This window comes from Camellia sinensis, chromosome 10 (genome assembly GCF_055761805.1).
Source record: "Camellia sinensis isolate YWXY chromosome 10, ASM5576180v1, whole genome shotgun sequence".
NCBI lineage: Eukaryota > Viridiplantae > Streptophyta > Magnoliopsida > Ericales > Theaceae > Camellia > Camellia sinensis.
The window spans coordinates 7,604,035-7,748,213 of record NC_138970.1 but is presented as its reverse complement, the minus strand read 5'-3'; the positions used below and the strand labels follow the sequence as shown (position 1 = coordinate 7,748,213).

The 144,179-nt window shown below is 40.7% G+C and overlaps 2 protein-coding genes, 1 long non-coding RNA gene and 1 pseudogene across 3 annotated transcripts; all 4 read right to left on the bottom strand.

The window, feature by feature from the left end:
- Window positions 1-73,163: 73,163 nt before the first annotated feature.
- Window positions 73,164-76,940, bottom strand: LOC114320501 (uncharacterized). Its single transcript, XM_028267566.2, has 4 exons — window positions 76,121-76,940; window positions 74,182-74,953; window positions 74,056-74,100; window positions 73,164-73,504 (listed from the first exon to the last, which is right to left on the bottom strand). The coding sequence occupies exons 2-3, from the start codon at window positions 74,841-74,843 to the stop codon at window positions 74,094-74,096; spliced, it is 669 nt and encodes a 222-aa protein (XP_028123367.2). The 5' UTR covers window positions 74,844-74,953; window positions 76,121-76,940; the 3' UTR covers window positions 73,164-73,504; window positions 74,056-74,093.
- Window positions 76,941-77,315: 375 nt separating this feature from the next.
- On the bottom strand, window positions 77,316-87,390 carry LOC114320502 (putative galactinol--sucrose galactosyltransferase 2). Its single transcript, XM_028267567.2, has 14 exons — window positions 87,063-87,390; window positions 84,002-84,229; window positions 81,663-81,907; window positions 81,272-81,362; window positions 80,874-80,922; window positions 80,680-80,771; window positions 80,454-80,561; window positions 79,740-79,862; window positions 78,982-79,534; window positions 78,815-78,882; window positions 78,576-78,710; window positions 78,271-78,488; window positions 77,979-78,067; window positions 77,316-77,875 (listed from the first exon to the last, which is right to left on the bottom strand). Exons 2-14 carry the CDS (start codon window positions 84,190-84,192, stop codon window positions 77,579-77,581), a joined length of 2,259 nt encoding a protein of 752 aa, XP_028123368.1. The 5' UTR covers window positions 84,193-84,229; window positions 87,063-87,390; the 3' UTR covers window positions 77,316-77,578.
- Window positions 87,391-90,216: 2,826 nt separating this feature from the next.
- LOC145800113 (elongation factor 2 pseudogene) lies at window positions 90,217-91,184 on the bottom strand (annotated as a pseudogene).
- A 31,200-nt stretch (window positions 91,185-122,384) lies between these two features.
- Window positions 122,385-124,085, bottom strand: LOC145801549 (uncharacterized). The gene is made up of 2 exons (XR_014343160.1): window positions 122,818-124,085; window positions 122,385-122,729 (listed from the first exon to the last, which is right to left on the bottom strand). It is a non-coding gene; the product is annotated as an uncharacterized LOC145801549 (long non-coding RNA).
- Between the last annotated feature and the right edge of the window lie 20,094 nt (window positions 124,086-144,179).

The following is a 144,179-nucleotide window of genomic DNA, read 5'->3' as shown; positions in this document are numbered from 1 at the left end:
AGCTAAGTAAGCAAACAAATTAAATGAATGTGACTGCCTCGGCTCTGTTTTGGATGATAATGGATTCATGCATGCTCGATGCGCTTTGTTGGTAAATTCCATCGTGATGCCTCGTCTCGCCTTTGTTTGCAGCTGACATCAGAAACTTACACAAAGCTCCAGAAGGCTGAAACTCCACCTTGGGAAGGCCACTGACCACATATTGGCTTGGAAAACCCTTGCCGACCACCCCTTATGGTGGAAACCAAAAAAGGTGGTCGGCCTACCAGCAAACCTGGTCGGCCGACCACTTTCTGCCCCTGGACTCTGGTTTTTCTGCAACAAAGGCAAGAAGAAGAGAAAGCAAGGTATTTTCAACATATGTGTGCGCGACCACTCCTCCTCGTCCTTGCACAAGCTCTAGGGAGTGTGGCCCTCGGTCCTCGGGCCATCAATCACGCATCTCAATGCATGATGGCCGAGGAGTCGAATTGCACGTTTTAATGTGACATGAATGCACAAATACACACTTAAGGCCTAAACTCTATCATAGGAAATCCGGAATGTTGGCGACCAAGAATCAAGGCACGTTTCGTCACTTGGAGTACGAAACGTCCCTTGTTTCCCGTGCTTGGACTAAACCCTACTCCAAGCACAATGCAACAAGCAATGCATGGCACGTGCAAATGTGACTAGCATGCAATCCTAAGTGTAATGCAACCAAGTGATGCAAGCATGCAAGGGATAAAATGCAAACATGCACCTAGCATATACAATGCTAACACTACATGGCATGCGTAATGCTCGTGAACTAAGGCATACTCAATGCGACTATCAACCTAGCATACACAATGCGAGGAATGACATATCATGGCATGCACAATGCTTCTAACAACCTAACATATGCAATGCAAAGGCTAAACATGCAACAACATGAACTACATGGCATGCTCGATGCAAGATGGACTTATTCCAATGTGAGTGGACCTCAGCCATACTCACATCAGTGGCCATGTGATGAAAATGAGATAATCGAAATACATGCACACATGCACGAATGCCAAGGACCGAACCTAAGGCATGAAATACCACTCTACCAAAGCATGGCAAGGGATGAAAGATGGCATACAAACATGCAATTTACAGCTCTAAAATATGGTGAATAATAGGCTCAAAACATGAACACACCTCAGTATATGCATGTAATGAAACTCAAAACTCGAAGCTAGGCAAATGTATTGAACTACAAGTATGCAAAAAAGACATCATTCGACCACAAGGCCCAAAAACAAAGCTAGGGTAGTCCAAAATAAGCACAATGGTAGTTCAAAGCATGGCCAAAAAGTGCCAACATGAAGGGCCAAAACAACAAGCAACCTAGGCTAGTAAGCATGGTTTACATGGCATGTACATGAAGCATAAAAGAGGTCCTCGAACCAACCAAAAATAAGAACATGATAGGTCAAATAAGCCCCAAATAACCACTGAAATGCATCCAACGCATGCAAAAATGATGAGCTCCTTTGAAGGGCCATGCAAGGGATTACTCAACACATACAACAAGGACACTTAACATGGCAAAACCAACTCTGGAAATCAATTATGACAAGCCTAAAACTCACCAAATTGGCCCTGAAATGGGTCAATGAAGCATACAATGAGAGGCCCCTTCAAAAGGCCTTGAATGGAATTGTTCTACACATGCATTATGGACACAAAATATGGTCAAAGAGGCCCCAAACAGAGCTAGGGCAGACCTTGAAACTCACTGAATTGGGCCCAAAAGGTGACTTAACAACATGCAAGTGAGGGGCCCTTTGGAAGGCCAAAAGGGCCAACAAACAAAACAAGGAGAGAGGGGGTCACCCCCCTCTGATTTTAGCTCTCAAAAACACATCCAAGTTACTGAAAATCCACTGGATTTCAGTGGCCAAGAGGCCAAACCAAGGCCAATGCAAATATTCACATGCATAGCTCAAAACATGAAGAAATAAAGCATAAAAGGGGGGAGATGACCCCCAAACAGAGAAGTGACCTTAAGTAAACATGTTTATAAGCTCAAAAGGAAACTTTTTATAGTTTATGACAAATCTCAAAAATGCCCACAAGTAGGACTAAGATATGATGCAAAATAGGCCTACAAAGAGGGATAAAGCATACAAGGATGTAGGAGACCTCAAACAGAAAAGTGTCCTTAATCAATATTCAAGAGGAGCTCAAAAATATGACACTTTTTAGTTTATGACAAAGTCCAGAAATACTTGCAAGTAAGGCTAATCAATGAAGCAAAAAAATACAAGTTTAAGGGAAATAAGTGCTTACCCTTGAAGAGCAGCAAAGATGGAGCTTCTGGACCAAGTTGGTGAACCTTCAACCCTTGCAAATCAGTCCCAAAGTGCTGGAATGGATGGAGGAGGTGTGGTGCTAAGGGTTGTAGTGCAAATGGTCCAAGAAAACTAGGGTTTGGAGGCTCAACTATAAAGATATAAAGAGAGAGAGTTATAAGCCTTCAAAGTTGTTCAACCCTTGCAATGGACGCTCAGCCCCTCCTTTATAGAGGAGAGGCACTAAAGCTTCTTAAGGAAGCTAAAAACCAAACTCAAAGATCCTCCATACACGTGTATGGAGGATCACTTCTGAGGCTTCCAGCTGGCACAGCTGGCTTACACTCAAAGAGACCAAAAAGCAGGAAGCAGGCCGACTAGTTAAGGTGGTCGGCCGGCCACTCCCCCTGGTCGGCCGACCAAGGGTCAAAAGGTTCAAGGAGAAATGCTGACCGGCCACCCCAGAAAGGTGGCCTCCCAGATGAGTGCAACACAGCTGTATGGTGGAAAACCAGAAAATGTGACCTAGGAGAGAGGAAAACCAGCTTTTTAGCAAGGTTCAAAAGGGTCAAGAAGAATTACTAGTCGGCCTACCCGTATTGGTGGCCTCCTAGATGAGCACAACACAATGGTGGTATAAAAGCCAGAAATTGTGGCTCAAAAGAGAGAAAAACCAGCTTTTTGTCAGAAAAATCGGCTTTAGGAGAGAGAAAAAGAGAAAATTGGTTTTTCAGGGGAAAAAGTGTCCTCCCACCATCCTACCACCTCCCTAGCAATGAAAATAGGGTCTCTACCAAAAATGGACCAAAACGGATGTAAAACGAAGGTTCGGGGGCCAAAACGCGCAGTCTGGGGCCCCGAAAACAGGCTGTTAGGCACCGGAAGTGGCGTATGACCACGAAGGTGGTCTCCCGAGCCACAATGTCCCTCTAAAGGGAGGAAAGAAAGTATGTGCCAAAAACCGGAGCAAACGGAGGTAGTTAAGCGGTCCCGAAACGAGGCACACGGCCGACGGCTCCGAAAATCAGAAACTGGTCTCCAATCGGGAAAAATGGCCTACGGCCACGAAACGTAGCCTACGGCCACTGAGAGATGGTCTACGAGACCTCTCCCTCCCTTCGAGAAGAGAAAACAGAGAAAACAGGACTTAGTTCGCAAACCGAGGCAAAGCACAAAGGAGCCCCGAAGTCCAGAGGCAAGACTCGCAGTCGAGACTTTAAAACCTCAGAACGAGCGCAATATGCATCATCACCGAGCGCTCAATCGATGACGTCTGAGTCTTAAGGTCGGTCAAAAATGGGGTGTCTACAGTTGCCCCTCTTTGACAGAACTCGAAAGTCATAAGTGACGGGAGTGAATGTCAAAGCCCAGAGACGACCCATTTTTAACAAGGCCGAAGACTTAGACAAACAAGCGAGATAAACAAAGATGTGCCCGCAGGCAGGGGGCAAGATGCAAAATGACATGCACAAAGTTGGACGTAACTCATGATCATGCAAAGCAGCAAGCTGTAATGAAGCGCACACGCAACAGTTTTAAGCAAGAATGCAAAGCAACAACTACATTTTATGTAGTTTAAGAATGCAGAGAATTATTCAATTCTCGCCACGTCTCACACGGAGAAGATACAATACCTACACGATTCGTCTGGTTGCACCAGCTTCAAATGAACCGTACATACAATACCGTGCCTGCAAAAGAGAGAAACTTAACAAGCACAACATAGTTAGCAACACATGTTCAACGCTATATCAAACGTAGACAAACAGGGTGCCGATGGGAAAGTGCATCGCAATGCGAAAGACACGCGCGTGTCAACGCAAGTTAAACGTGAGGGTATGACAATACCCATGAAAAATGCACAACAATGCAAGTGGTATGCATGGGAATGCAAGTGACATGCATAACAATGCAGGATAAGTGCAAACTCGAATGCATATTTGACACGAAACAACGAACAAAGAAATGCAAGTTTTGACGAGTGCGACTCAATCGTGACCTCCAGTTTACCTCCCGGAAGGGTCACAATATACTCAAAAAGGATACATTTTTCTCTTGACGAGTGACGATGAAACACACATCGAAAGTTGGAGTTGAAGTTCCCGCGGAGGGATTTCGCGACGAAAAGTGCACTTTTCTTGTACTTTCTCTGGTGCCGGGGACTCCGATCACTACCAAAATTTGCAGAGACCTTGGAGACCATCTTGGGAACACCACCGACCAGGTTTTGAGGCTATTGGAGGCCACCAACCAGGTTTGAGTGTAGGGGGCGGTCAGCCTACCAGAAAAGGTGGCCGACCGACCACCTAGCCCAAATCCGGGGCAATTTTGACTTTTCACACTCGTTTCTTTAAATATACAAAGCCAAACACTTTTTGCTCACAACTTCAGATCCGAAAACACCTCCTCTTCCTTCCTAGACCATTCTCTTTCTCATATCTGCGCTCTATACGCGTTTTCCAACGCCCCACGCCAAGTTGTTTCGCGAAAACTTTCAGTTCTCTTCACTTTGAACCGATTAAATTTTGATTTTGGAGCTTCTTTTCTCATTTTCACCACTTGAGGTAAGTTTGTCTCAACATTTGGAAGATTTTCTCGGGAGTTGACTTTTGTTGACTTTTTCATTTCCCGAGGGTTGACTTTTGTTGACTTTTTCCAATTTTGGCTCATTTTGCTTATTTTTGCTCCTTTTTGCAGATATCTTGAAATGGCGGGTCATTTTTCCCATGATGGAGGTTCTCCAGGTGCCGGAGGCGATCCAGATATCATGTCTCTGCCACCGAGGATTCGCCCCTTTATTCTCGAAAGGTACGACCCCTTGACGCACATCCTCCCGCGGGTAGTTTTCTATCATTTTACGGACTTCGACGATCGAGCCCCCGTGGATTTGCTATTGCGGGAGCCGGAGTCCCATCTCTCCTATCAGGCACGGGAGGTATGTACTTCACCTTTTTTACATTTTCTGCCTTAATTCTTCATTTTTCGTGCATTTTATGCTACGTATGCTTATTTGCTCGCTCTGAACACATTCGCATGCCATACTTCTGCTCATTCTAGTACACAGCTTGTTCTGAATGCTTAGTCTATAACACAGTACTCTGTTTGCATCTTGAACACGCAGCTCATGTTTGATGGTGAACACGCAGCACACATTATCTCTGAAATCTGAACATACAGCTCATATTTGTTTGTGAACACAGCACACATTATTTCTGAAATCTGAACACACAGCCCAAACTTTGTTTGTGAACACGCAGCACACATTTGTTAAAAGTTGAACACGCAGCCCAAACTTTTGAATTTTTGAACACGCAGCTCATAGCATTGTATTTGATTTGATTTGCACACAGCTCATACATTTCATTTGCACGCAGCTTATTCATTTCATTCTGAAACTGAAGACATGTGTTCATTGTGAATGCAGGTGTCCTCCCGTGTTATACGGGGATACGGCTCCATTGCTGCGAGGGAGTGGTATGCAGAGCTCCCAGAGGCCGTCCATGATTGGGTCGATCAGGCAGGGTTCGGGCCTTTCTGTACTGGGATATCTCGCTATCCCGCTAGTAGGACGTTGATGGGCGCCCTTGTAGAGAAGTGGTGGGACACCACCGATTTGTTTCATTTCTCAGCTGCCGGGGACATGACTATGACCCCATTCGACTTTGCTGTATTGGCAAGCCTCGACGTGGGAGGCTGGGCGATCCCTTATGATGAGGACATGGGCGAGTGGGAGGCCGCCTGGATTTATCTATTGGGAGCTCGCCCACCGGTCGACCGATCCTCGGGCCGAGTCTGGTACACCTGGTTTTGTTTATATTTCAGACAGAGGGAGCCCGAGACTCCCGAGGAGATAGCACAGTACACCCGAGGGTTTCTGATGTTCCTCTTCGGGACCACTCTGTTCGCCAATAAGGGGAACACCGTTGGACTATATGTGCTAAGTGCCCTGGTAGACCTCTCGCAGGTCAGTCAGTATGACTAGGGTGGCGCCGGCTTGGCTACCCTCTATTACTACATAAGTGCGACCTCCTGCGGACGGGAGAACATAGTTGGCGGCTACTGGAGAGCCTGGGAGGTACCTTTTGCCCTCTTGATTTACATTCTTGCTTTTCATTATCTGTACATTGCACGCACGGCACACTTTACATTCTATACTCACATTCTAGACTCAGCATTCTGTATTCGGATTCTGCACTCAGCATTCTGTATTTGGATTCTGCACTCAACATTCTGTATTCTGATGGCTTTTGCCCTGTTTTCCACAGTTATGGGTTTTTGCGTACTTCTCGACGCTAGCCCCAGAGCTCGAGGTGGAGGCGCCCCTCATGACCCCCTACTCGCTCGTTTTTTAGGGCCAGTACCGGCCGCGGGCCCAGGAGACTCTCCCCTACCTACGGCAGTTTTTCGACACAGTACGGCCGACAGAGGTAACTCAGAACTCTCCGTCCTCGATGCTTTCATCTTTGATTTATTTTGCACATCTACGATTTCTGATCGGCTTATGCATTGGTTATCTGCAGATCACCTGGCAGCCCTGGGTGCCTTTAGGCAGGGACCTCCGATTTCAGCTTGCCGGAGGATGGGCCGCCTCTCGGTATAGGATCCTGTTTGAGGGGCCGGTTAGTAGGGCCTAGTTCCTGGAGGAACGCTTCATGCGCCAGGCGATGGGCTACCCTCATCAGGACTTCCCCTCAGTACCTCCGGTTGACATGCGGACTACCGAGAGGCTCACTCCCCAGGAGGTTACTAGTGCCATGCTGGGTGCTGATGTATTGCTACATTTGGAGCAGGGGGAGTACTCGACCTACTGTCACACATACTTGATGCCCCTGTTGACAGGCGTTCGTACCCCTATGAGGAGGTCCGCTAACATACCATCTTCGAGTTGAGCTCGGGCTGCAGGTGCTCCTTCCACTAGCAGAGCCGGTACGTCGAGAGATGGGGCTAGGCTGGTCCCCCCGATTCCTCCGACTTATCATCACGCTGGATGGCCAGATATCCCTACTGAGCTGACGGGATGGCGATACGGGACTTCTTACTCGATTCCGATAGAGCCTCCTATGCCTGATCACCGATACGTCAGTGACCCTGACTCACCACCGGTATGCTCCACTGCTTTTCATTTATCACCCAGATACTTAGGCATTCATTCAGTCACTGATGATCTGAGCTTGTATTTGCAGCCACCCAGAGAGTACATGGATGGGATGCTCGGATTGGTGGCCTCGCTCGAGGGCATGATCTTGCGGAGAGAGGCGCAGCTATCCATCCTTGGTTTTCAGGTACTCTTTAATTTTCTCGTATTTATCATACTTCTAATGACATGTTGAACTTGAACATCTTACTGCATTGATTAATTGTATGTATAGAGCACATCTGACACTCACCACACTCATGCATTGTATCTGCCTACACCCACTTCATGTGGTTTTCTTGCATCTGCATCTGATATACATACATTGGCTGATGCATTGCATTCTTTCTTTTTAGATGCCTCCGCTACATACCGAACCACAGGCCGGGCCATTTGGGCCTTCCCGAGGAGCTGGGAGAGGGGAGTCGTCTTGCAGACGAGCCGGACGCAGAGCGCATGTCATAGAGGAGGGGTCCAGTGAGGAGGAGGAGCCTACGCATCCCCAGTCAGTGACATCTACTGACAGAGAGGGTGGTTCCAGTTCCGGTTCCGGTTCCGGCAGTGGAGATGAGGCCGAGGATGACAGCTCTGACTCAGACAACGATGATGGTGCTGAGGCTGTTCCGCAAAAAAGGACAAAGAGAGCCTCTTACTCCTGTGCTTGATAGCATTGATGCAGCTGTTCCCTGCTTTATTTGCCTTTTTTACTAGTAGTTGTAGCACATTGTACATTTATTAGGTAGTTTTATTTTCTGTAAAACTTGTACCCTTGTTGTAAAATGTTGTAACAAAGGAAGCATGATGGAATGAAACAGCTTTTGTTCAAAAAGCGTTACATTTTATGTTCTTGCATCGCATCGCATCATTTTGCACAAAATAAGATTGAATGGAATTGTGCACTTGAAAATTGCCAAGTCAGGTAGTGAACCGACACAACAAACAAAGCAACTTAAACTTACTAAGAAAGCACAGAACCTTAGCAAGTTTACAACTCGATAAGAGAAGCACAGCAATGTTGATTAAACAAAGAGTAACAACTCAATATACAAGACTCAACGGCTCGACTAAACTTAATAACTTGATAAGTTAAACAACTCGATAAACAAAACAACAACTCAATAAGCAAAATAACAACTCGATAAGCAGGATTTAATAACAACTCGATAAACAAATGCATTTCAGACGATCTGGATGACGGAACGCATCCGAAACAGAGGAAAACTCGCACCTTCGTCACTCCCAATGCATGGAAATGCTAGGAACTTTCTTCTAGAAGCTAGAACAAGACCAAAGCCACCTTCCTCTCTATGGCCGACCACCTAGGGGAGCTGGCCGACCAGCTTTTTGCATTGGAGGGGAGAGGGGTGGTCGGCCTACCAGAAAAGGTGGCCGGCCGACCACCTAGCTTGGCAGCCACCAATTTTTCGACACGTGTCCCCCGAACAGTGCCTTATCCTCTTTAAAAGCTCCAGCCTCGTGACTCTCTCATTTCAACTTAGTTTTGCATCAAAAAGGAGGCGTTCTTCACCCAAAATCTCACAGTTTGGATTGTTTCTCTAGACGGCTCGGAAAAGTTGAACTTCCGGGGCTTCGGCTTGAACACACTATTCACGCTGGGTCGTACTCCGCTGCATCTTCCTTTCCTCTATGCCGCAGCAAGGTTTTGGAATCCGGTAACACACGTCTTTAGCTTTAGCGGGCAAGAGATGTGTCCTACTTTCGAGGATTTCCAAGTTTTGATGGAGTCCGAGCGCAACGAGGAAATCTTGCCTCAATTTCGATTCGGCCACGTCCAAGCCCTAAGGCAAATGTGCGGCCTCACTTTGCCGGTTTTCTGATGCTAGTAACCGCGGTGACCATCATTGGCAGGGCTATCAGCAACACGCGCTTTGCCTATGCTTGCTATCTCATTTCTTACTTGCCTTAGGTTCTGGAGGATCCAGTGTCCGGTTGATCGAGGTTGCCCGAGGTTTGAAGGAGGGCAAGAGCTGCATCGCTATGACATTGGCTGAGACATTGATGGGCTTAGACGCTTTTCACCGCCGAGAGACGGCTAGGCTTGCGGGGAGCCCACTACTATTGCAGGTAATGCTTTCCACCCAATCTCACACATGTATTGCTCACATCACTCGGCTCTCAGACTCGGTTTTTCTCACAAAAACCCTTTTCTTTTGTTTCTCTCATCGTACATCTCTCTATTCTTTACTCTCTCATTTTTCAATCCCTCCCCAGGTGTGGTTGATGGACAAATTATAGATTGTGGAGTCTTGCCCCGCATACTCAGCTCGCGGCTACTTTTTCCGACAACGCCTGGTCGATGCCCTTGATGAGGGATGGTGGTATAGCTGGATGTGAAATTTGTCTGCAAACCGCATCGCTTGGCGCTGCCCTTGGCTCAATCTGCTGGCGATGAGTTACAACATGACCCGTCAACCTGGGATTCAATTGATTGGTATGACACACTGTGTCTTCTATTTTCCGTTCCGGTTCCAGCGCCAATTCGGACATGATCAGACTTGCCCGCCAGAGGGGATAGAGTATCCTGCTGCATTCCCGGTTCGAGGCGCACAGCTTGCCCGGTACGCCACAGCATGGAAGACTAAAGAGTTCTTGGCCCCTGTTCCCACTTTCAATTGCACTTTGTCTGATGAGTGCTTGGATTGGCTCAATGAAGAGGCATAGGAAGGGCCTACTTTGGCATCAGAGGCTTCGACTAGCTCTGGGAGGGGGCGCAGAAACACCTAACTTAGCTATGCTCTGGATTTATTGCTTTATTCGTACTTTCAAGTTTTCTTTATAATTGTAATAAAAAGCAACTTCAATTTGTATGCAAGAGCAGGAGAACTCTGTATTGAAATCAATGAAATTGAAGGTTGTGGGTACTGAAAATTTTCCGCTTTGGTCCAAAAATGGTCTAAGTTGTAAAAAGATTAATTTTGAACAAAGTTAACTTTTATTAAAACTTTTCAAAACCATTTTCGATATAGATCAAAACTGGGCATGCCTGAAATCTGTCACTGAGATGCATAACCCCGGATCCCAGCAACTGGAAAGTTGCCCCTAGTCTGAATAGTACCGCAGCATTGCGCAGCAACGGAAAGTTGCCCCTAGTCTGAAAAGCACTGCACCGGAGATCATAACCAAACTCTTGAATGCTGAATAGACAAAGATGGTCGAGATGATCAAATGGACAAAGTTGATCGGGGAAAAGTTTATGGCTGAACTTCAGGATGATGTTGCTTACGTATCCCAAAGATAGGAATCAAGCCTTACGTAGTTCCGGCTTAGGTTCACTCGAGTATTTTCACTCTCCTTTTACGCTCTAACTTTTGCCAAGGCCGCCCTTTGCGGGTTTTCAACCTTGCGAGCTCAGTTTTTATAATTTCAAATTTTTTGTGCTCTGGCTTTTGCCTAGGTCGCCCTTGTGAGAACTCTAGGCCATCTAGGTCCATTAGAACCACAGCTCCACCCGACCAGATAGACTTAATGATGTAGGGACCAGTCCAATTGAGTCTGAACTTGCCCCTTGGGTCGTGGATGGGAGCTCGGTTGTCCTTGAGCACCAAATCTCCTTCTTTTAGATTCCTGGACTTAACTTTCTTGTTAAAAGCCTTGGCAATTCTGCACTGATAGCCTTGAACATGGTACAGTGCTTTCAGTCTGCGCTCGTCAAAAAGCATGAGTTCTTCAAATCTGTTCTGTTGCCAATCTACTTCGGCTATCTGACACTCGGCCAACACTCGCAAAGACGGAACCTCAATTTCAATAGGTAGAACGGCCTCCATCCCATAAACTAATGAATACGGAGTCACCCTAGTAGAAGTTCTAATTGAAGTCCGGTACCCCTACAAAGCAAACGGCAGCTTGTTTGGCCAATCCCGGTAGGTCTCCACCATCTTCTGCAATATGTGTTTGATATTCTTGTTGGCGACCTCGACCGCTCCATTGGTTTGCGGCCGGTATATAGACGACTTATGAAAAGTCACGTTGTATTTCTCCAACAAGTCAATCACTTCCTTCTTGAAGTGGGAACCATTATCCGAAATGACCTCATTTGGGACCCTATATCGACAGATGATGTTGTTTCTGATGAACTTTGCAACATGTGACGCCTTCAACACCGCATAGGATTGGGCCTCAACCCACTTTGTGAAATAATCTATCGCGACCAAGATGAACTCATGCCCATTAGACCCCTTCGGGGTAACAGCCCCGATCACATCAATTCCCCAAACTGAAAATGGCCATGGCGAAGTCATATTGTACAACTTCGACGGCGGGATGTTCATGCGGTTTGCATGGATCTGACATTTGTGGCATCGCCGAACAAAGCCGATACAATCCTCCTCCATGGTGGACCAGTAGTAACCTTGTCTGAGGATTTTCCGTGCCAGCATTACCCTGTTCATATGCGCACCGCATTCCCCTCCATAGATGGCCTCCATCAGGCGTTTTGATTCTACAGTTTCAACGCACAGCTTATGCATTCCCAGATGACCTCTCTTATACAATTTACCTCCACAGATGATGAACTGAACGGCCATTCTTCTGATTGCCCTTTTATCCTTGGCATTTACCCCTGGTGGATATGCTTCCTTCTCCAAGAAATTCCAAACATCGTAATACCAGGGGTTCTCATCCTGAACCTCATCTATAACAGCAATTGACTCGTAAGCCGGCACAAATTTCTAGTCGATAATAACTGGACGCATCCGGACTCCAAACGGGATGTCTATCATGGAAGATAGAGTTGCTAGTGAATCTGCGAACCTGTTATTTTCTCTTAGTAGATGAGTGAAGTTTAGCTTCTCAAACTAAGGAATCAGCAGATCCAAGGTTTGGTGATACATTATCATCTTTTCTTCTTTGACTTTCCAGTCTCCTTTTGCTTGAGACACAACAAGATTCGAGTCCCCGATGACGTCCAACCGTTTTGCCCCTAGTTCCAGAGCTGCCTCTAGACCGGCAATGCATGCTTCATATTCTGCTTCGTTGTTCGAGACTTTGAATCGGAGTTTGAAGACTAGAGGGATACGGGAATTGTCGGGTGCTATCAGCAATACTCCTATCCCATACTGTAGACGTCCCCAAACGCCCCGAGAGGACGAGTCCCCCGTTCTATTCATTTGGGCTCACTACAAGTTCGGACTCTCAAATTGTCACGGTTCTAAATATGAACCAAAGAGTCCAAATCCGGCAAATCGTTTTAAGAAAACAGATTTTGAAAGAAGTGCCAAACATGGACTGCTTTGCTAGATACAGAGTCGCCACCTAAATATTTTATTTTGGGGAAATTTAGGAAACCCTGACTCATTAGCCTAAGGCCACGTGTCCGTCATCACCAAAGTTACCTCGGCTCGGGAACTTGGGTACAATTGGGGAAGGTCACTTCGTGAGCACCCCCGCTCGCCCGATCAAAGATCGGCCTCTACTAACCATGATATCTATTTTTGAAAACATTATGCATTCTTATTCCGGTTATTAGCCTAGATTTACTATGTGATGCGCACAGCATACAAGTATAGACTGGATCGTCTGAATTGGAACAAAACATTTCATGTTTATTTTTTAAAGTGGTTTGATGGTGCTACCCGCAAGTAGGCTAAGACGTGGATTTGCCACCCTCGGGTGGGCTTAGAAAAACATGATTTTGCCACTATCTAGTGGGCTTAAAACTCACAGTCAATGCATTTATTCCAATTCAAATAATCCAACCTTCACCCACAGGCATTCAGGCAGTTATATCACATAAGCATATAGCCTCATGGTAAGCATGCTATCATGGTAGTCACTCACACACATGCAAGGATGCTAAAGCATAAACACTTACCGAGTACTCCAAGCCAAAACAAAAGCTATGTTAGAAATCCATGCATGATCCTAACTACACAGAAATGCCTAATGCAACACATGCAAAATGCAACTAAGATAGGCTCGGCTATTCTAAAGATGGCATGTGAAATGCTACAACTAACATGTATTCAACTTGGAATTGAGATACAAATGCAGTTAGTATGATGCGCCGAGCCCGGTGCATGCAAGACAGATGAATGAATGCAAACATGCTATCATATTATATGCTAATTGAAACATGCCCTAATCTAACCATCATAAGCTGATAAATAAAAGGGAGAAAGACTTGGAGTTGGAAGACATACATCACACACACGCACACTTATTACAACATTGCCCTCGCGCAGAGGGTCCGAATAAATAATACAGTCCCAAATGAATAAATAATACAATTCTGAATAAATACAAAATCCTAATTAATTAACACATTAATCTAGGAAAGCAATAAATTGCACGCAAATCCGTGGACCACCTCAGCTCTGTTCTGGATGATGAATGATGCATGCTTGAATTTGCCTTGCGCAGAAATCCCTTGCGATGCCCCGGTTTGTCTCTGTTTGTAATTTTTCTCGGAATGCGTACCAAGCTCCAGAAGGCTGCTGATTTTTGATTTGCTGCAACAGAGAGCAACAAAGGGGCATGGCAAAGTATTTTCACATATGTATGCATGACTACTCTTCGGGGAGTGTAGTCCTCGATCCTTGTGCCACCAATCACGCATCTCGATGCATGATGGCCGAGGAGTCGAATTGCATGACTCAATATGGAATGAATACACATGAAAACACAACAGGGCCTAGACTCCATCATGGATAATTTGGAGTGTCGGCGACTGGGAATTGAGACACGTTCCGTCACTCGGAGTACGAAACGTCCCTCGTTTCCCGTGCTCGGGCTAACTCCTATCCCAAACACAATGCGATATGCATGACATGCATGAATGCAATCCTAACATGCGACCTAGCATACGCAATACTATGAAATGGCACACATAATGCATGATGTAACGAGGCATACACAATACTCTAACATACAACCTTGCATACGCAATGCTATGAAATGAAATGGAATACACAATGCATAATGGACTTATACTAACATGAGTGGACCTCAGCCACACTCACATCAGTAGCCATTAGGTGAAAATGGGACTATCGAAATGCGTACACACATGCACGCAAACCGAGGAGCGATCCTAAGGCACAACATACAACTCTAACAAGGGATGCAAGATGGCATACAAGCATGTGAATTTCAACACTGAAACATGATGCTAAACAGCCCCGAAACATGGAAAAATGGCACCCGATGCATGGAATGAGCACCGAAACTCAAGACTAGGCACATGCAATGACTTATAGCTATACAAAGCATGCATTATTTGATCATGAAGTATAAAGACAGAGCCAAGGCAGTCCCAAAACATGAAGATTTCTAGTTCAAAGCATGGCCAAAAAGTGCTAGCAAGATGGACTACAGTAGCATGCAACTTTGACTAACAAACATGGTTTACATGGCAAGTGTGTGAAGCATATGGAATCTCACCAAACCAGCAAAAATCAGTGAACAAAACATGTGAAAATAGGCCCAAATAACCACTGAAATGAAGCCAACACATGCAAAAATGATGAGTTACTTTAGAGGGCCATGCGAGGAGTTATTAAGCACATGCAAGATAGGAATTTAGCATGGCATAAACAACCATGAAAATCAAATATGATAGTCCTAAAACTTTCCAAATTGACCCTGGAAAGTGGCTTCAAAGCATGCAAGATAGGGTCTCTTTGGAAGGCCAAAATGACCACCAAACAAGTCAAGGAGAGAGGGGGTCACCCCCCTCTGATTTGGAGGCTCAAAATAGTGTGCTAGCCACTGAAAATCCACTGGATTTCAGTGGCTAGAAGTCCAAACAAAGCATGCAACAAGAGCTTAGGTGTAAGGCTCAAAACAAGGGACAATCAAGCATAAAAGGAAGCATGAGACTTCAAATAAGAAAATTCCCTTAATAAAATAAGAATATGATGTCAAAATAAGCCTTTTTCTAGTTTATAACAAATCTCAAAAATGAACACAAATAGGGCTAATCTATCATGCAAAAATGGCCCTGAAAGAGAGATTAGAGACAAGGGACAGCATCTGGCCCCAAATAGAAAAGAACCCTTCAACAAAGTTTAAGAGGGGCTCAAAACAAGGCACTTTACAGTTTATATCAAGTCTCGAAAATAAACACAAGTGAGGCTAAAACAACATGCAAGAAAAAGGCCTAAAAGAGGGATAAAGAGACAAGTGGTAGCAGCTGGCCTCAAACAGAGGAGATCCCTTCAACAAAGTTGAAGAGGGGCTCAAAAAAAGACATTTTACAGCTTATTACCAAGTCCAAAACAGCTCACAAATAAGACTAAAATACCATGCAAAAATAGGCCTAAAAGAGGGATTAAGCACAAAGGGTGAGGAGAAGACCTCAAACAGCAAAAAGTCCTTGATCAAACATGAAGAGGAGCTCAAAATATGACTATTCACAGTTCGGGTCAGAGCCTAAAAATGCTTGCAAGTATGGCTTATAAATGAAGCAAAAGAATGCAAGTTTAAGGAAAATGTGTGTTTACCCTTGAAGAGCAGTGGACCAACAGCTTTTGGACCAAATTTCTGAGCTTCCAACCTCTGCAAATGGCCTCCAAGTTACTGGAATGGAGTGTGGAGGTGTGGTGTTATGGGTTGTAGTGCAAATGGTGCAAGACTCTTAGGGTTTTGAGGGTTGAAAATGGAGAGCAATGGAGGAGGGAAGGGTGTGTGCTCCAGCTGGTTTTCTAACCCTTAGAAATGGAGGAGAGTGCTGGTTTTAAAGAGGGAGAGAGGCCAAGGAAAGGGGGGGAAAAACATATTCAAATTTCCCTCCCAAAAGGCAGCCCCCGGATACAAAATATGGGGAAAAACAGATGGTACAGTTGGAAGGCACTTGGAGAGAGGATCATGGCCGGCCAAGTTCAAAAGGTTCAGGTGGCTGGCCGGCCAAGGGTTAAAAGGCTCAATGAAGATTGCTGGCCGGCCACCTCAAAAAGGTGGCCTCCCATGTGTGCACAACACAACTATGTGGTCAAAACCCAGAAAATGTGAACCAGGAGAGAGAAAAGCCAACTTTATAGAGGGGTTCAAAAGGGTCAGAGACAATTACTGGCCGGCCTATCAATATTAGTGGCCTCCCAGGTGTGTACAACACAAATATGTAGTTTAGGGCTGGAAAAAGTGGCCTAAGGGTGGTCAACATTAGCTTTCTAGTGAGAAAAATGGGCGACGGATAGCAATAAAGAAATAAAACTGGCTTTTCAGAACAATTACTGGCCTCCCACCCTCGTACAAGCTTTCTAACAATGAAAATAAGGTCTCCACCAAAAATGAACCAAAACGGATGCAAAACGGAGGTTCGGGGACCGAAATGCGCGGCCTGGGGCCCCGAAAATGGGCTGTTAAACACCGAAGGTGGCATTCGACCACGAAGTTGGTCTCTCGGGCCACAGTGTTCCTCAAAAGGGAGGAAGCAAGGTGTGTGCCAAAAATCGAAGCAAACGGAGTTGGTTAGGCGGTCCCGAACCGAGGCACACGGCCGTCGGCTCCGAAAAAAATCGGAAATCGGGCTCCAAACGGGAAAAATGGCCTACGACCACGAAACGTAGCCTACGGCCACTGAGAGATGATCTACGAGACCTCTCCCTCCTTTCGGGAAGAGAAAACAGAGAAAATAGAGCCTGGTTCACAAACTGAGGCAAAGCACGAAAGAGTCCAGAAGTCCGGAGGCAAGGTTTGCAGCCGGGACTTTGAAACTTCTGAACGAGCACAATATGCAATATCACCGAGCGCTCAATCAGTGACATCTGAGTCTTAAGGTCGGTCAAAAATGGGGTGTCTACACATACCCATACTGGTTGGACGCTTCGTAAAAATACATCGTCCAAAACTCGTCGTCGATATGCAAAATGGCCTCATCTGGAAATAAGTACTCAACTGCTTCATCTCCTTCCACTGGATGATCAGTTAAGAATTCTGCTACTGCTCTTCCCTTGACTGACTTGCGCGTCACATATTTCAGATCGAATTCGGAAAGCAACAGCCATCAACAAGCTAGCCTACCCGTAAGTGCCGGTTTCTCGAAGAGATATTTGATGGGATCTAATCTCGAAACCAACATTACAAAGTGAGCTAACAGGTAGTGCCGCAGCTTCCTGGTAGCCCATACCAAGGCTAAGCAAGCCTTCTTCAATGGTGTGTAGCGGGTCTCATACTCTAGCATCTTCTTGCTCAGATAGTAGATGGCCCTCTCCACTTTGTCCTCTGATTCCTGCGCGAGCATGCAGCCCATTGTGGTCTCAGTTACTAAAAGGTACAATATCAACGGTCTCCCTGGCTTCAGCGGTGACAACACGGGTGGGTTCTGTAAATATTCCTTGATCTGTTCAAAAGTAGCTTGGCATCGGCCGTCCCACTGGAATTTCTTTCCTCTCTTCAAGAGACCAAAAAGTGGTTCACAAGTCAAGGTTAATTTTGAGATAAACCATCTTATGAATTACACTTTACCCAGAAAGCCTCACACCTCCTTTTCAGTCCTTGGTGGTGGCATTTCTAAGATGGCCTTGATTTTGGAAGGGTCGACTTTGATACCTCTCTGTATAATGAGGAACCCCAGCATTTTTCCAGCTGTAACACCGAACGTACACTTCTGAGGATTCAGCCGCAACCAAAATTCTCTAATCCTTTGAAAGAACTTTTGCAAGGCAGTGTAGTGGCCCTTTCTTTCCTTGGACTTGACAATCATGTCGTCCACATACACCTCAACCTCTTTGTGGATCATGTCGTGAAATATTATGGTCGCGGCTCGTTGATATGTAGCTCCAGCGTTCTTTAGCCCAAATGGCATCACTCTGTAGCAGTAGGTCCCCCACGGGGTGGTGAATGTAGTCTTTTCCCGGTCTTCAAGTGCCATCACTATCTGATTATAACCTGAGAAGCCATCTGTAGACACCCCATTTTTGACCGACCTTAAGACTCAAACGTCACCGATTGAGCGCTTGGTGATGTTTCATATCGTGCTCGTTCAGAAGTTTCAGAGTCTCGGCTGTGAGCCTTGCCTCCGGACTTCCGGACTCTTTCATGCTTTGCCTCGGTTTGCGAACCAGGCTCTGTTTTCTCTGTTTTCTCTTCCTGAAGGGAGGGAGAGGTCTCGTAGATCATCTCTCAGTGGCCGTAGGCTACATTTTGTGGTCGTAGGCCATTTTACTCGTTTGGAGTCCGGTTTCCAGTTTTTCGGAGCCGTTGGCCGTGTGCCTCGGTTCGAGACCGCTTAACCACCTCCGTTTGCTCCGATTTTTGGCATGCATCTTATTTGCTCCCTTTTAAGGGACACTGTGGCTCGAGAAACCAACTTTGTGGTCGAACACCACTTCTGGTGCCTAACAGTCAGTTTTCGGGGCCTCGAGCTGCGCGTTTCGGCCCCCGAACCTTCATTTTGCATCGGTTTGAGTTCATTTTTGGCAGGGACCTCTATTTCATTGTTAGAAAGGTCGTAGAAGCGTGGGAGGCCAGTAATTGTTCTAACAACCAGTTTTATTCCTCCATCGCCCTCCGTCGCCCGTTTTTCTCACTTGAAAGCCAATGTTGACCACCATAAGGCCACTTTTTCTTGCCCCAAACCACATATTCGTGTTGTACACACCTAGGAGGACACCAGAATCACATGGCCGGCCAATAATTGTGTGTGACCCTTTTGAACCCCTCCTAAAAGTGGTCTTTTCTCTCTCCTGGTTCACTTTCTCCAGTTTTTGACCACATGGTTGTATTGTGCACACATAGGAGGCCCTCTTTTTGCATTGGCCGGCCATTAATCTTCATTGAGCCTTTTGACCCTTGGCCGGCCGGCCATGGGGAGAGCCGGCCGGCCACATACAACTTCAATAACCGACCGGCCATGATCCTCTCTCCAGGTACTTTACAGATGTGTATTCTGTTTCCCCCCAGATTTTGTATCCAGGGGGCTGCACTTTTGGAGGGAAACTTGAATTCTTTCCCCCCCATTTTTCCCCCCCTCTTTTCCCCCTCTTTTGCCTATATAGCAGACCCCCCAGCTGTCTGTTGAAGGGTTACAAAATTTGGCCCTAAGCCTCTTAACATTGATCCTCCCTCTTCTCCTCTTCCAAGCACCAAAACCTCCCAAACCCTACACCATTTTACACTACACCACCTAGCACCACACCACCACCATCCATTCCAGTAGCTTGAGGCTGATTTCCAGAGGTGAAGAACTCCCAAACTTGGCTCAAAGGTTGTTGGAGTATTGGTCTACAAGGGTGAGTCACATTCTTCCTTTTTCTAGCCTTCTTTTGCATGCTTTCTAAGCCATACTTGCTTCCATTTTTGGGCTCCGACCCTAACTGAAAATGGTCATGTTTTGATGTATTTTTCATGTTTGTCTTAGGGTCCTTCCATGTTTAAGGTCTCTAGTTAACACTTGCTTCTTTACCTCTCTTGTATGCCTCTTTCTTGCATAGAATTTTTGGCCTATTTATAAACTGTTTTGAGCTTGGTTATAAACTGTGAAGTGGCTTATTTTGAGCCCCTCTCCAACTTTGTTGAAGGGCCCTCCACTGTTTGAGGCCAGAAACCATCACTTGCTTCTTTGTCTCCCTTTTGGCCCATTTCTTGCACATTGTTTTAGGCCTGTTTGTGTTCAGATCCGTGGCTTGTTATAAACTGTAAAGTACTTCATTTTGAGCCCCTCTTCAACTTTATTGAAGGGCTCTTGGCCATTTAGAGCCATCAGCTGCTACTTACTTCATTACCTCTCTTACGGGGCCATTTTTGCATGCTAGTTTAGTCCTATTTTTGTCCATTTTTTGGCCTTGCTTAAAACTGTAGATATGCTTTTTTTGGGACTATCTTGAATCTGTCTTCACACTTCATGTTCAAATAATGCATGCTTTGTATAGCTATAGGCCATTGCGTGTGCCTAGTTTTGCATTTCGGGTCTCATTCCATGCATCGGGTGCCATGTTTCCATGATTCGGGGCTGTTTTGTGTCATATTTTAGTGCTGAAATTTGCATGTTTGCATACCATGTTCCATGCCTTGCCATGCTTTGGTAGAGTAGCATTTGTGCCTTAGGATCGGTCCTCGGTTTGCGTGCACGTGTTCATGCATTTCGAGTGTCTCATTTTTCATCTCTTGGCTACTGATGTGAGTGTGGCTGAGGTCCACTCATGTTGGTGTAAGTCCATTGCGCATTGTGTATGCCATTTCATTTCATAGCATTGTGTATGTTAAGTTGCATGTTAGCGCATTGTGTATGCTATGTTACCTCGTGCATCGTGTATGCCATTTCATAGCATTGTGCATGCTAGGTTGTATATTAGTTGCATTCATGCATGTCATGCATATTGCATTGTGCTTGGGATATGAGTTAGCCCGAGCACGGGAAACGAGGTACGTTTCGTACTCCGAGTGACGGAACGTGTCTCAATTCCCAGTCACCGACACTCCGGATTATCCATGATGGAGTTTAGGTTTTGTTGTGTTTATATGTGCATTCATTCTATATTGAGTTGCACAATTCGACTCCTTGGCCATTATGCATCGAGATGCGTGATTGGTGGCACGAGGATCGAGGCATGCATACATTGGTGAAAATACATTGCCATGCCCTTTTCCTGCTCTCTGTTGCAGTAAATCAAGAATCAGTAGCCTTTCAAAGGCCTTGCACAGCATTCCAGCATCAATCGCAAACAGAGGCTAATTGGGGCATCGCAGTGGATTTCCGTGCCAAGCAACCCGAGCATGCATCATTCATCATCCGAAGCAGCGTCGAGGCAGTCCCTAGCTTGCATGCTAGTTTGCAGCTTACCTAGTTTAATTAGTTAATTAATTAGGATTTTGTAATTATTTGGACTGTAATATTTATTCGGGACTGTATATTATTTATTCGGACCCTCTGCGCGAGGGCAATGTTGTAATAAGTGTACGTTTGTGTGATGTATGTCTTCCAACCCCACGTCTTGTTCCCTTTTATTTACCCGCTTATGATGGTTAGATTAGGGCATGTTTCAATTAGCATACAGTATGACAGCATGCCTGCATTCATGTTGCGTACCCGATAGGTTATTTGAAACTGCTGCATGCGTAGTGAAACCCTAGCTCCTGACAAAATAGGACAGGGAAACCCTACCCCAACATAGGGGTGTTTTGGCTCTCACTTATCTGTTATGTGCTTTTAGAGTGCGTCTCTACAGGAATGCATGTATCAGTTTGCAAGTTTGGGCATCAGGCCTGAGGGCACCAGTTCAGTACTTTGGGATTCAGTTCACCTGAGGGTATCAGTTTACGGGCAGAATTTTGGGCAAAATTCTGTAGGAGGCACAGTCATTCAGCTCTGCTCATAGGGGTTATCGTGAAATCAGGCTGAGATGTTGCATGTTTTCCCCTTTTGCTAGGTAGTCCTGGAACCATAGCTTCAGAAGGCTCTGATATCCCCCGAGGTTCATCGGACTTGTGCTGATAGACTTTGTTAGGTCAAAGATTCAATTCAAAGGCAATCAGTGTTCCTTTGCCAGAAGCAGAGTAAAAGGCCGGTCAGGCACAGATCATCAGTTCACCAGTCTTCGGATCAACAGTCATTATCCATCTCACCTGTGTGTGGTTTGGTTGAGATATCTGCTTTTACCACAGAGACAGATATACCGATAGATAAGTTAGATCAGGGCAGTATGGCGGGAATGGAAGAGATGGTGCGCCAACTCCAAGATAGTATGAAAGCCATACAGCAAGACGCTGTCCATCAAGCAGAATTCGCCAAGCAACAGGCTATGGTCATAGCCCAACAGGCAGAGACAATTGCCAGGTTAGAGCGGCAAACTGGAGTATCTACTTCACACCAGGCTCCTCCCCCACCAAGAGTTCCAACACTCAGGGAGACAACTAATGTTCAGGAAGATATGGACATTCCGACAGGGCCAGCTCCGCCCCCGGTTCTACTCCAACTGTCTAAAACACCCACCAACTTGCCAGACTCCCCTTTTGAGTTCGAGACGGACCCCACAGCATTGAAAGTGAGCAAGCTTGAGAAATTGTTCAAAAAGTCTCAGGGGGCCCGCTCTATTCCTGATATAGAGGATGGTTATACCGACTCAGTGGTGACCTTGCCGGAGCGGTTTAAAATGCCGCATATCGATCGATTTGATGGCTCTGAAGACCCAATGGTGCACCTCCAACTGTTTTCTGATATCTTGAGGCCAATGGGTTTGACCACAGCCCAGAAATTGTCACTATTCGGCCGAACCCTGTCTGGGATAGCCGCAATCTGGTATGCAAAATTGGAGAACTCTGTGAAACAGAACTGGGAAGGGCTGGCTGAGGCCATTATTGCTCAATACTCCTACAACACACAGATCGAGGTCACGACTCGTGATCTCGAAGTCACCCGCCAAGACCCAAAGGAGGGTTTCTCAGAGTTCGTGACAAGATGGAGAGCAAAGGCCTCAATGATGACTACAAGGCCTTCTGACAAAGATCAGATCAGGATGATTGTTCGGAATCTGCATGACAAGTTGCTGTAAAAGATGGTCGTTCTACCTCTGTTTACCTTTCCAGGCCTTCATGAAATGGGGGTTCAAATCGAGGATGCCATTAGACAAGGGATCTTTGCAGAAGACAATGAGCCTTCGAAGAGGAATGTTGCTCGCAGTTCCAATGCTACTACTGATGGTAGCACAGCTGCGAAATGCTCAGAAATAGACACTATCACCACTTCCCTCAATGACCAAAAACCAACCACTTCAACTCGGCCCCAAGCCCGAAAATTCCATCCTCTTTACATGAGTCTCTCCCAAGCTTTGAAAAAGCTGCAAGAAGAAGGGCACCTAGAACTCCTAGAACCCCAACCCCTTCCAAATCCTCTTCCACCAAGATATGACCCAGCTAAATATTATGCCTACCATCAACAACACGGTCATAATACGAACCGTTGCATCCGCCTCCGTCATAAGATTCAGGATCTTATTGATGAAGAGACCCTAGCTCCACCAAAAGGACCTCAGGTTAGTACTGATTCGTCACCTCCCCATCTCAACCTCATTCATACACTACCATCCACCTTCGACCCTAGCATATACATCACCCCAGCCCATCTACCCAAGCCTGAGGTGTTCATTCCAGAAAGCATGGACTTATGCATGATGGATGCACCTAGACCCCAATCATCTCAAACCCGTGAACCCACTACTTCTGAGCTGAAGAGAATGATCGAAGATCTTCAGAGAACTGTGACAGATTTGGCCTCCGGGACATCGGCTCCGTCATCAACCACATCACATACCAAGGAGTTCATGTCAAAAGGCTCCCCAATCTTGGAACGGGCTGTATTTGAGGAATGTCAATCCCTTGGCAAAGTGGAGGCAGGTGGAAGGAACAAGATAGGGGCGGACATGGATCCCCATGAACATCTTCTGTTAGCTGTTGAGGCTTTGAAAGCCGAGGGACTGAACAAAGAGCAAGTGCTCGCAGTTGTTTCAAAAACTGTGGACGACATTTTCGCCACTCAAGTTGGGGGCAGTTTGAATCAAGGGGCAAGCCGGGAGAAGGGTCGTTGTATCAGAAACGTTCCTTTCAGCTATAATCCTGCACTCAGAAGAGATCGACATACCAGGCCAGCACCTGCCAATCCCTTTACTCACAAAAATCCACAAACCTCGAAGTACCAACCCCGAGGTCAGAGGGTCTTCCATGCCCTCTATATGCCTTTGTCCAAAGCTCTCTGAGTCCTTGTTGGACAAGGCCATCTCAAACCCCTTGAGCCTCGGCCTCTCCCAAATCCCCTTCCGGCTATGCATGATGCCGCCCAGTACTGTGCCTTCCATCAGCAAACCGGTCATGACACTGACAGTTGCGTCCGTCTCCGCCACGAGATACAAAATTTGATTGACAATGGGGTCATCCCCGCACCAGGTCCTGCAAAGTCTATCGGCACTGGATCGGTGAACTTGGGGGATAATATGACCATGTAATCGGAGGACGAACCACCTGCGGATGGCACTCGATTTACTCTAGATATGGCGTATGGCACACACCGTTTTGAGCATTTGGCGAAAGCTACATTCTGACTTGGGTATTGAGTCAATCTTGTTGTTTTGTTTTGAGTCTGTCCTTTTGTTTTGAGTCAGTCTTTTCATACTGAGTCAGTTGAGGTCTGTCTTGTTGTATCGAGTCAGTCCTGTTGTATAGGGGTCGGGTGATCCCGAAGGGTGTTACCTCAGACATCACTGTTTTGTTTCATGTTTGTCTTTTTGCTTTCTTTGAGTCTGTTTCTACCGAGGAGCCAGTTGTGCCAACAGATCTCAATGAAACAGCAGTGATTTTCACACTCTTGTATTTGCTTCAGCCGTGCGCTAGTTGTGCCAGAAGATTTGAATGAAACGGCAATGCATCTCACCTCCTCTTTTGTGCCTTGAATTCATTACATCGACCTAAGTTTTTCAAAACCTTTTGAACACTGCGGTGAAAACGAAGAGGAAGGAATTCCTCGGGTTTTGCAAAAATTTAATCAATTGAGAGAAGGAGAGGCATGCTAAGCCCTTAATGAATGAAATCATGATTGTTAGTGTGAGTACTGGGAAGGATCCTGGCTTGATCCAGATTGGTCCCACACCGTCTTCAGCGCGAGCGATTAGTCGCTTTCTTAAAAGATTTCAAAAAAAAAAAATGTTTTACGCGGTCCTGCGAAGACCTGTGTGGAATCGCTCTTGTGATTGTGCAGCTTAGGATCGCTCTCAGCCTCGAGACTTGACTCCTCATTTTCAAACCTTGGACTAGAACTCAGAAAGTTCAAAGGTCAACTACAATGTAAGGCCTGTGTGACCGGATCCAGAGCAGCCCGTGAATTAGCGGCAACAAAGTCAGATCAAGAAGCTTGCGAAGCTAGATCAGGAGCACCCCTCGAACTAGGGGCAAGAATTTCAAATGTGCTCGAAGAGTCCAAGATGAAGATCGGCAAGAATGCCAAACCCCAGAAGGGAGGAAAGAAGAAGACATTGTTGAAGGACAACCGAGTTCCTATCCACAAACACTAGGGGCAAATTCACCCTCCATTTGATAGATTCTTCCATCGTCAGCGAACAACAGCCATTCTCCTGGATTCAGATGACTTCGGGATCTCAAAACCATTTGACATGGACAAAGCTATACTTTTACCCTTGAGAGGCTCGCTGGGCCGAAAACCCGGAAGGGCGACCCAGGCAAAAGTTAGAGCAAGAAAAGAAAAAAAAGAACAAAAAAGAGAAGAAAACAAAAGAACAAAAAAGAAAGATGCAAAGAAAAGAACAAAAAAAAATCAAAAAAAAAGAAATGAAAAGAAAAGAAAAGAACACAAAAAAAATTGAAAAGAAAAGAAGAACAAAGCTCGCAAGGTCGAAAATCCGCAACGGGCGCCTTGGCAAAAGTTAGAGCCTAAAAAGGAGAGGTTAATACCCGAGTGTACCTTAACCCCGAACTACGTGAGGCTTGATTCCCATCTTTGGGATACGTAGGCAACTTCATTCTGAAGTCCAGCCGTAAAACACTTCAAATTCGATTGTGTCCATGCGATGGTTTTGATCATCTTTGTCTTCTCTGTATCTGAGAGTCTGGTTGTGTTCGTCGCTCTGAGGACTGACTACAATGCGCTACGGTGCTATCCAAACAAGGGGCAACTTTCCGTTGCCATTCAATGCGTTGTGGTGCCATTCAAACAAGGGGCAACTTTCCGTTGCCATTCAATGCACTGCGGTGCCATTCAAACAATGGGCAACTTTCCGTTGCCATGCAGCACTCTTCGAGCAAGGAGGCAATTTTTGTCCAGATCCGAGGTTGTACGTCTCAAGAGTAAGTTCCGCGCTTGTTAAGCATCGGCCGTTTGCAAAAATAGTTTTTGAGAATTTTTACTGAAGTTGACTAACTTTCTCAAAAATTGTTCCATCTTTTCCAAAAACTGGACCATTTCTTGGACCCAAAAAAGGAAAATTTTCAATACTCATAGCCTGATTTACATGATTTCAAATCAAAAATCGAACAAGTGTGTTAATCTAACTCTCATGTTGGTCAAAATTGTTTTAGTAGAAAACCAAAACAAAAAACGGTCAAAATAATGAACTAGGGGCACAGTTGAGTCAGGCTTCCTGTCTTTTCCCTATTGTCAATGCATTTGCCAGAAGGGCACTCTACCTGCCAGAAAAGGCACAACTGAAGGCGACAGCGAAAGGGCTGAAAGCTCTCTCATCCTCCAAGCAGCGAGATATCAAGCCAAGTGCGAAGCACAAGATTGAAACGGATCAAGATACCCCATTCCCTCATCCGACGCATCACAGATGTCACCGGAGGAAATAGCCGCAAACTGATCATGTTGGACAAGAACCCGCAACTTTCTGTTTATCCATCAACCACCCAGGGGAGGGATAAAAAAATGAGAGATTGAAGAATAGAGAGATGTGCGCTGAGAGAAAAAGTGAGGAAAGGGCTTTTTCAGAAAAACAGAGCCTGAGGGCCGAGTGATGTGAGAATCACAAATAAGAAAAGGGTGAGAAATAATACCCGAAGAAATTGGCTCCTCGTGCACCAAGAGGTCTCTTGTCTTTATAACACAGTTGAGTGTTGTGTTTATGTGTTTTGTTTGTCTCGATTCTCGTTTTGAGTTGTTTAAAGTGTCAATAGATGTGTTTAGGTTGTTCTACTTTTGTTTTCCATTGTTGAGTCGTTTTGGCTGTGGTCAGTTGTAGGCTCAATACCCGGTTGAGAACCCTTTTCTCATTTCTCAATTTCAAAAAATCATCTTGTGCTCAGAGTGCTGTGCCATTCTCCACATTTGTGCAAAACAAGATTCGTTCTTTCATAAAATTGCACGGTTCAACCCAGGTCATGTGAAAATAGTAAAACCAGGACCCATCTGAAGCTATGAAAGTTCCGGGCTACAAAGCAAAAGAAAATAGGGAAAATGTCGGGCATCCGAGATTGTTTCAACTTCTGCAAGTTTCATCATTGCATCATGTATGTTCAGAATGAGCAGTGTCTTGTATGAGCTGTGTGCCGAATAAACAAAATACTGTGTTATGGGCTGTGAGTTTAGAATGAGTTGTGTTCAGAACGGACCGTGTGTTCAGAATCAGCGGTGTCCTGCGTGAGCCGTATGTTCCAAAATAAGTAGAATATTGTGTTATGAGCTGTGTGTTCAGAATAAGCAGTATGCCGATACGAGCTGTGTGTTCAAAGTAAACAGAATACTGTGTTGACTGTTTCACTATTTCAAGCCAGAATGGCGATCAGAAGTGCTCTCTCGGAGTACCATTCCCCGCCAGAGTAAAGCAGTTTACCGCCACTCACTCCATGAGGTGCTTTCTAAAGTGCCGCTTTGCTTGTTTATTGCATTCCTTAAACATCATGCTCTACATTGCTTGTAACATGTATTGTATCATGGCACTTGTTGCGTTTATTTGCATCTTGTGTTATCTTATATCCTTTTGCGCCGTGCTGCGTTTAGAATCGTTGTCCTCCGGGGCTTTCTCAGGTTGGGTTGTGCGCGCACCTGGGCGGTTGTTGTTTTCGGACCTCTTCTCACGATTTCAGCGTGGTTTGAGTGTCCCGTTCCTTACGCGATTTCAGCGTGTTTGGATTTTATCTCAGGTTACGTTGTGCGCGCACCTGGGCGGTTATTGTTTGGACCTCCTCTCACGATTTCAACGTGGTTTGAGTGTCCTGTTCCTTACGCGATTTCAGCGTGTTTGGATTTTATCTCAGGTTGCGTTGTGCGCGCACCTGGGCAGTTGTTGTTTGGACCTCCTCTCACGATTTCAGCGTGGTTTGAGTGTCCCGTTCCTTACGCGATTTCAGCATGTTTGGATTTTATCTCAGGTTGCGTTGTGCGCGCACCTGGGCGGTTGTTGTTTTAGGACCTCTTCTCACGATTTCAGTGTGGTTTGAGTGTCCCGTTCCTTACGCGTTTTCAGCGTGTTTGGATTTTATCTCAGGTTGCGTTGTGCGCGCACCTGGGCGATTATTGTTTGGACCTCCTCTCACGATTTCAGCGTGGTTTGAGTGTCCCGTTCCTTACGCAATTTCAGCATGTTTGGATTTTATCTCAGGTTGCGTTGTGCACGCACCTGGGCGGTTGTTGTTTTTGGACCTCTTCTCACGATTTCAGCGTGGTTTGAGTGTCCCGTTCCTTACACGATTTCAGCGTGTTTGGATTTTATCTCAGGTTGCGTTGTGCGCGCACCTGGGCGGTTGTTGTTTTCGGACCTCTTCTCACGATTTCAGCGTGGTTTGAGTGTCCCATTCCTTACGCGTTTTCAGCGTGTTTGGATTTTATCTCAAGTTGCGTTGTGCGCGCACCTGGGCGGTTGTTGTTTGGACCTCCTCTCACGATTTCAGCGTGGTTTGAGTGTCCCGTTCCTTACGCGATTTCAGCGTGTTTGGATTTTATCTCAGGTTGCGTTGTGCGCGCACCTGGGCGGTTGTTGTTTTCCGACCTCTTCTCACGATTTCAGCATGGTTTGAGTGTCCCGTTCCTTACGCGTTTTCAGCGTGTTTGGATTTTATCTCAGGTTGCGTTGTGCGCACACCTGGGCGGTTATTGTTTGGACCTCCTCTCACGATTTCAGCGTGGTTTGAGTGTCCCGTTCCTTACGCGATTTCAGCGTGTTTGGATTTTATCTCAGGTTGCGTTGTGCGCGCACCTGGGCGGTTGTTGTTTTCAGACCTCTTCTCACGATTTCAGCGTGGTTTGAGTGTCCCGTTCCTTACGCGATTTCAGCATGTTTGGAATTTATCTCAGGTCGCGTTGTGCGCGCACCTGGGCGGTTGTTGTTTGGACCTCCTCTCACGATTTCAGCGTGGTTTGAGTGTCCCGTTCCTTACGCGATTTCAGCGTGTTTGGATTTTATCTCTAGTTGCGTTGTGTGCGCACTTGAGCAATTGTTTTCGGACCTCTTCTCACGATTTCAGCGTGTCTAGAATTTATCTTAGGATGCATGGAGCGCGCTCCTGATTAATTTTCTTTATTCTTCCTCCACTCACGAGTCCAACGTGGTTGGAGTATGTCACCATTTTGCATCTATTATACTCTCTGTTGCATCGCATCTATTATCTATTGCATCACATCTATTACATCTATTGCATCATATCTATTTTATTGCCCGGTCTAGGAGACCTTAAATCCTCTAAAGGTGCAATTCCTTTGGTGTTTGTCGTGCCCGAACGACTTCCGGTGGTCTGGTATAGCCACCTGCCTGTGTTAGCAGTGACTTCCTAGGAGACTAACTGAGACGGTGGGAACTAGAGTTCGAATGGCTTATGCCTTGAACGCAAAGGTTCGGGATTTCCGAGACTAAAGTCTGGTTTAAATACCCAGGGGTATATCCTCGGCTTGAAATCTGTATGGCAGCCCCATAGATTGAGATAGCATCTGTATGCGCCTCAATTCTGGATACTGATCTAACCTAGTCTGTCACCCTGTTGAAGAATAGGGAAAGCTGCGACCATAGTCAGGGAGAAAAGTAGTACCTGCGGTTCAACCAAGGAGAAGCGAAAGATCCCCAGCAACATGAGGTAAGTCGTTGCCAATTACCCCCGTAAGGTACCTTTACCTCTCAGCTATTACATTGCATTTTAGCCACTACATTACAGTGCATTGCATGAATCCTCAATTTTCAAACTGGCTTCGCGTAGCGTATAAGTCCAATTATCAAACCGGCTTCGCATAGCGTATAAGTCCAATTTTCAAACCGGCTTCGCGTAGCGTATAAGTCCAATTATCAAACCGGCTTCGTGTAGCGTATAAGTCCAATTATCAAACCGGCTTCGCGTAGCGTATAAGTCCAATTTTCAAACCGGCTTCGCGTAGCGTATAAGTCCAATTATCAAAATCTTCCTGCATATCATTTTGCATCTTGCCCCCCGCCTGCGGGCATGCCTGCGGGCACATTTCTTTGTTATCTAGTATGTTTGTCTAAGTCTTCGGCCTTGTCAAAAATGGGTCATCTCTGGGCTTTGACATTCACTCTCGTCACTTCTTGACTTCCGAGTTCTGTCAAAGAGAGGCAACTGTAGACACCCCATTTTTGACCGACCTTAAGACTCAGACGTCACCGATTGAGCACTTGGTGATGTTGCATATCGTGCTCGTTCAGAAGTTTCAGAGTCTCGGCTACGAGCCTTGCCTCCGGACTTCCGGACTCTTTCATGCTTTGCCTCGGTTTGCGAACCAGGCTCTGTTTTCTCTGTTTTCTCTGTTTTCCCTTCCCGAAGGGAGGGAGAGGTTTCGTAGATCATCTCTCAGTGGTCGTAGGCTACGTTTTGTGGTCGTAGGCCATTTTACCCGTTTAGAGTCCGGTTTTCGATTTTTCGGAGCCGTTGGCCGTGTGCCTCGGTTTGGGACCGCTTAACCACCTCCGTTTGCTCCGGTTTTTGGCATGCATCTTATTTGCTCCCTTTTAAGGGACACTGTGGCTCGAGAAACCAACTTCGTGGTCGAACACCACTTCCGGTGCCTAACAGTCAGTTTTCGGGGCCTCGGGCTGCGCGTTTCGGCCCCCGAACCTTCATTTTGCATCGGTTTGAGTTCATTTTTGGCAAGGACCTCTGTTTCATTGTTAGAAAGGTCGTAGAAGGGTGGGAGGCCAGTAATTGTTCTGACAACCAATTTTATTCCTCCATCGCCCTCCGTCGCCCGTTTTTCTCACTTGAAAGCCAATGTTGACCACCATAAAGCCACTTTTTCTTGCCCCAAACCACATATTCGTGTTGTACACACCTGGGAGGCCACCAATATCACATGGCCGGCCAATAATTGTGTGTGACCCTTTTGAACCCCTCCTAAAAGTGGCCTTTTCTCTCTCCTGGTTCACTTTCTCCAGTTTTTGACCACATGGTTATGTTGTGCACACATAAGAGGCCCTCTTTTTGCAATGGCCGGCCATTAATCTTCATTGAGCCTTTTGACCCTTGGCCGGCCGGCCATGGGGAGAGCCGGCCGACCACCTGCAACTTCAATAACCGGCCGACCATGATCCTCTCTCCAGGTACTTTACAGATGTGTATTCTGTTTCCACCCAAATTTTGTATCCGGAGGGCTGCACTTTTGGGGGGAAACTTGAATTCTTTCCCCCCCCCCCATTTTTCCCCCTCTCTTTTCCCTCTCTTTTGCCTATATAGCAGACCCCCCAGCTGTGTGTTGAAGGGTTACAAAATTTGGCCCTAAGCCTCTTACATTGATCCTCCCTCTTCTCCTCTTCCAAGCACCAAAACCTCCCAAACCCTACACCATTTTACACTACACCACCTAGCACCACACCACCACCATCCATTCCAGCAGCATGAGGCTGATTTCCAGAGGTGAATAACTCCCAAACTTGGCTCAAAGGTTGTTGGAGTATTGGTCTACAAAGGTGAGTCACATTCTTCCCTTTTCTAGCCTTCTTTTGCATGCTTTCTAAGCCATACTTGCTTCCATTTTTGGGCTCCGACCCTAACTGAAAATGGTCATGTTTTGATGTATTTTTCATGTTTGTTTTAGGGTCCTTCCATATTTAAGGTCTCTAGTTAACACTTGCTTCTTTACCTCTCTTGTATGCCTCTTTCTTGCATAGTATTTTTGGCCTATTTATAAACTGTTTTGAGCTTGGTTATAAACTGTGAAGTGGATTATTTTGAGCCCCTCTCCAACTTTGTTGAAGGGCCCTCCACTGTTTGAGGCCAGAAACCATCACTTGCTTCTTTGTCTCCCTTTTGGCCCATTTCTTGCACATTGTTTTAGGCCTGTTTGTGTTCAGATCCGTGGCTTGTTATAAACTGTAAAGTACTTCATTTTGAGCCCCTATTCAACTTTGTTGAAGGGCTCTTGGCCATTTAAGGCCAGAAGCTTCTACTTGCTTCATTACCTCTCTTACGGGGCCATTTTTGCATGCTAGTTTAGTCCTATTTTTGTCCATTGTTTGGCCTTGCTTAAAACTGTAGATATTCTTGTTTTGGGACTGTCTTGAATCTGTCTTCACACTTTATGTTCAAATAATGCATGCTTTGTATAGCTATAGGCCATTGCGTGTGCCTAGTTTTGCATTTCGGGTCTCATTCTATGCATCGGGTGCCATGTTTCCATGATTCGGGGCTTTTTTGTGTCATATTTTAGCGCTAAAATTTGCATGTTTGCATACCATGTTCCATGCCTTGCCATGCTTTGGTAGAGTGGCATTTGTGCCTTAGGATCGGTCCTCGGTTTGCGTGCACGTGTGCACGCATTTTGAGTGTCTCATTTTTCATCTCTTGGCTACTGATGTGAGTGTGGCTGAGGTCCACTCATGTTGGTGTAAGTCCATTGCGCATTGTGTATGTCATTTCATTTCATAGCATTATGTATGTTAGGTTGCATGTTAGCGCATTGTGTATGCTATGTTACCTCGTGCATCGTGTATGCCATTTCATAGCATTGTGCATGCTAGGTTGTATATTAGTTGCATTCATGCATGTCATGCATATTGCATTGTGCTTGGGATAGGAGTTAGCCCGAGCACGGGAAACGAGGTACGTTTCGTACTCCGAGTGACGGAATGTGTCTCAATTCCCAGTCACCGACACTCCGGATTATCCATGATAGAGTTTAGGTTTTGTTGTGTTTATATGTGCATTCATTCTGTATTGAGTTGCACAATTCGACTCCTCGGCCATCATGCATCGAGATGCGTGATTGGTGGCACGAGGATCGAGGCATGCATACATTGGTGAAAATACATTGCCATGCCCTTTTCCTGCTCTCTATTGCAGCAAATCAAGAATCAGTAGCCTTTCAAAGGCCTTGCACAGCATTCCGGCATCAATCGCAAACAGAGGCTAATTGGGGCATCGCAGTGGATTTCCGTGCCAAGCAACCCGAGCATGCATCATTCATCATCCGAAGCAGCGTCGAGGCAGTCCCTAGCTTGCATGCTAGTTTACAGCTTACCTAGTTTAATTAGTTAATTAATTAGGATTTTGTAATTATTTGGACTGTAATATTTATTCGGGACTGTATATTATTTATTCGGACCCTCTGCGCGAGGGCAATGTTGTAATAAGTGTGCGTGTGTGTGATGTATGTCTTCCAACCCCACGTCTTTCTCTCTTTTATTTACCCACTTATGATGGTTAGATTAGGGCATGTTTCAATTAGCATACAGTATGACAGCATGCCTGCATTCATACATCTGTTTTGCATGCACCGAGCTCGGCGCATCATACTAACTGCATTTGTATTTCAATTCCAAGATTGAATACTTGTTAGCTGTTGCACCTCATATACCATGTTTAGAATAGCCGAGCCTGCTATAGTTGCATTCTTGGATGTGTTGCATTAGGCATTTCAGCATATTTAGGATCATGCATGGATTTCTAATTAGCTTCTGTTTTGGCTTGGAGTACTCGGTGAGTTTTACGCTTTAACATCCTTACATGTGTGTGAGTGACTGCCATGAATAGCATGCTTACCATGAGGCTAATTGCTTATGTGATATAACTGCCTGAATGCCTGTGGGTGAAGGTTGGGTTATTTAGATTGGAACAATTCATCAAATGTGTGTTTTAAGCCCACTAGATAGTGGCAAACTCATGTTTTTCTAAGCCCACCCGAGGGTGGCAAATCCACGTCTTAGCCTACTTGCGGGTAGCACCATCAAACCATTTTCAAAATAAACAAACATGAAACGTTTTGTTCCAATTCAGGCGATCCAGTCTATACTTGTATGCTGTGCGCATCACATAGTAAATTTAGGCTAATAACCGGAATAAAAACACACAATGTTTTCAAAACTTGATATCATGGTTAGTAGAGACCGATCTTTGATCGGGCGAGCGGGGGTGCTTACGAAGTGACCTTCCCCAATCGTACCCAAGTTCCCAAGCCGAGGCAACTTTGGTGATGACAAACACGTGGCCTTAGGCAAACGAGTCAGGGTTTCCTAAATTTCCCCAAAATAAAACATTTAGGTGGCGACTCTGTATCTGGCAAAGTAGTCCATGTTTGGCACTTCTTTCAAAATCTGTTTTCTCAAAACGATTTGCCGAATTTGGACTCTTTGGTTCAGATTACGAACCGTGACAATTTTAGAATCCTGAGCTGTAGTGACCCCAAAATGAACAGAACGGGATTTCCCTCCCGGGGCGTTCGGGGACGTCTACACCATCCATGAACGAAAGCAAAGCATGCCCCGCTATGAAGTCCACCAAATCATCGATATGCGGCAAGGGGAAGTCGTCCTTCGAACTAGTTTTATTCAAGTCCCTGAAATCCACGCATACCCGGATCCTACCATCCTTCTTCGACACCGGAACGATGTTGGCCAACCAAGTTGGGTATTCGGATACCAGTAGGAAACCTGTGTCAATTTGCTTGATGACCTCTTCCTTAATCTTGAGAGCCCAGTCCGGGCGGATCCTTCTGAGTTTTTGTTTAACGGGTCGGGCCTCGGGGTCAAGAGGGATCCGGTGCTGTACGATCTCAGGATCGATTCCAGGCATGTCTTCGTAAGACCACGCGAAAATGTCTTTGAAATCTTTTAATAAAGTGACTAAGCGCTTGCGTTCCTCCGAAGACAACGTGGACCCGATCTGGACCAGCCGCGGGTCCTCCTCAGTACCGACATTCACAGTGGTGATTTCATCCATTAAGGGTTTATCAAATCTTTCCTGCTCTTGTTCAATTAAGCGTTGCAAAATCAGAGGAATTTCTTCCTCATCGTTTTCATCAAAATTTTGAAAGTCTGAATTAATGCAATAAATCAAGGGCACAGAAAAGTACTCCGAAACCACAGCCACATCATTCTCATTAAGCACATCCAGATCGTCCGATTCTTCGGTTACAACAGACTCAAAAGAGAAAGAAAAAGACGACCTGGATAGGACTGTGGTATCCTGGTTATCATCCCCAGGAATACCAGACTCAGACTCAGTCGAGCTGGAACCTGATTCCGACTCAACAGACTCGGTGGAATCAGATTCCGGCTAACTACCTGACCCGGTGCTGCTTGACAAAAATCCCTCTTCATACTGCCAGATGAGAGAGGGTGCGATAGATGCATCCAAAATGTTTGCTGGTAGGCCCACAGCCGTTCCATTCTCGATCACGCATACCAAGAAGTTATCCCCCAAGCACTTCTGTTCGATCGGAGGATCTGAAAGTAGACACGCCAGCGCTACCCCTATTTCACTTTCAGCGTCCTCAGACTCCATTTTCTTGCTCTACTCAACTTCAGCTAATGGGTCTATCTGCTCTTCGGCAACGTCATCCCCGGGTAACTGCAGGTTAAAGAAGATCTCAAACCCCGTCACGCGCTTCCTCTTCGCGTTCAGCCACGGCTCTGGGAAGCCACAAAACGGAAAGTCCTCCCCCTCCCGGACGAAGCATCCGTTTAGGGTACCCTGAATGGGCCGGTGCATTAAGTCAAAAGGCTTCCCCGCCTTCTTCGCTCTGGCTCTCCCAACCATCTCCTTACCTTTCCTTATCCAATCCTCTTTGGTGGGCAGATAACCCAAGCCAAAGGTATGTGGGTTCTGTGGCACCTCGGCTAATGTTGCGACGCCCTTCCGGCCGCTCTTTCCCAATCCCATCCCGGGGATGTGTTGAAGCTTGTTCATGAGGTATACTAATTGAGCACTGACATACACCCCCTCATTAACAGCTAAGATGTTCTGCACGACCCGGGCCTCAGCCAGGGTAAAACCGGATAAGAACACATCCTCCATACCGTGCTCAATTTCCAAAACTAGCGTAGATATTTCCGGCGGTGGATGGATCGATGAATTCCCAAAAACAATGGCTACTCCCTTTCCATGGGGGTATTTCACCATTTGATGCAAGGTAGAAGAGACTGCCTTCACTTGATGCAGCCACGGCCGCCCCAAGAGTAGATTGAAAGTGGCGGGAACCTTTAGGACATGAAAGTCAATTTCATACTGCCCCGGCCCAACCTTGGTCTGAATTTTCGCTGTCCCCATGACTTCTCTGCTTGTGTTGTCATATGCCCAAATCACCTGGGCCGTTGGCACAAAGTCCGTGGTCTTCAAACCGATTGCATAGGTAGTCCTTGCTGGACACACATTGATGGCGGACCCTGTGTCGACAAGCACCACGAGTATCCATTTATTTCTGCACTCCACGGAGATGTAGAGTGGCTTGTTATGGTTCGCACCCTCAGGTGGCAATTCTTTGTCAGAAAAGGTCAACATCGGGGTAGCTCCTCCCGAAAAAACTAAGCCCACCAGCTGTTCGGGCGTGGTGTCTATTGAGAGCTTGGCCTTGTACATGGCCGATAAGACAGCTTCTCGATGCACTCGCGATGCCATAAGCAGTCCCCAGATGGAGATGTCTGCCTGTATCTTTTTCAACTGCTTCAGTACAGCCTCTTCTTCGAGTTACTTTTCTTTCTGCTTCTCTGCCTCCTTATCTTTCCCAGATGCCGCTGGCTGGTCTAGGTGCGGGGGCTTGAAATACCGCCCGCTCCTGATCATATGATCGACTTCGCCAATATACCAGGTATCATCTGGTTGATTGCTCCCCCAATCCTTATCCATGTGGGCAAGACATAAATCATCGTCCTCCTACCACATTCCGTCGGCAGCCAACAGACACCTGTCTTGCTCCGGTTCAATTGCACCCGCAGTACTCTCCGTCCACATGCTCGCAGCATTCTCTATCTTCATGCACACAGTACTCTCAGTCCCCTCAGGGCCCTTAGCTTTCCTAATTCTCTCGGCATCCTGTAACCTTTCTTGTTCCAACTGCGCCAGTACAGCTGGCTGTTCAACAATTCCCGCATTCACAATGCCCAAGTCTTGAGTGAAATTCTTAGCACCAGCGCTCTCCGGCGATTCATTCTGATTTCCGGCCCTTCCGGCCACCACTGATATTCTTGCCCCTGCCGGGCCCTGTTCCAACTGAGCTTCGTCAACAACGTCTGGCAGGTCATCAAGCCACCCGGTGACCTCTACTGACTCCTCAAAATCTGACCAATTGACTACCATGCCCTCTAGCTCTTGTTCATTGAAAAATTAGAGGTTAGCAAAGTCCTCTTCCACAGCTGCCAAGTCATCTATCCTCTAACCAGATTCATCCCCTTGTATCATACAAAGCTCTGCCCCCGCCGGCAATTCAAAGTTCGGCCCAACTTGGCCCACTGATAGGATGTAGTCGCTCAGACTGTATAAAAAACTCTCAGATTCCTCAGATCTTGGCTCGACAATCCCATTTTTCCCTGGAATCTCCCCCGTTCTGTCTTCGACAGCCACCACCAATGGTTCGGGTTGGGCTCTGGAGATGTCCAACATGCACAAGTCGGTGCAGTCAGGAAGGAGCACCTCCGGCTTGGGTAGGTGGGTTGGGGTAATATATATGCTGGGATCGTAAGACACGACTCCAGTCTGGATAAAGTTGATTCTTTTGGGAGGTGGAGCTTGGTTGTGCGGTGGGAGAGGGTTTGTTGTGACATTGGATTTTTCTGGAGGCACAATCACCTGCTTGTCAATGAGATCTTGAATCTCATGACGCAATCTAAAACATTGGTCAGTGTCATGACCATGTTGTTGGTGATATGCGCAGTATTTTGCTGGGTTATGAGAAGGAGAGAGTGGATTTGGCAATGGCCTCGGCTCCAGGGGCTTTAAGTGCCCTTTCCTGATTAATACCCCTAGAGCCTTGGACAGGGGCATGTATAAAGGCGTGAAAGTTCTTTGGCCTCTGGGTTGGAATTTGGTGGTTTGTGTGTTGCTTCCGAACGCGCCGGAGAAAAGTGTAGCTGCCATGGGTCTTGGAGGGGGAATGGTGGTGACCATGCTTACTTCTGAAGCCCTAGCACTTGCGGCATTGCTGGTGCCTGTGTTGTTGTTGCGGTTGAAGGTTCTTCGGGGTTGCTCTCTATCTTGGTCAATCAGACCTTGTTTCATAGCATCCTCTATTTGCACCCCCATATCGTGCAAATCTAAAAAGGTAGGGAAGGGGAGCACAATCATTTTCTGCATCAGTTTTGGCTGGAGATTACGTACAATCATCCGGATTTGATCTTTAACTGTAGGCCTTAGGGTCATCATCGAGGCCTTCGCCCTCCAACGGGCCACAAAATCCGAAAAGCTCTCCTTAGGCTCCTGCCTTGTTGTCTCAAGATCACGGGTTGTAATCTCGATCTGAGTGTTATAGGAGTACTGTGCAATGAAAAACTCAGCCATCTCGTCCCAGTTCCGCTTAACATCATCTTCTAATTTTGCATACTAGATAGCGGCCACACCTGACAAGGTCCGGCCGAATAGTGAAAGCTTCTGTGGTCTGGTGAGGCCCATCGGTCGTAATATATCTTAGAGCAACCGAAGATGGACCATGGGATCCCCGGATCCGTCAAAGCGGTCGATTTGTGGCATCTTGAATCTATCTGGTAGCGTCACAGCCACATCGGTGTACCCGTCCTCGATGTCTGGAATGGACTTCACCCCTGCGATTTCTTGAACAACTTCTCAAGCTTGCTCAATTTCAGTGCTGTATGGTCTACCTCGAACTCGAATGGAGAGTCCGGTTGATTGACAGGCGTAGGTGCCTTAGATAGTTGAGGCAGAATTAGGGGCAGAGCTGGCCCCGTTGGTATGTCTGTATCTGCCTGGACATTTGGTGCCTCCCCGGGTGCCGGGACTCCTGGTGGGGGAGGAACTGGGTGTGAAGCAGATGCCCCGGTTTGTTGTTGCAACCTGGTAATTAACTCTACCTGCTGGGCCATGATCTCGGCCTGTTGTTTGGCAAATTCATCTCGGCGAATAGCATCCTGCTACATGGCTCTCATGGTGTCCTGCATCTGACGCATCATTTCCTCAACTCCTGTCGGTCCCGCCATACTTCCCTGATCTATCTGAACTACTTGCAGGTCTATCTCTATAGCAACAATTGGGATCTCAATCCGACTGTCCACTGATGGGGTAATCCACTGCTCTGGTAACCTCTGCTCGGATACACTGCGTCTTTTCGACCTCTGTCTGATAATCGGGGGTAGGGAATGATACACTGGTTATCCGTCGACCAGATCCTCAGATAGATTGAGTTGGCGGCCACTTGTCCAGATTGCTTGGGGAATATCTGCTTGGTCTGAAGCAATTGTGCTAAACTATCCTAGCAAAAGATAAATAAAGCAATGATAAGGAAATAAACGAGCAGACAAACGGACAGCATAACAGCGTAAATAAACACAACACACAGTCGGGTATAATTAACACGCAATTGATACACTATTCTCAAAGACTGATCATTATTCCCAAATCACTGTCCCCGAAGCTGAATCTAATACCCGCAGATAATTGATTTCGAAAATACTGAACTGGTGCCCGCAAGCCTGATACCCAAAATACTGAACTGGCGCCCGCAGGCCTGATGCCCAAACTTGCAAACTGATACATGCATTCCTGTAGAGACGCACTCCCCTAAAAGCACATAGCAAGCAAGTGAGAGCCAAAACACCCCTATGTTGGGGTAGGGTTTTCCTGTCCTATTTTGTCAGGAACTAGGGCTTCGCTACGCATACAGCGGTTTCAAACAACCTATGATCAGGTAGGTAACCTGTCCTAGTTTGGAATGGTCACTATGGATTCCGAATATGCACTAGGTCGAATGGTCAAAAGGATGCCCCGGTAAAATCGGGGTTTGTGTTCCCGTCGTGGCAGAGCCCGCAACCGGTCAGCCTTATGGTACGCTTTGCAAAGTGAGCCTCCGGCAAACCGTTCAGGAATAGCATACGGCAAACACGGTGTCCTAGGCGCACCAATGCAAATGCAATGCAAAGAAACACATAAGTGTAGTTAAAACCAGATATCATGAGTTTGAGTCAAGTTCTCTAAGTCCCCAGCAGAGTCGCCAAAAACTGTAGACGTCTCCGAACGTCCCGGGAGGATGAATCCCCCATTCTGTTCATATGGGCTCACTACAGTTCAGGACTCAAAGTCACGGTCCTGTATCTAATCTCGCAGAGTGCAATGCAAGACCGATGAATCATCAAAGAGTCCAAATCCGGCAAATTATTTTTGAAAATAGATTTTTTTGAAAGAAGTGCCAAACATGGACTGCTTTGCCAGATACAGAGTCGCCACCTAAATATTTTATTTTGGAAAATTTAGGAAACCCTGACTCGTTGCCTAAGGCCATGTGTCCGTCATCACCAAAGTTGCCTCGGCTCAAGAACTTGGGTACGATTGGGGAAGGTCACTTCGTGAGCACCCCCACTCGTCTGATCAAAGATCGGCCTCTACTAACCATGATATCTAGTTTTGAAAACATTATGTGTTCTTATTCCGGTTATTAGCCTAGATTTACTATGTGATGCGCACAGCATACAAGTATAGATTGGATCGCCTGAATTGGAACAAAACGTTTCATGTTTGTTTTTGAAAGCGGTTTGCTACTCGCAAGTAGGCTAAAAATGCAGATTTTGCCACCCTCGGGTGAGCTTAGAAAATATGGTGTTGCCACTATCTAGTGGGCTTGAAACTCACAGTCAATGCATTATTCCAATTCAGATAATCGAACCTTCACCCACAGGTATTCAGGCAGTTATATCATATAAGCATATAGTCTCATAGTAAGCATGCTATCATGGCAGTCACTCACATGCATGCAAGGATGCTAAAGCATAAAACTTACCGAGTACTCCAAGCCAAAACAAAAGCTATGTTAGAGATCCATGCATGATCCTAACTATGCTGGAATGCCTAATGTAACACATGTAAAATACTACTATAATATTCTCGGCTATTCTACAATGGCATGTGAAATGCTACAACTAACACATATTCAACTCGGAATTGAAATACAATGCAGTTAGTATGATGCGCCGAGCCCGATGCATGCAAGACAGATAAATGATGCAAACATGCAAGCATAAGTATGCTAATTGAAATATGCCCTAATCTAACCATCATAAGCTGGTAAATAAAAGGGAGAAAGACGTGGGGTTAGAAGACATATATCACACGCACGCACACTTATTACAATTGTGCCCTCGCTCGGAGGGTCCGAATAAATAATATACAGTCCGAAAGTAATACAGTCCGAATGAATAACGAATTACAATTAATTATTACACAACCACTAACTAATTAACAAATTAGCTAAGTAAGCAAATAAATTAAATGAATGTGACTGCCTCGGCTCTGTTTTGGATGATAATGGATGCATGCATGCTCGATACGCTTTGTTGGTAAATTCCATCGTGATGCCTCGTCTCGCCTTTGTTTGCAGCTGACTTCAGAAACTTACACAAAGCTCCAGAAGGCTGAAACTCCACCTTGGAAAGGCCACCGACCACGTATTGGCTTGGAAAACCCTTGCCGACCACCCCTTATGGTGGAAACCAAAAAAGGTGGTCGGCCTACCAAGAAACCTGGTCGGCTGACCACTTTCTACCCCTGGACTCTGGTTTTTCTGCCACAAAGGCAAGAAGGAGAGAAAGCAAGGTATTTTCAACATATGTGTGCGCGACCACTCCTCCCCGTCCTTGCACAAGCTCTAGTGAGTGTGGCCTTCGGTCCTCGGCCCATCAACCACGCATCTCAATGCATGATGGCCGAGGAGTCAAATTGCACGTTTTAATGTGACATGAATGCACAAATACACACTTAAGGCCTAAACTCCATCATGGGAAATCCGAAATGTTGGCGACCAAGAATCGAGGCACGTTTCGTCACTTGGAGTACGAAATGTCCCTCGTTTCCCGTGCTTGGACTAAACCCTACTCCAAGCACAATGCAACAAGCAATGCATGGCACGTGCAAATGTGACTAGCACGCAATCCTAAGTGTAATGCAACCAAGTGATGCAAGCATGCAAGGGATAAAATGCAAACATGCACCTAGCATATACAATGCTAACACTACATGGCATGCGCAATGCTCGTGAACTAAGGCATACTCAATGCAACTATCAACCTAGCATACACAATGCGAGGAATGACATATCATGGCATGCACAATGCTCCTAACAACTTAGCATACGCAATGCAAAGGCTAAACATGCAACAACATGAACTACATGGCATGCTCGATGCAAGATGGACTTATACCAATGTGAGTGGACCTCAGCCACACTCACATCAGTGGCCATGTGATGAAAATGAGATAATCGAAATGCATGCACACATGCACGAATGCCAAGGACCGAACCTAAGGCATGAAATACCACTCTACCAAAGCATGGCAAGGGATGAAAGATGGCATACAAACATGCAATTTACAGCTCTGAAATATGGTGAATAATAGGCTCAAAACATGAACACACCTCAGTATATGCATGCAATGAAACTCAAAACTCGAAGCTAGGCAAATGCATTGAACTACAAGTATGCAAAACAGACATCATTCGACCACAAGGCCCAAAAACAGAGCTAGGGTAGTCCAAAATAAGCACAATGTTAGTTCAAAGCATGGCCAAAAAGTGCCAACATGAAGGGCCAAAACAACACGCAACCTAGGCTAGTAAGCATGGTTTACATAGCATGTACATGAAGCATAAGAGAGGTCCTCGAACCAACCAAAAATAGGAACCTGATAGGTCAAATAAGCCCTGAATAACCACTAAAATGCATCCAATGCATGCAAAGATGATGAGCTCCTTTGAAGGGCCATGCAAGGGATTACTCAACACATACAACAAGGACACTTAACATGGCAAAACCAACTTTGGAAATCAATTATGACAAGCCTAAAACTCACCAAATTGGCCCTGAAATGGGTCAATGAGGCATACAATGAAAGGCCCCTTCAAAAGGCCTTGAATGTAATTGTTCTACACATGCATTATGGACACAAAATATGGTCAAAGAGGCCCCGGACAGAGCTAGGGCAGACCTTGAAACTCACCGAATTGGGCCCAAAAGGTGACTTCACAACATGCAAGTGAGGGGCCCTTTGGAAGGCCAAAACGGCCAACAAACAAAACAAGGAGAGAGGGGGGTTTAGCTCTCAAAAGTGGCTAAGAGGCCAAACCAAGGCCAATGCAAATACTCACATGCATAGCTCAAAACATGAAGAAATAAACCATGAAAGGGGGGAGATGACCCCCAAACAGAGAGTGACCTTAAGTAAATATGTTTATAGGCTCAAAAGGAAACTTTTTCTATTTTATGACAAATCTCAAAAATGCCCACAAGTAGGACTAAGATATGATGCAAAATAGGCCTACAAAGAGGGATAAAGCATACAAGGATGTAGGAGACCTCAAACAGAAAAGTGTCCTTAATCAATATTCAAGAGGAGCTCAAAATATGACACTTTTTAGTTTATGACAAAGTCCAAAAATACTTACAGGTAAGGCTAATCAATGGAGAAAATAAATGCAAGTTTAAGGGAAATAGGTGCTTACCCTTGAAGAGCAGCAAAGCTGGAGCTTCTGGACCAAGTTGGTGAACCTTCAACCCTTGCAAATCAGTTCCAAAGTGCTGGAATGGATGGAGGAGGTGTGGTGCTAAGGGTTGTAGTGCAAATGGTCCAAGAAAACTAGGGTTTGGAGGCTCAAGTGTAGAGATATAGAGAGAGAGAGAGAGAGAGTTGTAAGCCTTCAAAGTTGTTCAACCCTTGCAATGGAAGCTCAGCCCCTCCTTTATAAAGGAGAGGCTCTAAAGCTTCTTAAGGAAGCTAAAAACCAAGCTCAAAGATCCTCCATACACGTGTATGGCGGATCACTTCTGAGGCTTCCAGCTGGCACAGCTGGCTTACACTCAAAGAGACCAAAAAGCAGGAAGTAGGCCGACCAGTTAAGGTGGTTGGCCGGCCACTCCCCCTGGTCGGCCGACCAAGGGTCAAAAGGTTCAAGGAGAAATGCTGGCTGGCCACCCCAGAAAGGTGGCCTCCCAGATGAGTGTAACACAACTGTATGGTGGAAAACCAAAAAATGTGATCCAGGAGAGAGAAAAACCAGCTTTTTAGCAAGGTTCAAAAGGATCAAGAAGAATTATTGGTCGGCCTACCCATATTGGTGGCCTCCCAGATGAGCACAACACAATTGTGGTATGAAAAGCCAGAAATTGTGGCTCAAAAGTGAGAAAAACCAGCTTTCTGTCAGAAAAATCGGCTTTAGGAGAGAGAAAAAGAATAAATTGGTTTTTCAGGGAAAAAGGTGGCCTCCCACCATCCTACCACCTCCCTAGTAATGAAAATAGGGACCCTACCAAAAATGGACCAAAACGGATGCAAAACGAAGGTTCGGGGGCCAAAACGCGCAGTCCGAGGCCCCGAAAACAAGCTGTTAGGCATCGGAAGTGGCGTATGACCACGAAGGTGGTCTCCCGAGCCATAGTGTCCCTCTAAAGGGAGGAAACAAGGTGTTTGCCAAAAATCGGAGCAAACGGAGGTAGTTAAGCGGTCCCGAACCGAGGCACACGGCCGATGGCTCCGAAAATCAGAAACTGGTCTCTAAACGGGAAAAATGGCCTACGGCCACGAAACATAGCCTACGGCCACTAAGAGATGGTCTACGAGACCTCTCCCTCCCTTCGGAAAGAGAAAACAGAGAAAATAGGACCTAGTTCGTAAACCGAGGCAAAGCACAAAAGAGCCCCGAAGTCCAGAGGCAAGGCTCACAGCCGAGACTCTGAAACCTCAGAACGAGCGCAATATGCATCATCACTGAGCACTCAATCGATGACGTCTGAGTCTTAAGGTCGGTCAAAAATAGGGTGTCTACACTATTGCAGATAAGTTGTCACACCAAGTAGGTACAGGAACAGAGATATGAAGCTCAGCAAGCAACATTCCAAGCCAACTGAGTTCGGCTGCAGTTTGTGCTAAAGCCCGATATTCAGTCTTAGAAGATGATCTAGACACAGTTGGTTGTTTCTTGGCAGACCAAGAGATGAGGTTAGGACCAAGATATACACAATAACCAATGGTGGACCTTCGATCAGGTACATTACCTGCCCAATCTGAGTCTGAATATGCATTGAGAAAAAGAGGTCCAGGAGAGAAATGAAGACCATGAGATAAGGTGCCTTTAAGATACCTTAGTAACCTTTTGACTGAGGCAAAATGACTAGTCAAGGGTGAGTGCATGAACTAACAAAGAGGATTAACCACAAAGGCTAAATCTGGTCTGCTAAGAATAAGATATTAAAGTGCTCCTACCAAACTTCTGTACAAAGCTGGCTGAGAAAAGGGACAATCATCTACTGTAGGAAGAGAACTGGAAGTGGACTTAGTAGCCATGGGAGAAGAGTAAGATTTGCAGTCACTTATACCAGCTTTGGCCAATAAATCTAAGGCATATTTTTGCTGAGAAAGGACATAACCAGAAGCAGTTTTGGTGATAGAGATACCCAAGAAATAATTGACAAAGCCAAGCTCTTTCATAGAAAAGGCTGTATGTATGTGGGTAATGAGAGAGTTAATATAAATAGGATCACTTCCGGTAAGAAGAATGTCATCTACATAGATGAAAAGAATGGTGACAACAGTAGAAGTTTTCTTGATAAAAAGAGAAGAGTCACAATGGCTTTGAACAAATTTATGAGTGAGAAGAAAATTGGACAAGGTAGAGAACTAAGCTCTAGGAGCTTGCTTTAAACCATAGAGGGCTTTGTGTAACTTACAAACAAGCTGAGGTTGATTAGATTGAACAAAACCTTGAGGTTGAACCATGTAAACTTCTTCTTCAAGAACACCATGGAGAAAGGCATTAGATATGTCAAGCTGCTTGATTGGCCAATCAAAATGTAGAGCTAGACAAAAAAGAATTCTGATAGTTGGTTGCTTAGCCACAGGACTAAAAGTCTCATGATAGTCCACCCTTTTAGTTTGAAAAAAGCCCTTGACTACTAGTCGAGCCTTATATCTAACTATAGTTCCATCTAAATTCTTCTTGATTCTATAAACCCATTTGCAGTCTATGGATTACTTACCATGTGGAAGAACAACCAAAGACCAAGTGCCTTGTTTTTGTAAGGCTTGAAATTCTTCAAGCATAGCAGATTTCCAAACAGAGGAAGAAGTTGTTTGCTGATAAGTTTGTGGTTCAGACTGATCAGGAGAAGAAGAAAGACAAGCAGTGAGAGAAGAATAAGGAAAAGTTGATTTGGATCTGGTAAACAAGGGATGAGCATTGGAAGGAATACAGGAAAGATCAATAGAAATTTTAGATATAGGAATCTGATCAGAATGAGCTATGGATAGGAGAGGAATAGAAATAGGGGAAGTAGAGACTGGTTATGCTGCTGAGTGAGTTTCAGCAGCAGAAGAAGAAGCTGGCTGGGCTGCTGAATGAGGGACAGTAGTAGGAGAGGAAACTAGTTGAGCTGCTGAGTGAAGAACAGCAGTAGGAGAAAAAGCTGGTTATGCTGCTGAGGTAGCTGCAGTGTGGGATGAGAGAAAGGAGAAGACCAGAAAAACTGCTGTAAAGAAGCAGCAGTTGCAGAAGAAGATAGTTTAGAAGAAGCTTGGAAAGGAAAAGAAGACTCATCAAACACCACATGTTTGGAAATGAAGATCTTGCCTGCGATGGGATCAAGACACCTATAACCTTTGATTGAAGGTTGATAACCAAGAAAGACACATGCAATAGATCTAGGTTGAAGCTTATTAGTGATGCATGGTTTGAGCCAAAGATAGCATCTACACCCAAAAGATCTCAAGAGCATATAATTAGGTTTGTGTTTGAACAAGACCTTATTGGAAGTAAGATTTTTAAGCTTGAGAGTAGGATGTCTATTGATCAATTAGACAACAGTTGCAAGAGCATCAAACCAATAAATCAAAGGAAGAGAAGAATGATGCATGAGAGTAATAGTAGTTTTAATGAGATGTCTATGTTTCCTTTCAGTTACACCATTTTGTGAAGGTGTATGTGGACAAGTTAATTGGTGATCAATGCCTTTACTTTTGAGAAAAGTTTGAAATGGTGTACTTAGATATTCTCCTCCATTATCACTTCTAAGAATTTGAAGAGTAGTGTGAAATTGTGTCTCAACAAATGCTTCAAATTCAAGAAATTTAGTGAAAACTTCACTCTTATAATGAAGAGAAAAAAGCCAAGTAAATTTGCTAAAATCATCAATGAAAAATACATAGTTGTAGACACCCCATTTTTGACCGACCTTAAGACTTGGACGTCATCGACTGAGCGCTCGGTGATGGTTCATATTGTGCTCGTTCTGAGGTTACAGAGTCTCGATTGAGAGCCTTGCCTCCGGACTTTGGGACTCTTTTGTGCTTCGCCTCAGTTTGCGAACCAGGCTCTTTTTTCTCTTCCCGAAGAGAGGGAGAGGTCTCGTAGACCATCTCTCAATGGCCGCAGGCTACGTTTCGTGGTCGTAAGCCATTGTTCCCGTTTGGAGACCAGTTTTCGATTTTCGAAGCTGTCGGCCGTGCGCCTCGGTTCGGGACCGCTTAACTTTCTCTGTTTGCTCCGGTTTTTGGCACACACCTTGTTTCCTCTCCCTAGAGGGACACTGTGGCCCGGGAGACCACCTTCGTGGTCACACGCCACTTCCAGTGCTTGATAGTCAGTTTTCAGGGTACCCAGCTGCGCGTTTTGACCCCCGAACCCTCGTTTTGCATCGGTATGGGTTCATTTTTGGCATGGACCCTATTTTCATTGTTAGGAAGGTGGTAGTAGGGTGGGAGACCACATTTTCTTCTTGGAGACCACCTTTCCCCGGTCGGCCGATTTTCTTAACTGGTAAGTGCTCTTCCTCACTTTTGAGCCACAATTTCTGGTCTCCCATACCACCATTGAGTTGCATTCACCTGGGAGACCACCAATATGGGTAGGCCAACCACCTTTTCAACTTGAACCTTTTGATCCCTGGTCGGCTAACCAGGGCAAGTGCTCGGCCGACCACTTGAACTGGTCGACCAGCCTTCTGTTTTTTTGTCTCTTTGAGTGCTATCCAGTTGTGCCAGCTGGGAGGCATTTGCCCCATCCTCCAAGGATTGACCCTCTTATTTTGGCTTCTTAAAGAAGCTTGGTCCCTTTTGCTTAGCTACTAAGAGAAGCTTGACCTTTTGTTGAGCTTCTTGAGGAAGCGTGACCCCTTTGGTCTAGCTTCCTCAAGAAGCTTGACCCTTTTGGTTTAGCTTCCTTAAGAAGCTTGGCCCCTTTGCTCCAAGCTTCTAAGAGAAGCCTTGGACCTCTTCTTCTATAAGAGAGACCCTCCTCTCCACTTGCAAGGGTTGAAAAATTTTGGCTGACGCATATACATACACCTCTCTCTATCTCTCTACATCCAAGCTCCAAAGCTCCATTGTTCTTGCACCAATGCACTACACCTCCTATCCTAACACCTCCACCATCACTCTAAGAACCTTGGAGGTGGTTTTCAGAGGTTGAAAGCTTACTATTTTGGTCCAGAAGCTGCTTGCTCTTTTGACTACAAGGGTAACTCTCATTTTCCCCCTTTTTAGCATTGTTTTGCTTCATATCTTAGCCTAGTTTACAAGCATATTTGGGCTTTGTCATAAACTGAAAAAAGTATTTTTTTAAGCTTCTTAACATGTTTGTTTAAGACCTCTTTTCTATTGGGGGTCATCTACCCCCTTGCATGCTTCATTTCTCTTTGTTTTGAGCCGTGCATTAGGGCCTTTGTGTTGAGCTTTGTTGGCCCTTTTGACCACTGAAATCCAGTAGATTTTCAGTGGTTATTATGTGTTTTTAAACATCAAAATCAGAGAGGGGTGACCCTCTCACCCCTTGTTTTGTTTACTAGCTTTGTTGGCCTTACAAAGGAGCCCCTATTTGCATGTTTCAAAGCCATGTTTCAGGCCACCTTTTGTGAGTTTGTTGACCTTCATAGGCTCTATCCAGAGGCCTTTTTGCCATGTTGAATGTTTATTATGTATGTATAGAGTAATCCTCTTCAAGGCCTTCCAAAGGGGCCTTTACTTGCATGCTTCCTAGACTCATTTCAGGCCCTTTTCAGTGAGTTTTAGGGCCCTCATAACCTCTTTCCAAAGGTAGTTTTTCCATTTTGTGTGTCCATCATACATGTGTAGAACAACCCTCTCATTGGCCTTTCAAAGGAACACTTCATTCTAACATGTGTTGACTGAGTTTCAGTGGGTTTTTAGTCATATTTTGGCATTCCATGTTTCTGTTTTTGGCTGGTTTAGTGGCCCCTCATGTGCTTCATATACATGTAGTGTAAAACATGCTTACTAGCTTATGTTGCATATTGTTTTGGCCCTTCATGTTAGCACTTTTTGGCCATGCCTTAAACTGATTTTTACATGTTTTGGACTGCCTTAACTCTGTTTTTCGGTCTCATGGTCGAATGATGCTTGTTTTGCATGCTTGTAGTTCAATATCCATGCCTAACTTTGAGATTTAAGGTTTATTGCATGCATATACTAAGGTGTTTTCATGCTTTTGGGTCATTATACATCATATTTTAGAGCTTATATGAATGTCATATTCCCATGATTTCCACTCTTTAAACGTGTTTGAGAGTTGTGCATAAATGCCTCGTTTTCGGACCATTGCATGAGCTTCGTTTCTTTGCATGTTGAGTCATCATTTTGGGCCATTTTTCCACTATTTCAGACCTGCCTAGGGTCTGTTTAGGGCTAGTTTTGCCATTTATACATTGCTTTGTGTACCTCTAGTGTAACCCGCTTCACTAGTTTCGGTATTCGAGCCATCTTGCATGCATTGTGTGACATATTTGCATGATTCGGGACCATTGTACATTATGTTTCAGAGCTGGAAAATGTGTGTTTGCATGCCATACTTCATTCTTTGCCATGCTTAGTTAGAGTTGCATGTTGTGCCTTAGGATCGGTCCTTTGCATCCGTGCATGTTTGCATGTATTTTGGTTGTCTCATTTCCATCATATGGCCAATGATGTGAGTGTGGCTGAGGTCCACTCATATTGGTGTAAGTCCATCTTGTATTTGTATATGCCATTTAGTTCATGTGCGCATGATAGTCTTCGTAAGTGCATTGTGTATGCCATATTATGTCACGTGCATTGTGTATTCCATTTTAGCCCATAGCATTGCGTATGCTAGGTTGCATGTTAGTCGCATTGTGTATGCCATCTCATTGCTTTGTGTTCGGAGTAGGGTTTAGTCTGAACACGGGAAACAAGGGACATTTCATACTCCAAGTGGCGAAACGTGCCTCGATTCTCGGTCGCCGACACTCTTGACTGTCCATGATAGAGTTGTTGGCTTTACTTGCTTATATGTGCATTCAAGTCCCATTGAGTCGTGCAATTCGACTCCTCGGCCATTATGCATCGAGATGCATGATTGATGGCACGAGGATCGAAGACTACACTCCCTAGAGCTTGTGCAATGATAGGGAGAGTGGTCGTGCACACATTTGTTGAAAATACATTGCATTTTCTCTCTCTTGCCTTTGTTACAGAAAAACCAGAAACCAGAGGTGGAAACTGGTCGGCCGACCAGATTTTCTAGCAGGCCGACCACCCTCTTTGGTCTCCACCACAAAGGGTGGTCGGCAGGTGGTCTCTCATGCTAATAACTGGTCGGTGGCCTTCCCAAGGTGGAGTTTCAGCCTTCTGGAGCTTTGTGCAAGTTTCTGAGATCAATTGCAAACAAGGGTGAGGCGAGGCATCACGATGGAATTTACCGACAAGGCGACTCGAGCATGCATACACCTTTCATCATTCGGAACAGAGCTGAGGCGGTCCATTTAGCTTGCATGCTAATTTATTTGCTTTTCTAGTTAATTTGTTGATTAATTAGGGTTTTGTAATATTTAATTATCTAGAGTAATTAATTATTTATTCGGACTGTATTATTTATTCGAACCCTCCGAGCGAGGGCACAATTGTAATAAGTGTGCGTGTGTGGGATGGATGTCTTCCAACCCCACGTCTTTTTCCCTTTTATTTACTAGCTTATGATGGTTAGTTTAGGGCATGTTTCAATTAGCATACTTATGATAGCATGTTTGCATTCATTCATCTGTCTTGCATGCACCGGGCTCGGCGCATCATACTAACTGCATTGTATTTCAATTTCGAGTTGACTACTTGTTAGTTGTAGCATTTCACATGCCATCTTTAGAATAGCCGAGCCTATTGTAGTTGCATTCCTGCATGTGTTGCATTAGGCATTTCAGCATAGTTAGGATCATGCATGGATTTCTAACATAGCTTCTGTTTTGGCTTGGAGTACTCAGTAAGTGTTTATGCTTTAGCATCCTTGCATGTGTGTGAGTGGCTGCCATGATAGCATGCTTACCGTGAGGCTATGTGCTTATGTGATATACCTGCCTGAATGCCTGTGGGTGAATGTTTGATTATCTGAATTGGAATAATGCATTGACTGTGAGTTTTAAGCCCACTTGAAAGTGGCAAACCATCACATTTTCTAAGCCCACCCGAGGGTGGCAAATCCACGTCTTAGCCTACTTGTGGGTAGCACCATCAAACTATTTTCAAAATAAACAAACATGGGATGTGTTGTTCCAATTCAGGCGATCCAGTCTATACTTGTATGTTGTGCGCATCACGTAGTAAATCTAGGCTAATAATTGGAATAAGAATGCATAATGTTTTCAAAACTCGATATCATGGTTAGTAGAGGCCGATCTTTGATCGGGCGAGCGGGGGTGCTCACGAAGCGACCTTCCCCAATTGTACCCAAGTTCCCGAGCCGAGGCAACTTTGGTGATGACGGACACGTCGCCTTCGGCACGAGTCAGGGTTTCCTAAATTCCCCCAAAAGAAAATATTTAGGTGGCGATTCTGTATTTGGCAAAGCAGTCCATGTTTGGCACTTTTTTAAAAAAAAATATGTTTTCAAAAACGAGTTGCCGGATTTGGACTCTTTGATGATTCATCGGTCTTGCATTGCACTCTACGAGATTAGATACAGGACCATGACATTTGAGTCCTGAACTGTAGTGAGCCCAACAAACAAAACGGGATTTCCCTCCCGGAACGTTCGGGGACGTCTACAATAGTACTTAAAGCCTGAAACAGAGGAAGCAAAAGGGCCCCAAACATCTATATGGATAAAAGCTAAAGGCTTATTAACAGTGGAGTTAGACAAATGAAAAGGCAATCTATGGCTTTATGAAACACAACAATGGTCACACAAACTAGAGCCTTTATTAGACAAAAGCTTAGAACCTAGATGATGAAGAAAGAATATGAGAAAGAATATGAGTGAGAGAAGGATGACCAAGTCTGAAATGCCAATTAGGTGAAGCTATAGATGATGAAGAGCAAGAAAAACATGCTTGAGAAGCTTGAGAAAATGCAGATGCAGCAGATGTGAATACAGCAGAAGGAGATGCACTAAATGGATAAAGTCCATTTGAGTAGCAGCCTTTATACAAGATTTTCTGAGTAATCTTGTCCTAAATAACAAAAGAGCTTTCATCAAAGGTGATAGTGCACTGATTATCCATAGCCAATTGGTATGGATGAAAGTGTAGGCACGTGAAGTAGTTTTGTAAGATGAAAAGGAAAAGAAAGAGTTAAAAGAAGACCTGTTCCAGTATGAGCAATAGAATGAGTAGAACCATTACCAACTGCAACTTGATCTTGACCATAGTATGGCTGGGGGAAAGATAGCTAACTTAGATTAGGTGTCATATGACTGGTGGCTCCGGAGTCAAGAAACCAGTTATCAGACTGTGGTTGATTTGAGGATGATGCAATATAGGCTTTGGACTGGGACTGAGTGAGAGATGGCTACTGAAAGCTGTGTCTAATCTGTACCAGCAATCTAGAGCAGTGTGATTACTTTTTCCACAGATTTGACAGTTTACATATGAAGAATTAGTATTAGTAGCAGCTTGAGGATTGTAAGTATAACTGGACATGTCAACTTGAGGATTGTAAGTATAGCTGGATCTGTCTCTCTGAGACTGTGAGCCTCTTTGATAGTGACTCATCTATCCTCTAAGCTTACCTCCATCTCTGGCTTTGAAAGAACCTCTGCCTCTATAATAGCCTCTAGAACCTCCTCGATTGGAGTGATTTCCCCAGTGTGCAGTATAAGCAATGGAACCTAGAAAATCTAAGGCATGTGCATGTTTAAGAGAGAACTTCACATGAATAGACTCTGAACAAAGTAAAGAACAAAGCTGATCTAAGGAAATAGGATCTGATCTTGTGCGTATAGCGGTTTTTGCAGCATTGTACTCCTCAGGCAGTCCATTCAAGATCAAGAGAACTAGGTCTTCATCATCAATAGGAGATGATGCTAGAGCAAGTTGATCAGATAAGATCTTGAATTGATTCAAATATTCTTCCATTGTTGTTCTTTTCTTAACAATCTTACTCAACTTGTTCTTTAACTAATGTATGTAAGATTTGAAAAGTGAAGTAAATCGTTTGGCAAGAACAGTCCAAACTTCATGACTGGTTTGGCATTGAATGACAATAATGAAAATAGAGGGAGACAGAGTTGCAGTGATGCAGCTCAATAGATAAGCATCAGCAGTAGTCCATAAGACATGATTTAGATTAGAAATCCCAAGGTTATTGGAGTCTAACACAACTGCAAGAGGACATACCTCTGATTCGTCTACATAGCCAATAAGTTTTGTGGCTCTCAAGATGTTCTGCAACTGATTCTTCCAAACTATGTAATTGGATGAATCAAGCTTTGTAGAAACAAAAGAATTGAGATTGGAAATCAATAATGTGAGATTTGAAGGTAAGGCAGTAGATAAAGATATTAAGGAAGAAGAAACAGTTGCAGGTGTGGGGTATGGAGAAGCCATTGATGAAGCTCTAAAGCTTTCTTGCTCGTAAGAGCCTTTGGCTCTGATACCATAAAGAGAATGAATATCTTTTGTATTGAATGAATGAAATTGTTATAAAGTGAAGATATATTTATACACTTAATGAAACCTAACCATAACTGCCTAACCTTGAATCTAACTACATCACCAAACTGCAGTTAACCTTTAACAGTTAACCTCTAACAAACTAACAACTTCTGTACAGCTGTAGATTATTACACACGTGTGACTTTGGCTACAGGTGTAACTGCTGGAGCTTGAGCTGTATCAGCTTGAGCTTTAGCTAAAGAGTCTGATAGCTGCTACTGCTGCTACTGTGTGAGCTGTTGTTGTGGCTTATCATGTGTGAGTTATGGCTTATCATGTTGCTTATCAATATAAAGGTCGGATATGGGTGTGAGACGGGACATAATATGAGGTGGGTCTCACATTTTTTTTGTCTCCATATATCTCGTGTTTGATTACTCCAGATATGAGAAGTACGGATAGTATATGACACAAAAATGAGGGATATACAATACTACCCCCATAGTATTGTATATGCCCCACCGTCGAGTATAGCTCATCTTTCATCCAAATGTCAAAAATAATTATTCTTCTCTTATTCCATCCTATATCCTATCTTAACCAAATATAGTATAAGTGACCCCGCAGTATATATAATTGAGAGGGTGATTTATGATCTGGAGTTGGGCCGAGGTAGCGACCGAGCAGGTTGAGAGCCCAGCAGTGCATTGGGCCGAGATGATCGACTGTTCGCCCAGAGAAGGTCTGCCAGAACTTGGGCCGGGCAGAACTTGGGCCGAGTGCGTCCCGCCCCAGACCGTAAAGTAGCAGCTCAGTAAGAGAGTGCTCGGTCGGACCAGGATGCTCGGTCCGAGGTTAGCCGAAGCCAGACAAGCCGAGTAACCGGCGCCCGGAAAGGCGCGGTCGGCCGAGGTTACCGTTTGACCGGCATGAAAGCTGACCACGGGGTGCTTCGGGCTAGGCTTTGCCGAGATGCCTCCTAGCCCGGTCCCACCTTGGACTTTGCCAGGGAAATGCTTGGGTATGAGGCATGGCATGGCCGTGGTAGAGCAGCTCGGCTGCCGAGCTCCAGCTGTGAAGTCAGGCAGTTGAGATTAGGTGATGTTCAGCAAGATCTATGCTGACAGATGGGATAGCAGAGCCACGTGTCAGGAGATGACTGGGAGTGGATATGGGGCTCAAAAGGTATATAAGCATGTCTGCGCCCCCCATACGTGGGACACGAACATCTCTGTAAGGAATTTTCACACTCAAACACGCTCTCCCTTCTCTCTATCCATCCTAAGGTGTGTGCTAACTTCATCGTCGGAGGGTTTTTCCGGCCACACACCGCCGGGTAGCTCACCGTTACTTGCTCGCAGGTGATCGGACATCGATGGAGCTCGGAAGAAAGGAGTACGGGCTTGCCGGAATATTTGCTCCCCGTACAATTGGCGCCGTCTGTGGGAAGCTTGACAGACAAAACCTTGTCTTTCAGGTTCATCTGATCGCCGTCCATGGCGAACAACGACGAGTTTCCGTTGTCCGCCATCGACGGAGCCACCCCGGAGTATACCCGAAGGAGAGAGGGACCTCCTGCTGTCCACCCAATGGCTGACTTGGGAACGCCCACTGGCGGACAGTCAGGAGACGCGCGGGACAAGCGCGGACGAAGTCATGGACATTCACGAAGTCCAGACGGTCACCGGCGGAGGGGAGACTCGCACGCCAGGCGAATGGAAAGCAAGTTGAGGGATCAAGATGCTGTCATCCGGCGAATGGCGGCGGAGATGGAAGATCTCAAGCGGCATGTCAAAGGGAAGGATGTAGTTGGAGTGGGAGACCACAGTGAGCGCACCCCATCCCGCCGTTCATGCGGTCAGAGTCAGCGACGCACTCAGTCAATATCCATTACCAGAAGTTACCAGGTTGGTGATTCCGACGTGGGTGCAGGAAAGTCTAGCGCGCAAGACAGCACCTACAAACCCTCACGTCCGGAGACGACGTCGAGGTACTCTTACTCCGCTTAGTCAGAGGATTTACGGGCGGTCTTAAAGGAGCGGGCCCGCCGGCGTGAAGCCCAGAGAATACCAGCTTTCCAGCGACTATCTTACGGGGTTCACGCCAGCGAGGAGGTCGGAATGCCTCCGCCCCGCCAAGCAGTGCCACTCCTTGAAGATATGGACTTGGCCAGGCTGAGTGCCACTCCTTTTTCCCTGGAAATTGAAACAACACCACTTCCGGCAGGCTTCCCCCAGCCTAAGTTCACACTTTATGACGGAAAAACCGATCCATACATGCATGTGAGTCACTTCCGACAGGTTATGGCCGGACATAGGCGCAATGACGGACTTATGTGCCTAATCTTCCCGTCAAGTTTGGGTGAGCTGGGCTTAAAGTGGTTCGAGCGGTTGCCTGAAGGGAGCATACAAAGGTGGCATCAGTTGGCCGAGGCGTTTGTTACACGCTTCAAAACCAACACAAAAACACCAAAGGAAGTCGATCACTTGCTAAGTGTCAAGATGGAACCGTACGACACACTGAAGGTATACAACTCAAGGTACTGGGAAACCTTCAACGAGATCTTGGACTGCCCGGTCAACCTTGCAATCACCCAGTACAAGCGTGGTCTCCCGGTCGGACATAGACTGCGGGACTCGCTTACCATGCACCAGCCGACCTCCATGGGCCAGCTCATGCAGCGCATTAATGAGCACATCCGAGTAGAGGATGACGCGTCAGCCTCTACCGTGAAGGCCACTCCGGTAGCAGCAGACAAGAAGACAGCAGGCAAAGTGCATGCAGTTGGGCAAGAGTCTAGTCGCTCAGGTGACCGAGCAGAGGAATCGGACCGTGGTTCGAATCGTAAGAGCCGGAGTAGAGGGCGTCGTAATGACCGGGATGACTACCCCCGAGATGATGTAGCGGACGCGAACAGAAGGATGAAGGCAAGGACTGGCATAACCACGGTCTTCAAGATTCCAATCTATCGCATACTTAGTGAAATCCGAGACGAGGAGTATGTCCGGTTTCCTGCTAAGTTGGGTGATGGAAAAAAGGGCTATAATCCGCGGTATCGTTGCACGTTCCACCGAGAGAGAGGCCACCGGACTGAGGATTGTTTGCCTTTGAGGCAACACTTGGAAGAGCTGGTCGCGGCCGGGCATCTAGACCTTTACATTGATGGCGGCGTGAAGCCGAATCAGGCTCCGGTAGATCCCAGGGGACAGGATGACCGAGACGCACCACCACAGGGAGTTATTAATGTCATCCACGGCATTGTGGAACCGGAGCGTGTTTGCGAACTCCGGGGCATGATCAAGAAGGCAGAACATATGAGGGAAGTTTTGTCGGTACAGCCTGCCATAAAAAGGGGGAAGACTGAAGAAAAGGATGTGATCAGTTTCACCTCAAGGGATTTAGAGCGTATCCAGACGCCGCATAACGATGCTCTTGTAGTAACACTACGCGTAAAAGAATTTGATGTTAGACGGATCTTGATCGATCAGGGAAACTCGGTCGAGATCATGTATTATGATGCGTTCAAGCAGCTCAAACTCCGTGAGACAGATTTGGCTCCAGCTACTTCGCTACTGGTTGGATTCAACTCACAATCGGAGTGGCCTTTAGGAAAGATAATCCTGCCGGTCAAAGCGGGATCCGTGGTCAAGCAAGTTGAGTTTTGGGTGCTGCAAGTGCCTTTGACGCACAACCTTATCCTTGGAAGGGGATGGCTACACGCCATGCAAGCCGTGGCATCAACTTTTCACCAAGTAATGAGATTCCCCTCGGCTATGGGGGCAATCGAGGAGATTTGGAGCGATCAGGTCATGTCCAAACAGTGCTTCGTGGCGGTCAACGGAAGCCGGGCTGCCAAAGGATTCGTTCAAATGATTGAGGGACCGGAGGACCAGGGCGTCTTGGATGATGTGGGCACCGAGGCCGAGGATAAGGCTGTTGAGGAATTGGTTAAAGTGCGGATTGATACCGAGCAACCGGACAAGTTTTTCTTGCTCGGTTCAAGTCTCACGGCCATAGAGAGGACCGAGATGATTGAGTTTTTGATGGCGAATATCGAAGTCTTTGCATGGTCGCCTTACGACATGCCTGGCCTCGACCCAAGTTTTATCTGCCATCACCTCAATGTCTTCCCTGGAGCAAAGCCAGTCATCCAGCGAACAAGGAGATCGGCGTTGCATCACGCCGAGGTAGTTGCTGAGGAGGTAAAGAACCTGCTTGAGGCACGAGCAATTCAGGAAGTGCACTATCCTCGGTGGATTTCCAACACAGTAGTGGTGCCTAAGAAGAATGGGAAGTGGCGAGTTTGTGTCGACTACAAGACAGTCAACCGAGCTTGTCCCAAAGACAGTTTCCCTTTGCCACGCATTGACCAGCTAGTGGACTTGACGGCTGGACACAATAGGCTCAGTTTCTTGGATGCGTACCGCGGCTATCACCAGATCGCCATGCATGGGCCTGACCGAGAAATCACCTCTTTCACTACTCCAAGGGGGCTCTTCTGCTATCGAGTTATGCCCTTTGGTTTGAAAAATGCCGGGGCAACCTTTCAGAGGATGGTGACCAAAATGTTTGCTCTTTTGCTCGGCCGGACAATGGAGGCTTACATCGATGATATGGTGGTAAAGAGCCGACATGAGGCAAACCATTTGTCCGACTTAGCCGAGATGTTTGCCATTCTGAAGAAGCACAAGCTGCGCTTGAACGCCTCAAAGTGTGCCTTTGGCGTGGGATCCGAAAAATTTTTGGGATTCTTAGTCACGAACCGAGGCATCGAAGCAGACCCTACTCAGATCAGAGCCGTGCAAGAGTTGAAGCAGCCCAGCTCAGCTAAGGACGTGCAGCATCTGGCCAGGATGGCCGCCGCGCTTAATCGATTTATAAGCCGGTCATCAGATCGCTGCTGCCCTTTCTTTCAAGTATTGAAGTCAAAGTTCTCATGGGATGACGAGTGTGACCGAGCTTTGGCCGAGCTCAAGGATTATTTGTCTTCTCCGCCGCTGTTGGTTACACCAGAGCCGGGTGAGGAACTCTACCTTTACCTTGCCGTCTCCCAGCACGCAGTAAGTGCGGTGTTAGTCCGGGCTGAAGGAATCAAGCACCTACCAATTTTTTATGTCAGCAAAACTTTGTTACCAGCAAAATCAAGATACTTGTCGTTGGAGAAGCTTGCCCTGGCCTTGATGATGGCTTCAAGAAAATTGGCGCACTATTTTCACGCCCATACCATCATCGTACTGACCGAGTTTCCCCTCAAGGCTTTGTTTGAACGCGCGGACTTTTCAGGTCGAATTCTAAAGTGGGCGGTCGAGTTGGGACAGTTTGATGTGAAGTTCCAGCCGCGCACCGCAATCAAAGCCCAAACCTTGGCAGATTTTGTCGCCGAGTTCTCACCTGGCACTCATCCGGTATGCCCGGTCGACATTGCCGAGGCAGATGATGAGATGCACACAATGCCAACCGAGGAACAACCAGTTGAAGGAGGTAGCGCCACGGAGTTAGTGCGCACCATCGAAGTTCCCTCAGTTTGCACGGTCATACCACCCGGTGATGCGATGACGGAGTTGTGTATCACCAACCCATCCACTCTGTCCGGTACCGCATCACCAAGGGGGGAAGAAATTGAACCACACCGCTCAGAACTTGATGATTCGCCCACGGACTTGGGCATTCCGAACCAACTTGCTGAGTCCGGTGCCGAATCATCAAGGGGGGAAGGAATGGTTCCACACAGCTCAGAACTTGCGGCCGGCTTCACACCGCAACCTGCTGATTCGCCCACGGACTTGAGCATTACAGAACAACTTGCTGAGTCCGGTGTCGAATCACCAAGGGGCACTGAATTTGAACCGGTCAACACCGAACTTGACACCGCACAGCCGAGCAGTTGTGATCCCATTGCCCTTCGCAACTCTCAGGACCCATCTGACTGCTGGAAGCTTTTTGTGGGGGACATGTGGAAGCTTTTTGTTGATGGAGCGTCCAACCGCCATGGTGCCGGCCTAGGTATTGTTCTTATATCCCCGGATGGCCTAACCATTGAACATTCTATCACGCTTGGCTTCCCGGCGTCTAACAACGAAGCTGAGTACGAGGCACTTCTCGCCGGGCTCAAGAGCGCAATTCAAATGAAGGCTGCCGAGCTCCTGGTGTACAGTGATTCCCAGCTTGTGGTTAACCAAGTTTCTGGGATTTATGAAGCAAAGGACGAAAGGATGGCGAAGTACCAATCTCTGGTCAGGGAGCATATCAAGCAGTTTGAGGCAATTAGAGTCCAACAAATTGGCCGGGAAGACAACAGCCGAGTTGATGAACTGGCCGGTCTCGCTTCTATGGTGGATAATACTTTTCCAAACCCTCTTTTGATTGACTTTCTTTCGCGGCCAAGCATTGAACTCGCCGGGCAGACAGATGTACTCTGCACCGCGCTTGGTCCCTCTTGGATGGACCCCTTGATTTTGTTCCTCAGAGACCGAACTCTTCCAACTGACAAGAAAGAAGCACACAAAATCCTGGTGAAGTCAGAGCGGTTTTGGCTCTCTTCATCTGGCGCGTTATATAAGAAGTCCTTCACTGGTCCTTATTTAAAGTGCGTGCACCCAAATAGTGTGGAGGCCTTCTTGTACGAAATTCATGAAGGCATCTGTGGCAGCCACATAGGAGGCAGGTCCTTGGCCTACCATGCTATTTCGCAGGGATACTGGTGGCCGTGCATGCAGGCCGACGCACAAAAATATGTCCGCAAGTGCGAAAAATGCCAGAAATTCGCCCATCAGATCCACCAACCTGCTAGGGAACTTCTTCCCCTCACCAGTCCTTGGCCTTTCGCCATGTGGGGGCTAGATATAGTGGGACCACTGCCAACAGCACCGGGCAACCGAAAATTCTTCATCGCGGCCACAGATTACTTCACAAAGTGGGTTGAATCTGAGCCCTTGGCAACCATCAAAGAGAAAGACGTGAAGCGATTTGTCTGGCAGAACGTGGTCACGCGGTTTGGCGTCCCCAAGATTTTGATCTCTGACAACGGCACCCAGTTTGACGGTCGCCTATTCAGAGGATTTTGTGAAGATTTGAAGATAGAATTCTACAACTCCACCCCGGCCTACCCGCAGTCCAATGGTCAAGCCGAAGCATCGAACAAGACTATACTGGATGGGTTGAAGAAACGGCTGGAAAAGGCCAAGGGCAAATGGGCTGAGGAATTACCTAGCGTCCTTTGGGTATACCGAACAACCCCGCGATGTTCTACCTGGGAAACTCCATTTGCTTTGGCTTACGGCATGGAGGCGGTCATACCCTTGGAAGTTGAAATGCCCACCCTCAGAAGCGAGAGTTTTGAGCCCGAGCTGAACACCGAGGCTATTGCCTTGGAGCTGGACCTAGTGGACAAGCGTCGGGAGAAGGCCCTCATCCATGTGGCCGCCTACCAACAGGAGCTCTCAAAGAAGTATAACAAGACGGTGCACCCCAGACCGTTCAAAGTTGGTGATTGGGTTTTGAGGAAGATTATGGACAACACCCTGGTGCCAGGAGAAGGCAAACTAGGGGCAAATTGGGAAGGTCCCTACATGATCACTGGTCTGGCGGGCAAGGGGGCTTACCACTTGGAGGATTTAGAGGGAAGAGCAATACCCCAGCCATGGAATGCGGCCAACTTGAAACTGTATTATTTTTAAGCTTCTGCTTTCTTCTCTTGTGCAAAGAAATTTTTTGGCTTGCACCACAGCATGTAATTCTTTTTGTCAATTTATAGAAGTAATTTTGCTTTAGCACTTGGACTGTTGTTTTAATATTACGAACCGAGATGATGTACTCCGGTTGGAAGGGTTGGTGTTTTGTCCAACTTAGGATTCCCAACCAAGATGATGTACTCCGGTTGGAAGAGTTAGTGTTTTGTCCAACTTCGGATTCTCAACCGAGATGATGTACTCCGGTTGGAAGAGTTGGTGTCTTGTCCAACTTCGGATTCTCAACCAAGATGATGTACTCCGGTTGGAAGAGTTGGTGTCTTGTCCAACTTAGGATTCCCAACCGAGATGATGTACTCCGGTTGGAAGAGTTGGTGTTTTGTCCAACTTAGGATTCCCAACCGAGATGATGTACTCCGGTTGGAAGAGTTGGTGTCTTGTCCAACTTCGGATTCTCAACCGAGATGATGTACTTCGGTTGGAAGAGTTGGTGTCTTGTCCAACTTAGGATTCCCAACCGAGATGATGTACTCCGGTTGGAAGAGTTGGGGTCTTGTCCAACTTAGGATTCCCAACCGAGATGATGTACTCCGGCTGGAAACGTTGATTTGTTCAACTTTGTTACAACCGAGATGGGTATTTCGGTTCATGAATTTGTTTTGTTATGCTGAAGTGCTTTGACCGTGTTATGGATTCCGGTCGACAAAGTGTTCAAACGATGGGTTATACCGAGATATTTTGCTGAAGATGGAATTGATTACTACCGTGCAAACACTTACAAAAATTTGAGTTTCTCATTGAAAAGAAAATCATTACAAAAGGTGGGGACAGAGCCCGGTTACATCAAAAGAGTTGGAAGCAAAAATACAAAAACAAGGAAAAAGATAACTAAACTAGGGGGGAGAGATTGGTGAACTCGTCCTCGCCAGCATCAAGATTGATGGTAGGACTGACGTCTTGGGCACCAAGCTCAGCATTGCCGGGCTGCTCTTGCACCTCGGCGTCCTCTGCCTCAGAATCTGTGTCATCCTCTCCATCTTCAAGTCCTTCCTCGGCCTCCGCTTGCAGAGCGCTGAATACGTCGTTTGCGTAAGGCACAAGGTAGACCGGTAGCGAAGCTGGAGGAGGGTTGGCAAATACGTCGGTGTCGGAGCCTTGGCCGAGGTGTTCACAGGCAGACTTCCAGCCTGCTTTGAAGTAGATGTCTTGCGTTGCAAAGACTTGCTTCTTGTAGCTCTCCTCGGCCTCGTTAAAGCCGGCGGTGTTTGCAGCCCGGCAAGCTTTCTTCTTCGACTTCTTCAGGGTATCCACCTCGGTCTGGAGCTCATTTTATTTTTTCTCGGCTGCATCCAGCTGGCCGAGCAGTCTGTTGTTGTCGGAGTTGGCCATCTCAAGAGAAGACTTAGCCCGGCCGAGCTCGGCTTGAAGGCTTTCTACCTGGCTGGCTGTGTCGTTGGCCTTCTGCCTAAGTCTGTGGATACGCTCCAAGACCAGGTGTTGTTTTTGAATGGCCTGCAAAAACAAAAGCAACATTGATTAGATAGGAGACCGAGCAAACACTTGTAAAATTTTCAAAGGAACATCGACTTACCCTGGCCATAGACTTCACCGACGACTTGACCAACCGAGTGTCGGGGACGTGGTCGCTGTCGACCACGTCGCTCGGTAGTAGCAGGGCTTTGGACAGATCGAAGGCGAGCAGATGCTCTTTGTCAGCCTTGATCGAAGCCGTCGCCGGGATATCTTGACCCCGGTGCGTCAAATGTGGGCGCCAGGCCGGCACTGGGGCGGGGGCGTCTGTTGGATGCTCGGTGGTAAGCTCGGTGACTAGCTCGGCGGAAGGGTCTGCCCGAGCTCTTTTACCGGCACGTCGAGCGGAGGGTTCTCGGTTGGATTGCCCGGCGGATTGAGTGGCAAGGGCGACCACAGCGCCACTAGATTGACCGGCGGCTGGGGACCGAGTTACTACGCTCGGCACCTCGGCGGATGTGGCGGTGAGCAGGTTTTTGATTCGACTTTTTTTGGCCATTTCTTGCTCGTCTGTTAACCGGATTAACGGGACGTCGGGTAGGGTTGGATCTGGAGGTGGCGAAGGAGCTCTGAGGAAATCAGTTACTCTACTCCGGCGCGGAGCAGAATATCTGTAAGTCGGGGTGTAGCCGAGTAAGTCGTTGCAATCTCGGTGGGAATACCGAAGCACGGTCCGAATTGCCTCGACGTTGGGAAATTGATAATTGGCTTGCAAGGCTTGGATTGCTGCAAAAGAAACAAGAACCGATTATTTACAAAGTAAAACGTTAAGCTAACCGAGCAAGTTTGAGTGGCTTACATGAAGAACCGAAGCCCTTGTTTATAAACCAGCCTGGGACCTCGGCTGTTTCGTAATTGCCCGACACCCAGAAAAAATCGTCGTCGTGCAGATCTTTATCCGGGGTGCCGGTTACAATTTTTTCCTTGCCCGGCCTTATCTTCAGGTAATAAGCTAGGCTGTCCCCGGTGTGGCCCATTGTGTATTGCCTCAGTATCTCGGCTAGACCTAAGTTGGTGCCTAGCCGATTGTTCAATTCGTGAACGCCGTTTATTATCCGGTAAGTGTTGGTGGACACTTGGGTTGGGGCTAGCCCGGTTCGGCGTAAGAACTCGGTTATCAGTGGATTAAGTGGGAAACGAAGGCCCCCTTCAACAATGGATAGCACGGTGAAGGGGCATTCCTCCCTACCTCAAGGCGTAGTCTCCTCTTCTGCCAGCTCGAGATGGACGTCGGCCGGGATGCCGTACTCCTCTCTGAAAGCAGCTAGCGCGGCCGGAGTATCCACTAGGAAGCGGAATTTCCCCATTTGTGGCCGGCTTAGTTTATCCCGGTTGAGGGGTTTGGCACTGGTTATTGGACGCTGCTCGGTCCTGAGAGCCTCAGGAATGACAGTGGTCCCCTTGGACTCTGCAGGAAAAGGATGGCAAGTGTTAAGTGTGAGCGCGGTTGCGCAATAGGAGCTGGATTTTAGCTCGGTAATTTAGAGTGCCAAACCACCTCGGTTGTCTAACTCTATCTAAGGAGCCCGGTCGCCCAAGCAGACCAGATGTTAGCCCGGTTGAACGACCAAGTCCTTTTGTTATCTCGGTTTTTGCTGGGGTCGAGACAAACTTGTTATTTGCTCGGTTGGACTGGTTTTTTGGATCAAAAGAGGACCAGGAGCCCGGTTCACCCCAGTTTTTCAGTGTTCTTCATGAAGATGAAGAACACCAAGAACAATGGGAGGTTAGGTGCGGATTCTACGATCTATGCCCTAATAGCTATGTTTTTGTGCCCTAATGTGTGCAATATGAAAGAAAATAGCAACAAAGTGAGGGTGGAATGACTTACCAGTGAAGGGCAGGACCTAATCCTTCAAGCATGAAGAATGGCAGCAAGTCTGGATGAAGATGCGAGAGCTCTGAGGTCGAATATCGAAATGGCAGTAGGAAGATTTGGAGTTTGAGAAGGGCATCTATGTATAGGCGAAAGAGACCGCCCAAATTCAAATTCTGGAAAAAACGGCGGGTTGGCTGCCCGATGACCAATGGCAGCCCGCCACGTGTCCCCATTTATGGCTACGTCAGGACTGAAGCGACGGGTTGCAAACACGAAAAGCCAACCGAGCTACTTTCAACAAAGAGGATGTCAGCCGAGGAATATAACCGGGCAAGTTTGCAGACAATTATGTTAACTAGCCCGGTCGAGGTTCGGCGTCTTGAAGACCGGAGAAATGTTATCTCGGTCGAAGTGAATAATCCCAGTCACGCTTTCGCAGACGGAATTAAGGGGCAATTGAGAGGGTGATTTATGATCTGGAGTTGGGCCGAGGTAGCGACCGAGCAGGTTGAGAGCCCAGCAGTGCATTGGGCCGAGATGATCGACTGTTCGCCCAGAGAAGGTCTGCCAGAACTTGGGCCGGGCAGAACTTGGGCCGAGTGTGTCCCGCCCCAGACCGTAAAGTAGCAGCTCAGTAAGGGAGTGCTCGGTCGGACCAGGATGCTTGGTCCGAGGTTAGCCGAAGCCAGACAAGCCGAGTAACCGGCGCCCGGAAAGGCGCGGTCGGCCGAGGTTACCGTTTGACCGGCATGAAAGCTGACCACGAGGTGCTTCGGGCTAGGCTTTGCCGAGATGCCTCCTAGCCCGGTCCCACCTTGGACTTTGCCAGGGAAATGCTTGGGTATGAGGCATGGCATGGCCGTGGTAGAGCAGCTCGGCTGCCGAGCTCCAGCTGTGAAGTCAGGCAGTTGAGATTAGGTGATGTTCAGCAAGATCTATGCTGACAGATGGGATAGCAGAGCCACGTGCCAGGAGATGACTGGGAGTGGATATAGGGCTCAGAAGGTATATAAGCATGTCTGCGCCCCCCATACGTGGGACACAAACATCTCTGTAAGGAATTTTCACACTCAAACACGCTCTCCCTTCTCTCTATCCATCCTAAGGTGTGTGCTAACTTGATCGTCGGAGGGTTTTTCCGGCCACACACCGCCGGGTAGCTCACCGTTACTTGCTCGCAGGTGATCGGACATCGACGGAGCTCGGAAGAAAGGAGTACGGGCTTGCCGAAATATTTGCTCCCCGTACAATAATCTATCTTATATCTTATAACATATTATATTTTATCATTATCCTTGGATATTATATATCCTTTTCAAACTCTTATATCCAATCTAGACAATCAAATGGGGCTTAGTTTTAGCAATTCTTGTGTTAGACTAATCCATACGAAGTTCTACTTTGGTTTTAATTGAGCCTCACGCTAGTGGATGGTGGGATTAATCCCCTAGGGATTAGTTAAGATACGCGCAAGCTGACCCAGACACACTAATTCATAATAATAATAAATAAAAAAAGGAGACTTTACATGCAGGTCTTAAAAGGTGAACTTGTTGTCCAATAGATCCTATGATAATTAATAATATTTTTCACCAAATACTATTAAAAAATATCACAAATTGTTAATTTTTAGTGACAATTTGAAAATTTTGTCAAAAAAATGTCACTAATTATAAGTTTTAGTGACAATTTAAAAAAAATATCATAAAAAAGTCATTAATTTTCAACTTTTAACAACAGTTTGAAAATTTTATCACTGAAAAACGTCACTCATTGTAAGTTTTAGCTACAATTTATAAAAATTGTAAAAAAATCACTAATTGTTAATTTTTAACGACATATGCAAAAAAATCGTCACAAAAAATTATTTTTAGCGACGGATTTACTAAAATTTATCTTCTATAGAACTTAATGGGAATTAAATCCAATTATTAGAACCTATTAGTAGTTTACCCAAAAAAAAAAAAATCTATTTAGTGTTTGATTTTTATCTAATTTCTTAATTGTAATTACGAATTGAATTATATTGGCACAATATTTAAAAAAAAAAAAAATAGATGGCAAAATATATACAACCTTGGGCATAAAACTATAAATTCTCAGATGTATTTTTGTTTCCAAATTTTAAAGTGCTAAGCAGTCTAAACAATTGCAAGTTTAGATGTGATTGTTGCAATTGCTTAAATTGCTTACCATTTTTGAAAGAAAAAAAAAAAAAACATGTTCAACAAGGCGCATATTTATAATTGAATCATTTTTGTAATGGTGATGGTGATGTTTTTTTTTTTTTTTTTGGTGTGCAATTAAAAGGTATCTTCATAAATGTTTTGTTTTACAATTCTTTTCTGTGTGCAGTTTCTTATTACAGATTTGCATAATCATTTTCACATGAGGTGAAACTCAGGATAAGTTTAGCAACATTAAATAATAGTCAAAAAAAACACTAAAAAATCACAAAAATTTAAAGAACAATATAAAAAGTCAAAATTCTCTTTTCTTTATATTTTTTGCATATTTTTTTTTTGTAAAAAGTTAAGAAATATCCAAAATATATTAATTTCTTTCATATCATATTTTAGTCAAAAAAATCAAAAAATTATTAAAATAGCATATTTCCGAACCAACCCTCAAAGTGAAAAAGATTATCTGATATTGTGAAATTAGCAATTTTTATTTTTATTTGTAACTAAAAGGCCCTAATTTTAATTATAGGATTAATAAGATTATTTTTTTGTAATTTTTGTATAATTTTTATAGTTATATAGATGGCTATTGAAGATTATGTGTACGGTATATGTATATGTATTTTTTATATTTATTTTATTTTTATGGTTGGTGTATATGTATGTATGTAAAAGCACTAAATTGCAAAAGGTGCATGCACGAGCTTGCGTACGTGTTTCAATTTCTCCACGTGGGTCCAAGGAAATTTCTCCACGTGGTATTATTTGCAAATGTATTCATAGTCTTCGTTTAGGATACCGGTTGATTTTTTGATTTTTTAACAATTTTAATTTGGAATTAAAAAATCTCATTTGAATAAGTTTTTTGGTATTTTTGACTTTTATAAAAGAAAAAATAAAATAATTATGACTTGATTGTAATATTTTATCTTATTGAGTTAAGAAACTTATTTTGTCTTTTTGTGACTAAAATAGTCACAATCCAACCCAAACCATCATGCCAAACATAACCTTTCTATTAAGAAATCTAGAATTTTTTTATTTTGTAATTACAAATATAAAAAAATATTATATTAAAAAGTCAAAAAGTCACTAAGTTGAAACTTGAAAACAAATAAATAATTAACTTACAATTGCACAAAAATAAACGCTATAAAATGAATTATTTGGTGCAACTTATCTGAGATACTTGTAATTTTTTTATTTTAAGAGTTTGTATAGTTTCTGTTTATATATTAGACAAAAATCACTTAAAGAAGTTGGAAAAAAACTGTGGAAGGTGGGTGAGGGATGTTTTTGATTTAGGCTTTTGAATTATTAATTTTTAACTTATACTAAGATGTACTAAACAATATTAAAGTGGTGCTATACAATAACTACTAAGCCAAATGTCCTGTTATGAAATCAACAATGTTAGATATACAGAATTTGTCCACAGAAATATACCAAAAATATTATTGTGTAATCTGAATTTATTTTACATATGAACCCAACAATACATGATTAATTCTAAACCTCATAATACATGATTAAATTTGGACCACGTAATAATCTTTTGTGCTCAATTTCAGTACAATTAACATAAGTGTGTACGAGGATGTCACATAGAAGACCAATTCGATGTCACATAATGCTGCTATATAAATAGTAATTTTGTTTGACATTTTTATACATAAATATCTGTATAAATAGAAATAAAAAAATGCTCTAATTATAGAGAATTTGTCATATGAATGGTATGCAAATGATAATACAATCTTAGTTATCTGCGTAAAAATAGACTACATATTATTTTGGATGAAATTTTTGTGTATAAATTTTACAGCAATGATTCAGAACACTAATTTTAGTGTTCTAAAATAAAGAGCACTAGTGACATGATAAGAAAAAAAAAAAAAAAAAAAAAAATCACATCATAGTGGGTGGGACTCACTACCAGCTCATCAGAACTGACTTTAGAGCTCCAAAGCATTTTTATAAATTTTATTTACATACCATTTTTTTTTTCACACAAAATATCTTTGATTTTCTATCCATGTCAGGAAATTTTGCACTTTTCAAAGGTTATATGATTGTAAGAGGTGGAAATTAAATTGAATCCATCGTCATAGAATAAAGAAATAACGTTAGGTATAAAATTATTTAAGTCACCTTTAAAATATATATGATTCATGAATGTAATTTTATAAATAATGTTTTTTTTTAATGTATAACTTAACAATAAATTTTGAATTTCTATTATTTTTCATAAAGGTCATCAATGGGACGGGTTAGACCTACCTAGTCCACAATTATTGTATTCAAATCTCATATTTTAATGAATTTTTTGAATTTTAACCAGTCAGTGAATTAGTATGAGTTGGGCCTATTTAAAAAAATTAAAATCGCATGTCATTCATAAATCCAAATCTTACAAGTTAAAATCAAACCGAACCAAATTATATATTTTTCATTACACTTATCATTAATTATTTTTCTTGTTTACTTTCTAAACATAATTGAAGTATTTTGATTTTTTTTTTTACACCTTTTTACATCTCATATATAATCAAAAAAACAATCAAGTAGCATATAATATCTACCAGTGGAAGGGAAAAATAGAAAGAAAAAAAAAATAAAAACTTTAAACATGAAAATAAAAAAAATCAAACTAAATAATAGACTTATGCATCCGAATTTTTACGAATCGAGTTTATGGGTAGACTTGAGTTATAAATTTTTATATAAAATCATAAATCAACTTTTATGAGCTAGGATGGATTCAACCCTCAAACAGACTGAAATTAACCATGTGCCCGTGCGTGTGTTAAGTGGAGCATATTTGCGTATGATACAAACATACTTGTTTTGTGTAGGGCTGCCTACAACATGACACTTGTTACTTGGTGATTTACCACCCTCATCAAAAAAGCCACGTGGTTGACTCACTTCATGCTTACATCACACTGATTTTTTTTTTTTTTTCTTCTTCTTTTTTTTTTAAGTCTAAAGGGTAGTAGCTAGCTAGGAATGAATGGGTAGATACATTGGTGCTCAAGCAAAAAGTCCAGGTTTTATAAAAGTAAATGAATAATTGTAAAAATAGTAGTGTTATATATATTAATTAATATATCAACTAATGTATCAATATAAATTATAATATTATTATTAATTCTATCTGTTATATAAATTATAAATTTTTAAAATTTTTAAATTTATGTCATATCATCTATTAATATATTAATTGATATACCAATCAATTCATACAGTGTTATTCTTATAAAACTCATTATGAAGGCATGATTTTCGTCATAATTTTCGTAAAGTATTTTGTTGGTGCCTAAGTCTCTAAATAGTTTTTAGAGTTTTATGAGAAAATTTATTAGCTGATAGAATATTATGTGACAATATAGTGTGTGGTATTTTTTATTAACCATAAAATATAAAGTCTTTATTATTTTTCAAAATGATGGATTTTATTATCTAGGCCTCGTTTGGAAATTTAACTATTTTAGTTGATTTTTTTAACTATTTTATGATATGAAAAAATATATATATTTTGGATGATTTGTGATTTTTTTATTATTATTATTATTATTATTATTATTATTATTATTATTTAATTGAATACATAGTTATGAGAGAAAATGTAATTGATTAATGGATAAGATATGACATTTTATCTTTTTCTTTTTTTTTTCTTTTTTTTTTTTGTCTTTATTAACTATTTATTGTAAGATATGATATGATATGATATGAAAAAGTAATTGATTAATGGATAAGATATGATATATCATTTTTATCTCTCCATCTTAATTGCTGCATTTAAGACAAGTCGGAGACTAATTACTTGCCCAAGATAATAATATGGTGTAAGGGAGGCTTGGGATAAGGGTCTAAAATTTTCGAGACGTCAAGTTAAACATAAAAATGAGATCTTGGGACTAAGCCTTTGGACAATTGAGGCTTCTAATAATAAATATAAATATAAATATATATATATATATATATATAAAATTTTGACGTAGTCCAAGAGTTAACTTGTATATTAGTTGAGTCGTCTTTAGAACCAATTATAAACTCTTGAGTTTAACTATTACTGGTAATATATTATTCTACTGGATACATAATTTGTAAGTGATTACAGATATTTAAAATTGAGAAAAATAAGTCTAGAAACATATATATCAATCACGAAATTGAAAATCAAATATATATATATTATGTATTCCATTATACATTTGATTTCTGTTCATAGCAGAATTGAATTGAATTGAGAATAAGCAACCAAATCTCCTTGGCAAAGAAAGGAAGATGATGTGGGGTTTTGGTTCATACAATTTGGGTACTTAGTTTCAAATTCTGATGCAACACGAAATTAGAGAATACACTGTGGTGATGTATGGGCCACCTTAAAGAGGGTCATGTTACATGTGGAGGTGCCAAAAGTCTTTGGTTGAGGCTACCAATTCAAGCCACATTTGTGATTTTCTATTTCAATAATTTGAATCGTTCGTTTTGTAAGACATTAACTGTATATTATTTATAATTAAAAAAAAATTAAGTAAATCTGTTAATTGTAATATTTTTTAATTTATCACATTTGTTTAAAAAAAAGTATATTTTCTAAAATAAACTATCATTTTTTTTTAAATAATATATATAAAAAGTCTTAAAAAATTAATGATTCGAATTATTAAAACTGAACAGTGAGATGGAACTATTAATTAGAGAGTATTGAGCAAGCAAAATATATGCCTAATCTTATGTTAGCAATTAGGTAAGGTAAGAAACTCTTAAAAGGTACTCTAAAATATATATATATATATATATATATATAACCGTTAAAATATTTGACTAAAAAATCATCATTTTTTTGATAATTCATAAGCACGTAAACCCTTTACCAATGTGTGACTAGATTGTAGGAATTGATGATGCCCCCAAATCAAGTTGATCTCACGCATATTTCAATACATACCCCAAAAACCTAACTCCCCCCACATGTAGAAAGATCATCTACTAAAATATATATATATATATATATATATTTAAAAAGTGCTTAAAAAGAATATTTTGACCTCAATGACAATATGTGAAAAAATAAGAGTGATATATAAATACAAAATTTATACAAAATTCTATGTATAAATCATATTAATGGAACTCAAGTGATAAGACTCAAGCTACGACATCATTATATATATATATATATATATATATATTTTTTGTAAAACACTGGTAACAAGAGAATGTTATTCAAATCACATAGGCTTTTTTGCCTCACTTGTCATATTGAATGAGGATTGTAAAATGTAGGCCCAAAAGCACACTGTTCTTTGTGCTTTACTTTTCGATTTCCAGATCTCATAGCCAAAGCCCATTACATTTGGATCATGAATCTTACTTTTTGAATTCCTCCCAAATTCGTTATACAAACATAATCTAAGGTCCCATCCAACTCAATTTCTGCTTCAAAGCCATTTAATTAACCAGATTTTAGTCTGAAAAATTGGTAAGGCATATAGAAGCACCAAGCATACTCATCTGATTTTTATTTTTTTTTTAATTTATGAATGATCTATGGAGATAAACTAAAAAATAAATGACTCAAATCACCAGAAACTGGTTATAGGCCCACGGGCCCAAACTACACTTATGTGTGAGATTTGAGAGAATGTCATCTCAAATAGCAAACCCTAACCCTGAGTTTGGTCTGACATCCATTTCAATGTTTTAAACTCAAATCTATGCCAAGAATTAGAAATCCAAGAAAAGCAATAATGACCACTGCAACAAAACCTTCCTGTTTGGTTGCCAAAAATAAAATAAAATAAAAGAAAAAGACAAGAGAACACATTCATTGATTCAAGTTCCTGCATCATAGACATGGCTCAAGCAATATGGTAGTTTCATTTTCTATTTAACCTGACAAATGAAGCATATTACATCCTTTTGTTTTTGGAAATGAATGCAAAAAAGACAGTTACAGTTAAAACTGAGTCAAGTCAAAGGAAAACATCAAAATTATATCTAGTATCTACTGCCGGACTAGGAAGACATCAAAGTTATATCTAGTATCTACTGCTGGATTAAGACCCCCGCAGTACTTAGTGAAACTATACCAAAGTATTACATCCCAAAAATTAGTGAATTCCAAGTATTACATACCAAAAATTGGTGAATAACAGCATGCACATTTCAAATGTTTCTCCAATGTACAACAATCACCTGCCAAAAAAAACAAAAAAACAAAAAACAGCAAGCTGGGAATTCAATTCAACAAGCCAAAAACAAGTAGTCAATGTCAAAAACTCAATTAGACGTGCATAGATTTGCATGTATGTAGCAAACTTTTTAGGGCATTAACTCCTCGTTCAATTTTAAGATCTGGTTAATCACTGTATAATGAGACATATATACTTCATTGTTTAGGTTACCCATTGCAATGAGAGAGCTATAGTTTTCCTTTGTTGAAAGTCCAAAATTCTTTCCTACTTTGCAAGAAAGGTCTACATATAGACTCAGGGTTTGCATGATCATTGATTGAGCTTGGGAGCTTGGAAGATAATTTGTGATCAGGTTTGGAACAAGCTAGTGGAGACTGGAGACGAAGTGAGAGACTCGAACAAATGCGGATAGCAGATTGGAAAAAAAACATTACCACTGTAATGATGATGTGATTTGGAAGTAACTACTAAATATACAACCTAAATAGACAAGAAGTTCAACCTGTTAAAGTATATCAGAAAGAATTTCATGCATAGTATTGAGCATAATACCTATTTGTGAACAGCTTGCATCGTGGTATTAATGCACTTCACTTCCTGCACAATTAGCAAGTTCATTGAGCATAATAATTTTTTCTACACAAACAATTGATTGTTTTGTCAGAAAAGCAAACTCACTCGGGCTTATGTTTCAAACATAAAGTCGAGGCTTCACCAGGCATAAGTTCAACCTCAAAACGTTGCGTCTGCAGATCCACTTCCTCTGATTCACCATCATCATACAAAACCTTGTGAAGCTTCTTTTTCTGATTATATGATTTGATTTGCCCTGTAATCCATTTCCGTAATTCAGACTTGAACACCTTCACTCTCTTCCCCACAACATGAACAAAGCCATTTTCACTCAACCCGACTCTCTGAAAAGAGGGAATCGCCTTTCTTGCCCGTAGATTATATGGACTTTTGTTAGCTGAAGACATGCTTGACTCTCCAATTTCCTTGTCAGCAGTTCTTCTTGTTACCCGAATTTTGGCCTTCTTTGCCTTTCCCTCCTCTTCTACAAGTTTTCCCTTCCCTTTTTCCTTTGTGCCTACAATTCTGTCTCCTTTCTCACGAGCTTTTCTCTTACCAGCATTTTCACCCTCTTCAGACACATCGTGGATTACTATGCCCCCTGTCCTCATCATTGGTTTCTTCCCCTTGGCCTTCTCATCTGCCTTTCCCTTTCCTTTGCTGGCATTTCCCAATCTTAAAACCCTACTGCTACTTTTCTCCTCATCATCCTTTTTCGAGTCCACATCTTTAGATTTTTTCTTATCATCAACTTTCTTCCTAGCCATGGATTTCGGCTTATTCTCAGACAACAGTCAATCTATTTCTTCAGAACTGTCTTTCACTGCACTCAATGTAACGCCAATTCCCACAGTGGAAACCAGATAAAGCCTCAATGCTGCAAGATCAAAGAATAGAACAAAGCATTGTAAAGTATGTTTTAACCTCAATTTCTGTGTTAGAGGATAAAAACCCAACAATAGAATAACCCCAAGACTGGTAAAAAAAACCCATTTTATATAATGGGCAGTGACTGGCTTTAACAAAAACTAGAGAACTCATTGATAATATGAAAGAAACCCTGTTGGATCTTGGATTTGGGAAGGGATTTATAGAAGGAACAGAAAACCAAAAAAAAAAACTTATATTTCATTCTCATTTCCCTTCACTATTCTTTCTCTACACAAATGCTTTCCTAAACTTAAGATCCAGACACAGTTGAAAGATCGCAACAAAAATGAAAACATAGCCATCATTTTCCTCATCTGCTAAGTGTTTGGATCGTATTTGAGTGAGATTTGGAAAGGGAAGTGAAAATGTGGGTGAAATATGATTGACATATAGTTACATTTCACCCACCTTTTTCCTTTTCCCTTTGCCTTTCCCTTTCCAAACATCCACCAAAATCCATAATCCAAATACAGCCTAAAATATATATATATATATATATATATTTTAAATCTTAAGGACAAAAGTTCAACAACGGTAATGAACAGTTCGAGAAACAGAGGATCTGACTTCACTATGATTTGCATTTGCGCATATACATAACACATATACAACTCCTCAAACCCTAAAACTTTAAATCCGAAATTCAAGAACCCAACATCCCCAAATCTTTAAAGACCCATCAACACCATACAAACTTTTCAAACAGAAAATTTGACAAACAAACCCTTATCACATTTTTCATGAGACAGAGTTTCAAGTACATATATAAACATAATAATATTCAAGAAACACTTATTTGCATTAACTATATTGCATAATATGAAGAAAACAAAACCCTAATCTTCAATAAACTCGTATTACATGTATGGTATGTATGTATTTGTTTATTTTATGCATATACATGCACATACACACACAGAAAGATCAAAGATTCTAGATGAAACAAACCCTAATGAGACCTACCATGAAAGATTTCTTGGGCTTGTGTTCAATAATCACATATTCATTCCATATGCACAAAACAAAGCAGAGGTTTGTAAATCTATCAATGTATATTATATATATATATACATATATAGAGAGAGAGAGAGAGAGAGAGAGAGAGAGAGAGAACCTGACAGCAGTATGGGTGTGAGATAGAGGAATGTGAAGAGATTTTCAATGGGAGTTCTTCAAAAACAGATCCTGTCTAGGTTCAAGAAAGAGCAAGGAAAAAAGGCGGGACGTTTTCTATGGGACACGTGTCATTTTTTTATTAGAGATAAACTGACAGCAACGTTGCTTGCTCTTTGGTGAATTTTTTAATATTATTAATATTTTCTTTTTTACCTTTTAAATTTAGTTAGGGCTGATTTAGAAATTAACTATTTTATTTAATTTTTTACAAATAGACATACAAAAGAAAATAATTTTTTTTTAAGTTCTTAATATTAAGATTTTATAAGATATATAAAATACATACAATATTTTTATAGTAGTTAGTATTTTTTAATATTTTCACAGAGGCCTAATTTGATAACTTAACTTAAAAGTCAATTTTTTATTTTTAACTTATTTTAAGTGACATCATCTTTTTATTTTTTTACACTTTTTTTTTTGTAAAAAAAATCAAAAAAAGTCAAAAAAATTAACTTTTAACTAGCTTCGCAAAACAAACAAAAGAAAATTTGACTCAGAAAAATTTCATCAAACTCAGAGAAATTTTGGTCCAACATATCGAAATTTCCCTAGTGTGATCATAGAGAAATTTCATCGAAGACCTTAGCTAATAAATATATATATATATATATATATATCTTGGACTTCTCTTGCTACACAAAGTTGGAGAAAAATATTTCACTAATTTTTCTAAAAATAAAGCGTTAGGACAATTTATAGTGATTTTTTATCTATTTTAATTTATTGACTAACTAGACCTTAATTTGGAAATACTCAAAACGTAAAAAAATTGTGAATATTTTTTTTTTAAATCAATACATACAAATATATATATATATATATATTTAATACATTTTTATATTTTTTTTTTATATTTATTGAAAACACACAAAATTCAAAATTTATTGTTGAAAACTGAAAACCAATCGTGATTCTAAAAGCTCATGATTCCACAATTTAGAAGAATAGAAGTGAGGTCATATTTGGGAACATGCTAAATTAATCAAAAAAATCAATACAAAATGTCCACCCATTCCTTCTACGTTTTTGCACATTACCAACCTTAAATTTCAATGGGTTTTTGCACCCATTGATGATTATTTGTGAAATGGGCAAACAATCATACTCAATAGCTATTTAACAATGCAATAGGCCATAAACCACAAGACTACATTAAAGAAACCACCAATCAGGTTGGTAAGCTTTTATTACAGAGATGCAACAACAACAACAACAAAAAAACAAACAATACAGAAACTCACTCACTCCCCCATGAGAGACTCCCCCTCTCTGCAATACAAGAAGCATTGCCCCAAATCAAGTCACCCACAAACTCCCCTTGACAATGGTGACATTTTAATACACTACCACTAGTTTATTTTATCTCTCCTAACCCTACAAACAAACTACCACTTCAAACTTGGATTTCAATCCCCCATCTATACATCTCCTCTTCTGCAACCGGAACAATAAAAGTCAACAATCCGGTTCCAGGTTCATACTCAAAGTCGGTCTCAACACCACCCACTTGGCATTTCAGTGGGCGCTGTGAAGAGTAAGCGCCAAACCGGCCACATCCCCTCACTTTGAGTAAAATTGTCGCAGATGGAGATTGGTTTTCATTTTGAACTTCAAACTCTTCCAAAGCACCGCCAGTGTTGAACATGTCGAGCAAGCCTATTGGTGCGAAGGAAACGTTCCCTGTGATTTCCTGCAACATAGATTATCGGATCATGGAGTTATTAATGTTCAGTGAATATTTGTAAAGAATGTCAATAGTAAAAATATGTCAAAATTTTAGGCACTAGACTCACCTTCAGAGGGCAGAAGTGGAAGAGTTCATATTCTAGAACTTTCAGCGTCACAGGTAAAGAGGCACCTTTTGGTAACCGAATTACTTCTCCTGAAATTTTACATTTTTCTTACATCAACAACCTACTTACCAATTCCATTAGATTTCAAATAAAATAGATCACCAAGAATATAAATTGTTTGTGGAATTTTAAAGTTACATATTCCTAAAAATTCTGATAAAAAACAATATTCCTAAAAATTGAACTAAGTGCTATGTATTTGAAAGTTGAGCGATTTATTGAGCAAAATTACCTGATTTGTAGGCATAAACCACCGTTTCCCCATTCCAATCTGGCTCTGCAACTTGAGAGAGGGAATCAACATCGGTGGCTTGCACAGAACCTGTGAGGGTGCCGGGAGATTCATCGTGGATACGGGTCTTTTTTGCAACCTTGCACCAACCAGCACCTTGGCAGTTGAAGACGCCAACCACGCCGGTGCATTTGTTCACATTCCAAATTTTAAGCAAGCTGTAAAACAATTACATTTAAGTCCAGTTTTGGTAACAAACCCAAAATATTCCAAATACAATAGAAGGTGGATATGAAATCACAAACCTAATTCCATCTCTTGCCGGATCAACAAAAAGACAGTCACGGGTTGGCCTGCCTGGTAATTGGGCACGAAGAACTGATCCATCAGGAAGGACAAGCTTCTTCAAAAGCTCAAAATTGTGGTTGCCAGGCTTATCACTATCCAATCAGCAACAGAATAGATAAATCTCATCAGGTCATAATTGCTGCATGTGTGATTTAAGATATAACAGGAAACAAACTAGGTCAATGAATTACAATACCTGACATAAATTGGGCATCCTCCAACAGCACGAGCTGCAGCATGATAATCTGCGGCGGGGTGCAAACTCTGCAAAGAAAAGAGCAACTCATCAATGTCTCAATGTCTTTACTCCGTACGAGGCAGAAAAGTTGTGAAATTTCACTATATGGGGGTAACTATGCTTACATGAAACATGTCCCAATCGGGTTGCATAAATTCTCCTAGGAAAACAGAGTTGTACGCAACTGATGAGATGTGGATGGTGTGAGAAGCAGGGTCACGAGGGTAGAAATCGTCAGAAGCTCTTACTATAGCAGTCTGCTTGGCACTATAGATCCCATCAGTATTATGACACATGCAAGCAATGCAACCATTGTCTTGGAAGTTCCGAGTAATGGAGGCCTCAAGGGCCTGATGATAGGCACGAGTGAGAGAAACTCTGCCACCGTGGCCAGCACCAAGAGTTTCAATAATGTTCTGCACGTCGACTTTGACACCGTCTACTCCACATGAAGCTAGGTAGGCATGAAGTTCGTTGTAGAAGTTGAAGACCTTTTTAGGGTGCACTAAACCAAGGCCGTGTACTGCAAGACTGTCCATGACTATGTCTGGTTGGTTGCCTAGTACACCTGGTGACTGAACTGGGTAAGCCAAAGCGGTGTCATAATGCTCCATACCAGCAGCTGCTGGCTTTACCCCACCCCAGTAGCCGGCTAGAGCATGCCATACATACACATACCTGTGGAAGTCAAAAAAAATAAACAAATTTAGGAGTATATATAGGAAACATTTTTCCTCAAATGCAGATGCTAGTTAACATTCTACCCTGTTCTGAATTGGGACTGGGAAACTATAATATTACATCAATAGAAAATTTTAGCAGAATTGTTGGTCAAAAAAAAAAATGGACGGCATGAAACATGTGTAATAATTCGAGCACTTACTTCACATTGTGGTGTTGCTTGGATTCATCGACAACAATTTTCAGGCCTGGGACCTGGTCATTGCTTTTTCCATTCTTTTGGAATTTCTCGTTCTCTTTTATTCCCGTCAATCTGTTAGCAAACCTGCAAGATCAATTTTGACAAATCAACAAGTTAGCTTGGGTGTAGTAAGCTTATTATTTTTTGGCGTGTCAGTTTGAGCCTATTATCATCATGCAACTTTCAAATATTTTCCTTTTAACAGCCGATACAAGCCAACACTAAATGTTACTATTATAGACATTGCAGTCAGGACCTACTCTCTAGTAAAACTCCCATTTAGTATATCAACCAAGTTAGCTCGACTCATCCACAGCTTAACTGATGCCCCTTTACTCGTGGAAAGCACCTGGATGAAATTACATAGCTTGAATTGTCAAATGAACCCGACTTAGATGCACTATTATCTTGCCAATGCAATAATTCAGGCCCTTTCTCAATAGGCCTCTTTTTTCTATATTTGATCAGAAAAATATTCATTTAACTAGCTATATGAAACATAATCAAAAATTATTTCTTTCCTCTCTAGGTATCCCTTCCCCTGCGCACCCACCCCTCTTGAACCCCTCAGTAATCTTTTTCACATTTAGGTAGTTATCTGAATCTCTAGCTATCAGTATTGCTACCACATCAGTCCACCACAATGTTACTGCATGAAAGTGAAAGGAATCTTACTGTGCCCCTTCTTGTACAACACAATTGGTGTCCTTTGCTTCACCACCAATTTGTTGCCAACCGTCATCTATGATAAGGAACCGTGATGGAGTACCTCCATCAGCCAAGCTGCAACAATAGTTACAGCATACCTTAGTAATAAAAAATTTAATAATTATAAGATTAGTACAACCTCAGCCATTTGTATTTGAAATCCAATTAAATTAGTACTTTCTTCCAAATTTACCTTTTGAGGCCTTCTTCAACACCCTCAGCTGTGACATCAGTGTAAAAAGCATCCCATGTACACCAGCCAAACCAGTCAATGAAAGAAGGCAACTACAAACAAACACCACAAAGATCACGTGACCCATTAAGAAAATCCCATTGTTTGCCATAAATCGAAGTGATAAAAATCAAACAAAGTAGGGACTTCCTCACCTTTTTCTCCTCACGATGACGAAAAGTTTGCATGTGCTTTTCTACGGCTCTGTTTCATGATAAAGCATTGCTAGTGAGTAAACAGTGAAAAGCAAAAGGTCTATTAACTTTCAGCAATTTGTACTAGTTGATTGATAACTTAATAAAGCAAATTATTGATAACTAGTTTTTAGATTTTTCAAGAAACAAGCAAATCCTTCGGCTCAAACAAGAGTATAAAGTATAACTAGTGAATAAACAGTGCAAAGCAAAAGGTTTATTAACTTTATGCAATTTGTGACAGTTGATTGATAATAAAGCAAATTGTTGATAACTAGTTTTCATATTTTCCAAGGAACAAAAAAATCCTCCGTGCAAGAAAGCAACATTTGATTGCATTAAAAGGAGGGAAAACTTACTTTACAGCCTGGTTGATGACTTCAAAGGGGTTTGTCCCAGCATGCATGTAGACAAGATAATTTCCTTGGTTGGTTTCAACAGCACTATCTCCTGCAAATCAAATCACACCACAAAAACACAAGGTCGTTTCGGTTCTATTGAACTCGGTTGGTCCTACTTTTTCTTTCCCAAGTTCTATAAACTCCATTAGTTTGATTCATTTGAATGGTAGGGAGATTGATTCATTTCTCCGGCTTGGTTGTGTTCACATTAACAACAGCTCCACCCCACCACATTGGATGGTTAGTCTTCTTTATTTGACAGCTGGGATGGGTCTGGTTTAACGGAATATACGCCTTAGGTAAATGTGCACCTACAGCATATGCTTTTTGATTGCCATGATCTACTCACCACTCTCGAGGCAAATCTCTAGTTCATTCTTTTCATTGCCCTGTAGAACAGCACGGAACTGGCCCTCAAGGAGAGGAAGGAAGACGGTGTATATAGTTGGGGCATCGTCATGTTCTCCTTCAGCAGTGTCTTTACTCTCCACGAGCAAGATTTGTGTCTCAAGAGGAATGTCCTTCCCACATGTCCCCATTCTCTGAGTCATCCACCATAGCTTGAAACGAAAACAACACATGAATCGGAGATCCCTGTCACAGAGAGAGTAATTTTAAAATCTTTCGCTTATAATAACTCAACAACCAGTAGTCAACAACAAAAAATAAGTCTACCTTTGTTTCCAAAGTACCAAAATACTGTCATTTATATTAATAAGACTAGTATTATCTGAATTTATCTCCTCTAATTGTTTGTTAATCATCAGTATCCATCAGCAAGAGATACAATTTCTCAATTTCAATGCAACAAAATTGACAGAAAAAGATGAGTGCTCATCATCTGATAAGTTCACTTAAACTTAATCCTGCTGACCGTTTAATTTCAAAATTGGAAAACTGACATAAGAAAGCTCCTCAAATGTCAAATAGAAGATAAAAGAGAAGGGGGGAAAAGTCCAAAACTCAAATGGCTTAAGCTCACCCATTCAGACTAATTTTTGTGCACTTAATATGACGTGCAACCTATCAAATGATGAATTATTTGTGCTGTGTGTGGGTATGTGGGTGGGTGGGTGGTAGTTGATGCAAGTAATTCAGCCCTCATTTAGCTAAAATTGCACACTACTACTACGAGTCAAGAAATACAATTGTGCAGAGCCACAAGTAACATACAAAGTGCATATTATGAAAAAATGCAACACTTGCGGGTTTATTTAGTGTAGCATTTTATTTGTTTCTGTTACAAAGATTTGGGAGTACAAGTATAGCACCACTCGAACAACTGACTTTACTCAAAGCAGAATATTCTATTGGAACATTTTTTCATATGTAACATCCAATGTTTTAAACACCGGATTGGTGAGTGAACCGGAAAAAGGATCAGGTGGACAGATCACCGGTTCAACCTTTGAATTAAACCGGAATCGAACTGTGAAATAATAAATATATTAAAATTATATTTAAATAAAAATATAAGTAATAAAATTATAAATTAAAAATATTAAATTATCTTAAATATTTCGCATAATTTTTTTTTACTGAAAAATATAATAATATATTTTAAAATATTATTAATTTTAATTTTGGAAGAGTAAATCAAATATTCAATATTCCCTTCATATGATTTTAATTCAAATAATTTGATTAAAAGAAGAGAAAAAATTTTGGAGGGATATCAAAATTTCAAGTCTCCCTCCAATACATTTGATTGAATCTCACATGAATTTCTTAAGTTTTTTTGAAAAAAAAATTTCTTATAAATAGGTAAAGATTTTCACAATAATTTCAATCTCTTAATAGGATTCCTAACAATAGGAGACCCTTGAAAGAAAGTTTTCAATTAAAATTTGCTTATATTCTTTTATATATATATATATGTATTATAAGAAAGAAAGAAAGAAAGAATGAATGAATGAATGAATCAAAAAAAAAAGTTAGCATAAATCAAAAAAAAAATCAAAATTTTCAATGGCAACAACCTGGCAAACCGTCTCCAGGTAGGCCGGTTCAACTGCTAGTTTTCCCGGTTCTCTCTAAATAGGCCGGTTTTTAGCTTCAAAATGTTTAGAGGATATATCCAGACCGGAACCCCGACCAGTCGACGGTTCAACTGGTCGAACCAGCCAGTACGATACGGTTTTCAAAACCATGATAACATCCTTACTCAGGTACATAACAAGCATACTTATATGTAATGGCAAAGTATGCCTATCATATTTTTGTTTATTATTTTATTTTCAAAAATCAAGACTTATCATTTGATAGAGTTTACTTAATGCATTATTCTTAAAAAGAACTTGATTTGATATGCAAAACTTTAATAATTGGCCTCTCTAATATTTTTTGTAATATTTTTCAAAGAGTACAAAACATATGCATCAAATTGTCGGGTTCTCTACAACGACCCTCATCAAATACTAGTTTCATAATAACAACATATTAGATTGCATTGCTAAACAAGCCGAAAGTACATCATTCTACTTGCCTAGGGTTGAAGGATATTTTTTTTGGAGCTTAATTCTCATTTTTTAACTTTTGAGTTGTGAATGCATTCAATTTATGTGTTAAAGTCAAGAAACTCAAGTATATTCAAATTTAATGTGAGATGGAGTTTTCACATGATAACATAAAAAATTGAAATTAATTTCCCAAGATATAACAAACTTTAGAATGAAGTTAATTGCTTACTCTAAGACGCCCACGGGGAAGACATGGAGGCTTTTGCTGTGATCAGCAGTGGCACCAATGAAAGCACCAGCTACAAGGCCCACGCCTGGTCCCGGAGTCAAAACAATGTTTTCGGGCACACCCTTCAGTATGGTCTTCCCCTGAACCACAAGGTTTCCATCACTGACAGAGATATTAGGAGTAACCGTCATCTTTCAGCACCCTACTTCTTGCTAGCTACACAATAAACTACATCAACAAAGGAAATAATTAACCCAAATTAGGAACTGGAAAATTAATAAATTAAAAAAAAATAAAAAAATAAAAAAAAGGGGTTGAAATCTGAACAGAATTACAAGCAAAATCAGAGCTTAGTTAACAAAAGAATTGGAAATAAAGACACCAAACGTAACTTCACCGACAGATATACAATAGGGGTGTTTGGTGTAGCTTTTTTAAGCTTCTAGCTTTTAAAAAGTTATTTTGGACTGTTTAGTTAAACTTATTTCAAATAATTTCTGATTCTAACAACTTATTTTAAATCAAAAAAGTTGATTCTGAGAAGCTGCTCACCCATTGTTTCTGATTATCAATTTCTGCTGTGGACATGTTAATTCACGATTATACTCTTAGATTTTTTTATTTTTTATGTTTTTAAAAATAGAAAAAGACTCAAATGGACTATTAAATATTATTATTATTTTTTATGAAAAATGTAGACAAATAGTGAATAATAAAAAATAAAAATTAATTGAAAAGGCTACTTCGCAGCTTATTTAACAAACACTACTCAACAACATAAATCTATAATCCAACAGCTATACCAAACAGATTAACAACTTCTAATTAAAGTCTTAATCTATAATCTATTAAGCTATAATTAATAATCTGTTTTAACAGTTACACCAAACAGCACCAATACAAATGAAACAAGAATATGCAGGTGTTTCGCCTGCACTAAAAAAAAGTGTTTTACTTATTTGAGTCATAGCAATTAACATTTATAAATATTTTTCCTCTACTTTTTTATCCACTTTTTCTACTTTTTTACATATTTTTTTTTTATAAAAATTTAAAAAATACATTTATTTAAAACATCTGAAACCATTCCTATATTTGAACAAACCATTCCTATATTTGAACAAAATTAACATAAAAAAAACACCACAGACATACTGAAAAAATTATTTGGTTAGTTTTTGTGACTTTCTCTCGTTCTATCGGTCCAAGACCCAATCCCAAGCCCAAGCAGACTGGCTCAACCCCAATAAGGTTTGGTCTGGCATTGGGCTAGGTGTTGAAGCCCAACCCAACCTGTTGGGGAAAATTTTTTAAAATTAGAAAATAAAAAACAAAACAAAACAAAACCAAAAAATATAGGTTAAATTACCCTTATAATTTTTTTTTTTTTAATTTATGTCCAAAATTAAATAGAAAATGAGACACTAACTACACGTAACATAAAAATATTTTATTATATATAATTCATTCAAAATATATTGAATAAATTATACTTTGTTCATTTTATGTTTAGCTATTTTTTTTACTTTACCCATGAAGTCTTTTTTTCACTGAAGTCTTTCATGTTTTAATTTTTTTTCAATTTATTCCAAACGCCATGTTTGGTGGAGTTTTTTTAAGCTAAAATCTAATAATCAAAAAATAAAAACCAAAAGCACACGTTCCCTGTCTTCTAAATAATTAGTTTTTTTCAGTTTATTTAAATTATTTCTCTCTAATAAGCTATAATAAGAAGTTGTATCAAATAGTCTGATATAGATTTTCAAATTAAAATAAATTATAATGGCCTCCTAAAAGTTGTAACAAACCGCCCAAAAACTAACTTATGTTTAAAATTAGACAAAAAATGAGACACTAAAACATGTGACATAAAAATATTTTATTATATACGACTCATAATTCCGACATAAACTTATACCTTAATATAATAATATATTTTTCATATCATGTTATTTTTTTTCTAATTTAAAATAAAATTAATTTTTGAGTAAATAGAAAAAAAAAATACTATAAATTATTACATTAAAAATAAAAAATTAACTAAAGTAGTCAATTGGACAACCACGCCTGGATCATGCCATGATGCCAACCCATAAAACAAAGCATAGCCGGGGACCACAGTACTCTGTTTCAGCTTTAGACCATTAAACTTTGCAAAAGCTATGCGTCATTGAAACCGACTAATTGGAAAACAGTCTTTTCGAGGAAACAGCGTCCGCCCGCCGTGACAGGCAAGAGAAGATGCACGGAAAAAATATGCAAAAGTTAAAAAATGACGAGATTCATGAAAATATTCACGGTTACGACTGCAAAAGGCCAATTAGCTTTTGAATAAAAATAAAATAAAATTCATATATGCGTGAATGAACAATGAAATTCACTGCGATTTTGAGAGAATTTTCTCATGTATCAACTGAGGAGCGACAAAGAGTTCTAGAGAGAGAAACCGAGAAAGAGGGGGGTTAATATAGGAGTAATTCACCGCGATGATGATCAAATTTGGAAATTGCATGGTGGAGATTGTTGCGATCTGTGAGAATTTCTGAGCAAACAGCGTAAATTTGAAAGAAATCGAAGGACATAACCGTCAAACAGAACTTCAAAATCTACCAAACTAATGAAAATCTACACCAAAATTCAATTATCTCCGCCATGAAGAAAACACAGAACTCTACAGTCACCTCTTGAATCAAATTCCTTCGAATGCGAGAATTTCAGAGCAAACAGCTCAAAATTGTCGAACAGAACTTCAAACTATACCAAATTTAAGAAAATCTACACCAAAATTCAAATATCTTCACTATGAAGAAAATACAGAACTCTGGAGTCACCTCTTGAATCAAATTCCTCCGTAGAAATCATGATAAATAAAAAAAAAAAAATTAAAAGTACAATTTCGACGAATCACAACAACCAAAAAAAAAAAAAAAAAAGCCAACTCAGGTAGAAATTCAACGAAAATTCGCCGTAAAAATTCAGCGGGAAAAAACCCTCTGAATTTCAAAATCTCCATAGCTCGATCACAACATGAACAAAGTGCAATAAACTTATCAAAACTCACCTCTGTATCTGTAGCCGCCTCGCCGGAAAATCTTTTCCCGAGCTCCGATCAACGAATAGAGAGACAGAGAGAAGATAGAAATCAAACTAAAAGCAGAAGCGCATTCCACAAAGGAATGCAAACTTCGCAACGAAGGAGAAATTTTAAAACACAGGCAAATGGCAAAACAACAATGATGTGGGTTGGGTAGACGCGGAGGAGGGGTTTATATACCATGATCAGTGTTAAAGGTCGAACAAGTTTCGAGAAGAGACAAGTATGATTGTGACACGTGGATAGAAAAGTCTGATCTTGCTTCCTTGATTTTTCGATTATCTTAAGGGTAATGCTAGGGACACCAAATTTTCTACCAAACAAATGACCAAATGTCTCACATGGGTGTGGGGTCCGCAATTTTGTGGACCCCACACCCATGTGAGACATTTGGTCATTTATTTGGTAGAAAATTTGGGATCTCTAGCATTTTCCTTATCTTAATTGGAAAAAGGACGTGCTCCCTTGTCAAATAATTATGACGATGATTAGGTTAGAATAATTCATTAAAATATAGTAGATGTATTAAAATAATTAATAAAATAAAATGTTATATTAAATTTATAATTTTTTTTTACAATTATCAAATTAATTATTCTTATAGAAAAATTAACTAATTTCTCAAACACAACTATTTTAAGCTAGGTTAAGGCATTGTGTGGAAATAGATTTTTTTAATAACTTTTTAGTTAAAATATGGTTAGGATAACTTTTTGATTTTTTACAAAAATATGTGTAAAAAGTGAAGAGAAAATGAAATCTTTGATTTTTTAATATAAATTGTTAAATTTTTAATTTTTTTAATGACTTTTTAACTTTTTTACTAAAAAAATCACTTGTCAGACAAGGTCTAAAATAATCAAAAAAATTAAATAATTAACTAAAATAAACAACTTTCCAAACAAAACCAGTATTCTTGTTTTTAGAAGTAGTTTGGGTTAAAATAATTTATTAAAATATAGTAAATGAATTAAAATAATTTATTCAATAAAAAATCAGATTAAATTTATAATTATTTTATTTTATTTTTATAATCATCAAATCAACTACTCCTATAAAAAAATTGATAAATTACAAATATACCCTCTGGAGTTTAATTAAAATACAAATCGCCCTTATGGTTTTGAAAATTACATTTCATCCCCTAAGGTTTCGAATTTCATAACAAAATCCCCCTTTTATTAATAAATCATCAAGCCAATTAATAGTTTTTAATGATATTAGCAATATGTTTCAATTGATAATTTAGGTAATTTTATTATTATATAGGAGAGCAATTATGAATTTTATTTTTTTAGTTAATTCTATTAAATAAAAAAATTCTAACAATGGAGTATTTATAATTTTTCAAATTACATGAAGCAATTTATATTTTAAGCAAATCTCAATGGTGTATTTGTAATTTATCCTAAAAAAACTAACTAACTTCTCAAACATAACTATTTTAGCTAAATTAAAATAGTCAACTTTCCAAACAAAAACATTATTCTTGTTTTTAGAAGTAGTTTGGGGATAATCTAAATAAGTTCACTTATTTAATAGGTATATTTATTTGAATTACATTTTTTTTTTTTTTCATAAAAGGTCAAAAAAATATATTAAATAGACAAACTCCAAACAACGTCTTAATTTATGTCCTAAATTATTAATTTAAATAATTATACCTTTAAATGTTATTTTGAGTATGATTTATTTTTAAAATTTTATTTATTATAAAATGACATGTAAAAAAATAAAATAATGATGTAATTTAAATAAATCAATAAATTGATAAACTGATTATTTTTAGTATGATACCTAAATTATTAAAGTTAGTTAATCATTAGCAAGTTTAATCTTTACAAAATATCACATCGGCGCACGAAGTTAATTGAAAGTACTAATTTTTTTGGGTTAATTTTTTATAAATATTTTTTGTAAGTGTTTTATTTTATTTAATTCATTATGAATGTTCACAATTTATAATTAATATATAATTAATTTTAAAAAAAAATCATAACAATATAAATATTTACACTGTAATGTGAATGTGAAAATCACATTGAAATTCAACCATTTCAATTGTTCAATAGTAACAAAAATATTATTCAACTAATAGGTATAATAACAAAAATAATAAATATATAATTAACTTTCTGAAAAATAAAACTGAATATTATTAGTATGGTACCTAAATTATTAAAGTTAGTTAATCATTAGCAAGTTGATCTTTACAAAATATCACATCAGCACACGGAATTAATTGAAGGAATTAATCATTGCGTTGGTTTCAATTTTTTAAATTTAATTTCTTTAAAATTGAATTTTTTATTTTTAGTCAATATTTTTAAAATTTTAAGTAATTTTTTTACCTTTTTAAATACACTTTATTTAGATGCATCTAAATAGTAAAATATTTGTAAAATAATATTTTAAAAATTAATAAATATACAAAAATACAAAAATTGTACTGAATTTTTATATTTTTTTATTTTTTGGTATTTAGTATAATTTTTTTAAGATTTTTTTCATAAATATTATACTTTTTAAATGTATTTATATTATGTGTGTCTAAAAATTAAAAATAAAATTACTTAAAATATTAAAAAAATTTATTGAAAACATTAAAATATGAAAAATAAAAAAGTAAAATTTTTTAAAAACTACAACCAAACAAACTGAGTTTTTTTTATTTATAATAATAAAAATAATAAGGCAAGTTTTTAGAAAAAAAAAATTTATTAGTTAGTTTTAGGATATCATATAACCATGTCTCAAGTTAATTACAAATTTTTATATCCTTTAATATTTTTCAATGTAAATTGTAAATTGTGTAAATTACCACACCACCAACTCCACCTACCATCTCCACTACCACCCACCACCTCCACTATCATCCACTACCACCACTCACCTACCTCACCTACTCCCAAATCCTCTCCTATATAATAGCTTGTAATATACAAAATATATACAACAATCTTGTAATATATACACATCAATCAATCAATACATAATTCATTCTCTCTATTTCTCAATACATCAAATCTTTCATGGTATCAGAGCCATAAGATTTAGGCCTATACTCCTTTCTTTCCGGCGGGCAGCCGGCCGGCAACCTTGCCTTCGCTGCCCGCGGGAGTTTTTCAACACATATCACATACACATACCTTGACTCCGCTGCCACTAAACCCACTTCAACATTCACCTTCAAGATCAGAGCATCATCACCAATCTCAGTGACTCGGCCACTGAGTCCCTCGTAAACCACCCGTCTTGCTCGTCTCTGGGTACTGAGTATCCCATCTTCTTCTCCTCCAGAAGCCTAGCATTCAACCCCTGCTATGCCAAGAAAGTCAGCAAAATAAGAGCCTTCTCGAAGTGCCCGAGAATCCAAACGACTCTATAACAGGAAGGTATGCCTTGATGTTGTAGAGTGGGGTACCAGGCCTCTGCATTTCTTCAAACACATGACCCCGCTTCTGATTCAAACCACTGTAGATTCCACCGAGGGCTTGCTCTGGTGCTTGGATCTCCACCAAGTACACGGGCTCAAGAAGTCGGGGCTTGGCAGTCATCTGGGAAGCATAGATAACCCTCCTAGCCGTTGGAATGACCTGGCCACCACCTCTGTGAATAGCATCCGCATGCAAAACTACATCACAAACTTCAAAGCAAATACCCCTCATGTTTTCTTCTGCCACGGCACCTTCCTTCGATGCCCACTGGAACCCAGCAACAACAGAGTCCTTAATTTCATTCAGATATTGGACTCCCTTACACATATCAACTACCATATTAGGACCAGTGGTTTCAGGGCCGAAACACCAAATCTTCTTTGCAAGATCCTTGTCCCAACCGAACTCCTCGGACAAGCCATGGACAGCAACAACTCACACACCCAGCATCACCAACCCAGTTCAGTACGTCCTCCTCCGGCAACCTGGCCAATCATGGCCATCTCTCTCTCTCTCTAGACCCATGCACACAACACACCCAGCACAAACACACATAGACACACGGGTTAGAGGGGGAGAAGACACACACCCTCACACGGCACTCTCTCTCTCTTTAGCCGAGACCAAAATCTTTCTCTCTCCATGGCCCCATTATCATAATCGGCACTGATGCTTCACTCAACATAATTTTATTTTAATATATATCTATGTATATGTTTATTATATTTTCTCCCACTATGTCTACTTTTACATAAGCTTATACCTCTTTTTCTTTTTCTTCTAAAGCCAACACCATGACAGTGTCCACTTTATATTAACATCTTTCACATCCCACCATGTCCTCTTTTTATTTTTAAAACCTATCTTCCCTCCTGCATCCCACTCACCGACTCCCTCACATCTCTGCTTTCTTTATTTTCTTTTCTCTTTCTTATCACCAAAAAAAAAAAAAAAAAAAAAACAACAACAACAACAACAACAAAAAAAAAAAAAAAAACCCAAAACAATTTACCAATTTGCACAATACATCATATTTTATTCATCTCAGGGATCCACCCCGATCACACTTTTACACCACACAAAAAAAAAAAAAAAACAAACAAACAAACAAACAAACAAACAAAAAACAAACAAAAAAAAAAAACAAAACAAAACCAACACACCCCCATCCCCAGTGGGATTTTTTCCCTTCTCTACTCTACCGCCGGTCTTTTCTTCTTACCTTCGTCCTGGGCGGCCCTTGACGGTATTGCCTCCGTGTTTCCCACTCCACTGGGCATGATCACTACTCCCTGCTCCTCCACTGCAGCATATGGCGGCCCTCCAAATCGGAACATCACGGTGGCCTTCCGCTTCAGCTCCTTGTTTTCTGCCCTTAGCACGCTTATCTCTGCTCGCGCATCCTTATACATGCGTTGGAGCAGAGCCAGCTGGGAGTTTAATTGCTGCACCTCATTTGTCCTACTCTGCAGCCGGTGAGACAAGTTTGTGACCGCCGTCATGGACTCCACACATGCCTTCAAAGTATACTGATTAGCCTCCACATCCGTTTGCACTGCCATTTTTTGCTCCACCGACTGCATCGGAAAGTTTAACGGAGCAAACCCAGTGGTGTTTGGTTGAGGTTCACGGGACACCGCACCCGTTATCTCTCTTGTTGACTCGTTGAGGTCGGGAAAGAGAGTTAGCAGACCACGGGACGACGAAGCCATTTTCTCTCGCAACAGAGTGTTACAGACTCTCTCTCTCAGCACAACAGTGTTACAGCCTCTCTCTCTCAGCACAACGAAGAGTTTTACAGAGGATTTCGCCGGTTTCTTGCTTCTGCCTCGGCCTCAGGCTCTATCTTGGTTAAATAGCCGAGGCAGCCACGCGCATCGCGCGCCTCTTGACGCCGACAACCTGGCACGCCTTTTCATGGCACGCCTTTTGATGCCTCGGGCACGCCTTTTCATGGCACGCCTTTTGACAGATTGGGCACACCTTTTGAGAGCACGACTTTTGAGGGCTCGATATCTACATCCATGTATATTTTTTTTGGGCAGCCTATATACACACTCATACAGTGTCTTCTACACCGGTCAGCTTTGTCAATCCCTTTGTTTCAACCTCAAATAGGTTTCTATCTTCACCCCTATTTGAGTTTGAGGGGGGGTTATACACAGTATCATGTATAAGTCGCTCATGGCGCACTGTGCATCACCACAACCTCTGCTACAACGGTCCGACATGACCCCATAAACTGTCCCGACATTGATTCCGGTCAGCTTCTACAACGGTCCGACATGACCCCATAAACTGTCCTGACATTGATTCCGGTCAGCTGCTACATCGGTCCGACATGACCCCGTAAACTGTCTTCTACAACGGTCCGACATGACCCCGTAAACTGTCTTCTACAACGGTCCGACACGACCACACAGTGTCTGCTACAACGGTCCGACATGACCCCGTAAACTGTCTTCTACATCGGTCTGACACGACCACACAGTGTCTGCTACAACGGTCCGACATGACCCCGTAAACTGTCTGCTACAATGGTCCGACATGACCCCATAAACTGTTTGCTACATCGGTCTGACACGACCATACCGTGTCTCCTATCCTGTTTTATTTTTCAGTTTATTTTTCTGTTTTGTGACTCTCTTCAAACTCAAGTTGGTTAGTTCCTATCCTCCTTGAGTTTGAGGGGGGCTGTTAATGTAAATTGTAAATTGTGTAAATTACCACACCACCAACTCCACCTACCATCTCCACTACCACCCACCACCTCCACTATCATCCACTACCACCACTCACCTACCTCACCTACTCCCAAATCCTCTCCTATATAATAGCTTGTAATATACAAAATATATACAACAATCTTGTAATATATACACATCAATCAATCAATACATAATTCATTCTCTCTATTTCTCAATACATCAAATCTTTCAATCTAATATAAAATCTAAAATCTTGAGATGCACAATTTTTACGGATCACAATACATATAAAGCGTGACGTTATTTCTAAACCAACCAATAACTTCTCAATTTTTAGAGGTTATATAACAAAATGTAACCAATTATTTTTAAAACATCGCTACTCAAGATTAAAAATTAGACTCAACTTTCAAGCTTAATGATGTGATAATTAATTAAGATATTAAAAAAAATATTCTCTCATATATTCTCTAATTATCAACCAATCATATTACTTACACATCATTAAGTCTAGAATGTTGGTTTGCATATTATTTTTCTTATTTTTATTTATATCAAAAAATTAGACTCACTTTCTAAATCTAATGATGTGACATTCTATTAAAATATCTATGCCATCTCTCTCTCTCACACATTTATCTTTTAATTATCAACCTTTAATCTTGTTTAGCAAGTAAACTTATATATCATTTTTCAATATTATTAATTGCGGCAAAGTTTACGTCTCGGATATGACTAATAGGTGCAATATTCTACAATGTATATATATATATATATATATTAATTCAGTCAATGATTTAAAGTAAAGCATAATTTTAAGCAATTCCAATGTTTTAATTAATAATATAGGAGGCAAAGTGTTACAAGTGAAACAATTTAAGGGAGTGAATATTTTTTTTTTTTAATAATTGTACCCAAAGTCATACTAATAATAGTCCATTTAAAAAGCAAAAAATAAATAAAATAAAAAGTTAAGACTTCAAAATAATTTCCATTACATTTTTTTTATTTCAATGTATTTTTATTTTAGAAATGATAATTTTTTATTATTTTAATGAGAAACATTAGATATTATTATCAAGAAGTTTGTTTGAGAATGATAAACGAGAAGTTATTTCATGAGTCCGACATATTACATTAGCAATGTATCTAATATCTGATCAACATAAATACTACATTGAAGAGAAAAGTCACAAAACATATAGGAATTTTAAGGAAAATTCTATTCTTACACACTACTTTTTCTCTTTCTATATCTTTTCTTAATTCACGTATTAAATAAATTTAAATTATCAATTTTCACTGAATACACATTTTCCCATACCAAAAATACATTTACCATCTTCATCCTCCAAACCCTAACCCTAACAAGCCACCATTGTTTTTATTTTTTCAAGGTAATTAGTATTGAGTTTCATCATCTATGGACGACATAAATATTTTTTTTGTTACATCTATGCAAATTGGCAATACCTCTTACAGTTGAAACAAATTGAAATCTGCATAGCTATTCAAGAATCAAAATTGTTACTTTGATTTTTCTTCTTTTAGTTCTAATTGCCCATCAACGAGACCATGAGTAAGCAAGTTCTCAAGCTTCTCATAGCAAGAATTGGGATTATCAAATGTCAAATATTCAGTTATGGCATCATCTGGGTTTTGAAAAGAAGATTCAATTGTATTAAGGGATATGACTAGTAGGAACAAAATAGTGATTGGAGGTGAAAGATTAAAACTAAATTAAATTAAAAATGAAAAACTGGCAACGCAATGGAAGGAAAAATTTTTGCAACAGTTTAAATAATTCTTAGAGTGAAATACGTCATGGAGTATATAGAAAATGAAAAGGCTGTTACCAAAATATGTTTGCCAAATAGAAATGATGAGACACAAAGTCAAAAAAGAAGAAATAGAGATTGAATGAGAAAAATAAAATAATAATAATAATAATAAAGTATAAGATGGATCACAGACTCACAAGATGGTTTGAGAGAGTTAGAGTTAAGGTTTTGAAAAAATGATATCTTGGTAATTTAATTTTAAGACAAGATGTAAAAAAAAATAAAAAATAAAAATCATTAAATGTGTGAAAAGAGAGGAAGTAGTGTATGGAAATAGAATTTTTCAAATTTTAAAGACAATAATGTTACATTTACATAGGGTTATTTTGAGAAGTTGATTTTTTTATTTTTTTTGACTTTTCACTGAAAAAAGTATGTAAAAGAGTAGAGTGATGATGTGATCAAAAATAGGTTAAAAGCTAGTTTTTAACTTTTAGCCAAATTCTCAAATTGAGCCATAATTTCTCACCCATAATTTTTTGTGAAAATTACCAGTAGGTCCTACTTTTGAGACTTATTACCCATTAAGTCTTATTGATAGATTTATCAAGTGATAAATTTACCAGTCTCTTATTTTTATGAATAATTTTATAGTAATAAATTTATCAGTATATTATTTTTGTAGTGATAAATTTATCAGTTAGGACCTGTAGATAAATAAGTCTAGTTAATAGGACTGATTAATAAGTGCCCCTAAATTTTGTTGAATGACGTGGTAAGGTTAGTTAGAAGGTTTTGAGAGAAGAAAGGAGTGCAGGAACGTGGGTCGTTCATTTGCCTTTTTCTTGCCACACCATTTGAGGGAGTTTATGGAGAGAAAAAAAATGTGTGGACGAAGTATTAGGCTTATTTTGAAAAGTAGGTTAAAGATTGATTTTTTAGATTTTTTTTTTTTTTAAAAAAAATATATGTAAAAAAATAGAGAGTTTGTATGACCTAAAAAAACACAAAAAAATAAAAATCTAACTTTTAACTGAGTTCTCAAAATAGGCCTTAGTGTTTTAAAAAATTTGTCAATATTTTATAAATTCAAAAAATAAATATTACTTTTTTTGAGTTTTTATGATAACACGGTGTACCGATGTATTGAACAATTTATAGAGATGGACCTTGAGGACTAGCGTTGGACGGGGATCGAACCACGTAAGTAATTCCAGGGCTATAGGGGATCTACACATTGAACGGTTCGGATTATCGAAACAAGATCTATGGTGGGCTTCCACAGGCCCAATAGTATTGTTGGGCCCGTGAAGGCTCACCATGGATCCCGTTTCGATAATTCGAACCATGCGATGTGTAAAAATCGTCGAGTACTATATTCCTATAAAAAATCATATTAATCGGATATCAATAGTTATGTGACAAAATTAGGTTTGTATGAAAAAATTTGACGGTGAAAAATAAACGGTTTATAAAAATTTGATTTGATTACATAGCTATCGATATTCGATCAACGTGATTTTTTACAGGTATATAGTATTCAACAGATTTTATACATTAAATGGTTCGAAATTATCAAAACATAATCTGTAGTGAAACTTTACAAGTCCAACAATACCCTTCGCACCGGAGGAAAATCATACCTTTTTCTTAATTTGCACGGAGCCCAATGCAGTCAGACAGCAAGCTAACGTTGACGGATCATTTGGACGGTCTTAACGGCGCTGTATTTGGGTTGTTTTGGGAAGATGGTAAAAAGTGACTTTTTGACTTTTAACCAAGCTTTTGGCTTTTTAGACAAATGATTTGGGAAGTTGGTAAAAAGTGACTTTTGACTTTTTTGATTAATATTTGTTTATGATGTCAAATCATAATAAAATGACTAAACTACCCCCATTTATTTAAAATATTTACAACTGAACCTATGTAACACATTGTGACCCATGAGAGGTAAAATTGTAATTGCACCGTTGGCTAAAAACCAACTTGCCAAATGAAAAAAAAGCCAAAAAAGCCAACTTTTGACTTTTGCTACTAACCAAAAAAAGTGACTTCTATCTATATCCACCTATTTTTGCATACAAGTATTTTTTATTTAATTGTAATTTTTGTTTGTTTTATTATATTTTTAGAAAAGGTTATAATTCGCGAATTTGGTGTCTAAATTCAAAAACGTCACTTCTTTTTTTTTCTCTCCCTAAAATTATGTCAAACTTTATATTTTGTAGTATTTGAAAACATCTAGAGAAAAAAAAAAAGATAACTGTTTTTAATTTTTTTGGGGAGTCCATTCTAGAGGTTTTATTTTTTTATTTTTTCGGTTCATATCTGTAGGAGAGGGTTCAAGAAAGGAGTTGAAAAATTCGAAGATCTTCGAAGATCCTTGAAGAATAACTTCGAATTCTCTAGAATATAATGAGAGGCTTAGATTCTTTAATAATCTCAACTTAGGAACACAACAACAAAGGAGATGATGGAGATAAGAGATTGGGTGAAGAAGAAGGCAAAATGGCTAGAGAATAGAATAATGGCAAGGCTCTCCCATTGATCTCCCACTTTCACTCTCAAGGTTGATAATGGAGAAGGGAAATTAGTTCTTTCCCAAGAGTTAAAAATCTCCAAAATCCCTCCCTTGTAAAGCTATGGGTGGGTGCTATTTATAGGCACCTCATGATGTAGGATGGAGCCCATGTGCAAGGCACATGGGGGATATTTTCTCTAACCACCTTGTCCGAGGGGGTGACCTCTCCGAGGAGGTGACTTCTCCGAGGAGGTGACCTCTCCGAGGAGGTGACTTCTCCGAGGAGGTGACTTCTCCGAGGATGAGAAAACCCCGAAGAGGAGATCAATCCCTCGGCGAACCCTTCTTCTTAGCCACACCTAACCAATGATCCCCAATCATCCCAAAGGGTCAGGGGTAGTCCCAGAGGACGTCCTGCCGCAAAATATTGCCGAGTCTCATGGACCCCCCGTGGTCGTGCCACCTCGACCCGGGTATAGGCTAGTTTAACCGAAGAGTGAATTTATCTCCACTCACCGTCCTCGGGATCGGGTCCTTTGTTCGAACTCCATTACGCCCATGGTTCTGGTGCGTAGATCCCGGAAAGCTCCGAGCCCGCAAGTGTTCTGGGACTCATTAACGGAGCGGCTTCTAGATTGCATCTGAATCCGTTCGAAGCCAAGTGCTTCGGATCTCTAGATTCGTAGGTCCGAATCCTTTCGAGTCCGAGTGCCTCGGATCTCTAGGCTTGTTCAATACCCTTTCGAGTCCGGGCCCGAGTAAGTCTCTAAGTCTCTAAGTTCGTGGATCCGAACCCCTTCGAGGCTTAGAGCGATTCAGCCCGTTTGATGGCGATAAATCCGGGCCCACCAATCTTGGACGCGTGATAAATTCGGGCCCACCAATTTGGACTATTGGGCCTAATTAATTTAATGGGCTCAAATTAGCTCCTCTTACATTTGCCCCTTGCGTGTATGAGAAATTGTAGTTTTCTCGGACATGCATAATTTCACCTTATCAGCCATGCTTCACATTATGTCTTCAGGAATATTTGATCTTGATAGAAGCTATAGATAAAATTGAGGACTCACCGTAAATTACGGATAAAATCGCCAAGTAAAAAAATAATAATAATAATAAAAATAAAAAATAAATAACTTTCTACTTTTTTTTTTTTTTTTTTTTTTTTTTTGCTCCAAGCAAAAATTAAGGCGCAGAATACTTCTCCACTCCAAGGAAATAAAATAAAATAAGGCACCCACTAATTTTTATTTTTTTATTCTTAAAAAAAAATAAATAAATAAATAAACCCACATTTCTTTCTAAGTCAAATTTGACTTTGCTTTCCTTTAACAACTTATAAAATTACAAATGCACAGATTCAAAGCCCATTTTCCCTTTCTCCAAGGCAAATCCTGGAAGCCCACTTTTCCTTCTCTAAAACTTTGATGGCCCATTATAAAGACGTATATCTTTATACCTTTTGTCAAACCCTATTCTTAGCCCCCTCTCTCTAACAGAGGCAGATTCATATTCAGACTTCATCTTCTTCGAGAAACTCTGCTTCGTCGTTTGCTCATTGCCGACAGCCTCCTTTTTTTTTTTTTTTGAAAATGGCAGCAAGCCCATTAGATATATACACATATATATTCAAATTTTTTTTTTTAGAGTATATTCCAAGGATCATACCTCTCCCTTTTTCTATTTAAAGAAATGGAGGAAACCTTATTCTCAACCTACTGTCTTTCTGGAAATAACACCCCAGAGCTTCGGCTTTCTTGGCTCTTCATTGAAGACCACTACTGCCAGCCCCCTTCTTTCTTTCTTCGTCACTTCGGCTGAGCCTTCACACCGCCGCAGCTGTTACTGATCATCACCGACACCAACTCATCTATAACTGGGATCTGGCCAACGCCGACCATGCCGCCCTTTCATCGCGGCGTCAATCTGCCCTTTCATCGCGGCGTCAATCTGCCCAACTACTCTGTCGCTTGTTTGCGTCGCAATTCGTGGCACTGTAAACAACGAGATTCAAACCACTGCTCACATACAACCGGTTTGTTCTTGGCTGACCCACCGTGGCCGCTGGTTTTCTCTCTACAAGACAAACCCAGCTTTCAACATTTTCAAAGAGGCTTTGTTTCTGCAATAGTGGATGACAACACCAGCTGCTTCCATTTACTTTTCTTTTCTTTTATATATATATATATATATTTTTTCTTTTGGGGATAAAGACAAAATTCCTAATCTCTCTCTTTTGTTGCACAGCCATTTCGGGCCTCCTTCTTTCTGAAACCAAGACCGACTCAGCACTCTTGTTCTTCAACAAAGCTCCACAGCTGCCGAACTAAAGGCCACACAAGCCATTGCCGTCGGCCTTCGTGAGAGTCACTGTTGACGCTGACCATGCCGCCCTCTCAACGCGTCGTTGGTCGGTCTAGCCAGAAATTTCTCGGACTGATTTGGCTTTCAAAATACCAGTGCTCATGCTGCTGCCAACCTGTCTTGGCTGTCCTTGGCACCGGCTCTACCGGTCTTGTTCTTTATTTCTTCAGTCCAGGCCGTGACTAACCAGCGTTGACCACACCACCGATTCAACGTGGTGTCGGTCTGCCTAGTTGTTCCAGTGCCAACTACACACGTCGCCCTTCCAACGCGTCGTGTGTGGTCACCAACTCCGCTGCGACATCACCGTTGGTTCCGACCTTGCTCGTCCAACGCCGACCACACACGTTTGCCCACTCAACGCCGTGTGTGGTCCTTCCTAGCATCGTTCAGCTTCAGTTTGCATTATCATTCATCTCTTTCTTGATCATTGTTGCCTTAAATCTGCTTCCTCAAATCTGTGGGTGAGTATATATATAAAAATTTATTTAAAACTTGGTGTAAGCTTTTTTGTGTAAACCTACTTTAGAACCTCTTGTAAAAACCCATTGATGCTGAATTTGATATTTGTTGTGAGCTTTGCTTAAATATATATGAGTTTTTGGGTTGAAATTTGATCTCCTGATCTTGAGATAACCACCACTCTTATTGAATCTTGATTTGCATGAGAAATGTAATCCTGAAATTCATATTTTGGAGCCTGACCTTGTGTTGATAAATTTGACATGGATGGAGTATTAATGTGGCAAATGAAGGATTGGTGTTGCTACTGAAAATTTTGTTAGACTTGCTCGTCTTGAAATTTGTAGAGTAAATAAATGTTGTTGCAAAAGAAATCCGAGGAAATAAGTCCTTCATATTGTATATAAATCTTGTTGTCGAATGATTGATTGTTGTGGCTCCAAGAATAGTAAAACCCGATATTGAGCTTTATATACTTGATGAATGAGTTCCCGATATCCAAATTCGGTGAATGTTTCGCTTGGAAGAATAAACTGATGTAACAAAGTATAAGACCATATATTGTTATGTGTTGATCTTGTGGACACTTGAGGAAATAAAATGTTGATGCCAAAATTTTGTGTGACCATTGTAGCTTTACGTCGGCTTGAGAGGAACCGGCCCGGAGAGACAAAACCTTGATTGTAGTATTTTCATGAACTTGCTCGGAGTAATAAAATTGTTGTAGCTTAAATAGATCATTATTATTTGTTGATGTTGTCCCATTCCGATAACGCCTGAATCATGATATGAAATTGATATTGCTCATCTCATTTGTCGGCTTTGCTATTTCAGGCAAATGAATTCTTGATTGAGATCCACGACCTCGGGGCCCTTAGAACCCGCACTAATGAGAGCAAGGGCAGTTCCACGAAAGTCCGAACAGAAGCAAGACTGTCCCTCGGGAGTCCGAAAGTAGCACACACCCTACTTTGGCAAGAAAGATTCCTCTGGAAGATAACCGAGTCTACCAAGCTTGCACTAACAGAAGTAAAGACTGTCTCTCAGAAGTCTGAGCAGAAGCAAGGCTGTCCCTCAGAAGTTCGAGCGGAAACAAGGCTGTCCCTCAGAAGTCCGAGCAGAAACAAGGCTGTCCCTCAGAAGTTTGAGTGGAAACAAGGCTCTCCCTCAGAAGTCCGAGCATAAACAAGGCTGTCCCTCGGAAGTCCGAGTGGATGTGCACTTCTACTTCGGCAGCTAACGGAAGCAAAGGCTATCCCTCGGGAGTTCGAGTAAGAGTCCATTCTACTTTGCAAGGAAAGATCCTCGGAGCTCATATTGATGAAATCAAGGGCTGTTCTTCGGACCCGCACTAATGAGAGCAAGAGTTGTCCCTCGGAAGGCTCTCCCTCAAAAGTCCGAGCAGAAACAAGGCTGTCTCTCGGAAGTCCGAGTGGATGCACACTTCTACTTCGGCAGCTAATGGAAGCAAAGGCTATCCCTCGAAGCTCGCACTGATGGAAGCAAGATCTGTTCTTCGAAAGTCTGAGGCGGAGAACACACTCTACTTCAGCAAGAAAGATCCTTGAGGCTCGCACCGATGGAAGCGAGGTCTGTTCTTCGGAAGTCCGAGTGGGAGCACACACTCTACTTCAGCAAGAAAAAACCCTCAAAGCTTGCATTGATGGAAGCCATGGCTGCTCTTCGGAGGTCCGAGTGGAAGTATACTTCTACTGTGTTAAGAAAACTCCCTTCAGGTTGGTAACTGAGTCTACCATTCATTTTTCTTCTTTGAGGGGCAACAAAAATTGAAAACTGTTTCAAGCAACATAACACAATGAAGATATACAATGTAGAGAAAATAACTTTTAATGGAGATACATAATATGGAGGAAATAAATTTCTTCATAACATAAGAAAGATAGAACTTCATAGACAATACAGTAAATGCAAACTGTAAATGTCATAGGTAGACTTCTTTTACGGAATGTTGACATTTGCCCCTAGAGTTGCAAGATCATTTGGAAAGCTTTCACCAGCTGCTCGGGTTGTGGCCGTCACATACCATCATAGCCATGTCTTTGGATCTTTCTGTACAGACTGATATCCCCATCCCCGCAGGATTTTTCATGAATCTGTTGTAGTCGGAAACTTGTTTTTTGTTGGCCAACACACCAGGCTAGGAATCCGGTACCTCCTTTTCCTCCGGCTGCTGCTCCGTCAAAGCTCAACGTCCAAAAGCTTTCCTCGGAAGCCATAGCTGCATGCACCTCTCCTCTTAATTCTTCATTCACTGGTTCATAGTCACCACTTGGAAATTGAGCAAGGAGGCCAGCAAAGGCTTGGCTTTTGATCGCCTTGGGGGCTACACATGTGATCTCGAATTCACCCAGTGCTAACAACCATCTTGCCACCTCCCCGATTAGAGCAGGCTTGCTGAGGAGGTATCGGATTGGATCACTTCTAGTAACAATCTGAATATGATGTGCTGAGAAGTAATGTCTGAGCTTTTGGGCAGTGAATACCAAAGCTAAACAATGTCTCTCTACCGGAGTATATCGGACTTCTGCTCCTCGAATCTTCCGACTGATATAATACACCGGGCGTTCTACTCCATCTACATCTTGGACCAATAATGCCCCTATGGACTTGGGGGTTGAAGTTAAGTACAACATTAGAGGCACCCCGGGCTGCGGGGCTATCTTGGTCTGAGGCGAGGTCAAGGCCGCCTTGATTCTCTCGAAGGCCTTTTGGTGCTCTTGGTTCCACTCGAAATTGGCATCTCCTTTTAACAATGAACCAAAAGGGGCAGAGATCTCTGCAAGTGCTGGGATAAACCTCCGAATATAAGACACCTTCCCGAGGAACTTCTTTAACTCCTTCTGAGAATGCGGGGGAGGCATTGCTCTGATAGATTTGACCTTGTCTTCATCTGCCTCGATACCATGCCTATGTACAAGAAACCCGAGGAACTTCCCGGCCGTCACCCCGAAAGCACATTTGAGAGGATTCATCCTCATTTTGAATTTCTGGCACCTCTTGAATACCTTCTCAAGGTCTCGGAGATGGTCTTCTTCTTTCTTGGATTTCACCACTAGATCATCAACATAATCTTCCACCTCATGATGGATCATGTCATGAAAGATTGCAGTCATAGCCCTTTGGTAAGTTGCACCGGCATTCTTGAGTCTGAAAGGCATGATTGTATAGAAGAAGTTTCCGAGAGGTGTTCTAAAAGCAGTCTTTTCTGCGTCTTCTTCAGCCATCTTAATCTGATTGTATCCACTGAATCCATCCATGAATGAGAACATCTGGTGTCCCGAGGTAGTATCCACGAGGGTGTCGATGTGAGGAAGAGGGAATTCATCATTCGGGCAAGATTTGTTCAAATCTCGAAAGTCTACACATACTCTGATTTGGCCATTCTTCTTCTTTACTGGCACGATGTTTGCTAACCACGTGGGGTACTGTATTGGCCGGATGAAACCAGCCTGTTGAAGTTTTTCAATCTCCTCCTTAATCTTCTCTTCGAGATCTGGATGATATTTTCGAGCAGCTTGCTTAATTGGCTTGGAGTTTGGGAACACATCAAGATAATGGGAGACTAGGTCAGGATCTAGTCCGGGCATTTCCTTATATGACCAAGCAAACACATCTGAGTATCGGCTTATCAACTTCAACAACTGTTCCCGCTTCTCTGGGCTAAGGCTCGAACTTACGAATACCGGCCTCGGTGCATCTTGTCCATCACTCAGATCTATTTCAATAAGTTGTTCGGGCTGAGGCTTCGGCCCATCTTGCATACATTCTGGAGCCACTTCAGGCTTTATTACTATATCATTGTCAGGAGGCTCTTCTTTTGACTCGGAGTCGGTGACTGAAGAAACCGACTCCCCGCACCTTCATAAATAGTACACCATCTTGCCTCCTTCTCGAACTTTCATCACCTTCCGCGGAATAGGCGGACTTTCTGTTCTAGACATTGCCCGCTTACTTGACTCTGCCATCGGCTCCTTGTCATCTTTGATATCCTCCCAACGAGGAATTTTGACCCCTCGAGGCTTAGAGGTGGTGGGAACTTCTTCGACAGCCAGTTCGGTGAAGTAGATGACATCAGAATAATGAGCTTCATGGATCTCGAAAGGCCTTTCTGTAGCCTGAATTGTCACCGTCTTCTTTCCCCATTTAGCCTTAACACACTGATGATAACTCGATGGTACAGCCCCATATCTATGCATCCAGGTCCTCCCTAGAATGATGTGATAATTTGCCTCAGAATCGATAATATGGAACTTGGTGGCCGAGCGAATCTCTCCAACGGCTAAATCAACTGTTACGCATCCGATAGTAACTCTCCTTTCTCCACCAAAGCCAGTGATGACTATCGGCTGCTTCACAATGCGTTCTTCAGAGATTCCGACCTTTTTTAGAGTAGCGCGAGTCATAATGTTGATAGAGGCTCCACTATCTAGAAAGGCCCTTTTGAACTCAACCCCGTTAATAAAAGCAGTCACATAAAGCGGGCGATTGTGAGAAAAAGGATACTTCCGATCAACCTCGGAGAAAGTAATGGCACTAGATTGCTCTTTTGCCTTCCTCGGGATAGATCCCTCAGTCGACATGAATTCCTCATGGTGTGCCTCGGCTATATTAATGATAGACTTGGTGATTTCTGTTCTTGCCACCTTGGAAAGTCCAAGCTGGTCAAAGAACTGCTTGAACTTTACACAGTCTTGCAAGGTTTTGGCATAGTGATCCGGATCTTTTTCCACTCTTGGAGGCTCGTAGTTAACCATCTCCTCGGTCTCCTCAAAATAAGATGCCACATAAACATGGTGTCCTCCTCTTCCATAGTATTCTTCTCCTCCTTCTGGATCAAAGGGATCTTCGCCATGAGTCATAAATGTTCTGCCCTCTGGATCGAGAGCACTTCCATAGTAAACTTGCTCACCCTCTGGCTCGAGGATGTCGTCCAGATAACAGTCATCGTCATCGAGATTAGCGATAGCCTCGATCATTGGGCCTTCATAAGCTATCATAGCAACATTCTTGCCCTTGTCTCGGTGTTGAGGATATGGTTGTTCTCGGATGTCTTGAGTCCCTCGCTTTTCGAACCTCAATTCGTCTGCTTCGACTTTATCTCTGAAGATTTTCCTGAGAGTCCAACACTTCTCTGTCGGATGTTTCAATGTACGATGGTAGACACAAAATTCAGGGCTCTCACGGTCCTTTTTTGATGGCATTTCTTCAACATAAGGCAATTTTAGCTCTCCGTCAGCCACCCATTCCTTAACTAGAGCTTTCACTTCCTCGATTCCACATGGATAAGAAACATTCCCCTTTTCACCATTATATTGCTTTCTCTTCTGGCCTCTATGACCTCCTCCTTGTGAATTTCGGGTATCTGGGGCAGAGGCAGCAGCAACAATAGGTCCACGAGACGATTTGAAACTAGTCTTGTAACTGGCCTTAAATCCGGACTCCTGAGCCTGAGGAATGCTAATGTTCCGAGCTGCTTCCATTAATGCCGAGAAGGTGGGTAGCTTGTGATTAACTAGAAACATTTTGTACCTGCTCAATGCCCCTTCTAGACAGATTTGAACCAGATAACTCTCCTCAACTGCTTCATAACAATCTACGGCCTTGTCCTGAAACCTTTTGACGTAGTCAAGGATGTCTTCACTTTCTTGTTGCTTCTCTTTACACAATGTAAGTGTGGTCACCTTCTCCGCCACTTGAAAGAACTTGGAGTGGAATTTGTTAACCATTTCCTCCCAACTTCGGACAGAGTTTGGGGCCAAATTAACATACCAACTATATGCTTGGTCGGTGAGGGACTTAGAGAATTCTCTCAGTCGGAGGACGTGGTTTGAACCGTGAATACCCAGAGTCTCGATGAATCGCACAACATGTTCTCGGGCATTTCCTTGTTTGCCGTCGAACTTGATGAACTTTGGCACTGTATACCCCTCAGGGTATGGATAGCTCAGCATCTCAATGGGGTAAGGCGGCTTGACGTCTGGATCAGGCAAAGAGGGTAAGGTCCTCTTGCCCCGTTCGAGATCGAACATGGCCTGTACATCGGCGAGAGTGAGAAACTGCTGAGGGAGAGAGTTTGATGGTGGTATTCCCGGGACTTGGCTTATGGACCCGAAGACTGAACTAGGGGAGACTTGGCCATTCTGGTGCTGCGAATTCATCATTGGTGAGGACATTTGACGATATTGGCCATCAGCGCCCATAGACAAGCCAGTTGGTGATGGGACATTGAATTGAGGCCCATAAAGTCCACCGTACGGCGCCGCTATACCGAGTTGTGCTTGCAGATTTGTTGTCGGCACCAAAGGAGGCCCGCTTGGTGCTTGGGTAACATTTACTGATGGCGTAACAAGATTAGGTACGGGCATAGCTCCCTTTTGCGCCATCATGCTCCTTATGTTTTCCTGGACACCAGCAGTCGTTGGAGCGCCATTCATTACACCAGAAACTCCCCTAGTCACCATTGGATCTTGGCTTGGCACGCCATGGAGCCCGGGCATGGGCAAACTGCTGCCGCCTACTGTGGTTTGCGCATGTGTTACTGTGGCCGTGTTGCCATGAGCCATAGGCTGATTGGGGCCTACTTCTCCTTGGATTTGATTTTGCGCTCCGGCGGGAATAACTCCACCACCAGTTTGATTTCCGTTTGGCGCCGGTGCAAAGTTAGAACTCATCACCAACATGGTGTGAGTGAGATTCTGAAGAGTGGTAAGAATCTCTTGCTGAGTATTCTGAAGTCCTTGAATGGCTTCAAGCAAAAGTGGTTGATCTGGAGCAATGGTTCTGTCATCACCACCATTAGAGGATCCTTGTTGGTGAACTTCATCTTCTCCCGCCATCCTTGTTGGAGTTGTGTGGATTCCAGATCTCGTTGAGACCATTAACCAATCCGCCTCCCCAGCAGAGTCGCCAAAATGTAGGTGAGGGTTCAAGGAAAAGAGTTGAAAAATTCGAAGATCTTCGAAGATCCTTGAAGAATAACTTCGAATTCTCTAGAATATAATGAGAGGCTTAGATTCTTTAATAATCTCAACTTAGGAACACAACAACAAAGGAGATGATGGAGATAAGAGATTGGGTGAAGAAGAAGGCAAAATGGCTAGAGAATAGAATAATGGCAAGGCTCTCCCATTGATCTCCCACTTTCACTCTCAAGGTTGATAATGGAGAAGGGAAATTAGTTCTTTCCCAAGAGTTAAAAATCTCCAAAATCCCTCCCTTGTAAAGCTATGGGTGGGTGCTATTTATAGGCACCTCATGATGTAGGATGGAGCCCATGTGCAAGGCACATGGGGGATATTTTCTCTAACCACCTTGTCCGAGGGGGTGACCTCTCCGAGGAGGTGACTTCTCCGAGGAGGTGACCTCTCCGAGGAGGTGACTTCTCCGAGGAGGTGACTTCTCCGAGGATGAGAAAACCCCGAAGAGGAGATCAATCCCTCGGCGAACCCTTCTTCTTAGCCACACCTAACCAATGATCCCCAATCATCCCAAAGGGTCAGGGGTAGTCCCAGAGGACGTCCTGCCGCAAAATATTGCCGAGTCTCATGGACCCCCCGTGGTCGTGCCACCTCGACCCGGGTATAGGCTAGTTTAACCGAAGAGTGAATTTATCTCCACTCACCGTCCTCGGGATCGGGTCCTTTGTTCGAACTCCATTACGCCCATGGTTCTGGTGCGTAGATCCCGGAAAGCTCCGAGCCCGCAAGTGTTCTGGGACTCATTAACGGAGCGGCTTCTAGATTGCATCTGAATCCGTTCGAAGCCAAGTGCTTCGGATCTCTAGATTCGTAGGTCCGAATCCTTTCGAGTCCGAGTGCCTCGGATCTCTAGGCTTGTTCAATACCCTTTCGAGTCCGGGCCCGAGTAAGTCTCTAAGTCTCTAAGTTCGTGGATCCGAACCCCTTCGAGGCTTAGAGCGATTCAGCCCGTTTGATGGCGATAAATCCGGGCCCACCAATCTTGGACGCGTGATAAATTCGGGCCCACCAATTTGGACTATTGGGCCTAATTAATTTAATGGGCTCAAATTAGCTCCTCTTACAATATCCACTTGAGTAGTTGAACTCTAAAATGTAAAATATATTGATTTTTTTTAAAATTTCACTAAAAATTAAAAAAAATAAAAACAAAACTTATTTCTAAACATCTATGAAACCCGGCGAACTTTTTCTCATGGGTCGACACTGGGCCAAAAAATTTACACTCACACGTTGCTTAATAGGGGTGTTCGCGATTCGGTTTCGGCTGGAAAATTTTTAATTTGTCATCCATCCGCTAGATTGGTGGAATGAAAAAAATCAATTTGCATCCGTCCCTTAGATTGACGAATGCAGATCAAATGGCTTGGCGGATTGATGCGAATCAGTTTAACAGTTTAAACTTTTACAAATTTTGAACATAATACAACTTATCAATATATTTTTTTTAAATAACAATTCAACTCAACATAACTAAAAGATTATAAAGTAAATTGTCAAAAACCGATAATAAATATATATAAAAAATGGATACTTACGTGTAGATCTTAAAAAGTGGACTTATTGTCTAATAAGCCCTATAGAAAAAAACTTGTCATAAAAAAAGTCATTAATTGTAAGTTTTAGCGACAATTTATAAAAATCATGATAAAAAAAGTCACTAATTGTCAAGTTTTAGCGACATATATTAAAATTATCACAAAAAAATTATTTTTAGCGACAACTTTATCAAGATTTATTTTCCATAGGATTTAATAGAAATAAAGTCCAACTATTAAGACCTATTGGTAGTTTATCCTAAAAAAATCATGCATTATCAAAACTATTTCATTACTTTTTTTATTAAAAAACCATTTAATTTGATTTTTTAGAAAAATGACAAAATTAAGCCTTATATTTTTCACACAAAAATACAAAATATCAACACTTGCCACTTGATAAAAGGATTTCTAAATCGAAAACAAATTAAAAACACAACAGCATATCTAAACTTTTTTCAATTGAAAACATAAATAAAATATCTAAACAAATTCAAAATGTACATCCGTCTAAAATATCTAAACTTTTTTTCAATTGAAAACATAAATAAAATATCTTACAAATTATTAGGGTGGTCGCAGTTTGGTGATTCGGTTGCAATCAAAGGAATATCGAATCCGTCATCCGTCTAAAATTAGATAGATTAAAAAAAATTAATTCACAATCGTCTGCTCATCATCATGCATCCATCTAAAATGTGATGAATCAATTCAATTCGATCAATTTAAACGAATTAAAATATCTGCTGTCCACCCCAAACTGCCCAATGAGTTTGGTTCAAACAAGACCTATTTTGGAAAGTGGGTTACAATCCACTTCCCAGATTAGAACCCACTTCCTCTATCACAAAAAAACTGTTTATAAGTAACTTTTCACCAAAAAACTGATTATAACCATCTTTTCAAAATAGTATAAAGAATTGAGTTTCAGGACTATTTTTAGATTTATTTTTTATTTTTTTTTTCCCCATCCCTTTATTTTTGGCTGGCAAGCCAGGCTGATTGTTAGATATAGCCAAACTACAAGTTAACAGGTCAGACTATTCGATATAGCCAAGCTTCAACATCAAGGTTAAACCGCAAGCCTTATTCAAGTTAGTCTAGCATGCCTAAGCTATTGTTGGCTTATTTTTTTTTATGAAGAAAAATATTATAAATGTGAGTGTATTAGTAAAGATTAAAAAAAAAATTATAGATTAAATTCAAACTAATTATCAGGCGATTGTGTTGACGATTCTTTTATCTTGATGAAGAGAACTTTAAAATTGTCAAATGTAGAGAAAAGAAATTTTAAAAGAAGAAAGAAAGAGGCAGAGAAAGATAATTATGTGAACAATTTGGGTGATTGAGTGAACAATCAAAATAATAATTAATTACCTCTACTCCTATGCTTTGAAAATGAGGTGCATAAAATTACCTTTACTCCTATGCTTTGAAAAATAAATGTTGAAAATAAAATGCAAAAAATATAAATGATAAGAAAAAATATAAATCAATTGTCTTTGATTTGAGTTCAAAATGTTCATTATAATGTAGCCATGAATGGCTATTTATAGGCAAACATTTATAGGAAAAAACTACCTAATAACTATCATATCCTTCCATCTCCTACACTTCACATTCCATGATCTTCCACTTCATCTCTATGTCTTTATAACTTCTTTTAACATCAAATTCATTATCTATATTTTTCACTTTGTCCTCTATCATCTTTTCACATGTGTTTAATGATTCATAACTTCTTATAATCTCCAGATGAGTAGAAGAGTGTTACATATCCTACAATTATATAGATAATAACTAATAATAAAATTATTTATTTTTGGTGCAAAGGTATATACTAAAAGTTAAGCAAACCTAAATGTGATGACCCTTCTCATCTCTAACATATGGTGTCTGTCTTATTATTTATATAAAATTAAATTTATTTTATGATTATAATTTACTAATTTTATAAAAAAAGAAAAAAGAAAAAAAAGCAATGAGACTTGTGGCAAACTCATCACCCAAAAAAAAAAACAACAACAACAACAAAACCAAAAAACAAACTAAATCGATTGAGTATAATTGGAGACAAGCCAGTAGGTAATCTATATGTATCAATATTTATATATTTTTGGATAGTAATTGTATGTCGTTTTGTAGAAATGATTCATTGGAACATGCTAGTATTCTTGCAAAAAGTTACCCTTGCGTCAAAGTTTTTTTTTTTGGAACTAGCTCTTGCGTCCAAGTTGATAGGCTTGCTTACAAGATGCAACAAAACAAACTTTGACGAAATTTTATGCAAACTTCCATGTGCAATGCAACTTTTTATTTCATAGTATATATAGTAAAAGTGATTACAATAGTTCTATACTTTCCAATAATTTAAAGCAAAGGTTACAAAACAATATATATACATGGAGAAATTATCAGATAGTTGAAAGACAAAAAAAATTATTTATCAAAAGTTAAGAGTGAAACTTTTGTTGTGATTTTTTTACACATAAAAAGTTAAACCTCCATGTATTTGTAATTATTTTTAATCTTTTACATTGATCTATAATTTTTCTAAAAATATCATGTTTTATGTATAATTATGTGTTATTGTTTATATATTTATTATACCATATATAACCTTTTTAATAACTGAACTTTTAATCTCCAAAAGCGAAAACTAATTTCTATTGTCACTAAAAGATCATCCGAAAAGTTTTTTTTTTTTTTTTTAAAAAAAAGATACTGATAAAATTTTGAAAATGTCACTAGTAAATACACTTTTAAAAATAAAATAATTTTGAAATCACAAAATATACTAATTGGATTATTATATATCTCCCACTTATTTAACAAATGTGAGTCGAAACTCTTCTATCTGTAAAGTTTTTGTACTATATTATTAATTAACTACACCATGTAAATAATATCGCATAATATTTTGAATTTGTTATAATGATATCTCTCCAACCCTTGATTCATAAGGAATATTTGCGAGTCTTTAAAATTCATAAGCATGTCATTTCTTTAAAAAAATACATCTTAACATTAATTAAATACAACAATAAAGAGGAGCTTCCTTCTCTTCTTTTCTTCTTTGGTTTGTTAAACCTTAATTGTCAAAATATTTGTGCAGAATCTTTTTGTTCCTTGTTCTTTCATGACCATTCAATTTACATACCTGATTGTGTCTTGCAATTTTATAAACAATAACCCTAGACATAAAAAGCATGAAAATATTAAGAAATATAGTATGTGATCGAGATTCATGTATCTAAAGTTTCAATCTGTGGGATTACTATTTTACAAATATCATTGTTGTTGTCAAGTTATTTTTGCACAATTTTTTTATTTAAAAATTCTATTTATGTAAATGTTTTTTCTAATTGTCAGCATAATTGAAATTCTTACAAATTAGTGAGAAGTATGAAAAATATATATGTAAAAACGTGAAGGTGCAAGTTAGATTTGTGTTTTACAAAACTTCTTGTCTTATTATTTTCTCCAATTTTCACTTGATTACTATAAATAAATAAAAAATAATTCCAAGATAAAAAATTGCTCATTTTATTTTTTCATCTTCAATATTAGAAAAATAAAAGGAAAAAATTTAACAACACATAACTCTAGACACAATCCCCTCAAATGAAATAGTTCCCACCTTTTGTGAGTAATAATTATGTAATGAAGCTGTATTTAATTTTATAATTAATTTCTGTATAAATAAAATAATTGAAATGAAAAGAATGAGAAACGGGTTTGGGGTACTACTTCCCCTAAAGGGCAGCAAGAACTGCAGTGCCTTCAAACGGCACTGTTTTGACAATTTTATTTATTTTTCACTTAGGCGTACAATCACAAGGCATCACTTTGTTAATTACACAATACTTTTTGGATTTTGTGCATTACTTATAGGGAATTTAAAATATGTATATGTAGTATTTATATAATTCTCAATGCCGCAAAGTGTTTCACAATTTACCCTTATTAAGGTATTAATATTATTTAATTACTTGATTTCAAATTTTTTATATTTATTTTTAAAATTAGCATAATCAAATATTTAAAACTTTATAATTGATATTGTAATTTTTTATTACGTTAATTTATGACGAGATTATGTATTTTGTAGTTGATGCAAAATTTTGTAATAAAATTATATATTTTGTGATAGCCTGCACATTATTTACATCCTTACCATTCATTGTTGATTCATATAAAAATAATTATAAATATATTATAAATAAAATTATTGTAAAAGAATAGTAATTCAACTTCATTCTATTTTAGCCTAGTGAAAGGGTTAATAATTCCATAAATTAGTGTAGGATTAATAACTTCATAAATTAGTGAGATAACCATTTATTATGAATTTATTTTTTTCTTTCATACTTGAAATTATGATCCTCAATTCCTTTCAATATTAAAAATTCGTCAATTTTATTAAATTGAATATCTATCGTACATGTAATCTGATTAATAAAATTTACAATCAAATATGAGATTGTGGGTTGTCCTGCCTCCTCCTTTCCTGCCAGATTCGTTGTCACTGTTGATGATGCTTTGGTTTGTGAGTTGTTCTCCCTTTTGTTTTTTTTCCAGCTTTTTCTTTGGGTTTGCCTTGCCGTTGATTGCTATTTTATGGTTTGTTTTATTCTTCTGATTTTCTATGGTTTTGCGGGTTTATTCTTGATGTTATGTGTGTGTGAGTCCATCGGTGGTGATGTCTAACTTACCCTCTTTGTAGTTGGGGTCTATAATTTATCTCAAACATGCTCTATTACCGAACTTTTATGATCAACTTTGTTTCGCAGTATAAGTACGAGCACAAGCACGATATGTGACTCTTGTAAGTGTCGTTTGGCCTTTCTTAATAGATTCTTCTTAAAATCAAATATATATATATATATATAAGATTGTGAGTTCATGGACTAACAATCCCAATCCTATGCTATAATCCTTGTAATCAAACATACCTTAATGCTGTGCTTGGTTACGAGATTTTGGGAGGGATTTAGAAAATGAAAAGGAAAAGGAAAAGGTGTGTGAAACTAGGTAAATGTAAATATATTTTATTCACATTTCACTTACCTTTTTCATTTTCCTTTCCAAATCCCTCCTTAAATCTCTTGACCAAGCACAACATAAATGTTCAAAATTCTATATATTGTGCATGTGTAAAATTATAATATAGTGTATTTACTTGTAACAATATTCTATAAATTATTATGATATTGAGATACCTTATTGGTCAGAAATGATGAATTATGGGTATGATATTCCTCTCATGAATTGTTATAACTATGCCTACTCGTTAACTTATTCATAAGTGACAACTTCATTTTTTCAAATGTCGTAATTAAGTTATAAATTTTTACGATATCAATCATAAAATTTTAAACATTTTATTGTGCAAATTATAAAGATAAATCTAGAAAATTTGAACCCAAGTAATTAAATAATATTAATGCCTTATTAATATGGTAAATTGTGGAACACTTTTTGATATTGAGAATTATAAGTAAGTATTTTTTTTATATTCTCTGCACGTAATTATTAGCTTTGTTCTCTGTCTGAATGTGTAGCTCTCTATCTTCCGTTAAAAAAAAAAAAAAAGAAAAAAAGTTGTCAAAAAATTTGATGGAACCGCAGTTTCTAAACAAAAGGCAAGCACAACTTTTTAGGAAACTACGTAGAGAGAGACATTGTTGTTGCTATTGATTATTTTAATTGATTATTTAATTTTTTTTTGTTTTGATTATTTTAATTTAATTAAAGTAGTTATATTTGATAAGATAGTTGATTTTTTTGTTTTTTATAGTTGATTTAATATTTATAGGAGAAAAAATAAAATAATTATGAATTAAACGTGATATTTTATTTTAGTTATTATTTTAATCTAACTTTCTTTTCAAACCAGACCAATAATTTATTTAAAAATTATAAGAATGATTATTTTACTAAAGCACTACCGATGTTGTAATAAAGTGGTAATGTTTTAAGTTCTTTGAGAGTGAGACTTTTGTCTATGTCGATACTTCTTTTGGCAGTGGAAAAGACTGGTTCAGGGCGGCTTGAACCGCCCTCTCTCTTTCTCTACGTCTCTGAGCGTGACATTTGGGTTAATTTTTAAAACAATAATACTATTATAAGAATAATTTAAGATCAAAAAAATTAAGAGAAAAAAATGTTTAATACCCCATATATGATCTTTTATAATTTGATTCATAATGATATGATAAGATAGTTATTAAAATTTAATTTATCACATATTTAATCGTATAAGATCCATCTCTCTTGTCATATTATTATATATGAATTTAGGGATTTAAATTAAGAGTATGTAGCACTCCCATTAAAAAAATCACATAATCTTATATCGATGGTCAAGATTCATTGAGGCATCTTTTGAGATGTGAGTTTATTGATTATTTTAACCAATAAAGTAAAAGATGCTAAAATAATTAATAAAATAAAATATCACATTCAAATTATAATTATTTTATTTTTTCTCTCATAACCATCTATTTAACTACAAAAAAAATATCAAAAACATAAAATTTTTAATTAGGTTAAAATAATCAAATAACCAAAAAGTCAAACTAAAAAAAAAAAATCCAAGCAAGCACCGAAAGTGTAACCTCGTAAACTAACTTTCTATATATACTATTTGTGGGAGCCGAGTATGTAAATTTCTTAGTCAGCAAACAGAGTACATCCAAATTCATCATTGATAGGCCAAATTTAACTTGGGCCCGTTGGGCTTAAATAGCTCAATGTCGAGTTAAGCCAAAGAGGTTCGAGCACGAAATGTTTGTAGCCATTAGCATTGACGTCAAGTAGTGAAATAAGATCGGCATATTAGTCTACTTTATGTGGCCCCAAGCTATCTCTTTCTGAATGTATAGTAGAAGGATGGGTCCTAACATGGCGATGATCACAAGCTAAATATGAAATCTACATGAGAAATATTTAAGTGAGGGATCTGTATAAAAGAAAGGTTTTCGAGAGAAGGAAGGTATGTTCTAATCCACTGAAACTTATTAAAATTTAAACACTTCTTCTCTCTTAACAAGATGCTGACTTGCTCGTCGGAATATTAATTCCGAAACCACCGATCGAGGTATTTTCTTATTTCAAGTACTAGAGTTTGAATTTTTCAAGAGTTCATTCGACTGAAGGGAGTATTATAAAACCACTCCTCACATTGTTAATTTAAAATTCATGACAATCTTTTGGTGCCATTTCCTGTTATTTTAAATCTTTGGGTTGGTTTTTATTTTGACGAGCTCTAGCATGAAGCTACTGCTGATTCTTCCGCCACCAGTTTCTCAATGGGGCTCCTCCCCTTGATCATGCGAGGACTATTTTGTCCCTTTAACTTGCTTTGGTCTTTTCTCTCACGTGCCAATTTGATATTTATAATTTTAATTGTATTAATGTTGTTATTTAATTTTTTGCACTATACCATTTTAATTTAATTAATAACGGGAAATAAGAAATTCGGTAATGTTAAATGTATCAATTAATATAATAACTAGTGTACCAACACTAATTATGATATTAATATTGACTCCACTCATTATACAAATTATAAATATCAAAAATATTTTAAATTATGCCACATCATCAATTAGTATAGCATATATCATTATTCTTAGAAACTAGATAGAAACTACGAGTAAAATTAATGACCCTTTAAAAAGGAATAAATTATTTTAAATTAAACTAATTCCTAAATTGCTTCAAGAAAAGTAAATAAATTATTTTATGTCCTAATTAATTTTATCAATTGGACTAATTTGACAAAATATAAAAAATTAGGTAAATTACAAATGCACTCCTTAAGATTTGTTTAAAGTACAGATTGTTCCCTGTAGTTTTTGATGTGGGTTTATTAACTATTTTAACCAATAAAAACAAAAAATGCTAAAATAACCAATAAAATAAAATGTCACATTAAAATCATAATTATTTTTATTTTTTTCTCTCATTACCATCTATTTAACTGCAAAAAAAAAAAAAAATAAAAAATCAGCCAATTGGACTTAAATAGCTCAACGTCGAGTTAGCCCAGAGAGATTGAGACATGCAGAGGCGGAGTCAGAAAGTTAAATTAGAGGATACTTATTAATTATAATATCAAAAAAATTTACAAAAATATTTCACGCAAGTTTTTATAATTGATTTCGAGAAATATCAAAACAATAATGTTATTTGTAACTAGTGTATTATGGACAATATAAAAAAATATGAATATAAGTCTTAAAATAAATTATATAATGATAAATTATTTTTTTATACAAAATTTGATTAAAAATTTTAATATAATAGTAATATCATGTCATCATTAGTATGCGATATCATCAACTAATAGTAAATAAACACATAAAAAGTGAGCCTCACATGTCAAATGTAACTAACAATTCAATAAATTTTATATCTTTACAGCGAGATTACTTATACAAGTACGTCAATAATAATGATATCACCGTTACATTTAAAATTTTCATAGATAATATGGTTTATAGTTGCCTCTTCATTTTCAATCAAAACAACCATTATTATTTTCATAATTTTTATAATGTCATTAACATTTCATTCTAATAATATTTTTGTAATTTTTTTATTTAAAATATTTTCTTTATATTTGTGAAAAAAAAATCATAAAATCTAGGAGGGGCACGTGACCTTCTCAGTCCTTACGTGGCTTCGCCACTGGAGACATGTGCCGAGTACGAAATGTTGGTAGCCATTAGCATTGACGCAGAGTAGTGAAATAAGGTCAGCACGTTAGTCCACTTTATGTGGGCCCAAGCTATTCATTTTTTGAAAGTATAGTAGGAGGATGGGTTTTGACATGGCGACGATCACAAGCTAGATATGAAAGTTACATGAAAAATATTTGAGTGAGGGATTTGTATAAAGAAAGGTTTTCGAAAGAAGAAAGGTTTTCAAAAAAATGAAGGTATGTTCTAATCCACTAAAACTTACCAAAATTTAAACACTTCTTTTCTCTCAACAAGACACGACTTGCTCGTCGGAGTACTAATTTCAGCACTCCCGATCGAAATATTTTCTTATTTCAAGTGTCAGAGTTAGGATTTTTTAAGAGTTTACTTCAAGTGAAGGAGTATTGTAAAATCATCCATCACAGTGTTAATTTAAAATGCATGCCAATCTTTTGGTGACATTTTCTATTTTTGAAAATTGTTGAGTTGGTTTTTATTTTGATGAGCTTTAGCATGAAGCTACCGCTGATTCTTTCGCCACCAGTTTCTCAATAGGGCGCCTTCCCTTGGTCATGCAATGACTATTTTGTCCCTTTAACTTGCTCTAGTCTTAATATTTTCTCTCACGTGTCAATTTGATATTTATAATTTTAATTATATTAATTTTGTTATTTAATTTTTTGCACCATACCATTCTAATTCAATTAATAACGTTAAATAAGAAATTAGATAGAAACTACGAGTAAAATTAATGACCCTTTAAAAAGGAATAAATTGTTTTAAATTAAATACTAATTCCTCAATTGCTTTAAGAAAAGTAAATGGGTAATTTTGTGCCTTGATTAATTTTATTAATTGAACTAATTTGACAAAATATAAAAAGGTTCACAAGTAATATTGATACAATTATAACTATGATGATCAAATTGACATAAGAAATAAATTAACAATAATATTTACATCTATAAGAGATTAAGGCCTCGTTTGGAAATATACTATTTTAGTAATTTTTTGATTTTTTAGCTAAAATATGAAGGAAAAAAAAATTACTATGTTTGGAATGATTTTTTTAATTTTTATGAAAAGATGTACAAAAAGTATAGAGTTTTTTTAATTTTTGAACTAAAATTGTTACATGGCAAACGAGGCCTAAAGGTTTAAAAAATTCAAATTCACAAGAATGTTGTTAGTATTTGCATAATCATGTCATGACTTTATTCACGAAAACAAAACTTTTGTATAAATAAACTAATATAAAATTATGTGGTAATTTATGATATTTTTGTTTTGAAGCAACACACTCTTAATTATGATTTAAAATTATAAAATACCTCTTATCACGTCATTTAAATGCTTTTTAGGTATTAAAATTTCATTCATATATCTTTTTTCATAGTACAATAATCTTAGAAAAGTAATGGGGAATTTTTTTTAACGTCCATGGTATTAAGATTTTACAGTGTAAAGGACACTCAATATTTTTATAATGTCTAAGGTCCCTCAAGTTGATTTAGAGAAAATTGGTCCAGAGAAATTTCTCTTTCTCTCTAGAGAAATTCTGGATTTATCTCTAGAGAATTTTGAATTTCTCTGACTTCGGAATGTGTTTTAACTAAATTTCTCTGACTTCGGAATTTATCAAATGTGTTTTCATAATGTGTTTTAACCAAATTTCTCTGACTTCGAAATTTATCTCCAGAGAAATTCAGAATTTATCTCCAGAGAAATTTTGAATTTTGTGTTCTCTGCATGTGTGTGATGGGTCTGTGATAGCCGTGTGTGTGTTGTGTGTTTTGTGGTGTGTAACGTGTATCCATCTTCCTCTCCCTCATCCGAGTGTGATGCTGTGTGTCTATATCAGTGTGTGATGCATGTGATATCTGTGTCTGCAAATGAGAAATCAACCCTCCTCAACAATCCGAGCGAGAGAGTGCATGTGTGTGTGAGTTGTCTGTCTGCTGGCCGTGTCTGTGTGTGTTGTGTATCACAGCTCCGACACCTCTCTGTTCTCTCGCTCTCCCTCTGTTCTCTCTCTCTCTCTCTCTCTCTCATCTAGCCGGAAACAATGGTGGTTTCTAACGATCATTACAGCTCCGATACCTCTTTATTCCACAGTCTCAACTCCAAGACGCCATTTCTCGGGCTAAGACTCTACCTTTGTGATCGGAATATGCTTTGTTTGCCTAAATCTATCTCAGGTTCTCTATCAATATGTTTATCACTTGCAGGCAAGGTTTTGTAAGAGATTGATTAAAAATGGCAACTGAACCCAAGGCAGCAACTGAAGAGTCAAAAATTGACTTATTCGAAGACAAATTTCTCTGATGTATGTTTAGGGACCTTAGATATCAAAAAATAATATTGTGGATCTCTTCCATTACGAAATGTGGGAGAGGGATTCTAGACTAATTTTTCCAAAAGTAATACAGTAAATCTCTAAGAATTCTTTTGATTATGCCTTATAAATTAATTTTTTTATTTATTAAAAAATATATATATAAAAATAAAAATATAATCTAATAAAAAATAAATTAATAAACTAATAAATAGAAGTGCCCACATAAAATATTAATCAGAGACCAGTCTTAGGGGTTGTTCGGTAATAGCTTTTTGGCTAAAAAAAATATAAAATATAAAATAACCTAAATAAGTCAATAAAACAAAATGTCATATTCAAATTATAATCATTTACCTTTTTCTCTCACAAAAATAAAAATAAAAAAGTCAAAAGAGTCAAACTAAGGCCTATTTTGGGAACGGACTATTTTAGTTATTTTTTAATTTTTTAGTTAAAATATGAGATATAAAAAATTAGTATATTTAGAATGACTTTTTAATTTTTTACAAAAATATATGTAAAAAAATAGAAAAAAAATAGAATCTTTAACTTTTTAGTATAGATTATAAGTTTTTTAATTTTTTTAGTAATTTTTTGACTTTTAAATTAAAACTGTTGAATATCAAACAAAATAGTCAAGAAATTTAAAAATTAATTAAAAAAGTCAATTGTCAAACGATAACTTAGAATTATTTTAAAAAATTAATGAAAATTTGATTTTTTTATTTTTTAAAAAAATATATATAAAATAAAAAATAATATGATTTAAAGTAAATTAAAAATCAAAAGCTATCTTCCAAAAAGAGCCCTTCACATTTAACGTGAATCGAAGCGGACCACCGTGAAAAGAACGTGAGAGGTTCGGCCACGTCACTGCAGTCCAAGTCAGCGTCCGACAAAACGACCTTTGAAAACTGAATACGTGTCAATTTGTTTCTGTATGCCAGCAAAGCACATGGTGTACGATTGTCTTTATGTGGAGAAATTATTCATTGCCGCAGGGGCAAATCTAACCTAATTATTATTGGTGAAAACAGTAGATCCCCACTACTTGTTTATACCCTTTGAAAAGACAACTGGACATGTATCCACATATGAATATAGTGGAACAATACTCCTCTGACAATGAATAATCTCTCCTTTATGCGTCAGATTAGTGGGTCCCTTAAACGTACAACCTTGTCACTGCATGACAATTGGATGGTTGTTTTTTAACTTGGAAAACAGAGAATCCACTCACGGGTTCGTTTTGTGAGATTTTGATCCGTCTCTTAATTTTGAAGTTAATAATCCGTCTGGGAAATGAGTTGGTTTTTTAATTTTTTGTTTTTTGATTATTTTAATTTGAGGTTAAAAAGTTTAGTTTGGAAAGAATTTTTTGATTTTTTAATTTTTTTGATTTTTTTTGTAAGAGAGGAGTGTAATGATTATGAATTAAATTTGATATTTTATTTTTTGTGGTTAAAATAGCCTATTTTATTTTTTGTAACTATTTTAACCCCTAACCCACCAAAACCAACTTCCCAAACTATGCCTAAAAAACTCCTGCAAAGTATATTATTTTTAATTCAAATTACTTTATTTTTTATAAAAAAGAATACAATTATTAAACTACTAAATAATATATATATATATATATATATATATATATATATATATATATGTATATATGAAAGGTTCTTACAATCAACAATTGGAATCATCAAAAATGAGATTGATTAAGAATTTTATTAGTCTCTCAAATTCATATTTAAAATTCAATTCTTAAGTTATTTAGTTACAAAACAAGTTTAAAAAAATAATAAAAAGATAAGAAAAGTATATATAATTATACTTTTTTCAAGAGCTTAAACTAAAATATTTATTAAATAATCATATTAATTTTACAATTGAATTTTGTTAAATAATTGTTGAAAAGGGTCTCCCTAATTTAATAGTCAAATAATAAAAATTAATAATTCATATCTATTGAATTAAGTGAGCGAATTTAGCATTTATAACTTCTTCTAAACTGTTTTTGAATGATGAATTTGCGTAGAACATTTGAAAAGAGAAAGGAAAAAAGTAAATGAAACATAACTATATTTCACACAACTTTTTTCTTTTTCGTTTTAAATTCTTATTCAAATTCATAATCCAAATACAACTTCATAACATAATTTAATATTGACTAGATTTCATAGCCAAACTAGAAGGAACTTGAGATGATATATAGTGCAAGAACCACAAGTCCAAGCTTTTTTTTTTTTTGGTGAATAAGTCATAAATTAAAAAAACAAGAGGATACACTAATACAAGGGGCATGCCCCAGGCCCTAACAGAAGCTATACAAAACGAAGCAAAACAGCCCACCTGTTCAGCATTGCCAACACAACAAAAATCTGCCACCACTAAAAGACTAGACTATTTATTCACCTGTTCATATCTGCCATGGCAATCAACAAAAAATGACCATCTGTTCAGATTAAAAGATTTTAATATGTTCAGGAACCTCATACAGAATGTATATTGAACATGAACATATTTTACGTTCTCAACCACCCAAAACAAAGATAAACGTAGTGCAAGAGAAGTCCTATCTGGACATAAACTAGCACTAGACAAATATATACAAATTAGAGAAAACTTTCTTCACACTTTAGGTGCTCCCAGTAGCCATCTGTGCTTGCAGCTTCCTTCTAACAAGGAGAACCCAGCTACCTTTGATTCCAGTAGTCCCAGTACCCAACTTTCTTTCACTTTATGTTAATAAAACCAGTCCAATATAAGATATTACCTAAGAACACCTCAATTAGACTAGGTTGTATGATCATATGTAGTTTTTCCAAATCACAATCATCAACACAAGTAACACATATGCTCACATTACTCAATCCTCTATTTAGAAGCTCACAGTACTCGGCAAGGAAAAACAAGCGCACAATATATAAGCTTCCATCACTCAACCCACACAGCATGTTTTCAACATATACCTTCATAGCCTTTTGTACCTGCAAAATAGATAAAGTATGGCTATATATGTAGTATGTTAGAAATAAACTGTAAGGGCAGTGATAGGTTGGTAATATAGATGTGCTCACATCCCTCAATCCACATTGGTTATACTTTATCTTCATTCCAGAAAACACTGAGCTACATAAGAAATAAAACATTAAAGAAAAACAAGCACACAATATATAAGCTCCCATCATTCAACCCATACAGCATGTTTTCAACATATACCTCCATAGCCTCTTGTACCTGCAAAATAGATAAAGTATGGCTATATATGTAGTATGTTAGAAATAAACTGTAAGGGCAATGACAGGTTGGTAATATAGATGTGCTCACATCCCTCAACCCACATTGGTTATACTTTATCTTCATTCCAACAATCACTGAGCTACACAAGAAATAAAACATTAGAAAACACACACTCTTGCTCACTTTCACTCAACCCACATTTACTGAACTTCCATTAACCCTTATTATTCTAGTGCCTCCTTCCATGCTTGTATAGTCTTTTAAGATAGACTGAGGGAAACTCCAGGAGTTCAACAACCATTTGTCACTAGGGCAGCTTTTCAAGTTAGTAAAAGACAGTATCCGAAACCTAATCATGTCCACAATCAATTTAATAACCACATCTTTTGGAATTATGGCTTGGTTAAAAATTTTGTTATTCCGAGCTAACCACAAGTGATAGACAGTACAAGAAAACACAAGTCTAGAGATAATCTATTTTTCTGTTGATGTATCACTATATAATCTTTTTTTCTCCAAAATCCCAAGTGTATGAGAATGCTGTTACCATAATTTTTCATGTTACAAGTTGTTTAGAGTAATATTAAACCCTTAAATAACCTAATCACAAAGTCCCCTCTTGTGTGTTCTTGCCAATGATGCCAATGTCTATTTGGTTCTCTACCCTATTCATGTTTTCAGTTTATTAAGTCGCATGTCTTTCACACAATATTAAAAAGATGTTTAGAAATTTTGTAGAGGTCATATTTTTGCGATAAAAATACGAATAAAATTTCCTTTGAAAAATATTTTACTTATTTATTCATTTAAGAGAACAATTGTTGGCTCAAAACACTACTTATGAATGTCGATTATAAAATGGACCGTGCTAGGGAGCTCGAAAGCTCCCCCCCCCTAAATCCCCCTAATTCTGCGACGACGCCGTTTTTGATTTTTTTTTTTTTTTTTCAAAAGAAGGAAGATCAGAGAAAGAAGAGAAGAAGAAGAAGGGAGGAAGAAAGAGGAGGAGGAGGAGGAGGAGGAGGAGGGAGGACTGGAGGGGGCCAACAGGACTGGAGGAGGAGGCGGAGGAGGTGCGGGGGCTGCGAGGCAGAGGCTGCGACGATGATCAGCAGAGGCGGGTCTCCGACGATCTGGCAGAGGCGACGGCGGAGGGTTACGACGACCTGCCTCCTCTCTCTCTCTCTCTCTCTCTCTTTCTCTCTCCCTCTCCCTCTCCCTCTCCCTTTCCTCTCCCTTTGTTTCAGCCTGCATGACGAAGATGACGAAGAAAAAAAAAACGAATGCCCAAAACGACCGTTTTGGGCATTCAGGGGATTAGGGGGAGAAGATTCGAGCTTTGAAACATTATCCTTATAAAATTCAAGTTAGTAAAATAAAATCTAATCAACAAGGATAGTCTGTTGACTAAAGGCACCATACCTCACTTATGTGTGTCTTTTTTATATTTATTTTGTTGTATGTTTGTAGGTATTTTTAAAAATTTTAGTATATATTTTGATATAATTCTCATGATATTTTTAATCTATAAGCTATCTCTCCACCTTGATTATGAGGATCCTTTCAATGGTTACACCTGATGAGAAATTTTAACCTTGTTTAATTGTAAGATACGAAACAAACTAATAAATAAAATAACAAGAAGGATTAGATTGAAACATGTGGATCTCAAATACAGTTGCCAAAATCAATTTTGAATCCCCCTCAATTATTCCATCATCCTTGCATGATTTGCATGATTTGATAGATACGTTTTGATTTTTATTAGCCTTTATTCTAATACAAACATGCAATTTCATAGAAGAAAAAAAAAATCTAAGCCCAATCCAACTTAAGAGAGCATTTAGATTTAGTGGGCTCATTGTGAGCCTAATTTCGGTGAGAAGAATATTAATGTAAAATATCAAAATGATTAGATTTCGATAGTTATATGTTTGAATCACATTTCTCTTAAAAAAATGGACAACAAATATAATTTCAAGAATAATAGTCTATTTTTTTAAGACCATATAGCTACCGAAATCTAATCATTTTGATTTTTTTAAATAAATATTTTTCTCAGCAAGTTTTAAAAAGTAAAGTTTTGATCACTAAGATTGGGCTTACAATGAGCATAATAAACCCAAATACTCTCTCAAATTGAATCCCCAACGGGAGAGAAGTGAAGTCTGCTTATTATACTTGTTCATTTTTAGAAGTAAATATGATAAAATTATATGATTATAACAAATTTTTTGTATGCTCCAAAAACTAGACAACGTCAAAATCAATGACATAAATTTCAAGATCTTCAATCGCGTTGATGATGTTGTCTTTGTATCTCTAACCTCTTTATTTTTTCTTTTCTTTTTTTCCCTTTTCTTTTTTATTCTTAACTGAATAGAACATAAAATGTTGTGAAGGAAAATTTGTTTTTCTTCCCACTTAAAAGAATGTTAGATAAAAAATCTTTATGAAGTAGCAAGAGAAAGAAAAATAATATCTAGAACCAAAAATATCTCAAGTTCTTCCGTCATATTTTCCTTTTTCTCATTATTGTTTTCATAAAAACCAAACAAGGAACAATGAGTTTTCTTATAACAAAACACATAATAAAACACGCAAAATATAAATGAATAGACATAATTTCATAAAATTTATTGGTATGATTCACTTTTAAATTTTTTTATACATATCTATATATTTGTGTCAAACTCTATGACTAATTTTATAATTTTAAATTTATTCTTATTTAATTGCTGATCATTTTAATGATGAGGTACAACCAAATGATAAATAGGCATATGTGTAGGTATATGGAAAATTATGTAGTGGTATTGAGGTATTGTTATATGGTGTACCAACTCGATATGATTAGATAAAATTATGAGATTCAATACTTTTTGTTATATTAGTAAAAACTGAATAAATGTCAAGTGTCTAGTAGTGTGAAGCAATGTTTCTAGACCACCAATAACTTTTTTTTTTTTTTTTTTGGATAACCGAGTGTCTGGGCCAGCACACCTTCAGAGTGTCGCACATCGCCTAATCTCAACCACCAATAACTTCTTGTATGTATATAGCCAAAAAAATCCCGATTCCATTGATGTTGTGTTGTTTTGTTTCTTTCAATGGTGGGAGTCCAAATCAGTGACTAATTTAGAAGTCTCATTCACTGGGATTGATGAATTTATCATTGTGTATTTTGTGTTAGAATGGTCTTCTCTCCTCCTCAAGAACCGTGTGATGTTTTAATTCTTCTTTTCCATGTAATAATTTTCCTCAATATATGGAATCCATTTTTGGTCTCTTGTACATTCCTATTTAAAAAGTTAAATTAATTATGGTAGTTTTATTTAGATTGTTCTATTTATATTTTACATGAATGTTGCTAGTAGTCATGTTTGGTGAAGTTTTTGAAGCAACTTCTAACTCTCTCTCTCCTCTTCTTCTCTTTTTTTTTTTAATTTTAAATATATACTCTAGAATGTTTGAATAAAATTTAAATAGTATCTAAGGTCTTGTTTGGTTAGAGGTCATTTAAAATAATCAATAAAGATAAAATAAGAAAAAATAGTCAATCAAATAAAATGTTATATCAAATTCATAATCATTTCACTTTTTCTCTCATAACTATCAAATCAACTACTAAAAATAAATAAATAAAGAAACTATTATCTTAAACACAACTTTTTTTGTTAGGTTAAAATAATTAAAAAGTGAAATAGCTAACTAAAATAATCTATTCTTAAACGGAACCTTAATGTTTAGTATTTTATATTTATTATTATCTTTTAAGAAGGAAATACACTATATATGTAGCATACTCCTAAAAGATAAGGAAGAGAAGCTGTTAGGCAACAATTGTGGTAGATTGAACAAATAAAAATTAAGAGTAATGTTAAGAATTATGAAAAAAATATTTATAAAAATGATTATGAAAGATTTTTTATTCTTAAATTACACATATAATAAAATATCACACATTAATTAAAAGATAAAAAAAAAAATTATAAAACATTTCATAATTTTTTTTTTTATAATTCCTAATATTATTCACAAATTAAAAAGGTCCTTTACCAAAACTGCCAAACTCTCTTGGCTCTAGCGAGAGTCAAGCCCCTAATCTATTGTACGCGGGAAGTGAGTTCGTACCGCTAGATTATAAGTTTGTTGGTTTTCAACAATGCTTCATACACCCCGTGGGGGTGGGGCCAGTGACGTGGCGCGCCCCCACTGGTCAGAAACCAAAAAAAAAAAAAAAAATTGTTTTTTCTGGACCAACCCCCAGCTGACACCTCACTGGGGTAGGAAGCATTTTTCGTTGGTTTTTTATTGATTTTTAGTGAATATTTTAGTTATTTATTTATTTATTTTTAAAAGTAATCAAAAACTAAAAGTAAATAGGAAAAATTAAAAATCTAAATTAAATTAGTAAGACAAAAAATTCAATGCCACATAATTTTCGTTTCCTAGTTCAAAAACTAATACTAATAAGATTGGTTCGTTTGGGAAGTGAATTGATTTTTTTGATTATTTTAATTTGGGGTTAAAAAATTTGATTTGAAAAGAGTTTTTGACTTTTTTGATTTTTTTAATTTTTTTATAAGAAAAAAAATATAATAATTATAAATTGAATGTGATATTTTGTGTTATTAAATTAAAAATTTTATTTTATTTTTTATGACTAAAATAATCAAAAAAAAAAAAAAAAAAAGGCCCAAGTTGAGCTTCCCAAACGAAACCATTATGATTTTCGTTTTACTTTTTTTGGATTATCGTGGACACATGGCATAGTATATACGGGTCATTAAGAGCAGATTGAAAGTTTTTGTCACGCTTGTACCCAATGCCCAGTACCCACATGTATCAAAAAAAAAAAAAAAAAAAAAAATGCTTGGGACCTCTAATTAGAGGTACTACAGTGTTGTGTCTTAGTTTTTTTTTTTTTTTTTTTTTTTGTCTTTTCCACCTTATTAAAAGTGTGTTTAGAGCCTCTAAATTAAAGGTCTCTAGCATTGCCCATCAAAAAATTTGTTCTGATTATACACGATTGTTGTACGCCATAACAAAATGATGACAAAGATTGATCGATCTAACGGTCACCGGCAAACAAACTGGCAAATCTCTGTGGTAGTTGAAGTGGGACCCATCGTCGGTGCGTACATACCATGTGATAACATGGAGAAGTTATTCAGTGGTTTTAGGGTATAGTTATGTGGTGTTACATAAATGTTTTGATTGATGAAAAAGATGGGATTGCAATTTTTATTGAATGATTAAAAAATAACAAGTGCATGTTATATAGGCCTCGTTTGGAAAGTGGCTATTTTAGTAGGTTATTTTAATTTTTAGCTATTTTAGTGGGTTAAAATTTTTGTGTTTGGGAAGATGATTGGATTTTTTTGTGGTTGGATGTGATGTTTGTGAGAGAAAAAGTGAAATGATTATGGGTTTGATGTGATATTTTGTCTTATTAACTATTTTAGCCTATTTTGTCTATTTGTGAATTTTAGCCTAAATTGGGCTATTTGGTTTCTTTCCAAACACCCCCATAATAATTGGTAAGAGCATCTTCAACCATTGTTGCTATAATATAATTGTTATTGTTATAATTTAGTAATGAATAATGTTATTTTGTCAAATCATAACAGTAGTGCTCTATGGTCATTTGCTATTTTGACAAATCTCCACCAATTTTTCCTCTAAGTTTGTAGGTGTTGTTTGTATATAGGTTTTTTGTGATTTTATTTTTATTTATTTTTTGACTTTTGTGACCTTTTTTTAACTGTTTGTAAAAAAAAATTATATATTTATATTATTTCCAAGTAGACAAATATAAAAAATGAAAAAAAAAATTGAAAAATTGGAAAATATATATATATATATATAATTCGCCCCACCAAAAAACATATCACTACATGTTTAATAATTTTTTTTAACTACATATAAAAAATAATCTTCATTTAATTTTTTCATATCTTCATTTACTGTATTTTATCTTCATATAATATTAATTAATATATTTTTTCTTCATATAAAAAATTATTTTTGAGAGGGAGATTTATGAGCCGGAAGTGGGCCGAGATAAAAGCCGAGCAAGTTGAAGGCCCAAGGGCGTGTTGGGCCGAGATAGCTTAGGACTTGCCCGGAGTTGGGGCCGCTCAGCCCATGGCCGAACTACTCGCGCCGGTGGTGACCGTGCAACTTGCGTTGCTCGGCCAGAAGGCATACGCCTTTGGCTCGGTAGGGAAGCTTGTGCCAGAAGCTCGGCAGGAAAGCCTTTGGTTGATCGGCGTGACCTTTCCGGAGCTCGACTTCGCCGGAATACAGTCGAGCACGATAGGGACGGAGCTCGGCTATTGCTACACTTGGGCATGAAGTGCAGCCTGGATGTCGGCGGTCGTGATGCTGTACCCCGGTTGCCGAGCTCCCAGCAGAGTGGGCTGGCAGTTGGGTTAGGTAATGTACAGCAAGATTTGTGCTGACGAATAGGATAGCAGCACCACGTGTCGAGAGACGAATGTGAGTAGATTTGGGGCGCAGAAGGTATATAAGCGGGTCTGCGCCCCCCATGCCTAGACAGATGACAATTTGGTAAGACATACACTAAACACTCAACACCATCCTCTCACTCCCTATCTATCCCTGTGTGTGTGTCTAACTTGATCGTCGGAGGGGTTTTCCGGCCACACACCGCCGGGTAGCTCACCACCGTTATGCTCGCAGGTCGATCGGACAAGGAGGAGCTTGGAAGAAAGGAGTGCGGGCTTGCCTGAATATTTGCTCCCCGCACAATTGGCGCCGTCTGTGGGAAGTTTGCAGACAAAACGTTGTCTTCCAGGCTCGTCTGATCACCGTCCATGGCGAACAACGAAGAGATTCCGTTGTCCGTCGTCGACGGAGTTACCCCGGAGTCGGGCAGACGGAGAGAAGGACATCCCACCATCATTCCTCCGATGGCAGACCTAGAGACTTCTCCAGGAGGACACTCAAGAGATGCGCGAGATAAGTGCGGAAGAAGTTATGGTCATTCACGGAGTCCAGACGGTCATCGGCGGCGGAGAGAATCACATACCAGACGTCTGGAACACAAGTTAAGGGACAAGGACGCCGTCATCCGGCGAATGGCGGCGGAGATGGAGGAGCTGAAGCGTCATGTTAAAGGGAAAGGTGTAGCTGGAGTGGGAGACTACAGTGAGCGCACCCAACCCCGCCGATCAGGCAGTCAGAGTCAGCGACACACTGCGTCCATTTCCATCACCAGAAGTTACAAGGTTAGAGATTCCAACCTGCACGAGAAGAAGTCCAGCGCGCAAGATAGCACCTATCGACCCTCACGTCCGGTAACGACGTCGAGGTATTCTTATTCTGCTCGTTCAGAGGATTTGCGGGCAGTCTTAAAGGAACGAGCTCGCCGGCGAGAGGCTCAGAAGGTGTCGGCATTCCAGCGGCTATCCTATGGGGTTCATGCCAGCGAGGAGGTTGGAATGCCTTCACCCCGCCAAGCAGCGCCACTCCTTCTTGATACGAACTTGGCAAGGCTAAGCGCCACCCCTTTCTCCTTGGAGATAGAAACAACACCGCTTCCGGCGGGCTTCCACCAGCCTAAATTCACACTCTAGGACGGGAAAACTGATCCCTACATGCATGTGAGTCACTTCTGACAGGTCATAGCCAGGCATAGGCGGAATGATGCACTTATGTGCCTTATCTTCCCGTCAAGTTTAGGCGAACTGGGCTTGAAATGGTTCGAGAGGTTGCCGGAGGGGAGCATAGAAAGGTGGCATCAGTTGGCCGAGGCCTTCGTGACGCGCTTCAAAACCAACACGAAAACACCAAAGGAAGTTGACCACCTACTGAGTGTCAAAACGGAACCGAGCAACACATTGAAGGCATACAACTCCAGATACTAGGAGACCTTCAACGAGATTTTGGATTGCCCAGTCAACCTTGCAATCACACAATACAAGCGAGGTCTCCTAGTTGGACATAGACTGCGGGACTCGCTTACCATGCACCAGCCGACATCCATGGGCCAGCTAATGCAGCGCATCAATGAGCACATCCGTGTGAAAGATGATGCGTCGGCATCTAGCGCGAAAACAGCCCCGGTAGTAGCGGACAAGAGGTCAGCTGGCAAAGTGCACGCGGTCGGGCAGGAGTCCAGCCGATCAAGTGACCGCGTTGAGGAATCGGACTGTGGCTCGAATCGCAAAAACCGGGGTAGGGGACGTCGAAATGACCGGGATGACTACCCCCGGGATGACGTAGCCGATGCAAACAGAAGGTTGAAAGCAAGGACAAGCATCACCACGGTTTTCAAGATTCCAATCTATCGCATACTTAGTGAAATCCGTGACGAGGAGTATGTCCGGCTTCCTGCTAAGTTAGGCGACAGACAGAAGGGCTTCAATCCGCGGTACCGTTGCATGTTTCATCGGGAGCGAGGCCATCAGACAGAGGATTGTTTGCCTTTGATGCAACACTTGGAAGAGCTAGTCGCAGCCGGACGCTTGGACCTTTACATTAATGGGGGCGTGAAGGCCAATCAAGCTCCGGTTGACCCGCGGGGACCGGATGACCGAGATGCGCCTCCATAAGGGGTTATTAATGTCATCCACGGCATAATGGAACCGGCGCGTGTATGCGAGCTCCGAGGTATGATCAAGAAGGCAGAACACATGAGGGAAGTTTTGTCGGTTCAGCCTGCGATCAAGAGGGGGAAGACCGAAGAGAAAGATGTGATCAGTTTCTCCTCAAGAGACCTAGAGCGCATTCAGACGCCGCACAACGATGACCTAGTGGTTACACTCCGCATCAAAGAATTTGATGTCAAACGGATCTTGATCGATCAGGGAAGCTCCGTCGAGATCATGTACTACGATGCTTTCAAACAACTCAAGCGCCGGGATACAGATTTGGCCCCGGCAACTTCGCCACTGGTTGGTTTCAACTCATAATCGGAGTGGCCTATGGGAAAGATTATCCTGCCGGTCAAAGCGGGATCCGTGGTCAAACAGGTGGAGTTCTGGGTGTTGCAGGTGCCATCTACTTATAATTTGATCCTTGGAAGGGGATGGCTTCACGCTATGCAAGCCGTAGCATCGACCTATCATCAGGTAATGAGATTTCCCTCAGTTATGGGGGCAATCGAGGAGATTTGGGGCGATTAAGGCATGTCGAAGCAATGATTCGTGGCGGTCAACGGGAGCGGAGTTGCCAAAGGCTTCGTTCAAATGATTGAGGGACCGGAAGATCGGGGAGTCCTTGACGATATGGGCACCAAGGCCGAGGACAAAGCTATCGAGGAATTGGTGGAAGTGCGCATTGATAGAGAGCATCCGGACAAGTTCTTCTTGCTCGGCTCAAGCCTTACAGCCCAAGAAAGGACCGACATGGTTGAGTTTTTGATGGCCAACATCAAAGTCTTCGCATGGTCACCTTACGACATGCCCGGTCTTGATCCGAGTTTTATATGCCATCATCTCAATGTCTTCCCCGGAGCCAAGCCGGTCATTCAGTTAACAAGGAGATCGGCGTTGCATCACGCCAAAGTAGTTGCGGAGGAAGTAAAGAACTTGCTTGAGGCGCGAGCAATTCAGGAAGTGCACTACCCTCGGTGGATTTCAAACACGGTTGTGGTACCCAAGAAGAATGGGAAGTTGCGAGTTTGCGTTAAATACAAAACCGTCAACCGAGCTTGTCCGAAAGACAGCTTCCCTCTGCCTAGGATAGACCAGCTTGTGGACTTAACGGCTGAACATAACAGGTTCAGTTTCTCGGACGCCTACCGCGGCTACCATCAAATTGCCATGCATGGGCCCGACCGAGAGATCACCTCGTTTACAACACCAAGGGGACTCTTCTGCTACCGAGTCATGCCTTTTGGTTTGAAGAACGCCGGGGTAACTTTTCAAATGATGGTGACCAAGATGTTCGCTCCTCTGCTAGGTCGGACGATGGAGGCTTATATTGATGATATGGTGGTTAAGAGCCGGCATCAAGCAGACCATTTGTCCAATTTGGCCGAGATGTTCGCCATTCTCAAAAAGCACAAGCTACGCCTGAATGCGTCTAAGTGTGCCTTCGGCGTGGGATCCGAAAATTTTTTGGGTTTCCTAGTCACGAACCGAGGTATCGAAGTAGATCCTACACAAATCCGAGCCGTGCAAGAGTTACAGCAGCCCAGCTCGGCTAAGGATGTGCAGCATCTGGCCAGAATGGCCGCCGTGCTTAACCGATTTATAAGCCGGTCATCAGATTGCTGCCGCCCTTTCTTTCAAGCCTTGAAATCCAAGTTCTCATGGGGTGAAGAGTGTGACCGGGCTTTGGCCGAGCTCAAGGAGTATTTGTCTTTAGCGTCGTTGTTGGTCGCACCGGAGCCCATAGAAGAACTCTACCTTTATCTGGCCGTATCGCAGCACGCAGTCAGTGCGGTGCTTGTCCGGTCGGAAGGAATTAAACATCTACCCATCTTCTACGTTAGCAAAACCCTGCTACCGGCAGAGTCGAGGTACTTGCCACTGGAAAAACTTGCGTTAGCTTTGATGATGGCCTCAAGGAAGTTAGCACACTATTTCCATGCCCATTCCATCATCGTCTTGACCGAGTTCCCTCTCAAAGCTTTGTTCGAACGGGCAGATTTCTCTGGTCGGATTCTTAAGTGGGTAGTCGAATTGGGACAGTTCGATGTGAAGTTCCAGCCACGCACTGCCATTAAGGTCCAGACTCTGGCCGACGTCGTTGCTGAATTCTCACCTGGAACTCATCCGGTATGCCCGGTCGATATTGCCATGGCAGATGAAGAGGTGAATGTAAGCTCGATTGAAAAACCACCGCTCGACGGCATTGGCGACGCGAAACTTGCGCGCCCCGCCGAAGCACCTTCAGATAATACGATACCACAGCCCGGTGATGCGATGACGGAGTTGGATATCACTGCCCAACTCCCTTCGTCCGACACCACATCACCGAGGCGGGAAGAAATGGAACCGCTCAGCATAGAGCCTGCGCCTGGCATAATACCGTAACCTGGCGATTCGCCGACGGACTTAGGCATTATGGATCAACTTGCTGAGTCTGGCGCCGAATCACCAAGGCGGGCTCAAGTGGAATCGCTCAGCATGGGACCGAAAGCTGAGCAGCCGAGCAACCGTGATCCCATCAACCTTCAAGCTTCTCAGGACCCCTCAGAATGTTGGAAGCTCTTTGTCGGTGAAATGTGGAAACTTTTTGTTGATGGAGCCTCGAACCGTCACGATGCCGGGCTGGGTATAGTTCTGATTTCGCCAAACGGACTGACTGTTGAACATTCTATCACCCTTGGCTTCCCAGCATCCAACAATGAAGCCGAGTACGAGGCGCTATTGGCCGGTCTAAAGAGCGCGTTTCAGATGCAAGCATCCGAGCTAATGGTTTACAGTGATTCCCAGCTTATGGTTAACCAAGTTTCTGGGGTTTACAAGGCAAATGATGACAGAATGATGAAGTACCAAGCTCTGGTCAGAGACCACATCAAGCGATTTCAGGCGATTAGGGTCCAACAGATTGGCCGAGAAGAAAACGGCCGAGCAGATGAGTTGGCCGGCCTTGCTTCTATGGTCGACAGCACATCTCCCAACCCTCTTTTGATTGAATTCCTTCCGAGGCCCAGTATTGAGGAAACCGGGCAGACAGAAGTATTCTGCGCCGAGCTAGGTCCTTCATGGATGGACCTTATAATCATTTTTCTTAGAGAACGGACCTTTCCAGCCCACAAGAATGAAACACATAAAGTGCGGGTGAAGTCCGAGCGGTTTTGGCTTTCTCCATCAGGCGCTTTATTTAAGAAATCTTTCACCGGTCCCTATCTGAAATGTGTGCACCCTAGCAGCGTGGAAGCCTTCCTTTACGAAATTCACAAAGGCATCTGTGGCAGTCATATAGGGGGCAGGTCCTTGGCCTACCGAGCTATTTGGCAAGGCTACTGGTGGCCATGCATGCAAGCCGACGCCCAGAAATATGTTCGCAAGTATGAGAAATGCCAGAAGTTTGCCCACCAGATCCACCAGCCGGTAGGAATGGCAACGGGCCGGGCCGGGGTCGGGGATTACACTCTCTGTCCCCGATCCCCGAAGGCAAAAAAATTCCCGTCCCTGCCCCCGATCCTCGACGGGGACACCATCACTCCCCCCGTCCCCGATTCCCGACGGGGAACGGGTTTCCCCGACCCCGAAAAATTTCGGATTTTTTTATATATATAATTCTGTTAAAAACAAAAAAAAAAAAAAAAATCTGTTTTCAATGTTTCATCATCAGTGTCAACAACAATCAACTTAATAATAATCTGAAATTGTTCAATACACACATACATATATATATATATATATGTATATGTGTGTATCTAGCATCATCATCAACAACAACTTAAACAAAAAAAAAAAAATCTGAAATTGTTCAACAACACACGCATCATCATCAATAACTTAAACAAAAAAAAAAAAGAACAGATCTGAAATTGTTCTACAACACACACACGCACATATATATATATATATATATGTATCTATCATCATCATCATCAACAACTTACAAAAAAAAAAAGGAGAACTAAAATTGTCGAGATCTGCGGTGGAGGACGGTGGTAGTGGAGGATCAGCAGATCTGCGACAGAGGAGGCGATGAGTGATGTCGAAGAGGAAGTGATTTGATGCCGCTGCGGATCTGCTGCGGTGGTGATGGAGGATCGGTGTTGGGGAGGCAGAGGCATTCGGGAGTCGAAGAGGAAGCCATGGCGGTGGTGGTGGAGGATCGATTTGACAGATCTGTTCAGATCTATTTTGGATGATGATGATGATGATAAGAAATGAGAGAATGAGAGAAATTTGTGTTTGTGTGTGAATGAGACTCTGTTCAAAAACTGGGGTCGGGCATCATATATTATATATATATATAGGGGTAAAATAGTAATTTTATATCGGGGGGCAACTGGGGCGGGGATCGGGGCCGGGGTCGGGCCGGGTTCGGGACTGAAACATGTATCCCCGTCCCGGCCCGAATACCATCGGGGACTTAATTTTTAATACCACCCCCGGCCCATCGGGAGTATTTTTCGGGGAATAACCACTCAATTCGGGGTCGGGGGATCGGGTCCCCGTCGGGTCGGGTTCCGATTGCCATCTCTACCAGCCGGCCAGGGAACTTCTTCCTCTCACCAGCCCTTGGCCCCTTGCGATGTGGGGGCTAGATATAGTGGGGCCGCTCCCAACAGCACCAGGCAACCGGAAGTTCTTCATCGCGGCCACAGACTACTTCACCAAATGAGTTGAAGCGGAGCCTTTGGCAACAATTAAGGAGAAAGACGTGAAGCGGTTTGTCTGGCAGAACGTGGTCACGCGGTTTGGTGTCCCCAAAATTCTGATCTCTGATAATGACACCCAGTTTGACAGTCGCCTATTCAGAGGGTTTTGTGAAGATTTAAAGATTGAATTCTATAATTCTACTCCGGCTTACCCACAGTCCAATGGCCAAGCCGAGGCGTCAAACAAGATCATACTTGACGGGTTGAAGAAACGGCTGGAAAAGGCTAAGGGAAAGTGAGCTGAGGAACTCCCCAGCGTCCTTTGGGCATACCGAATAACCCCGTGACGGTCTACCGGGGAAACTCCATTTGCTTTGGCTTATGGCATGGAGGCAGTCATACCTTTGGAAGTCGGTATGCCCACCCTCAGACGTGAAAGTTTTGAACCCGAGCTGAACGCCGAAGTCATTGCCCTTGAACTAGATCTAGTGGAAGAGTGTCGGGAAAAGGCTCTCATCCATGTCGCTGCCTACCAACAAGAGCTCTCAAGGAAATACAACAAAACGGTGCACCCCAGACCGTTCAAAGTAGGTGATTGGGTCTTGAGGAAAGTCATGGGCAATGCCCAGGTGCCAGGTGAAGGCAAACTAGGGGCAAATTAGGAAGGACCCTACAAAATAACCAGTCTGGCGGGCAAAGGGGCATATCACCTGGAGGACTTGGATGGTAGAGGAATACCCCGGCCATGGAATGCAGCCAACCTCAAGTTGTATTATTTCTAGCTTTAGCTTTCTTTTTGTGCAAAGGAATTTTTTGCCTTACACTTCATGTAATATTCATTTTTGTCAATATATACAAGTGACTCATCTTTGCCTTAGCATTTTTAATGTTGCTTTGAGCTTTGAGATTCTCAGCCGAGATGATTTACTCTGATTGAAAAAGTTGATGCTTTGCTCAACTTGGGTATTCTTAACCGAGATGATTTATTCCGGTTGAAAGAGTTGATGTTTTGCTCAACTTGAGATTCTCAACTGAGATGATTTATTCCGGTTGAAAGAGTTGATGTTTTGCTCAACTTGAGATTCTCAACCGAGATGATTTACTCCAGTTGAAAGAGTTGATGCTTTGCTCAACTTGGGTATTCTCAACCGAGATGATTTACTCCGGTTGAAAGAGTTTATATTTTGCTCAACTTGGGTATTCTCAACCGAGATGATTTACTCCGGTTGAAAGAGTTTATGTTTTTCTCAACCTGGGTATTCTCAACCAAGATGACTTAGCCCGGTTGAAAGAGTTGACGTGCTCAACTGTATCTACTACCGAGATGCCTTTGCTGGTTAGTTAAGTTAAGCAAGATGGTTAATGTTGCCGAAGTATTTTGTCTGGTTAAGGTTACTCAGCTGACCGTGCCAACAATTCAAGAAAATTGAGCCTTTTCATTGATGATAAAAATATGTACAAGAGGTGGGCCAAACAGCCCGGTTACATGTGCAGAGCAAAAACAAAGAAAAACAAAGAAAAACTACACTAGGGGGGAAAGGTTAGTGAATTCGTCGCCAGCTTCCTCCAGGTTGATAGGTGGGCTTTGATCTCGGACGCCGGTCGCAGTTTGGCTGGGCTGCTCCTGCTCTTGGCGGTCCTCTCCCTCAGCATCTGCCTCGGCTGCTCCTTCAAGTCCGTCCTCGGCCTCAGCCTCCAACGCGCTGAAGACATCGTTGGCATATGGCACGAGATAGGTCGGTAGGAAGACAGCTGGCGGAGAAGCAAACACATCGGTATCAGGACCTTGACCGAGCTGTTCGCAGGCAGACTTTCAACCCACTTTGAAATAGATATCTTGGGTGGCGAAGACCTACTTTTTATAGCTATCCTCGGCCTCCTTAAAGCCGGCGTTATTGGCGTCTTCGCACTCCTTCTCCCTTGACTCTTTGAGTGCGTCCAACTCGGCCTGGAGCTCATCCCTCTTTTTCTCGGCGTCGCCAAACTGGCCGAGCAACTTGGTGTTATCAATGTTGGCTATCTGCAGTGAAGACTTTGCTCGGCCGAGCTCGGTCTGAAGGCTTTGGACTTGGCTGACAGTGTTGTTTGCCTTTTGCCGCAGTCGATGGATGCGCTCCATGACCAAGTGTTGTTTCTGGATGGCCTGCAAGAAGAAAATTGGATCAGAGTGGAAACCGTGCAAACACTTGGGAAAATTTGAGTAGAAGTTTGAGACTTTTACCCTGGTCATGGACTTCACGGCCGACTTTACCAGCCGGGTGTCTGGGACATGGTCGCTTCTGACCACGTCGCTCAGCAGGAGAAGGGCCTTGGAGAGGTCAAAGGCAAGAAGATCTTCTTTGTCGCCCTTCACGGAGGCCGTTGCTGAGATCTCCTTACCCCGGTGCTTGAGCTGCGGACGCCATGCCGGCGTTGGGTCTATGGTGACAGTTGGTTGCTCGGTAGTCAGCTCTTCAACCAGCTCGGCAGAAGGATCTACGCGAGGCCTTTTCCCAGCCCGGCGGGCTTCTTGGCTGGCTTGACCGGCGGCTGGAGACGCCAACCCCACCACGGCGCTGCTTGATTGACCGGCAGCTGGAGCGAGGGTGACGACGCTCGGTATCTCGGCGGATGTTGCGGTGAGGAGGTTTTTGATACGGCTACGTTTTGCCATCTCTTCTTCCTCAGTTAACCGGATTAGTGGCACGTCCGGTAGTGTTGGGTCTGGCGGAGGTGATGGAGCACAGAAGAAGTCTGTGACCTTACTCCGACATGGAGCAGAGTACCGATATGTCGAGGTGTAGCCGAGCAGCTCGTTGCAATCCCGGTGGCGATAACGGAGCACGGCCCTGATGGCTTCCTCGTTGGGGTAGTGGTAGTTGGCTTGTAAGGCTTAGATTGCTGTAAAGGAAAAAAGAGAAGTGTTAAAATAAAGAATATGGAACAAAGGCAATCGACCGAGCAAGTTGGCACAGCTTACATATGGAACCGAAATTCTTGCTGATGAACCAGCCCGGTACGTCGGCCGTTTCATAGTTGCCGGACACCCAGAAAAAGTCGTCATCGTGTAAGTCCTTGTCTGGGGTGCCGGTCACTATCTTTTCTTTGCCCAGTCGAATTTTTAAATAATAGGCGAGGCCATCGCCCGTGTGCCCAAGTGTGTACTGTTGCAGTATCTGGGCTAAACCTAAGTTGGTCCCTAGCCGGTTATTTAGCTCGTGAATGCCGTTGATTATTCGGTAGGTGTTGGTTGATACTTGTGTGGGTGCTAGCCTGGTGCGGCACAAGAATTCGGTGAGCAGAGGGTTGACCGGAAAGCGGAGGCCTCCCTCAACGATGGAGAGAACGGTGAAGGGGCACTGGTCTAATCTGCCCCAAGGGGTTATCTCAATCTCGGCGAGCTCTAGGCGAACATCTGTCGGGATGCCGTAGTCTTCCCGGAATACGGCCAAGGCAGCCGGGGTGTCGACAAGGAAGCGGAAGCGCCCTATGTATAGTCGGCTGGTTCAGCTCGGCAAGGTGGTTTGGCGCAGACTGGTGTCTTGATGGTTGCTCGGTCGTTGAGAGCCTCGGTAATGGTCTGTGGTCCCCTTAGACTCTGCAGGAAAAGGATGGTAAGTGTAAGAGGGAGCGCGGTCGCGCAAAACGAGCTTGACTTTAGCTCGGTCATGCAGAGTGCCAAACCACCTCGGTCATTAAAGCTAACCAAGGAGCCCAGTCGCTCAAGCGGACCAGATGTTAGCCCGGTTAAACGGCCAAGTCATTTGGTTACCCCGGTTTCTACTAAGGTTGGGACAAACTGCTTATTTGCTCGGTCCGAATGATTTTTTGGATCAAAGGAAGACCTAGAGCCCGGTCCGCCCCAGATCCTCAGTGTTCATCAGAGAAAATGAAGAACAGTAAGGAGAGTGAAGGGTTAGGGATGGTTTTGGGTGCCTATGTCCTAAAACCTACGAATTTAGCGCCTTAATATGTGAAATGTCGACTGAAATAGCAAAAACGAGGTTCAAGGAACTTACCAGTTGAGGGCAAGGCCTACTTCTTCGAGCACAAATGCAAGGAATGGCAGGGACGAAGTTTTGCTGGGGGTGCTTGAGCTCTGAAACGTCGAAGGCTTGAAGAGAGGCAGTAGGAATGAAAGGAAGCAAGAAGGGGCATGTTTATAGAGGAGAAGAAGCCGCCCAAATTCAAATTTGAGGGGACGGTTGGGTTGGCTGCTCGAGGGCCAATAAGATATTGACACGTGCCCTATTAATGGTAGCGTCAGAGTTAAAGAGACAGGAAGGCCAGACGAGGCGTCGACCGAGTGAATCACGGAGCCGAGCAAGAAAACTAGCTCGGTTGACTTCTTCCAAAATCGAAAGACCGAGAAAGCGTTACCCCGGTCAGGATAAATAATCCCAGTCACGTTTGCGCGGATGGAATTAAGGGGCAATTGAGAGGGAGATTTATGAGCCGGAAGTGGGCCGAGATAAAAGCCGAGCAAGTTGAAGGCCCAAGGATGTGTTGGGCCAAGATAGCTTAGGACTTTCCCGGAGTTGGAGCCGCTCGGCCCGTGGCCGAACTACTCGCACCGGTGGTGACTGTGCAACTTGCGTTGCTCGGCCAGAAGGCATACGCCTTTGGCCCGGCAGGGAAACTTGTGCCAGAAGCTCGGTAGGAAAGCCTTTGGTTGATCGGCGTGACCTTTCCGGAGCTCGACTTCGCCGGAATGCAGTCGAGCACGATAGGGATAGAGCTCGGCTATTGCTACACTTGGGCATGAAGTGCAGCTGGATGTCGGCGATCGTGATGCTGTACCCCGGTTGCCGAGCTCCTAGCAGAGTGGGCTGGTAGTTGGGTTAGGTAATGTACAGCAAGATTTGTGCTGACAGATGGGATAGCAGCGCCGCGTGTTGAGAGACGAATGTGAGTAGATTTGGGGCGCAGAAGGTATATAAGCGGGTCTGCGCCCCCCATGCCTAGACAGATGACAATTTGGTGAGACATACACTAAACACTCAACACCTTCCTTTCACTCCCTATCTATCCCTGTGTGTGTGTTTAACTTGATCGTCGGAGGGGTTTTCCGGCCACACACCGTCGGGTAGCTCACCTCCGTTGTGCTCGCAGGTCGATCGGACAAGGAGGAGCTCGGAAGAAAGGAGTGCATGCTTGCCTGAATATTTGCTCCCCGCACAATTTTCATACAATGTTAGTTAATGTATTTTTATCTTTTTATTGCCTTCATTTAAAAAATATATATTTATTTTTTCATTATGCTTTATTGAAAAATTAAAAAAAAAAGAAATTTCATTACAAAAAAAAAAAAAAAAAACTGTTGTGCTTTGTTTCACTTTTGTTTTTATTTATTTATTTATTTATTTAATGAACAAAATATCCCATTTAACCTGAGGGGTTGATTAGTACTAAACAAATCCCTATTTGCTCTCTTTATCTCTGTTCGTCTCTATCCTTTCATCTCTCTTCAACACTTTTGCCTCCTTCACTCTCACCATAAGAACCCTTGTCTTCCAACTCTCTGTTTCTCTCCCTATTTCTGTTTCTTAGCTTCTCCCTTTCCCGTCTCCATAAGAACCCCTGTTTCTCAGTGAAGATCAGAGAGATCAGAGAGAGAAATCAAAACACCGCCTTTTCAGAATATCATTTTGTGCTTCTATTTGTATTTTTCGGATCATAGATCACGGTGTCTCTCCTTCGCTTAGATATTCTGTGTTTGAAATAAGAGCAACAGAAAGAGGTATGGTTTTGAAACTTGCTCCAAAATTTTTAGACTTTTTGTTAAATTCTTAAATTCTGCCGAAATTTCTGACAAAAAATGATATTCCTGAAATTTCTATTTGTGAGTATTTGGTGAATTTGGTGAAATTTTGTATTGCTGAAATTTGATGAATTTTGTATTGGTGAATTTTGTCTGAGAAAGGCACAAATTGGTGAATTTGGTGCGTTTTTTTATTTTTTTTTTTCTTTAGATACATTTTGAATAATTGGTGAATTATGTTTTAAACAAAATGGTGAATTTCTTTTTTTTAAAAAAAAAAAAACTTCAAACATTCTAGAAAAGTCCCAACTGAAATAAAAGGAAAGGAGAAATCAATTGGTTTTTAGGTGACTTGGCAGATTTGGCAGCTGCCCAAGTAGCTGCCAAATTTGGCACATGATTTGGCAATTGCCAAAAATGGCAGCTGCTATAGCATGCCATTGGAGAAGTCATTTTTTCTCAACCTGCTATATTATGGTTTTGGCAGCTGTTTTGGCAATCCATTGGAGATGCTCTAAGTAACACAAACACTTGACGTCTTAAAAGCACTAAATAACTTTTCAATAATATGGCATGCGCCCTCCTACCAATGCACCCTAGGGATGGACACGAGTCGGTTGCGGCCACAGAATCTTCAATCCGCCATCCGTCCGCCAAATTGGCAAATTGAAGAAAATCAATCTGCATCCACTCACCAATCGGCAGATGTGGATTGAGTGGATTGGCGAATGGATGCGAATCGGTTTGGCGGTTTAAAATTTTATAAATTTTCAACATAATCCAACTTGTACACTTTCTCTAAAAAAATATATAATAATAATAATAATAATAATAATAATAATAATAATAATAATAATAATATTAATATTAATATTACAGTCAATGACTTAAAAAAGTATTACAATCACTGTATGCCTCATCCAAATAAAGAAAGTTTAAAACTTTAGAATATTACAATCACAGCATGCCTCATCCACATATTACAGTCACAGCATGCCTCATTCACATAAAGTATTACAATCTATGGTTCTTAAAATATAAAAACAATTCAAACCACCTAAACCATGAACAAAGCAGTAATAGAGATTGTATACCTCTATATTGTTACATCTATATTTGTTTTTGAAAACAAAAACCAACAAACATAGATCATTTTTTTATTTATTATTTTTAGAGTTAGATTTTTAAAAAAAAAATGTCACGACCCAAACCCGTCCATATAGGTTTAGCGACATAACTGACCAATAATCCTAGGATTACTAAAAGCCTCTTAACAGAATAACAAAATATAAAGGGTTGCAGAAGTAATTATACAAAATACAAGGTTTATAGAGCTGTGTAGACATATATGAGACAGAAAAGAAATTTTAAGCTTATATAATGTCAAACTTCCACAAGACTTGTATCACTATACATATAATGTCATGAGGGACTTAGCCTAGCATACAGATAAGCAAAACAAAGAACAAAACATCTTCAATGTTTCTCAAAACTTGACTTCTTAAAAAGGAACCTCCCCAGGAGGCACAGTGGTTGGCTCACCCAAAAACGCTCCAGGCAGCAACTTAGGCATGGTCACGCGCCTTCTCACCTACATACATAATATAAAGAGTGAGCGGAAGCCTAGTGAATAATAACAGAGTAAAGGGTTTAAATGAATGATGTCCATAACAGATTTAGAAATCAGAGTCCATATCAGAAATAGATTTATGTTCATATGCTTGTTCAAACTACATATAGAAATCAGAGTTCATGTTTCATCATACACGGTACATCCATTAGCATTATCATGCTTGTCAGTTCCATGAGAAACCTTCGGTACCTGGAACTTGTAATATACTTGAGCCACGATATTATTACCCCCGGGGAAGGGCCTTGAGACCACGGTATTATTACCCCTAGGCAAAGGCCATGAGACCACAGTATTATTACCCCCGAGCAAAGGCCTTGTACTTATAGGCCACGGTATTATTACCCCTGGG

What these genes read in the sequence shown, in the direction of transcription:
- LOC114320501 (XM_028267566.2), bottom strand. Translation starts at nt 74,843, where the DNA reads ATGGCTAGGAAGAAAGTTGATGATAAGAAAAAATCTAAAGATGTGGAC.
- LOC114320502 (XM_028267567.2), bottom strand. Translation starts at nt 84,192, where the DNA reads ATGACGGTTACTCCTAATATCTCTGTCAGTGATGGAAACCTTGTGGTT. An exon ending in GTTGTACAAGAAGGGGCACA is followed by an intron (nt 79,863 to 80,453) that starts GTAAGATTCCTT and finishes TTGATCTTGCAG; the next exon opens with GTTTGCTAACAGATTGACGG. An exon ending in CCGGCAAGAGATGGAATTAG is followed by an intron (nt 78,489 to 78,575) that starts GTTTGTGATTTC and finishes ATTGTTTTACAG; the next exon opens with CTTGCTTAAAATTTGGAATG.